We start from the raw sequence: 133,968 nt of genomic DNA, 5'->3' as shown, positions 1-133,968 counted from the left end.
CAGACGTTCAGCCGGCGGTCGGTGCCACTGGAGGCCAATATGGTTTCATTGTGGGGCGACCACTGAACCTACAGACAAGAAGGAATTCAGAAATGAAGTCAGTTGGAAGAACCCGAGACACGGCAGGCTTCTGCTGCACCTTACAGTACGAGAGCCTTAGGAAAACTCAAATCATTACTACCTCGAAATAGAAACATTCCCCATAACAACATCCTAAGGTAGCAAGCAGTTCTGCTGAGCCTGTGTGCTAACAAAGAATCTGAGCACCAAACAGGCCTCACGTGCAACTTCTTCTCTAACAGAGAGCACGTGTTACCAGTGTAAACAACCCTGCAGACCATCAGCTGCTCCCCCAGGAGAACTGCACCAATGTAAACTCTGGGTGCCTGAAATGGGAGCTGTGGTTACACATGAAAAGAAATCGCTGTAATTGAAGCCTAACTGCCCCAAAGCTCTCATTTACCACGGCTGCTGGAGATGAACCTCTCCAAAGACTCCACTTAATAGGATCCCAGGATTAGAAAATAAGACAATTCTTCACACTGGCCTGACGTTTCACGGTTCTGAGCATAACTGTATTTAGAGGTAACTGGTCTTTAAAAGCAATCCTTAGACAAAAAAAACCCTTCCACATACTTTTGTTCTGACTACTGCGTGAGCTGGGGATGGAAATATTGTATCTGCGAAGCACATGCCACCAGTGATGTTAACTTTCTATATTTACACCAGCAAAATTAGCAATTCTTTTTTGCCACAGGATGGTCCAGCAATCTCCTTTCATGGCTGCCACCTCAAGCCTTGCCTCAGGACCAAGCTGAGAAGATGAAAATGCTGCAGCCATTTCACTGTGCCTTGCTGCTTCAAATCTGCTGCCATGAATAATTTACACGCTCTGTGTACTCCTAGTATTTCACTCCCAACATTGTGGGTCAAGCTCTCAGCCATTTCCTCGTTACTTTCTGCCCCCAGCTTTCTGGACACTCTTATCTGCCCTGGAATTCCCCCACACACAGAAAGCTCCACAACAACAAACCAAATTATAAGCAGGTGAGAGGGAGGAATGAGGTTTCGAAGCACAAGTCCACTTCATGAAAACACACTGAAACAGCCTGCCTTCCATTCCGCCTGCTAGATAAGCAGAACTAAGCTCAGGTGCAGGGAAGACACAGAGGTTTTGTTATACCTGAAATATTTCATCTTTATGTGATTCAAAGGAGTGCAACTTCAGCTTCAGGTTCCTCAAGTCCCACAGCGCAACAGTCTGTCAAGGAAAGGAAACATTTTGTCCTGAGGTAACAACACCACACATCCACTCCCACAGGTCAGAAACCAAACCAACCCCTTGCAAAGGCAATGAAAGCACAGACCTTATCAGCTGATCCCGTAGCCAGGATGAACTCACTGTAGGGATTGAAAGAGAGGCAGTTGACTTCAGCTGTGTGAGCATCCACGGAATGGCTGGGTTTGGAGGTGTTGTTCGACCGCGTGTCCCAGCTGGAAGGAGAAGGAATGGAATACAGACCTGGAACAAAGGCTCACAGCCCACCTCACAGGCAGAGCAGGGAGCAGCTGGGAAGGCAAAATGGACCGAGATGTTCAGCCTCTACAGAAAGCAGCCCGCTTACATCATGAGCTTCTGGTCATCAGCAACGGATCCAAAAAGAGATTCGTGGAGCAGGTGCCAGGAGACATCTTCCACTACAGCTGTGTGCCCCGTGAAGATGGTCTTTGCATCCACCACTTTACCTTCTTTTGGAACAGCACTTATATCCCACAAGCAAATGGTCTAAAAAAAAAAAAAAAAAAAAAAGAGGGAAAAATAAATAAAATAAAGATTTTATCTTTAGACAAAAATTCTCTGCGCTCCGTCACCTCCATCCCCTCCAACAGAAGAACAGTTCTGACCTTTGTCAAGGGACACAAAGTGCAGGTTGCACCCCAGCTGTACTTAAAAGCACTCACATGATCATCAGAAGCACTGAGCAAATGCCCGCTCAGGTTTGGGTTCCACGACAGCCCATAGCCTTCCTTCTGGTGCCCACGCAGACGCAGATCCGGGTTGCACTCTCCAGATGGGTCTGCAAAAAAGCAGCATAAGAGCTCCAGTGCCTGGAATCACGTCAGCACATCATGGATCAAAGTTACATCGTACGCAACCCACAAAAGTTTTCAACCTCTTTTGCACCCCATCAACCTTCCCTTAAGAAAAGGCTGCTTGGACACTTCTGTAGCCCTGAAGCACAAAGGTGACAAAGCTGCAGGCACCTGGCTTAGAAGGATGTTTGGTGTAATCGAAGACGAGGACGTCACTGGATGGAGTCTTTGTGGCAATGATGCAGGGGTTCTGTGGCATGTAACGCGCTCTGTTCACTTCTCCCTCATGATTTATCTTGATTTCAATCTCAATTTTTCCGCTAACAGACCCAAAGCCTCCAAACTCTGGGGAAAAAAAATAAATTTAATGACTGTAAACAATTAACCATGTTCATATCAGGACACGAAGATTCAGAGTCAGTTGTTGGTAACATCAGGCATTTATTTGGGGGAGGAACAGTCACAAGAGCATGCAGAATGGATTCTCTTAGTTAGTAGTGGCACGTTGGTTTAAATCTATGTACCTTCAACGTGAAATAGTAGAAACAGTATTTATCAAACAATGTCACGTTTACAAATAACTCCAAGAAGCCCAAAATCAAAATTTGAACTGCGTAATCCAGGCTTCTGACAAGAAGAAAAGCTAAGATTAGATTGTTAAGAACTTTTACCATGTAGAAAGATTGATTCAACCATCACAAAATGGAGGAAAACCAGTTAAAGCCCCACCTGATTGACATCTTTGTTCCCTTACCTCCTTTCTCACTGTCGTAGTGTGAGGCATCAAACTGTGCATCATCATTAGGCAGCTGCACACTTGCTATCACGAGATGGTTTTGTTCATCTGAAGTGTGAGTCCCCAGGACCAACCGGTGAATGCTGAAATCTTTGCCCTCAGGCCTGCAAGAGAAGAAATTAAGGTGAGAAACACAGGAGTTCACACAAACATAGAGCTGAATACGGCATCCTTCGATGACAGCTTCCAACAGCAACAGCATCCTTAGAAGTCAGCACTGCTCTCCTGCTCTGACACAGGATTTTCTTCCTCCAGAGGAATCACTCCTCCCAACTCAAGATCTCAAATTCAACTTCCTGCAGCACAACAGCATCTACCTCCAAATAACTCCACCAGTTCCCTTGCCTTCCTTTAAGAGACTTTAACAGCCTCCCCAATACGTGGTTTGAGATGCGTGAACGTCCTTTGGAAGCAGAACGTTGTTGTGGAAGCTTAGGACGAGAGTGCTTAAACTGAAATTATATTTAGCTCCCCTTCAGTGGGGAGGGGGCCTTTGCATTTCAAATCGGAGAATGAAGGTGGAAGAAGAAAAGCATCAAAATCAAAGCAACAGCAACGAGAAGATTCAGCATGCACCCTCACCTCGTCACATCAGGAAGCCACTGAGCCGTCAGGCTGGGCCACTCCAGAGCATGGGTCATTACCAAGTCGTACAAGAAGGGTGTGTTCTTTTTCCATATTTTGTACTCCTCGTTGATCACACGTTCTTCGACCGCGTCATCGAAGGCTGCTGAAGTTATTCAAAAGAAATGCGGGATGTCAGCCTTCGCCACACGCTCACAAGGCGCACGGTGCTGAGCGGGCACTCAACGACGGGAGCCGCTTATCCTCAAACGGCACCGCGGCGACACGCAGCCCGCACCGCACGCGCTGTCCCTCGCTTCTCAATTAGCGGCGACCGCACGCAGCGTCAGCGGAGCGGCCCGGGGGCGGCCGTGACCCGTAAACCCACGGCCGGGGCCGACTCCCCCTGTTGTCCCCCACCTCCGCCCCCCGCAGCTCACAGCGCTTCGCTCTTGGCCCGGCCCCGCGGCCCCCACGAGACGCCCGGCGCCCCCCACCCGGCCCGGCGCCCCCCACCCGGCCCGGCGCCCCTCGCCCCCCCCCCACAGCGCCCCCTGCCGGAGCTCCCCCGCCAGCACTCCTCACGGAGCCGGCCGATGGAGGCGGGGGAGGGGGGGCGGGGAGTGAGGCCTAACGCCTCGCGGAGCGCTGAGAGAAGAAGGCCGCGCCGCCGAGGCCGCGCCGCGAGGCCTACCTTCCTTGTCCGCCATGGCGGGGAGGGGGAACGGGGCGGTGGAATGGGGCTGGGCTGCGCGAGGCGGGCGGCCGCTGCTCCGCTCCTCTTCGGCCACGGCTCTATTGTTTCCTGCCCCCGCTGCGTGCGGCTCCGGCGCCGCGCACCCCTTCGCGCGCCAACGCTGGCCAATCGCCGCCCGCCGCCGGGACGCTTCCGCCAATCGGAGAGCGGCGAGGGGCGGGGACAAGGGGCAGGAGAGCGCGCTCGGCGGTCACGTGTGAAGGAGATCGGGAAGGAGGGAGGCGGGGAGGCGCGGCCGAAGCTCCCCTGGGAGCCGCCATTTTCCGGAGGGAAGGGGCGGGCGGCGCGCGCCCCTCGCGTGGTCCTTAAAGGGACAGCGCCCCGGTGAGTGGGGGCCGCGGCGGGGGGGGAAGAAGGCCCGGGATCCGGCACTGCGAGCGGGCCGCGCTGGGTTGGGGTGGGGGCTGCCGGCCCGGAACTCCCCCCGAGCGTCGTCCTGCTGCTTCCCGGTTATTGGTTGCTGACGGGCCGCTGCGCCCTCCCTCGAGCCCTGGTTTGTAGCTCGTTTCGCGTTCAGTCGCGTGTTCCTTCGGCCTTATTCCCTCCGAGAAGCGCTTCCCCGCCGTGCAGCCTGCAGATCCCAGTGTTTATTTGGAACTAGAACCTGGAAATCCCGTGTAGAACTGTTGCGTGGCGGGCAGCGGGAGCCTCTCTTGCTGGAAAAAGTCATGGCGAATTCGCGTGGGATCTTCGGAAATAATTGGCCTGAAGTTAATCAGAGACTCCAGCCTGTGTCTGTTATTTAAAAATGAAAGTCGGCGTGGAACTGAGCGGCCGCGGAGGTCTGGTGGGAGAATCGAGCTTCTAAAAGGTGGCTTGAAACAGCATCTTCTCCACCGTTCAGAGTAAAAAAAAATAAAGAATTCTGTGGGCAAATGAGTGCAGGCCAGCCTCTGTGCCGTTCCGTAGCGATAGGATCGCAGCTTGAAGTGCAGCCCCCATCCCAAGAGGAACCATGGGCTCTTTTCTCTGCTGGGCTCCGGGCTGCCCCTGGAGATCGCAGTGCTGTGATACACTCAGGAGCCGAAGTGACCCGGCTCACGCTGTAGAGCTGTGAGAATCATGTTCTCGTTATTACAGCACTTTATTGCTGTTCGAATAGAAGAACGGGATGCGCGGTGCTGAGCGTCGCTGCTGTGGGCCGGCAGGGTGAACGGTGCAGAACTGAACTCGGCGTTTCTAATCTTGTTTTAACGGACCAGCTTGCGTGCAACCGCTCCCCACCGGCTGCTGCTGAGCTCCCGGCTGGAAGCAGCTCCCCGTTCAGCCCAGCAGCGCTGCGGGAGGCGCGAGGCGGCGGCCATGTTCGTGTGAGCAGGAAGTGAGCAGAGCCATGGCAGGCGGCGAGCGGGACTACGGCCTGACGGAGGAGCAGAAGGCTGTCAAGGCCAAGTACCCACCGGTCACCAAGAAGTACGAATGTGAGTGATGCAGCAGCACAGTGATACGGCGTGTGTGTGTGCGTGTGCTCCAGGGCAGGAGGGGAGGAAGGAAATGGGATGAGCTTTTTAGGTGCTTGTGGGGTTTCGCAGTGTGCCAGTGCTGTGCATTTAGGCTGTGGGATGCATCTGGGGCTGAGTAATAGAGAGGACATAACTGCAATTGTTGTCATTGCGGATAGTTGCAGTAAAGCTTCCTTTCCCCCCCTCAGAGTCTCCTAAGAAGTGGCTGTCAGCACAGGGGCTGGCTTGGGGCATGGCAGCCCGTGTGTCTGTTTGGAGGGACGGTGCAGGAACACCGTGACACATCACAACGGTTAACTTTGTTTCCATAATTGGAAAAGGTCTTCTTTTATATTCACTGGAATTTGTTTGCTTTAGTGACAGTTGTTGAGGAGCAGTGAATGTGTGTGAGCGCCCTGAGCAGCCTCAGAATGAGCCTCAGTTGCAATGGTTGCAGCGTGGCTTACGTTGATGTCCCAACATGGCTGTTTGCACCAATCTGGCCTTATTTTGCATTCCTCTGGTTCCTTTAACGGAATGTAAGTGATGTTTGTGTAAAACCTGATATGTGCCTGGGATGTTAAGCCTGCCTCATCAGTGAAGATTACTTTATATTTTGTGTTACGTACGTTTTAAAGTTCCCCTTGTGGCACTGTGGATGTCTGTGGGTTGGGCAGGCACACTTCTTCACTGAGCTGTAAAGGTTTGCAGATCTTCAGTCCTGCAGACGTCAGCAAAAACTATTCGTGGTGAAAGGCTTTTATTGCAGTTAACCTGTAGCAGCCTGTTGCACTGCAATGAGCACGCAGTGCTGCACATGGAGGGTGCTGACAGAATCTGTGGTAAATACCCTTTCTTCTGATGAGCAGAAATTATCCCAAATTTCACCTGTGCTGTTTCTCTATACTGGAAAATAGACACTCAGTTTTATGTCTCAAGATGAACACAGGAAGTTACTGTTATAACATCAGTGTCCAGAATTTTTTAATCTTTTAAAGTTATATTTGTTGATGTCATGCCTTTTTTTTCTTTCATTCCTCAGATTTGGATCACACAGCAGATGTGCAGTAAGTGTGGGCAGCCGTCCCTTGTTTCCACTCCTGGGGGTGCACAGTTTATTTCTAATGCAGTATTCCTGTGTGCTGCTGTTTAAGCCTCTGTTGTTTGGGAGCATCTTTTGAAATCTTTTAAACTCCTGCCCTTACATCACCTTTCGTCTCGGCAGTTCATGGATATCCATTTACTGCATTACAAAGGACTTTCCTGTCATCTGGTAAAATAAGAATTTTCCTTTTTCTCCTAAGAAATTCTTCTCGTATACCGTAAGAAGAAAAACCTGTAATCTCCCCATAACAAAAGTTCAGACAAGCCTTTCTGGTAGTAACCTCCTTTGCATTTGTTCTCGCATTCATGTTTCTCACCTGCATAGCACAGTGGGATTTTGTGGTTACAGTGCAGTGAATTACCCTGTGTCCCTGTAGGCTACACGCATGGGGAGACACTTTGGAAGAAGCATTTGAGCAGTGCGTCATGGCCATGTTTGGCTACATGACTGATACAGAGACTGTGGAACCTCTGGATACTGTTGAAGTAGAAGCAGAAGGTAAAAACTGCACTGGCTTACATTGGAACTGTAGGAACCCTGCTGGTGGAGTGCACCGAAATCCTCTGCGTCTTTAGATGCAGTTTTGTTGTAGCTAAGGATAATTCAGTTAATTCATCTGAATCTTGTAGTAATGGAGAAGCTGTATGGCTGCTGTGCTCATAAGTTTGCTGAACGTTTGGGTCTTGTTGCTGGGACAATCAGCTGACTGCTTTCTCTGCTTCAACCATGCAGGACATGATATGTTGTCCCTTCTCTTCCACTTCTTGGATGAGTGGCTGTATAAATTCAGTGCTAATGAGTTCTTTATACCCAGGGTAAGTGCCGTGTTTTGTTCTATTTCCATTTTGTAGGGCAAAGCTGTTCTCTGATAAGCCACTTTTGAATGCAGTGTCCTTTTAGGCAGAAAGAGGGACTCAGCAGATCACTTTGAAGCAGGAGAATAAGACACAAAAGCACTAAGAGCTGAGAAGCAAACGCTTAGCTTTGTTTCCACAGATGCCAGTCATTAGGCGTAGTCATTAGCAGTGGTGTAGTCATTAGCAGTGCTGTATGTATTTGAGAATACTCCAGTTTTCTGGGTTTAGATTTCATTTAAGCTGGAATATTCTTGTTAATGAGATTGAGTGCCTGAGGGTAGAGGTTGGTGACACACTTTTCCACTTGTTTTCTCTGCAGGAGGTGAAAGTGCTTTACATTGACCGAATGCAATTCAAAATAAGATCAATTGGGTGAGTTCATATGATCAGTTGAGTAATTAGTATCTTCCACTGATGACAAATACTGCCCTCCAGTTCACCACCGTGAACCATCGCGATGTGCTGGAGGTCACAGATAATTTCTAAAAAGGAGCTCTTATCCTTTGAGGTTTTAATTTAAGTCTAACTGTCCAATGCTCATCAGTGAAACTAACTGTAGTGTTTGACTAAATGCTAACAGTACAACCTCCTCTTTTCTTTTTGCCTTTAAAGGTGGGGAGAAGAGTTCTCTTTACCAAAACACCCCCAGGTACGCAGCAGTTCATCTATATATCGCTTATGTTTTCAGGTAGGACAGGAAGAATGGATTCTTCTAAATCAAACCTCTTAAGTACTCAAGAGATCCAAGTATAAACATGTCTGAATGGTACCACAGGCACTACTAGCTTAAGATCTCATTTCCTGCAGTTTTTTTGTGAATGCATTTCTGAACTGTTGAGCTGATGCTTTCTCCACGATGGCAAACTCAGCAGCTGGCTTCCTTTTTTGTGATGCGTGATAAGAAAGAGCCAGTCCATAGCCAGAATCGTTACGTGGGTTTGGTTCTCATGCTGTTTCCACAGCTTCTTGCTTAGTCCCTTTCTGCTTTCCCCCTCCACTCCCAGAAGAATTACATGCAAGTCTTTACGTCTTAGCATGCCGCTGAGGTATGTCAAATTCAAATATCAAATGTTGATGGTATGTCGCAGGTAAGAGGAAGAATTTGTAGTATTCGGGAAGCAATAAAATAAAGGGAGAGGGGAGTGGAGGGGAATTCTGTAATTCCTATTTAGCTTGGCCAAACAGAACATTTGGAACAAGCATGCTTAAAACTTCTGGGGGAGAAAAATTGCCTAACATTTGTAGAAAGTGGTAAATATTATGTATCAGTGTGAAGTGCTGCAAAGTGTCATGTAAAACATTGATGCCTTTGTGTCTTTTCACTCTAGGGCACAGAGGTCAAAGCCATAACTTACTCAGCAATGCAGATCTGTGAAGAAGAAAAGCCAGAAGTCTTTGTCATCATTGATATTTAAAGCAAGTTTAACGAAGTGGATGCTTGTCAGTGGCTGGCAAAACCCCTTCAGAACTGTAACCTCCAGGAAGCAACCAAGGAATTAGCTAGTTCAAATCAGAAGCAGGAGAGAGTTGTGGGGAACGTCATCCTGTGCTGCGGTGTGAAGATGGTGAGCCAGACCAGTGCCAGCCTGCCAGCACAGAAGTAGTTGGGTCTGTGGGGATTTGAGATGAGGGCTGTAGGGGATGGAAGTCCCTCAGGAATGCTGGCGGTTGGCTTCTAAGGCAGTGTATGAAGTAAATAAAGAAATCAGTGGAGCTGCTACAGCACTGCCTTTTTGTTGGGCGGCAGGAAAGTGTTGATCTACGTGATTGCATGGGAAAATTTAACTGTAACAGTTGTGAGCTGATGTCCCTCTTCATGTAATCTAAATTACATGCGGAGAGTCAACCTTCATGTAGGACAGTTTCTGTTCGAAGGCCCCCCGAGGAAAAACACAAATTATTTAAAAAACAAAACAAAACATTCTTCTGAGAACTTTGTCAGACCACCAGGTGGTGCTGATTTACCACAAATACATTTCCATGCACCATGAACGCAGGTGACCGCGCATGGAATCCTTACGGCTGGGAAAAGTGGAGACCGCTTTTGTTGGCACTGAAAAAAGGGGTTGGCCGATTCTCTGCAGGTCTGCTCCCATCTAAGCCTTGCGAGAGCAGAATCTCTTCTTTTAGAAGGCAGTTTGCATCAGCTTCCTTTTGTTTTCAGAAAGGGCAGCTGCACACAACTGAGCCCAGCTGCCAGCCCTCAGCCGCTGGGTGTGAGGGAGGTCTGCCCTGCCCTGTGGTAAACCTAGTGGTGCCTCACCTCTGTTTTGTTGTAAAGTCATTTTAAATCGGATTTTAAAGGGGAAAAAATACAATCTGTTGACTGGAAGAACTTGTGTGAGTAATTTTTGCTGGCGGTGTTTCAGTTTTATCAGTTGCATTCGTGCTTTGTTCTCCACTACGGTGAGAAAACCCTCCTTTAAATAAGGTTGGAGATGCATTCGTTTGCCAAATGTACAGAAGTGAGGATTTTCACTCAGGACGAACGCCGGGGCTCCGCGGGGCCGGCCTGCAACACGGGGCGATGCCCGCGCTGCGAGGAAGGAGCGAGGCCCGGCCCTGCGCCGCCCCACCCCATGGCGAAGCCCCGAGAGCGCAGCGGTGGGCGGGAAAGCGCACTGCCACCGCCCCGGGCCCTCAGCGGCCGCTCCGCCACCTCATTGGCTAGCTGAGTCAGGTGACCGGGAACAGCCAATCAGGCGTCGAGTGTGTGGCTGCCTTCCACGGAGCCTGAGGCGGGGGCGGCTGTTCCTTCTGTCAGCCCTTTAAAACGAGAGCGGAGCGGGGAGGATTCCGATTTTCTCACTCCTTTCTTACGAAACTTCGTAAGTGTATGTATGTGTTAATTACACTGCCAACAAATATGTTTTACACTTCTTAGATGCTTGCTTTTGTAGGACTTTCCAAAAGCAAATTATCCATAGCTGTGTGCTCGTTTGTTTTTAATCGTATACTGTAGCACCTTCCTTGTAGAAAGGTTTATATTTTCATTATGAACAGCTCTGAGTAAAGCCTTGTCAAAAAGCAAAGCAATTCTTCTGAGCAGTTTGCAGGCAGAAGGTGACTGCTGGGTGATGTTCAGGAGCTGCTGGCTGTTCACAAGCACAAACCAACGTTTGGAGTCCACATTTTGCTTCTTGCAGCAGAATTTTAGCAGCATTTAATATTAATGAAACTAACAAACCAGAATTAGCTGGTGTAACACGGGCAATTTAATCTTGAACATACAGTAACGAATATACAAATTATCTACCTAAGATTTGGTTTCACCTTTTCATCTGCCTCGCCTGCAGCGCCATCGGCACCACGGCGCACAACCAGATCATACGGCTCCTCCTCCACTGCGTCACCATCCGACCTCTGATCCTCCTCCAAAGCCCACCTGGAATGTTTGCTCCCCCCAGCGCTGGCAGGGCCGCGTTCTGCGCCCGCTCCTTCGGGGCTGCCCTCAGGGCTGGTGCCTGTCACACATTTGTGGCACAGCCTGTAGCGCCGCGTTCCCTGCTGCACAACGCAGCCCGTCTGCTCGCTCACCTGGCGCTTGCACTTCCTGCAGATGAGTTTGCCGGCTTGATGTATCTAAAGAGATTTAGAATTTGAAAGTGTCAGTGTTCGTCCGGTAATGCTACCATCACAAATAAACACCGAGCCATTCTAAAAAGTAAAAAGTTTGCCGACTGCAATCACTATGGCAGCGCTGGTTCCAGCGTTGGCTGAGCAGCGGCACCGACGGAACCCCACGCTCCTTCCCCAGGCCCCCGAGCTGCCGTACCGTTTGGAAGTGGTTCCGCAGGTGCTCCAGCCGGGTGAACCTCTTCCCGCACGCCTCACATGGGTACGGCCGCTCGCCGGTGTGGCACCGCAGGTGGCGCTTCAGGTCGGCGCGGCGCTTCACCGTGTGCGTGCAGAAGGGGCACTTGAACCGCAGGCGAGGCAGGGCATCTGCTGTGGGGGAACACAGCTCTGCATCAATGGCTTTTTGCAATCGTTCTGCTATTTCTAAGCTTAAATGAGCAGCACTTCATTTTTCCTGTGGTTTGTCATTGAACAGAAATAAATCCAAACCTATAATCCCCCCACAAAAGCTACTGATGATTCACTGAGGATTTGGCGGTGTACTGTCTTACTTTTTAGACAGACGTATGACCATAAGTACGTAGTAAGTATATTATACCCTGTCATCTGACTCTTTCAGCAAGTAGTACTTCATAAATATTTACCACCTCTGCGATATATTAGGATGCGTAACATCGTAACCTTGTGCCATGATAATAAGCCATAGGCATGCTAAGTTAGTTTCCAATATGACGTGCATAAGAATACATTTGTAAACCATCACTTGATGAACTGCTGTCAGTTCATCAGGAGCTGGGACATTTTATGTAGCGTGACCAAACTATCTCCAAGTTTTGGCTTGGACCTCACGGGAAATACAGTATTGTTCCAATGCCATAAGAGCAGAGAAACCACAAGAGTGATTCCGTCCCTCAGCTCTGAGTCAATCGCAGCTCTCCAAGCTTTGTTCAGCTCCATGTGGGGCCAAATAATCAGGCAGGTCTTATTTTAACCTCACACAACACCTGGATCAGTCTCTGATTCTATTTCTCACCCCTTGTTCTGGCCTTAGAGCCTTACATTCTGCTAGGCACTACAGCAGAGCAGATCAAGAAAGCAATCAACAGGACATCAGTTAGAGCTTATGAAACTCTCTCGTCTCACTTCCTCTAAATAACGAGAAACTTTGCAAAATCAAGTGTACTGTTTACCTTCATTCCAACTACTCATAACACCTAAAACTGTGGGCACTGAGCTGTACAGTTCTTCTGCTTTTAATTCCATGAACTCAGAAGTTTGTGACAGCTCTTCCAGCTGAGCAACAGCCCACCTCTTGGGTGTCACTTCTGATTCCTGATCATATCCATCATCGGCACGATCAACGTCATTCTCGGCATCAAATTCAGCCTCCTCTTTAGCTCGGGAGTCGTGGCTGCAATCTGATGCGTTACAGCCCTCAGCCCGCTCAGCTTTACTCGCTCTGCCCTGCACAAATTCTCGTGTCTGTGACAGCCCCAAGTGCTTCCGCCGCTTCCTGGCCGAGCCCTGCTTTCTGCCCCTCTTTGAGAGCTGCGTTTCCGCCCGCTGAAGGATCACCTGTGAGGACAGATAAGTGCTGTAACTGCTCCAGGAATTCTCATTCACCACGTCTGCCTTTTCATCTGGAATGGAATAGGAGCGCCTCGGGTTGCTCTTTGCTTTCCTCCTTGAGCGATAAAGCGACGCGTGAGCAGGTTCACCGTTTGTGCTTTTGGCTGAGAGGCCCAGGTAGTGATCCTTCTCCTTCTCATTAATATCCAGAGAGGACTTAATGAACGTCTTACAGACATTAAGGATGTCTGTCATCTGCAGGTAGCTGGCTGCCGACATGACCTCTATCACGTTTTGACCCGTTAGGGGCAATACTCCTGAGTACACAAAGTCCAGGATAACCATAAACGTCTCTGGAGAGAAGACCTCGAAGGTGGCTACAGTGGGCTGGCTGGTGTCCTTGGAGCTCTGCGAAAGGAGCATCTTGAAGTACCCGCTGCTGGCAAAAAGCACATTTCGGTGTGCTTTGAACACCTTCCCCTCCACCAGGATGCTGCAGTCGCAGAACAAGTCCTGCTTCCGTTGTTCATTCAGCTGCTCCAGGAGCTGAAACTGGTGGGAAGAAATCTCCATTCCAATAAGGGAGCGCCAGAAGGTTCCTCTAAAGCACAAAACAAACGTAAGCATGACGATGTAAAACTAAATTGATGGGGCTGAGTCCTACTTTAAGAGATGAGCCCTGTGTTTTAAAATATTAAAGCTCTGCATATTATCAATACCTAACATAGCTTCAACTCCGCACACACCTCTGCACCATTCAGTAACAGACCGAGGAAATCAATCGCGAAAAAGGTGAGAAGATCGCTAAGAATAGCGCACGTCCCCTAACGCTGCGTCCACGGAAGCTCGAGCGGCTCAAAGGCCGAGAAACGGAGCCGGGGCGGCCGGCAGCGCGGGTAGGGAGCGACGGGGAGCCTCCGGCCGGGCGCCGCAGAACCTGAGCCGGGCGAACCCGAACCGCGCGCGAAGGCGGCGGAGCGGCAGCGGGCGGCCGCGTCCCTCCCGGCCCGGGCCGCCCCGGCATTGGCCGCCGCCGCCGCCACTCAACGCGCCCCGCCCGCATCGGCCGCCGGCAGCCCGGGACGCCCGGCGGCGCTGGGCCCGCCCGCCAAAGCGCGGAGCCGCCGCCCGGCACGGCGCGCCGCCGCCCCGGGCATCGCGGAGCAGCGCCCGCCGCCACCGCCGCCGCCCTCGGTTCGGCTGGGCTCGGCTCGGCTCGGCTGCGCGCGGCTCCGCGCTCGGCTCCGTGCGGGGCGCGCCGCCCGCTCCGCCCGCCGTTCCGGAGCCCCGGCTCCGCTCGTCCCCGCCCCGCTCCCGCCGCCCGCCGCCGGGCTCTCGGCGTGGCCCGAGCCGCCCCCGGCCCCGCCGCCCGCGCCCGCCCCGCACGGCGGAGTCCCGCTCGCCCCCCGGCCCCGCTCGCCGCGCACCCGCCGCCCGCTCCCGCGCAGCCCTTTGTTGCCGCGCCCGGCTTCTCGCGGCCGCGCCCGGGGCCGCAAATGGCGCCCGCGCGGCGCCGCCGGGGCTCCGCGGCCCGCCCGGCTCCCGGCTCCCGGCTCGACCGCCCCGCGGGCCGCGGATCCGAGCGGCGTCCCGCCCGCGGCCCCGCGCCGGGCTCCCGCCGCCCCGCCGCCCGCTCCGGGCCGCCGCGCGGCCGCCGCTCACCGCCGGGGTTCCGCGGGCGGCCGCCGCTCGCTCGGCCGCGACGGAGGGGCGGGCGGAGGATGCGGGGTCCCGGCTCCCGTCGGGGCACGCTCTGCGCCCCGCTCCCGCAGCCCCGAGCCCTGGAAGCCCGAGCGGAGAGAAACAAAAGGTATTTGCTGACGTGGGCGTTGGACAGAGACGCCCGAGGGCTGGGGACACAATTAAAGGGGCAACGCACCGATTGCAGGCGCAGCCCAGCAGCTTCCTCCGCCTGACCGCCCTGCAGCCTTCGCTGCCTTCCTCGCGCACCCACGTGCCGCTACCTGAGCGCACGTACCGCTGTTGTTAGCGGCTGGATAGCTTTCGCGTGTGGAAGGAAGGCGCCACCTGAATAGGAAATATTTGTAGTTCTGTAGAGTAGCATTTATTGCTTTACTCGATAAGAGCATTTTTATAACAGGAAAGTCTTGTGTTCAAACAATGGGGGACACCCAAAAGCAAAGGACTGCAGATGGGTGTGTGCTGTTGAAACTGAAAGGATCCTGGGATCCCATTGATTCAGCTGTAGCCACACGGCTGGTGAGGCATTGTTTGAGCTTCCATAAGGTCAAAGTTAACAGTAAATAGAGCTGAAGCACGGAAGTCTGACAGTAACCAGGTGCTTCAGGGGAGAAATGTTGTCATGTATTCTGTAACGGTTTTATACCTACTATCTGGTTGTGATTTGACAAAGCTCTAAAAGCAATATTCAGATCAGCTCCTGAGAAGTGAGTTAAATTCCTGGTAACAGCCCGTTAAGGTCTTTGCTTTCCCTTTTTGGAAAAACAATGCTATTTCTGCTAATGAATGGCATGTGATCCTAACAGGGGCGTGAAGGAGACAACCACAAGATGCAACGCGAGGAGATTAAAAGAAAATAAAACAGTATGATTTTAATTTAGAGGAAAACAAACAAAAGATATGATTGGATATGTAAAATGAAGAACATGGAAAATATAAGGCACTTGTCCTGTAATACAAAAATAAGGAAACAACAACCGAAATTAAAGCAGTAGATGTAGAATGGTCATCTTTTCAAATACAAAACATAACTGGGAGTTGCAGTGTGGAGCTACAACTCCAAGCTTAGTGAGATGCTTTAGAAACAGCTACGGACATTTCGGCGTGGTGCTGAGCACAACAGAGATGCACAAAGCAGAACAGCCCTGCTTCACCAGGGCAGCCCGTTGCAGGCTATGTACAGATCTCTCATTTGCCTGTAGCAGTGTCTCTGTATGGGCAGATGGCTCCATTTGCCCACGGCAGCCACTCCACGTCTCGTTTTTCCTAAAGAATGAGTCCTCACCATCCTCAGACTCACAATACCTAATTACATTGAATACTGATCCAGAAATCCCTTTGCTTCTAAAAACTCCCTGAAGGATACAGAAGTGTCGTTTTGCTGTTGGCAGTTAAGATTTCAGGCCTGGATTGGCACTTTTCCCCTTCCCTTCATGCATCCCAGACACAAACAGGTTTTCCAGCCCTGCTGCCCCAGTCTGTGGCGACAGGAGGCGTTTCTGTAAACGAAAGGCAGCTCTCAGTTGTCAGAGCTCATCCCAGCGCCTCAGCCCAGCTCTGCAGCCTGCCCACATCCCTCCCAGGGCCTTGCTAAGCTCAGGCAGGTCGGTGCCTCCTCCCAGGTTGGGATCAGCAGACGGAGGCTGCGCTCCATCCCGTGGTCCAGATCGTCAGGAAAGACACTGAACAGGGCTGCGCTCAATGCCGACCCTGGGGAGCCCTGCTGGTGCCGCTGGGTGCAGCTCCTTCTCACTGCTCCAGGCTGACCTGCAGCTTTTTACCCCGTGAGGAGTGCAGCTGGCCCAGCCTCGGCCTGCAGCTTCCCCGCAGCGCTGACAGACAGACAGAGGCTTTGCTGAAGCCCAGCAAGGTTTCATGCACGGATGTTTGCATTAAAACACTTTACTTTGTAAAGTATTGGCTATAAATGGCTATAAAATATGGCTATAAAAACACAGCGCAGTCTGAGCTCCCAATTTTCAGAGTGAATAAATTTTACATGAAAATGCTTTTCCAGTTAAACATTTTTATATGCTTTTTCTTCACTCTTTGCCTAGCTTTTCTAGTCATGATATATGAAGACTTAATGAAATTTCATGGAAAATTATCTTTATTTCTGAATGCTGAAGAGTAATTTACATCGGTGTGCAACTTTTTTGAGTATTCAGACCTTACCTCTTCGAAAGAGGTTCTGAGAAGAGACTCTGTCTGCTGTAAAACTTATCCTTGCAGTACTTCAGCTTCCGTGTTCAGCCGCTGCTCCACCCAAGGGTGGATGATTTCTAATGAGCAAAGTATGGGAATGTTGATAGCGAAACTCAGGACGGACTCAATGACATGTCCATGAACACATGCAAATCTGGGCCTGTCCAAGAGAAACCAAGAGGTCTTTGTAGATGACAGGCTGGTGGAGGGCTGCTGGGCATGACAGGATTCCCACGCAAGAGGAGCTCCATGCGCCGATGTCTGTCTCACAACTACCTAATATTTGGTTTTACTTCCTTCTCCTCTGCTTCATCCTCACTGTCATCAACTTGCTGGATGACCAGATCGGATGAGCCGTCCTCCACGATCTCCACATCAGATTTGTTGTCTTCCCCATAGTGCCACCTGGAATCCTTGTCCCCATCTGGAGGAAATTCAAGGGGTGCTTCAGCCTCCAAGTCAATGCGAATGCTGTCGATGCCGGCCTCAGCCAGGCACTCATTGCAGAGCCTGTAGCGCCTCGTGCCCTCCTGCACCACCTGCCCCGTCAGCTCAGTCACGTGGCGTTTACACTTCCTGCAGATGAGCTTGCAAGCCTGATGAATCTGGGGAAATTGAGATGAATACATTTATATGGCATCAGAGAGAAAGCATTTCAAGACGACAGAAAGTGCAGCTAGAGGGACACCAGCGGTAGCATGAACTGACTCTGAGGGGCAGTCAGAACTGATCAGGAAACCTCTGCAGCAGCTCTACGTGCGCCCTTCATCCCTATTACAGAACTCACACGGTGCAGTGCCTGCGTGAGCCAACAAAGAAATTCATCCCCTTTCATAGGAACTATGCTCCAAATGCCCTTAAGCCAAACCAAATTAATTATCTGCTACCTCTTCTGTACGGGAGCCAATATATCGACCAGCCAGGCTGGTGCCCAGTTTAACCACACAGAGCCAGACCTACAGCCCGACGCCGCGCGCAGCCGGCAGTACGCACGGTGCGGAAGTGGCTGCTGAGGTGATCCAGCCTGCTGAACCTCTTCCCGCACGCCTCGCACGGGTACGGCCGCTCTCCTGTGTGGCACCGCAGGTGACGCTTCAGGTCGGCCTTTCTTTTCACCATGTGAGTGCAGAACGGGCACTTGAACCTCATCCTGGGCAGATCATCTGTGGGGAGATAATTTGGTTGTAGACAGGAGTCATAGCACGTCCACACCTTACAGTCACTGTAGTTACAGAAAGCAACAGAAACAGGATAGAAAATCGCTTCTATTCAACAAACATGCTGCAGGTTTTTTCAGATACAGCCCTTGTGTAAATTGCACAGGAGTGCAACGAGGGAAAAGGAGCAGACTGCCAGCCATATTAAAGTGAGCTTAAAAAACCAAAAACGTCGTGACCGTACAGCTGTAAATGCACTGAAAAATATGGACTCTGAACAGCTAAACATCTATTCGCCACTGTCAAAGAGAAGATCTCAGCTTTCCAAGCTACGTTTGTGGAAAACACAGAGCATCCCTGGTTAATGCCCGCCCTCCAGCAGTGCATCTGCTCACTGACACAGCAGGCAGCACGAAGACCCACTCCTACCTTCAGCCCAGCCGCCCATCACACCTACAATGGAGGGCATGCTGGGGTACTGCTCGTCTGCTTTGGGAGACCTGGATTTGCTGGAAGGTCGGGGCGAGTCGCGCTCCTGCTGCGGCACGGCCAAACTCCTGGGGAGCACATCAGAGCCCTGGCCATACGGATACCCCACGTGAGGAGATTCCACTTCTGGCTCCATCTGGACCTGGTCCTCAGATTGAGAAATGTGGCCCGCAGGCTCAGCAGCCCGGTCCTCGAGTTTGCTCGCTTTATAGTGAGGAATGTCAGAAGGCTGCTGCAGTCCCAGGTGCCGGGATTTCTTTGTGGAATCCTGCCTTTGCTCGTGTTTGGATGGCTGCTGCTGCGCGTTCCTTTGAGCTGGATAGTAGTTGAAATTGCTCCAGGTGTTTCCCCTCACACACGTCCCTTGGTCTGGATTCGAGTGCGAATGTGGGGGGCTTTCTGCCCTCCAGCCCGCGCCATAGGGACACGGCTGCTCCCCGCCGTTGGAATTCGCCTCCTTGTCTGAAAGGCTGAAGTAGCGATCCTTCTCCTTCTCACTGATGTCCAGCGACGACTTAATGAACGTTTTGCACACACTGATGACATCGGTCATCTGCAGGTAGCTGGCGGCCGACATCACTTCGATGACGTTCTGACCGGTGAGAGAGAGTTTGCCCGAATACACAAAATCCAGAATAACTGTAAAAGTGTCAGGAGAAAATGCCTGGAAAGTGGCTGTGGTGGGCTGAGTCATTTCCTTGGAGCTCTGCGAAAGGAGCATCTTGAAGTACCCGCTGCTGGCAAACAGCACATTTCGGTGTGCTTTGAACACCTTCCCCTCCACCAGGATGCTGCAGTCGCAGAACAAGTCCTGTCTGCGCTGCTCATTGAGCTGCTGCAGGAGGTGAAACTGGTGGGACGAAATCTCCATTCCAGAACAGCTGCGGTGTCCCTCTAGGAAACAAACAAACAAATTAGAAACTGGGCTTCTGCGTGGAGCAACTCGCCAAGGACGGCAGACCCGATTTTACAGATATTTTGAAAATTAATCTTATTCAAACACACAAATATATTTCAATTACAATATCCAAATATCCACGCCCAGGCATTTCTGTTCGACAAGGATGGAATGAGTCCAACTGAGGCCGTCCCGTTATTTGGCAGCGACGTCAGGGCTCCAACTGGGAGGAATCGCATCCCGAGGATGCAGGAGGTGAGAAACGGGCCGGCAGGCGCGCGGCCCTCAGCCGTTCACCGTCAGGGCGAGGAGCCCTCGAGCGGCTGCGGCCGGAGCCTCCGCCCGTGCAGGGCTGCCGTTCCCGCACCGCCCGAGGGACCAGAAACGGGAACTCGGCGACCGCGGGGCTCCGGCCGCGTCCCTCCCGGCCCGGGCCGCCCCGGCATTGGCCGCCGCCGCCGCCACTCAACGCGCCCCGCCCGCATCGGCCGCCGGCAGCCCGGGACGCCCGGCGGCGCTGGGCCCGCCCGCCAAAGCGCGGAGCCGCCGCCCGGCACGGCGCGCCGCCGCCCCGGGCATCGCGGAGCAGCGCCCGCCGCCACCGCCGCCGCCCTCGGTTCGGCTGGGCTCGGCTCGGCTCGGCTGCGCGCGGCTCCGCGCTCGGCTCCGTGCGGGGCGCGCCGCCCGCTCCGCCCGCCGTTCCGGAGCCCCGGCTCCGCTCGTCCCCGCCCCGCTCCCGCCGCCCGCCGCCGGGCTCTCGGCGTGGCCCGAGCCGCCCCCGGCCCCGCCGCCCGCGCCCGCCCCGCACGGCGGAGTCCCGCTCGCCCCCCGGCCCCGCTCGCCGCGCACCCGCCGCCCGCTCCCGCGCAGCCCTTTGTTGCCGCGCCCGGCTTCTCGCGGCCGCGCCCGGGGCCGCAAATGGCGCCCGCGCGGCGCCGCCGGGGCTCCGCGGCCCGCCCGGCTCCCGGCTCCCGGCTCGACCGCCCCGCGGGCCGCGGATCCGAGCGGCGTCCCGCCCGCGGCCCCGCGCCGGGCTCCCGCCGCCCCGCCGCCCGCTCCGGGCCGCCGCGCGGCCGCCGCTCACCGCCGGGGTTCCGCGGGCGGCCGCCGCTCGCTCGGCCGCGACGGAGGGGCGGGCGGAGGATGCGGGGTCCCGGCTCCCGTCGGGGCACGCTCTGCGCCCCGCTCCCGCAGCCCCGAGCCCTGGAAGCCCGAGCGGAGAGAAACAAAAGGTATTTGCTGACGTGGGCGTTGGACAGAGACGCCCGAGGGCTGGGGACACAATTAAAGGGGCAACGCACCGATTGCAGGCGCAGCCCAGCAGCTTCCTCCGCCTGACCGCCCTGCAGCCTTCGCTGCCTTCCTCGCGCACCCACGTGCCGCCCGGGAGGGGACGCGATGCCCCGGTTGTTTCCTTCGCGCACCTTTATGTATAACACGGGCCTGGATGACCCAAATCCTTTCTTAACACGTTTGCAGCTTCCCCAAGATGAGATGAAATTTTTCTTCACATCTCAGTTGTCTTTGGAATAAAAGCGTAAGGTCTAAAATCCTGCTTCCTCGACCTCTTTGCTTCTCTCCCTCGAAGTCTGATGCCCTTCACCGTCCTCTTCTCCCCTCCAGCACCTTTCCTCTCTTGACACCCCACTTATTTGTTAAAAATGCTCGTTTTCCCGTGGGAGCCATTCTGCCTTAGCTGTATCCTCTGTGTCCTTTTAGCCTTCCCTTGCATAAACCTCAGACATTCCATCTTGAAACAATTTACGTTCCTTTCCCCACCACTGCAAAAGCAGAAGATATCTAACGACTTTTTTCTCTGATACTTACAAACACTCCCCCAGTCTCTCCCATCTTCATATTCAATTTACATCCGTTTATGTTGAATCATTTTTTTCACCAGTTTCATTCCCCTTTTTATCAACTTGTGCAGTTTTCTAACTTCTGTCTCCTTTGGGATGTTGCTGTGCATGCCACACTTAAAATCTTTCCTGACACCTATTGTGTAATTCTCCTTTTGTGCCTGACCAGCTCCAATGAATCATTCTTGAACATGAGAAAGTGCCTCAGATTTACACAGTGTTTTACATGGATTTCTTCACCATTCAAGTATCAACCAGAAGCATCTGAATCTGATCCATCTGTGCCTGACCAGCTCCTTCCAGCCGTCCAGCACTGCTGCTTCGTGCCTTTCTCTGACCAGCATCACCTGTGGGTGCCACGCAATTCATTTGGACTTGCACCAGTGCTTTGGCTGAGCCCTAACAGCCAGCACAGCAGTCAGTGACAGCCCTCCTCATCCTCACCATTCCCCATCCAACGCTTGTGTGCAGCTCTTACCATCAATTAGCAGTGCGTGTTGAACCCTTTAGACAACCCTCGCATGATAAAATCCAGCACAGCTCTGTATGAATGCCAATGGAGTGTGGGACAGCCAAAGCAGGAGAAAAATGAAGCAGGTGAGGTACTGAAAACCTATAAAATATATAAAATGTATAGAAATCTGTAAAATCACATCAGGATCAATAGGAAGTGCTGCGAGCTGCTGGTTCTGGCGTGAGGAAGCTGAAGGCAAATGAAGCGATAGCAGTCAGCAGCATCAGAGCAGGCAGGTGTGGCTCTTCAGCTAACATAGGCAGACACTGGAATTCCTTCCACAGGCTGTTGTGACAGCAAAATGTGGGCATTACAGGGTGCACGAGGTTGGAGACACGTGCCCTGCACCTTTGGAAGCCCCCAGGTCTGTTAGAGGAGCATTCAGGTTTGAGCACTGCTAAATGCTTCTCGTGTTCTTCCACAGGGCAGGCAGTTCTGGTTGCTGCTCTGAACAGAGGAACTCGTGTGGCTGCCCTTGTGTGGCAGCTCAGCCCCTGCGATCCATGAGTTCACAAAGCCACTGGACGTGGCCACCAGGCCCCTCTATGCCTGCCAGCTCAACTCATCAGCACCACTCTTCTATAGAACATCCTACGTGATTCCCCAACTCTTCCATATCCCAAAGAGTTCTTGTACTGAAAAACTCCTCCTGAACAGAACAGTTTGTGGGTGTTTGTTCTGCTTGGCCCAGCTGGTTTTGCACAAACCAGGTCCTTCCCCCGGGGTTCCAGAGGGCGCTGAGCTCAGCAGTTTTATCAGCACAGGCGGGAGCTCAAGGGCTCTCCATCTGCTGGAGAGAGGTAATGGAATTTTAAAGTAGGCAAAAAATGCAGTGATATCTCAACTAAATGAATCAGAAATTTTACACCTGTGTTCAGAACGCTCAGCAGGCTTCAGGAAACCCGTGCAGGAATTTACCCAGCAGCTGGGAGCGGCCACAGAGGAGAGCGTGGCTCCTCATCCATCAGGACTCGTTTCACCCCATGCTGCACAGTAACACTGCAAATGTGGATTCCAGCAGCTGTTTCATCTTCTGCTCTGCATTTCTGCACTGCAGTTACTGTTGGTAGCCAAGAAAGTTCCACTGAAGCTGAGATTCAGGTGGGGGAGTTTGTCCAATGGAGGTGGCTTAGCAGCTGGCTGGAGGCGCTTCCAACAGCACCCAGAGGTGCCCCAGCTGCAAGGCTGAGCCTGCTTTGTAGAGAATGACTTAAAAATGACTTTCAAGAGTCATTGTTAGTGCTGATACAAACACTATCAACAGTTTCTGTACTGTTTTAATCAGGTTTCGGTACCCAAGTATCAAAGTATAATCAAGTAGCACAGTGAAGAGGTTTAAGTTTTCCTGGGAACTCGAGTCCTAATCCTGCACCACCAATGGAAACCTGCTGTGCTGTATTTTTCACTTCCAACTCAGCTCCCCATATTTGGAACCGTGAGCAGATTCCTGTGCAGCCCGCCTGCAATTCTTACCTGCCTGCTCCTTCTGAGTCCAGCTCCTCTCTGCCAGATCTACTCTCAATTACATTTACAGTTTAAAGAATCTCACAGCTTTGCTACCGAGTCTGGTCATTAATTACTGCTCTCCCTTTCAACGGAAAACCAGAAAAAAAATTGAGTCCACTTACTGTGAGATCAATATTTAACACTTTATGTTCAACTATAAAAGAACGGCACTGCATACAGCATCCACTGTCATACATTTAACATTCAGCAAAGAAAATTCGGTAATCCACCGCTGTAGGGAAAAAATGAAAGAGAGAAAGCAGGTAAAGCTTTGATCCCCCCTCACGAAGGGTGAATTCCTGCGCGTGGGGCTGCACCCCGCTGCCCTCAGCGCTGCTTTACGAAGCACCGCACGGCACCGCAGGCATCGCAGCTCCAACCCTGTGCTGAAGGCTCCACCGCCGCCCCGGCTCCACCGCCGCCCCGGCTCCACCGCCGCCCCGGCTCCACCGCCGCCCCGGCTCTGCCCTTCCCAGGCGCGGCGGCTCCAAACCAACCCGAGCTCGAGCAGCCCGTCCCGCTCTGTTGGGCGGCCCAGGGGCGGAGCTGGGCGCTGTTGGGTTGGACCAAAACATCTCGAATGCCAATAAAATGTTTTCATGATTAAAAACATAATAAGCGGCATTCCAGTGGGTTTGGAAACGCGAATAATTTTCAGGCTTGTCTGAAAGAAAAAATGTAAAGAACCCACTGAAATAAACGTGATTGTATTTCACCGTAAAAAAAGAAGTAGGAAAGGAGGAAGGGGGTTACGTTTTTTCCATCAACTCACAGTATTTGAAACCAACAGATAAACGCAGATTCTAAGCACAGACTTTAAAAGCAGGCTTTAAAAAAGACTGACGTATCCAACACCATCACACAGCAGACCTGGGACTTGGTCCCCATTCTGCATTTTAGGAACATTTGTGAAAGTGGCTGCTTTCCTGCTGGGGTTTTGTCGGCCAGCGTGAAAAAAAGAAAAGCTTGGAAAAAGATTTTAAAAATCCAAGGTGGTTAAAAAGCACGTGAGAAAACAAAGTCAGCATCAGCGGTGCGAAAGCCGTCCTGCAGCATCCCGTGCTGTGAGCTGACAGCAGCCTTTGAACCCTCACTGAGGATCTCATCTCTCCCGGTGTGGCAGCAGGAATGGATGAGCCCAGTTCCAACCCCTGGGAATGGCGCTGTGAACCTCAATCCCAACACACTCCGGGTCCCCGAGTGAACTTTCCAATGGTTCAACAGTGATAATAATTTAAAAAGCCAAAGCGACCCTCTGAGAGAGTTTTATTTTCTATCAGAAAGCTCCAGAATGCTCCCAGATCCACAAATCTAGTAAGTCACTTCTACAGGTAGGGTTAGATTTATGAGAATTCATCACTCAAAGGAGGCAAAAGGACTCCAGTTATGAAACTGCCTTACAAAACATCAGGAAATTAAATGACCACATCAGGAAGATTTACAAGGGCTTGCACCAAGAGGTGAAATGCACCGTGAATACAGTGCAGCTGGTATTCCATCAGTGAAATACAGTGCAATTGCGTGCTAAAGCTTGCTCCTAAACAAAGTCAGTTCCATGGAGCTGAGACTGAAATCTCGGTCTGCGCGGCCTTTAAAAACTTTGAGAAGGAGATTTTATTAAAATGAGTTTCATAAAAACACCTTTGATTTTTTCATTAAGCACCATGTGAACGTTTGATAACAGTTACGTCGTTTCCTCAAAGCTCGTGGAGGCTGCAGTTACAGGGGGAGATTTCAGGAAAACATCAAAGCGGGTGGGAAGCACAGCAAACACAGACGCGAACATTCGGTCACAAGAACGTGGACAACCCCATCCTCCTCTACTAAATACAAAAGCAGGACTCAGCTGGAAACAAAGCAGCACAACGACAGATCAACAGGAAACATCGACTCTGGTGGTCGCTTTCAGTCCGGAGCGCAAACAGCGCAGCCCCACGCAGAGTCACACCAAGCACAGCACGGCCCGTCCTCTATGCACAAGACGCACAAAACAACCCCTAACACCAAAGAAAGCAGACAAGTAAAATTGCCGAAGGTCTCTGCAGTTGTTCCTGCAGCTTTATTACAGGCTTTCTCAAGAGCTTCGCTTTCCCTGCTCCGAACGCCTTCCAGCTCAGCACAGCTCCGTGGGACGGGAGCAGCTCCTGGCAGCTCCTCAGCCGCAGCCACGCTCAGCTGATCTCAGTCACCTCCACCAATGCTGACATCGACTCGGCGTCGCCGTGCCACAACGACCAGCCCTGCTGCCCTGGGATGCCCGGTCACCACACATCGTTTGGGTCCCTATTTACATTCTTGTCTCACTCCCATTAGTGAGCTACTCCAACAAATGCAGACAGTGTCACTTCTTTGGGTGTTCTTACTCACAGCAGTCCTTCCAGTATCGGATAATGGGATACCAAAAAAATACCCTCTGAGGTTGTCGTACTCAGCAAGAACAGGACGGCAGCTCGAATGTTGGTGCTGCAGGTGGCATTTCCAAACCACTGGCTCCACTTGCACTGCATCGTTCTGATTTCCAAAAGCGCTTCAGACCCAAAACTGCAGCCAAATCATCAGAGGATGATTTTTACTTGGAAGGTAAAACTCTCACCTCATCTGAAAGCCAACCTTTATCAATCCCAGCAGTGAAACAGGAGGCCCATTGCAGAGCTTAACAACACCAGTACTTGTATGAATTTATACAGCAATACAAGCTGTGCAAAACGTCACCAAAGACTGAAAGAAAGCAGGGGAAAAGAAAAAGATTTGCGTACAAAGGGGTCAGTAAAAAATTCAGAGATTTGCCAGCCAGCTGCTTCTAGAAAGGTCCGCTGTGCTGTTTGATACACAGAGCTCACTGACAGTCACTGTACTGTTCCTCAGTGCATCAGCTGTGGATCCAATTTCTCTTCTGGAATTGGAATTCCCCAGTATCCTGATGCACAGATTTTCACTTCTACTGTGAAAAGCTGAAGAGATTTGGGCAGTGTGCTTCATAAGCTGAGAGACCAAGACAACAGACACCATTATGTGTGCTTAAGCCAGAACTACTGGTGTCTAAGGGACATCAAGGACACACCTGAAGAGCTGCAGTCGGAGCTGTGCATCCACTGACGAAGATGCAGCAAAAACAATTCGGAAAGAGAACCTTGTTCTCTAAATACTTGTACTTCAGGATATGTGAAATGTATTTATTCTTACTTTCTTTGCCTTCATCAGCAGCATATTTCTGTTATCCTGACACGTCTGCCCTGGCTTCCAGGGCACAGTAAGTCTATGAAAAGACGCAAGGTTTACAGTTTAGATAACACTGCCCTGATGCAGAAAGATCAAAACTTAGTTTAGAAAAGTCCAAAGGAAGGATGAAAACCACATTTCTTCTAATTGAATCTTCAGAGAGACAACGGTGCCCCTTCCAGACAAGAGATTAAGGAACACGACATCATTTCTTGAAGAACCCTGTTATCAAAACAACAGGAGTCCTGCCTACAAAGCACCTCCTGTTCTTTGAAACCAGGAGGCAGAGACACAGCTGGAGATTGCTCAGAAAAAACCTCTGTGAACCCCAGGCAGATCCTTCACAGAATTCTGGTGCACAGCACTGAAAACATGAAAGTATTAAAAACTGGGATTCTTCCCATTCTTCTATTAAAACACTGAATAACAATTAAAAAAACCCAACTCAGTGTCACTAACTGGATAAATACAAAGTTTTCTGTCGCAGACCAACCACTGTTGGAGAGAGACCTGCAATCCTCCCCACCTCCTCCCACTGCTACGTAAGTGTTTCTCGGTCTGCCAAGCTCCTGTGGATTTCCTGCTTGTCCTCAGCATCGTCATCATCAGCAGGATCGTTCTCCTCCCCAGACTCCACATATATGGGCCAGTCATTGTCCGGATCACCCTTCTCCTGGCCCTCTGACGATGGTTCCATCAGACTGAGGTTAATGGGCATCGAGTCCTCATGCGTGGTGGTCACACAAGTGCAGCTGTCACACAAGCCAAAGCGCCGTAATCCTTGAGACAGGCTGCTCGTGAACGTTCTCCTGCAACCCTTACAGATAATCGGCTTATTGGATCGATGCACCTGAAGTTAAAAACACAGCGTTACGGTAACAGAAGCAATTGGTAGCTTTGGCTGTTCCTAGGGTTACAACAAACACCCACGTTAGGCTACGGGCAGCAACTCGACCACATCCCCAGCAACAGAAACCTGGGGCTACGCATTGATAACAAATCAAATATCGGTTGCTTACGCTTCTCATTCGCGAGGCTTACCTCACGCTGCCACAGCCTCTGTCCGAGACGCTGTGAAACCCTCGGAACAACACGTCAGCCTGCCCTAAGGGCTGCCCCCGGCCCCACACTCACACTCAGCGCGTGGCTCCGCAGGTGCTCCTGCCGCGTGAAGCGCTTCCCGCAGGTCTCACAGGGGTACGGCCGCTCACCGGTGTGCGAGCGGATGTGGCGCTTCAGGATCCCCTTCTGCTTGGCCGTGTAGGGACAGAACGGGCACTTGTGGAGCTTGATCGGCACCACTAACACGTCACCTTTAGGAGAGAAACAAGGCGTTACGCTCGGCAGCGCCGCGTTGGCTGCTCGTCCTCGCCGTGACTCAGTCAGGATAATTCATTTTCCGCTCCTTTTGTATCTGGCTTACCTGGAATTTCTGTGCTGTGCAATTGCAAAAACCTCTGACGATGGTCGAGTCCCTCGAAAGTCAGTTTGCCCCGTCTCTGAGCGAGCTGCCTCACCACACCACGCGCACTTCATGGTTAAGAAGCCTTTTAGTTTGGTGCCCAGAAGTTGCTTTCAGTGCACTGCGGTCACTGCCACAAAAACTCTCTCTCCATTCTTTTTTTTAAAGGTTAGCATTACCACAAAACAGCATCAGCAGCCAGAATCTCTACCACAGATGACCCTGCTTCCCATACAGCTTTACTATGCACGTGAATTTAGATGTGGGGAACTCATCTGAAATATGAAGGCATCTACTGGTATTCACTTTATTCTACTAGAAATAGAATCCATACAGGTCCTGGTTGGATTTTACTTTTCCTAGAGTTGGACCACATTTATGTAGTTAGATGCAAAAACAGAGAACTAAATTTGAAGATCTCCTTTTGCACACACACAAGCGTTCCCATTTTTTTCAGGATCAGCCTGGACACGGGCTGCCATCCTAGCATGAAGGTTCAGGTGTTGTACTGAACGATTCGTTTTCTCCAGTGTTTCAGCTTCAGAGAAGTATTTGCATTTCCGGCTCTTTTGCAGCCACTCGCCAGCAGCAGCACTGCAGAACAGCGCTTCACTGAGGTTTGCCAAACTCAAAAAAAAAAAGTGCCTGGTACCAACAGGCCACCATCAGGTGAGATGCATCTCACCCAGCTCCACACCTCCCTGCTGGGCGCTCAGAGCTCCACGCACAAACACAAAAGCAGGCTGCAGACTTGCCTTGCTGTCTGCCCTCCACCAGCTGTGAAAGGCTCGGGGTGACCGCAGCAGAAGCAGACTGGGAAGTGGCAGCTCGAATCCACGAGCGCAGGTTCTTCCAGCAGGAGCGTGCTTTGTCCTGCCTGGTGTCTTGGGAGAATGCTGAAGACAGCAGGAGCATTAAAGGCTGAGAAGTAACCTTCCCACTCCCTGCTTATGACCACATTTTTTGGTGCTCCTATTTAAAGCACATCTAGCATTAACATTTCTAATGCGTTCACAGCTGATGTCCTCTACCAAATTTTTGAATATTCCCTTTTCGAAGCAATATTAACAATCCAAAGATTGAAGGAAAGGCAAACAAGTAAGCAAACTGTGTTAGAAGCTCTCACTTGGCTACACGTCACAAACCACAAGGTGATGCTGTGACTGCACGCTGTTCTGTAACTCACTCTTTTGTTGACACTAAGACTGGATGTGTGACTTTACCAGGGTTATTACCTACAAGCACTGGGGGAATATATTGTTTTTATTGGTTTTAAGATCAGACTTGCGTACTTGAACTAGAAATAACAAGAATGTGAGAGCTTGCTATCCAGAACAGAACACTCCATGAAAGATCTCCTCTGTGCTGCCTGCGCTGCTACTCCATCTGCCATATCCTGAGCAGTTCTGTCACTCGCAGCGTGCTGTCAGCTGCTTCCCTTCTTCGTAAGACAGTTTGGACGAGGTCAGTTGTTTGCTAACATTACAAGCAGGTAAAATGCCCAAATCCTTTGAGTCCATTTCAGCAGAAATGCTTAAGCACCTTCTTCTCCGGGTCCCTGACACTGCTGCTAGGAGACACTGCTGCCAGCGCGGGACGTCCCATGGGCACAGGCCTGTGAAAGCAGCAGCACCTCAGGTGACCAGCAGATGAAAAACGATTCTGCCTCTGGAAGTAAAAGTTAAGTCTTTATGCAATAGCACAGGTTAAAAATAGCACAGGTTCCTAAAAGACATTCATGGTAACATATTGCTGAACAACTGATTTCTGTCTTTTTGAAGGTGAAAGTAACAGCAAATGGACTCCTGCTCTGCAGCTGATTAACTGGAAGGAGCTCCATGGAATAAGCTAACGTTGGTGTAGCAGAGGGTACAGAACACTCCTCCTGGAGAAGCCCAACTTATCTTCCCATTTCTGCTGCTAAAAAAAATAACCTTCTCACAATTCCAGTGTTTCAAATTTGCCTGCCATTCAACAAGGTCCCAAATGAGAACGTTTAGAGGGTCACCAACACCAAGCTCCAGAACTTGTTTCAAAGAGACTGTGGAACCTATTACAAATACTTACCTTCCAAATGCTGCACTGAATAAATGCGTACAGCTTTCATTTGAAGTCCAGAACAACAGTTTATTTCACTATGGCATAATATTCAGCAACGTATTCCTGAACAAGAAAGAGTAACAGAGGTCACACGACTACGCGGTTTCCTCACCAATCGCAACGACTGACCCTCGAGTCCTCTCACCTGCGTCCTCACCATACCAGTCGCTGTGAATGTCCATCATGGAGCTCACGGCCACCCCCGCATCCTCTGGCCTACCCTCAAAGCCCCGAACAAAGTGATGAACTACGTCATCCTTCCTCTGAGCCGAGCTGTTGCGCAGCAAGGCCTCTAGGAACTGCTTCATGTGGTAGTTATTGCAGGCCAGGTCCATCGCCTGCCCTCCGTGCAGCCCCTCGTCCACCTGCTCCAGAGACAGCGCAGGCGGGTACTGCTGCAGCCGCCCACCCACGTCCACCTCTACCTCGTCCGCATCGAACTCGACCTTGGGCTCCACCCCCTTGGGCAGGGAAGAGTTGGCGTCGTCCGGGGAGTCGCTGCCCCCGGGGTCCCTCACCACCAGCTCCAGGGGATGGCAGCTGCTGCACTCTCCGCACGGAGGGTCGCTCTGGCAGCCCGCCATCCTCTCCTTTTCCCGCGGGGCTGAGGTGCCGCTCTGCCCCTTGGTGCTGTGCGAGGGGCCCTCTCTCGCTGAGCCTCCGCTCCCACTGTCAGCCTGGTAGAAAGCGGCTTCCCTCTCTATTTTCCTGCAAATATCCAGCGAGGACCTAATGTAGGCCTTGCAGAAGTTGACCACGTCCATCATTTGCAGGTAGCTCGCTGCAGACATGACCTCGATGACGTTCTCCCCGCAGAGATCCAACTTCCCCGAGTAAAGGAAATCCAGGATGATGGAGAAGGCCTCCGAGGTGACGATGTCCAGGGAGGCCGTGCTGTGCCGCCCGCTGTCCTGTATGTAATGAATCAGCAGGGCCCTGAAGTAGCCGCTGTTGGCAAACAGAATGTTTTTGTGCGCTTTGAAGATCCTCCCCTCCACGATGATGCTGCAGTCACAGAAGAAATCCCTCTTGCGCTGCTCGTTGAGCTCCCCCAGGAGCTTCGTGTAGTACGACTGCATCTCCATGGCCGCGGCTGCTGCGGGCGGAGGGAGAAGGAACCGTCAGAAGGAACCGCAGAGCAGAACTCTCCCAGCGCCGACCCGACCCGACCCGACCCGACCCGACCCGACCCGACCCGGCCACCCCGCTCCGCCGCCCCGCTCACCTCCCCGCGCCGCTCCCCGCCCCGCCGGGCCCTCCCGGAAGCAGGAAGTGGCGCTGCCGGAAGTCACCCCTCCACGGAAGGCGGGACTGAGAGGTGAGGGGTCGGTAAATATTGGTGACGTCACGCCGCCAAGATGGCGGAAGGGTGAGCGCGGCGTTACGGCGGAGCGGCCGGGCGGGGTCGGGCCTCGGGGGCAGCGGGACGGACGGCGCCGGTGGGCCGGGAGCGGGGGACGGGGGGGCTTGGGGTCGGGCCGGCTGACGTGCGTGTGCTCTGACAGGGAGGACGCGGGCTGGTGGCGGAGCTGGCTGCAGCAGAGTTACCAGGCCGTTAAGGAGAAGGTAAAGCGGCCCCGAGGCCTCGGGGAACGGCTGGGAGCGGGGGTTGGCGGCGGGGGAGGTGAAGGCGGCGGCGGAGGCGGGGGAGCCGGGATCGGCAGCTCCTGGAGCCGGGCGGGTCGGTGCCCGCAGCATTGCGTCCTGATGAGTGACGGTGCTGCTGATGTTAATTATACAGGACTCGTTGCGTGGCTTTTCCACACCTGTTTTTCTTTTCCTGTTTTTTGTTTTTCAGCTTTTAACTCAAAAAATACTCTGATGTGTTTTGTGTATGGCTGTTTCCCATTGTTATTCTGATTACTGCAGTTTTTCCCCTTGCACGGGTCGGGGTAAAGGCACCTTGCAATTCGTTTCTGTGTGTTTGAGGTGTTCCCAGAGCTACCAGAGTTTTGTGAGAGACCAGAAGATTAGGCAGTCTGTTTGTTGTCTCCCTGCAGTCCACAGAAGCTTTAGAATTCATGAAACGGGACCTGGCTGAGTTCACTCAAGTTGTGCAGCATGATACAGCCTGCACGATCGCTGCTACGGCCAGCGTGGTCAAGGACAAACTGGCAGTGAGTATCAGAGCTGAGTTCTTGCTGTGGAAAGCAGAATGGGGTGAATAAGACATACCTGCAGCTGGTGCATCCCTCCTGTCCCTGAGGACACAATCCTCCCCTTGTAGATTTAGTGCCGAGTGGGATTTTCTCACTGTAATGATGAAGAAGCTTTGGGGATCAGTGAGGGAAGCTTAGCAGTGCTTTCTTGCTGTCCATGTGCTGTGCAGGCAGGTTACTGGCAGCATTACCATGGTGTGACATCAGACCTTTGCACGGCTGTTTCTGTGCCAGTCTCTGAGCCCAGCTCCCTTTCCTCTCAAAGCCCAGACTCTGTTTCCAAGCAACCCACTGTGAAGGACAGCCTGCCCCACCACCACGTGGGGACAGTGACTGCCAGCACACCCTTTGCCCAGCCCTGGCCACAAGTCATCTCAGTTTTTGGAGGGAGAGAAATCCTGCTTCAGGCACCATTCCTTACACTCTGTCACCGTTTTTCTTCAAGAGGACAGAAGCTTCTGGTGCAACTGAAAAGGTGAGGAAGGGGATCTCTGACTTCCTGGGTGTCATCTCAGACACTTTTGCTCCTTCACCAGACAAGACCATCGACTGCGATGTCATAACGCTGATGGCAACACCCACAGGTACCACAGAGCCCTATGACAGTGCGAAGGTGAGTGCCCCAGCTCTCGGCTTCCCCTCAGCGCTGATCCTAGGCTGTCCTTGCCTGTCCTGCACTCCCCTCCACTGATGCTCCTTCACATATGTGCTCTCCTCCAGGCTCGCCTCTACAGCCTCCAGTCAGACCCAGCCACCTACTGCAACGAACCTGACGGTACGGAGCCCTGGCAGCTCTGCTGAAAAAAGCTGCTCTGGTGTGGGGTCTGCGGGCCGTCCTGAACTGTGCAGAACCTTTCGGCAGGGGGTCTGTGGGCTGAGTGTAGGCAAGGGCACTGTGGTGGGAAGCAGGCCCATCTGTTGCCTTGAGGACTAGCTTAGATCGAGTTTTCTGGGTTGGTTTAAACAGCTTCTGCAGCTGCTGCTGTCCTACAGGTGGGCGCAGAGATCGGAGTCTCGTCTCCCCTGAGGCTGGGATCTGTCACACAGCTGTGAGCAGCAGCGCTGCTCCTTTCCTCTGGGAACAGGCAGCGTATGGCAGATGGGGGGGAGTGTGTGCAGCCCTCCAGGCCTTGGCTGCTTTTGGCTAGAAGATGCTATTCCTCCCTTCCCTGGTTTCTCTGCTTCGACTGCACGCTGCTTGTGAATCCCCTCCTGCTTGTGTGGGGTTTGATGCCACAGGAAGGTGTGCTCATCTCAGGGCTGCATGTCTTGTGGTATTCCTGCCTTTCCTTGCCCGACCATTGCTCACCTCATCTCATCGGGAGCATCTTTCCAAAGAAACTTCCTGAAACTTTGTGCCTTGTTTATGCCAGAGATTGTTATCTCTCTTCTTGTCCTGTGCAGGCCCTGCTGAGCTTCTTGAAGCCTGGCTCTCCCAGTTTAGCCTGGAAGAGAAGAAAGGGGAGATCGCAGAACTGCTGGCAACCAGCCCTTCCATCCGGGCTCTCTACACTAAAATGGTAACGGCCTTTATTACTGTAGCAGGAAGGTTCTGATCTGGGTTATGATTCCCATCTGAGCCCTGAGGAGTTGGTGGCAGAAAGGATTGTAGTTGCACGTCGTATTTCTGCCCCCACTTGTTTTTCATGGTCCCGGATCAGAAGTTCTCTGGCTGTCTGATGTCTGAGCATCTGTTGGTGTGCACCTCGCGCTTTGTCCCAGCTCTGTGTGCCTGGGAGGCTGGTGCCCTGTGCAGCTTACAGTGGTTCTTGAAAGGCTCGTGACCTTCCCTTCCTGTGCTGTTTCCAGGTCCCTGCGGCTGTCTCCCACTTGGAGTTCTGGCAGCGCTACTTCTACAAAGTGCATCGCCTGGAGCAGGTGGGTGGGCAGGTGGGGGTGGCACTGCAGCAGAGCGCTGCTGGGGCAGGCTGAAGAGTGGAAGGTTCATTCCTGGAAGAGCAGGGCTTGGCTGCCTTCTGTGTCCCTGACGTTGCTGATGTTCCTGGGGGAAGAAAGGTCCAGGACGCGAGCAGCTGCTGATGCTGAGTTCCCTGCAGGATGAAGTCCGGAGGGAGGCCCTGAAGCAGCGCGCGGAGCAGAGCATTCACCAAGAGGAGCCGGGCTGGGAAGAGGATGAAGGTGGGTTAGATGGTGGAGGGGGTTCTGTGGGCAGCCTTGTGCAGCCGTCAGCAGTCTGTGTTAGAGAAGGTGGCAGCTCCTCCTTGCTCCCACCAGTTCAGCTCCTGGCCCAGCTTTATCCAGAACTGCTGTGCTGTCAGTTGCTGCTGCACTCGCTGAAACATCTCTTGCTTCTCTTCTGCCTTCTTACAGAGGAGTTCTTGGGGATGTCACCCCTGCCTTGTGCGAACGTGAAATTTCCACAAGCAGCAGAGAAAGCATCTGCTCCTGCAGCCCTGGAGGGGAGCCACCCTTCTGTTCACAAGGGACCCTCGGAGGAAAGCTGGGCCATCCTCCCTCCTGAGCTGGCCCCAGCAGAGGGGAGCCCCTCTGAGAGCAGCGAGAGCGTTTCCCTCATGACTCAGATTGCAAACCCTGCCTCTGTGCCTGCCGTGCAGCTACAGACTGGAGTGCAGCCATCTGGGGACAGAGTGCTCTCCCAGAGGCTGCTGGAGGCCACCTCAGAGGAGCAGAACCCGCTGCCAAAGGCCCCCGAACCGGGGCGTCCCTCTGCGCAGCAGCCAGCAGCGCGCTCAGAGCAGCCGGCTGTGAGTGGGGCCAAAGAGGTGGAGAGCAAAGCCCAAGGCAGGACAGAGACTCTGAAAGAGGAAGGACCAGCAGATCTACGGATCTTTGAGCTGAACTCTGACAGTGGGAAGTCCACCCCTTCCAACAACGGCAAGAAAGGTGGGTGTGGACCAGCCTGGCAACCTGCTGTGTGGCAGCTTTTGAGGAAGGGGCTCAGAATGGAAAGCAGGGTGCGGAATCTTGGGCTTGGAGCTCTGATGCTGGTCGTGCAGATAATGGGGTCAGTTGAGCCTTTTGACAAAACATTAAGACCAGGTAACATCCTAATTGACCCACAGATTTTCTGCTGTGCAGATCTCTGTCCCGGCCCGTTGTTCCCTGAATTGCTGTCTGGAACATACGAAAAGCCAAGCCCGGGTTCTTTGCTTTGGTGATAATGGAGGGAAGAGAAAAGGAATCAAAAGTGTCTGCTGAGCAGAGCAGCTTTTGCTTTGGCCAGAGTGCCTGGAGAGCAGATGCAGCCCGGGTGGCTCAGCTGTGGTGTTTGTGGTTCCAGGTTCCAGCACGGATATCAGCGAGGACTGGGAGAAGGACTTTGATTTGGATATGACTGAAGAGGAGGTGCAGCTGGCGTTGTCGAAGGTGGAGGTGTCTGGGGAGGTGAGTTGGGGCTGGCAGTCACTCAGATGGGGGAGAGCTCTGCTCCCAGAGGGCGCCAACATTTCAGCTCTGCAGGGACCTGGGGATCAGGATGAGCTGGAGCAGAGGGTGGCGTCCAGATGTGCTCAGCGAGGGAGGAGTGTTCCCCAGGGAGAGCTCAGCAAACAGATCCCTGCTGTCCGGACGTGGAGCTGGGGGTTGTGTCAGGCTCGGGTGCCCTGGGCAGGAGGATTTCTCAGCAGATGGCTGCTGAGTTGCAGAAACAATTGAGGGATGTTATTCTTGTTTGCAGCTGGAAGATGAAGAGTGGGAAGACTGGGAATAAAGCAACGGCTTCCAGCTTATCACAGGCTCATTTCCACCATCGAATGTGAATTAAATCACGGACCGGCTATTCCTTTGTGTGTAACTGTGCTGGGGATTGCAGCTCCTGGCTGAAGGAGTTTTACTCCTGCTAAATCCTGTGGGCAACTCAAACGACCCCTTCAGACCCAGAGGAGGGGGGAAGAAGTGGGAATTTGCTCGTACACTTTAAGCTGCTGGGGAGCTCATCTTCTGAGGAGGTCTGAGAGAGTGGCGAGGCCAAAACTGACAGCCCCAAAAGCGTCAGGTGGAGGCAGATGCAATGCAGTGAGGGGCTGAGTGGGCACTTGGGCGGCTGGCAGGATTGCTCGGTGCTGTCAGGCTGCCTGTTGGGTGATGGTGTGTGTGTGTGTTTAATCTGTGTGCAGCAGCTCAGAGGTTCCCAGGTGCTGCTCCTGCTCACTCTCTGAGCTGCTGGCCCATCGCCCCCGTTGTGGGGAGCGGCTGGGGCTGGAGGTGCTGCAGCAGAAGTGTCCTGTCTGCTGTCACACTCACTGCTGCAAAGGAAAGCAGTTGGCTTTTGGCTTTGGCCTGAAGCTGGGCCGCGCTGGAAGGAGCTAAACTCCCTGCCAAACCCTTAGCTTCTGCCTGGCTTTTTGTCTTGGAAGCTTCTTCTAATGGAAACTCCTGTCTCCTGCAGCAAGAGCAATGGCTCCTCTAAGAGCCAAGGCTTGATGTTGTGCTCCTTGCAGCTAAAACAGCTGCACTGCCTTTCTCTACTGCGTTTTGTGTACTTCTATTAAACTCTCCAAGCAGAGTGCTTGTGGCTTGCTCTTTCCTGAGCCCTTCCTGGGTGGGCGGTGCTTTGGAGCAGCACCCTGCTGCACCGGTGCCCTTAGCAGAGCTGCAGCCACCCCTTTGTCTGCCCTGGGGCCGCAGGCCGCCCTCTGCTCATTTGGTTTCCTTCACTTGAGCCCCTGCGACTGCTTGCAATGCTTCCTTCAGCCCCAGCGCCCCTTTCCAGGGCAGTTCCCTCTTAAGGTCAGGAGATGCTCCTCACTGGATGTCAGGAACAGGAGGTTCCCTAAGGGGGCGGAGCTGTGCTTGGCCTTTTGGGAGGTGGTTTCATACCTGCTACCTTTGTTCTTCTGCCCCTTCCTTGGCTGCTTCATTTGAGCTGTGGTTTCCTCATTTCTAGTTGCATTAGTGTAGGTGCTCTTGGAAAACTTGATATTGTTCTCCCCACGTTTGGGGACATTCAAACGCGGCTGCCGATGCGTGTGGGTTGGCAGCAGCACCGACTTGAGGCCCGTACATGAGAGCTGCTTGTGCTGCAGAACCCATGAGGAGCAGGGACTGAATGCAGCTCAGCTCCCAGAGCGTCCAGCAGAGCCTCTACAACCTGCACAGCCTCACCTGTGGGCTGCGTTTGGCTCCAGCAGAAAAACCTGTTGTGAGCAAATGCTGGGCAGCCGTGGGGCGGTTCCTGCTGTGGGGCTGCTGCCGGGGCAGGCGCTCAGGGCTGCGCTCCCTGGGTCTGTGAGTCAGGCTGGATGCAGAGCTCTGGGGCTGCGCTGCCCTTGCGTGTCTCTTTTCTTTAGTCAAATTAACCATTTGGTTGTCTGTGCAATATTCTCTGTTTGGAACTATTCCACATCTCCCTGAGCCTTTTCTAGCTGGGGTGAAAAACCAGGAACAATTCTAACAGCTGGTAGTTTTCTAACAATGACTTTCTCCAAACCTTTTACAGACTTGCAGTTAACAGCAATTAAAAGAATTCAGCAGTCACCACCTGTGTCCTCGTTTCTTTTGCCTGTTGTGGGCTGGGGACAGCTGCCTCCAGAGGATCAACCGCTTTAAATTTCTATTTGCTTTCCTCCCCCTCACCTCCAGGGAAGTTTACTTAGTGGGGAGGGGGATGGGGACGAGGACATGGGGGTGGATCCGCTTGGTCTGCTCTGTTCCCTGCTGCTGAAGGCCAGGGGCTGTGAGGGAGCGGGTAAAAATGGCCGGGTGTGAAACAGACCTCGTCTCCGGCAGCAATCGTGAGGCTGAATTAGCGGGAAACACTGACAGCCGAGTTTATTGGCATCCTAGAAGCAATTCCTCCCTGCGGGAGGGAGCGGGGCGAGCGCTTCTCAGGGTCTGGCCAGCCAGGGGTGCCTGCTGAGCCGCTCCACCGAGGGCCGCAGGACCATGTCTGGTTCCAGGAGCCTTTTCAGGAGGTCCTGGCACGACCTGGAGACCCGCAGGTGCCTGGGCAGGGAGACGCCTTTCTGCTGCTGGCACAACATCTGCGGGATGTTGGTGTCGTCGAAGGGCAGCTGGGCGCACAGCAGGACGTAGAGGATGACGCCCAAGCTCCAGATGTCGACCTTGCGGCTGTCGTGAGGCACTCCGTGCAGCACTTCGGGCGCCGCGTAGGCCATGCTGCCGCAGAAGGTGCGGCTCAGCTCCCGGCTGCCTGCAGGGAGCCGCTTGGCGAAGCTGAAGTCCGTCAGCTTCACGGTCTGGCCCTGCAGCAGCGCGTTCTCGCACTTGAGGTCGCGGTGAGCCACCCCGCAGCTGTGGCAGTACTGGATGGCCTCCACCAGCTGGCGGAAGATCGCCCTGGCGCGGTGCTCGGGCAGGGGACCCTTGTGTGCCACGTAGTCAAACATGTCCCCGTCCTCGGCCAGCTCCATCACCAGGTAGATCTTCCCCTCTGCAGACTCCAGAGACTCGTACATGCGGATGATGTTCTTGTGGTCCAAGCACTCGATGATCTGCAGCTCCCGGGGCAGGAATTTCTGAATGAACTCTGCCAAGAGGAGGAAAATTCACTGTCAGTTCCTGAGTCGCTGAACTCCGGCACCTGGCCTGGCTGCAGCCACAGGGTGGGAAGGAGGGGAGGTTGTGCCGTGGGTGCCTGGCTCCTCACAGGACCTTTATCTGCAGGGGATCTGAGCTCTGCTGCTTTTGGCCGCCTCTGCAGTTGGAGGAGCCGGTTAAACCAACCTCCCCTGGGCTGTGGCCCCCCGGCTGCTCTGCGCTGCCCTCAACACCTGCCTTCCCTGTCTGCTCTTAGGTGGAAAGTTTGGGAAACTCACTTTCTGGCAGGAATGAAAAGCTTTCAAGGAGGGATGGTGCCTCAGCCTGGAAGCTCTTTGAGGCTACTTCTTACCTTCTGGACTTGCGCTCTTATCAATTATTTTAATTGCTACTTTCTTCTGGTGCTTATGGGAAAAGGCCTCCTTCACTTTGGAGTAAGCTCCCTCCCCAATGGTTTTGCCAAGCTGGTAGCCATTGGTAAGCAAAAACTCCTCCATGTTCTCTCACACACTGGGGCTGTTCAATCTCAGGTCTACCCCAGCAACTCTACAACAGCATCACAGTGGCCAGGGGACCCCCGTGCCCTCTGTTGGCATGCGTAGGGCCACCAGGCCCTGCTCATGCCCTGGTGGGAAGGGGCATCGAGGCACCTCCTGTGGCCTGGGCGTGGTATTGTGATGCAGCTGATGCTGCGTGAATCCCAGATGACGGATGTGATCCAGGTGGGCGACCGCTGTGCCAGGCAGGGGGGGATCAGGCTGCGCTGAGCTCAGTGGGCACCGTAAGTAGGGAGCTCATGGCATGGAGGAACGCGGGGCGGGGGGCTGCCGGGGGCCCCACGTGTTCCTCTCCCACTTTCCTCGGGGCGGATCGGGGCGAGGCAGAAAGGCTTTCAGAGCCGGCGGTCAGAGAACGCTGTGCTGCAGCAGGGAGGGGAGCCCAGGGCCGTGCCACGAGCTCCGTGCCGGGCTGCGCTCCTTCCCTTCCACTGCAGCCTCACATCTGAGCTGAGTTCGGCAGCTCCAGCGCCTGCAGCCCAACCGGGCCGGGCTCCTTCGCCTCGTGAGGGCGAGGCACGGCCGCAGCGAGGAACGCAGCCAGGCCCCGCGCCGCGGCTCACCTCGCTCACAGCCGCTTCTCTGCGCGCACAGACAGGCGGGCCCGGACATGAGCTCCCAGGAAGCGCCGCGGGCCCGGAGGTTCCCCATCGAGGCAGGCGATTGTCGCAGAGCGGCCACAGCGTTGGAGACACAGCAGCGGGTGGGCACCGCATGGACCGCGGGCAGGTGAGGGTCCGGCGGGGCTCCTCTGGTGCTACGCGCTGTGCTCTGCTGTCCCTGCGCTCACCCCGCTCTCCCTGCAGACAGCTGCGGCGATGCCCCGCGAACCACTGCCTGACGCTGCCCCACGTCCCCGTTGATGTCTTCATTGCCATGGGAGGGAACTGCCGGCCACGCAGCACCTGATGCCGCCGCGCCACGCGGCCCGGGAGCAGCGAGGGACGCGGATCCTTTATGCACTTTGTAAAGAAAGGACATCCTACAGCGTTTCCGCGCCTGCTGTCCTCTCTGGGTCACCGAGCCGCGCGTGGCGGTGCGGCTGTTCGCCCCCAACGGCTGCCCTGGGGTCCCGAGGCCGGGAGGGCGGCCTGGGGACGGGGAACGGGGAAGGGTTAGCTCCGGGGATGGGGCTGACGAGAGCGGGGGTCGGGAGGGGACGGCGCTCGGGGGACGCGGACGGCGACAGGGTCCGCACGCGGGCGGCGAGGTTCGGCCCCGCCCCCTCGCATCGCCCCGCCCCCCGCCGGAAAAGGGCGTGGCCTCCGCGTTTGGCGCCGCGCGGTTCCTCTCGGCCGCCGTCGGCCGCCCGCTCCCCGCCCTCCCGCTCCCGCCGCCATATTGTGGCCGCCGCCGCTCGGAGCCGCCGCCGGAGGAGCGTCCGCCCGGGGACCCGCGATGGGTGAGGGCGGGGGGCCGGGCCGCGCGCTCGGAGCCGCGGTGCCGTCCAGCCGGGGCCGAGCCGTCCGCACGCGGGCGGTGCCGGCCGCTCCCGTCTCAGGGCCGCGCACTGAGTCATCCCGGGGCGGCGGGCCGGGGGGCGGCAGCCGCGAGCGCGACCGTCGGAGGCGGCAGCCGCCGGAGCTCCGCGGAGCCGCGTGCCGCTCTCGGGCCTCTCTCGGCGCTCGGGGCGGCGGCGGTGCGGGCCGTGCTTCCGCGCGGAGCCGTTGGGCGCGGCCGCCGCTGTCGGTTTGCGGCTCCGGAGCCGTTCGCGTTCCGCGCGCTCGGAGGTCGGGGCGGTGCCGGGCTCTGTGCCGCCGCTCCCGTCTCTCGGCCGGCCGTTGGCGGCTCGGCGTTGTTCGGGATCTCTCGGCTGGGCGCGGCTGTGAGCGCTGCGGCGGCTCTGAAGGCTTCGTCCCGTCCCGCCGGCCTTCCTGGCGGCGATCGCCCAACGCCGTTCTCTTTATCGGTGTAACGTCGCTCGCTTTTAAGACGAACGAAGTTCGGGTTCTCGCTGTTTCCGGCGAACGGCCCCAGCTGCGGGGCTGCGCTGCCGGCCCTGCTGTGCTCGGGGCGCTCCGGCTCCTCCCGTTGCCGTGCGCTCGCACGCCCGCGTGTGTTCGCTCTGCTGTGCTGAACGGACCCGCGCAGCCGATGGATCCCGGATCCCGTTGGTTATTTGGCTGCTTTGCTTTGTTTGCTCGAGTTGAGGCGAGCAAACATGAACTTTGTGAAGGGGAGCTGCGCTGTTAATGGTGGTCGGTGTCAGAGCTGAAGCGCCCCTTCCTTCAGCACTGTGCTTCTGGTCTGTGCTGCTTGTGAGGTCTGGAGAAATGCACTGATGGAGCTCAGTGCTGGGTGCAGCTGCTGCAGAGCTCTGCTGGGCCGGCTGAGCTTCTGGGGTGTTGCTGTGTTTGGCCGCTTCGAGTGGCTTTAGGACTGTGTAACGCTGCAGCCTTGGGTTTGAGGTGACTCAAAGTTAATCTTCGTTGCAAGGAGTGTCACAGGGGCTCTCTGCCCCCTGACAGGAGGCTGTTATCCCTCACGCATCATCAGTGTGCTCCTAAGGGAGCTGAAGGCCCTGGGATGTGCAGAGAGGGCCTAAAGATGCCAATCCCTGGCTCCAGGACTGTAGGGACAAGAGGAGGAGATGGAGCTGAAACTTAAGCGGGTCTCACACAGCCAGGCTCGGAGCCGAAGGGCTGCCACTGTTGGGCTCAGCCTGGTGAAAGTCAGAGGTGCTGCAGCCCCAGTCCTTCCCCAGAGGATTCCCGCTCCCTCCCCCCGCAGCCGCTGGGCTCTGTGCATTCCAGTCGTGCTGGAATCGCTGCTCCCGGTGGCCAAAGCAGTGGGATGAGCCGGGCGGCCACGAGCCGTGCACATAAGTGTTTGGTTGGCACAGGCTGTGCTGCACACGGAGTGCCTGGCCTTGGCTGCACGCTGCGTTTGGGAGCGCTCTGAAAGGGTGCTGCTGAGTGTAAGAAACATGGGAGGACGTGCGGTGGGGCAGAACTCGGGGCAGGCTGCTCCGGGGGGCTGTTCTGCAGCTGTGACACAGCCGGGGGAACGGCCTCACATTGCTGCTTGTTTGATGGCACTGCTTACAGAACTTCTTGTCTTCCTGCAAGCAGAACTTCTCAGCTTCCTTTTCCGTCGTCTCCTAAGCAGTTTTGTGGGTCTCCCCCAGTGTCCTTTGCACTGCGAAACTATCAAAATTGCGGGGAGACAAAACAACGAGCTCCCAAGAACAAGTTTGTGTTCTTGGCTGATGTCTGGCGGCGGTTGGGAGCTGACCTTGTGCAGTGGGTGCAGGCCGTTCAGCTATCTGTATTTGCTGCTGCTAACTTCTTTTAACTTGTATTCAGGGAGCACAGATTATTTAGGCTTCGCTTTCTGCGTTGCCAGCTGAAATCCTAAAAATGCTGTGGATGCAGCTTTGAAGGGAATCCCCTGGTCAGGTACCGGGTCTGTAGCTGCTGTTCTGCAGAGCCTTTATGCTGTGGTGTAAAACAACTGCTTCAACATCACTTTAAGAACCAACTAAAGAAAAATGTGATGTAAAGTGCATTAAATCCAAGGTTCGGAACAACTTTTGTCTGTTGCTTCTCAAACTTCAGCAACTGCAGCAGGTGAGCACATGAACCAGAAGCTGTCATGGGTGCCTGCGGAAGATTGCCCTCGTTAAGGGTGTTTTGGCTTAAAAAAAAAAGTAGAAAAAGCCATGTCAAATCTCAGTGTAACTGTTTCTGTTCTGCCCCTTCAGTCTGACTCAGCAGCACCAGTCCTGATTTAGGCATGCGAGTTCCTGCAGTGACTCAGCTGGGAGCTTTAATCAGCAGCTGAAAAACTCTTTGAAGCGAATGCTTTCTGTAGTGCAGGGCGGTGGGAGGAAGGTCATCTGCAAAGAAGTGAGGTTGGGTTTCTGATTCGGTAATGCTAAGAAGCTGTTACAATGTTGGTGGGGCAGTAGAGACCCTGGATTTGCTTTGTGGCTGAATGCTGTGGTTGGTGTTTGGCTTCCACGCAGGTGCTTGCAGTCTGAGTGCTCTGCTGATCCCTGGTCCAACTCCCACCCTGCTTTTCCTTCTCCCATGGGTGATAAACACGTTCTCATCGTGCAGTATGTGGTAAGGAGGAATGGCTGTGAGGGAATTCTCAGCTCACAGGACGCTTGAAATCATTCCCAATATGAATTATCTTGATTAAAGCCCGGCTTTGATTTAAGTGTGCTGGTTTTGATCAATGATTTGATCCCAGAACTTGTCCAGCAGTGCTGTTGGTCAGGCAGGCTTGAGCTCAGCTTGTTGCCTGCACAGTTCTGGGGCTGGAAATCCTGCTTCTGTGAAGGGACGATGCTGGGAGGCTCGGCTGGGTGAGTTCTGAGCAGTGAGCAGCTGCAGGCTCTGCCACAGGGGTTTGTCTGCAGCGCAGCCTGCGTGGTGCAGCCCAGCTGGAGGGGCTCCGCAGGTCGCTCTGGTGGGGCTGCAGCCCCGGTGCTGCGGGAGGAGCAGCTTTGTGTTGAGCTGCTGCCGAGTGCTGCAGGTACAGCAGAGCCAGGACCTCTCCTGGAATGGCATCAGAACAGTTCTGTAACTCAGGGCGTGGGCTGATACTATCTGGATTTAAGGCAGGGCTTTGTTGGCTCTTAGAGAAAAACCTTCCCTAGGAGAGGTGCGGTGTAATCATACTGGTTTGATTGGCTGCCTAAATGCAGCTAACAGAAACATACTTTAATAGGCTTCCACAGCCACCTTAACCAGGAGCTTTTCTGTAAAAGGAGAAATTTCTCAGAGCAACATTTTGTATATGAAGTCACACAGTGGAAATGTGTGGCTTGAGAATTGTTGGTGTCACACGGAAATGAGCGGGTGATTGCTTTTCCTAATCAGAAAATCCCAATTATTCTGCCACTGTGATTCGGTGGCATCGCTGTGTGGGTATTTGCACTGGGAGGGCTTGAGTCAATAGGTAACGCTGCAGAAGCCTGACTGCAGGTGTAGAGGATGCACAAATACTACAGGTAAAGAACTGGATCGTGCTTGGTGCGCTGCTGTGTGTTTTGTTTCGTGTGTTTGCACTTTGCTTCGCAGTCTGGTGCCTACAGCATCTGCTGAGCTCACAGCAAAATCACAATCTTGCATCTGTGACATTCATCAGTTGCCATAGAAATGGAATGTATTGTAACAAACTGTTGTTTTGACGCTGTCAGAGTAGTGAGATAGATGGTGGGCTGGAAAAAGTCAATGGGAAGAACCTGAAGAGAGAAATGTGTGCAAGATAAGGAGAACCAAGAGCCCACGAGGTGCTGCGTGCTGGTGTGCGGCGGCCGTACAGCTGGCGTGCGAAGATCCTCCTTGGGCTGGCTGGGGCCTTTGGCTTTCCGTGCAGTTTCAGGTGGCTTTGAACGCTGCTGAAACCCAAAGCCTGGACGTCAGCTGTGCAGCTCTGAGCCCGCAGCCTCAGCTGTGCTGCTGTGTGGCACGGGTTGTGCGGCTGTGGGCAGCTGAGCTGCCGTGTGGCACCAGGTTTGCGTGGCCTGTCTGCATCACCTGCGCCGTGCGAAGCCTCTGAATCGCTTTTTGCTCCTCCTTTTCTTAAAAACTACCTGTTCATTGTAGGCCTTGCCTTCCAAAGGGAATTAGGAAATTTGTCTTTATTAGGGTTAAGTTGCAGCCTTTTCCAAATCAAGCTATCAGCTGCTGTGTGCATTTGCTGCACTGACCAGAGGATCTTGATTTGCGGCGGTTTTTTCTTTATCTGCTGTTTCTCACAGGAGTGTCCTTGGTATTTTAGCCAGGGAAGGGAATGCTCTCTTAAAAAACAAGTCCTGTGAAAAGAGAAGGGTCTTTTCCTTGATGTTCAGTATCTCCAATTCTTGAAAACCTCCTGAAAGTGTTTCCTCTTATGCTAATGTAGGAATTCTTCCAGTTGCCTCTTCTCTCAGCAGCAGTGAAGGCTGGATGTTTGCACCTGGAATTGCCTTTCTCCAGTGCTGTGGGTGCTCCCGTAGGGCAGTGAGGCCCACGGCATCCCAAGCTGATGTTGGGAGGGTTCCAGCCTGGCTGGAGGCAGCTGATAAGGCAGACTTGGACTTTCTGTAAGCAGTGGCTCTGGTGCTTAAAATTTGAAGGAGATGTTAATGACGTAGGGCCACAAACTTTCACAGGTATTTCTTGCAGCAGCTGAGGACAGGTGGAAGAAAATAAAGATACTGATGTCCAGCTGACGGTCAGACAGGAGTAATTTGGCCTCGGGGTTAATTGGCAGTTTGCTGTGGGTTATCATTGCTTCCTTCCTGTCCTGTGGAGGGTGTGGAACTGAAGTCAAACAGCCTTCCTCATGAATGGGAGAAGGGGAAATGTTTGGGAAGCTCTGTGCTCAAAACAGGGGAGTGCAGCCGGACGGGGCTGAGGAGTTGATGTCTGTGTGCTCGGGTTGGTGCTGGTTGGTCTCTGCTGGCTGGTGCTGCTCGGTGCTGCTCGGTGTCACTGCCCTGGGCAGGAGGCAGGTGTGCCAGGAGTGAAGCTGCAGTTCTGCCTGAGGCAGATACGGAGCAGCAGAAGTAGGTCAGGTGCTGAACGCTCGCAGTAATCTGGCAGGACAAACACAGCCCATGATACGTACGGCTAATCTTTCTGCAGTGTTTTTAACTGGAACTGTAAGATAAAGACCTCTATTTACTGCACGCTGTTGGATTTCTGCCATGTGTGTGTTTTTGTGTTTTGGTGCTCTCACAGCCTGCTCCAAGGCACTGCAGTTAGTACAGCTACAGAGTGACAATCTGGCTGTGCCCAGAACAGCCTGTGGTCACTGTCTGAGTGTGGGGAAGCGTCCAGGTGTGGTTGTGACGTGCGGATACGAGGGAAATGGGTTCTGCTGAAAACTGGAGCTCGGCTGTTGCCTCCTGAGGATGGCAAAGCTGCTTTAGGAGAAGCTTTTCATGTTGGCCGTGTGCATCAGTGCTGTGAAGTTGGATCCAGGTTCCTTTCAGAGCGGTGAATCTGCTCTGCTTCCTGTGAACTCAATGTCCTGTTAACAGCACATCATTGGAGCTGATGTCAGGATCCCATTGTAAGGCAGAGCTTCTTCCCTCAGCACTAAGTGTTCTAGAGGCACTGCTTCACCCGCCTGCTCTGCGCCGGCTCCTCTGCTTGAACGGACGCGCGGGTGGAGGAGTGGAGAGTGACCAGGAGCCTGAGGCCTCTTCTTCCTTTCACAGACAGCATGGCGAGTCCTGCGAAGGACAACTATCGAATGAAGTGCTACAAAAACAAAGCCCTCAATCCTGAGGAAATGCGTCGGAGGAGAGAAGAGGAAGGAATTCAGCTGCGCAAACAGAAACGAGAGCAGCAGGTGAGGCTCACCTCGACTGGTTGGTGTGCAGCCTTAACACAGCCAAGGCTGTGCTGCTGCCTAACCAGGGCACTCAAGGATCTGTGCATTAAGGTTTGTTGGCAGCCCTGGTTATTTCTGTCCTGAGATCTCTTTTCCTCTGTACACGATCACATCGAGAGCCCTCCAGGCACTTTGTCTTTGGGGCCCTAAAGGTTTTTGTTCACAGATCCCTGGTTTTAATTTTAAGGTTTGGTTTTGTTAATTAGTAAATGGGGGTCTTGCTCCAAGAAGCGAGACAAGTGGAAGTGTGCACTGCATGTATTTCTTGACTCTGAGCTGTTGGGTTTTTTCTGCTTGCAAGTCTGACAGTGAGAGGTGATTCCCAGGTGATGCGTGTGGCTCAGACTGGTTGCATCACCTACAAGCTGCCCTCTCCCTGCTTTTCCCAACTTGTTAGGCCAAATTCTGCACTTGCATATGCCCGTGTTTCACTGACTTGGGTGTTTGCGTATCTGAGGGTGAGGCTTAGCATGCTTTATTATCAGGGTTTGTGTGCCAGGCTGGTCTTCACTGTGCAGAGCTGTTACTGATGACTACTTTTTTTAACTTGGATTGCACTTAGTCACAGCTGACAGTATCTCGTTTGAGGAGCAGGGGCATCTACTTATGAAGACTGTTAAACAAACACTGCTTTCTAATAACTGCTGTGCTCTGTTCTCTGCCAGCTCTTCAAAAGAAGAAACGTGGAATTAATCAGTGAAGATGCATCCATGTTTGATAGCCTCCTCATGGACTCCTACGTCAGTTCCACGACGTGTGGGGTAAGGCGCCTTTCCCTGCAGTCACACCTTCAGGCCTCGTGCTGTGGGCTGCTTGGAGCTGACAAACCTCCACCTGTTTGTTTCCCTGCTGTTGAGTGTGTTGCAAACATTACTACAACTGACTGGAGAAGTGTGCCAGGAACCAGACAGTGTGCCTTAATCTCTAATAGCACGTCCCTGGGTTACTAGCTGAGAACAAAATTGTGGTAGGCTGTCTTGACTGTGATACTGAAATAAGCTTAATGTAACATGGAACTGCTGTTCTGTTTCCTTTCTGTCCTTTAAGGAGGGAGTGATCACAAGAGAGATGGTAGAGATGCTTTTCTCAGACGACCCTGATCTTCAGCTAGCAACCACACAGAAATTCAGGAAGTTACTTTCTAAAGGTAAAGACAACATCCCCACCATGGGGGCTGACAGCCTTTTATGTGTTTGTGTGCTTGCAGCGTTGTACAGAAGCATTGTGCTTATTAAAAAATAAGCATTGTGTTTGAGGCAGGCTGTAATGTTAAGTTTGGATGAATTTTACTGAAAGCTCCTCTGGCGCGCTGATCTGCCGCGCTTGGTGCAGCCTGAGGCCACTCAGGTCAACAGCTGCACATGTTGTCATTCACCTCTATGAGACCTGTATACTGTTTTGATCTTGCGTTGCTGTTTCAGAGCCAAATCCTCCAATAGATGAAGTGATAAACACTCAAGGAGTGGTGGACAGATTTGTGGAGTTCCTGAAGAGAAGCGAGAATTGCACACTACAGGTAAGGGAGGCTGCTGAACCCTGCCAGCAAAGCAGTGCGAACCTGGGGCTGCTGTGGGAGGCGGGTGATGTCTGCAACCCAGAGTGTGCAGATGTGATGCATGGTAAAGCTACTGAGAATGCTTGAAAGGGGAAGGAAAAAAAAGGCAGTTATAATTTAGCCTCCATTGAGCTCTTGGAAGAATCCTGGCAAAAATAAGCAGAAGCTACATTCCAGTTGCAGCCGAGGGAAATGTGGCTTTTCTGCGTCTGATGTTTCTTACGTGGGCAGGCATGGAGTAAACGTGCAGGAATCAGTTGCTTCAGCAAAGCCCTCAGGTGTGGGGGGCAGTGAGTGTTGGAAATGGCTTCAGTGGTGCTGACCTGTGTGGGGCAGAGGGACGGGCGAGGGGCTGCTGAGCGTCCTTCCAGTTTGGTGATAACTGCAGTTATCTTGGAGGGGCCAGAGGTGCTTCCATGGCTGCAATTGGATCTCGGAGTTGATAGCTGCCTTTATTTTTTCTATCTGCTGTGTGGCCCAGGGCCGTGCAGTGTGAGGAAATTCCCTGCAGGAAGTGAATGAAAGCCTGCGCTCTAATTAAGACACGAGTGCAGAAGTAGATCCTTGGTGCTCAGCTGGTCTTGAACTCAAGGCATCTTCCTGCTAGTAGCAGGATGAGGGTGTGCTGAAACTGGTTGCACTGAACAGATGAAACTTGTTATTCTGTGTATTTTTGGGCCGTACATCTTCACTCTTCATGCTGGAAAATGGTCATACGAGCAAAATAATGTGGTGTGAGTGGCATTTAACAAGCGATAGCTTTGCTGTCATCCTTTGAGAAATTGTGGTCTCTGAGAAGGCGTCTAGCAGAGATGGTTGCTTTCTAATTGCTCAAGAAAATCTTCGAGTACTGAGGTGTTTTATTTGGGGAATGCTTTCTTTTTCGATAGAAGGTTGTGCTGAGATTCCTGGCAGATCCTGCTACGTCTGGGTTACTTTATTCACGTCCCCTCATTTCTGCTTTTTTCAGTTTGAGGCAGCGTGGGCACTGACGAATATTGCATCAGGAACTTCCCAACAGACAAAAATAGTAATTGAGGCCGGGGCAGTTCCTATCTTTATAGAGCTGTTAAACTCTGACTTTGAGGATGTTCAGGAACAGGTAAGGCTCACTTCTCACTTTGGGGTTGGGGGAAGAACCACACGTGACTGAGGCTCAGTGTTCAAAATGAGTGGCTGGTCTGGGCTGGCTGCAGCCCGCGAACTGAGAGCCTTTTTCTTGGAGTTCCAGGAAAGTGCTTTCTTAGCAACCACCTTTTTCTTCCTCTGTTCAGGAACTGTGTGAATGCTAAAACTGTTGCTATTTCCTTTCAGGCTGTCTGGGCATTGGGGAACATTGCTGGAGACAGCTCTGTGTGTAGAGATTATGTCCTTAACTGCGCTATCCTTCCTCCCTTGTTAATGTGAGTAGCCATGAATACTTGCCAATACAGTTCTCGAAGTCCCATTGTATGCAGCAGAGCAATATTTGAGCTGGGCAAATGGATTCCCTAGAAATGTGATGATGGGAATCGAACTATTGGTACCGGATGATGAACTGGCAGTTCAGACAAGCATATGATTGATAGTGGGACTTGGTAGATAACATGCCTTCTCACAAACCTTTACATTGCTCTGAATCTGAAGTGGGTGCTGCTGCAGTGTGCTTGCCTCTCTGAAGTCACAGGGCTTCCTGTTTCCCTGCGTCCCTCAAACTGCCTGCTCTGTGCTTGTGCTGTGGATTTCACGTGCTGGTCTGAGTGGAATTCTGTGGCACTGAGGAAAGGGAGCAGGTCTGCAGGTGTGGTACACGCTCACCACAGGCAGAAGATGCGGCTGCTGCGTGTGCTCTCACTGCTCTGGAAATAATTGCTTGTAGTCTCTCATCCTTGGCAAAATGATGCTTTGTCACAAATGCTCTGGTTTGCTCACTTGTGCTTCTGTCAGCCCCTTTTGGGCAGTAGTTGCCTGAGCCTTTCTCAGCCCACGGGCTGCGCCGTCTTCACTGCAGAGTAGAGGGACAGCAGTTGTGTCGGTTGGTCACCGAGAACCACCTGACAGATTGGGGTGCGAGCGTCTGGGCCGAATTTGAGTGTGGAACTGCATTTGATTGTCTTGCATTTCCTTCTGCAACCTATCTAACACAGTTTGCCTTCCTGTTCTGTGTCACTGAGCTTTAGGAAACGAGCTGTTTGTTCTAGGAGCAGTTGTATTTCATCTCTCTTCATGCTTATTGAGAGCCTCAGGTGACAAACAGTGTGGCAAATGGAACAGTGGATTGACTTCCTTACAATTGTTAGGTTTTTTCTCTCTTGTTTTGTTTCCTTTGTCTATTTCCACTAACTTGTGCTCTGTACTGAGGATATAATTCATGGTACTTGTCTCTTCAGGCTCCTTACAAAGTCCACCAGGTTGACAATGACACGGAATGCTGTTTGGGCCTTGTCAAACTTGTGCAGAGGAAAGAGTCCACCACCTGAGTTTGATAAGGTGAGAGTAAATGCCTTGCTGGCAGATGGGGAGGGGAGGCACCCAGTCAAGATGTTTGTCTAAGTTATTTTTGGCCGTTGGACTTCTGCAAGGTGTTCTGGGAGGGAGCAGGGTGAGGTTCTTCCTGCTGAGGTTGATCTTGCCATTCAGCAGATGTTTGAGTGCCTGTTTAATATTCTGCCAGCCTGTATGCATGGCTCTGTTGGCAGCCCTTACCCAGGTGAGGAGCAATCTGATCTTCCAAACAAGTAGCACATGATGTGAGCTTCCCTTCTTGTCATGAACCCTGGAAGTTTGCAACTTTGCTCAAACTGTGACTGGAAATTCAATTCTGAGATGCCAAGATGCTGTAAGGCCTCTGTAACTACGTATCAGCTTCCCCCTTTCATGGTGCTTCAGTGGCACCAGCAAAAGATTCTGCTGGCTCTTCAGGTCCATCTTTTTTTTTCTTTTTTTTTTTTTTTTTTTGTAGAACTAAAATAATTTAAGATCAGTGTGTGCTTTTGTTTTGTTTCCTTTCTTTCAATTGGAAGCGTGCTCATCAAAGCTGGGAAGCCTACAGGGAAGGGGAAAACATTAAATTGCGTGTAAATGTGAGCGCACTTGTGATGGCTTCTGCTCTGAATGCTGAACTGCTTGGGGGTTTGGAGGAGCAGCGCTCTTAGATAAGAAATCTGAGGAGCTTCTGAACTGCAGCACACCTAGGAGCACTTCATCAGGGGTCTGTGCTCCAAAGAAGCTGCTGAATTTCAGAAGGAAGTGTGATGTGCAGCACTGCTGTCCTGCTGGTCAGCACAGCCTCGTGGTGTGGATGTGGTGGTGTGCAGCGTGACTGACCTTGTGGGCTGCTCTGTTGCAGGTATCTCCCTGCCTGCCAGTGTTGTCCCGACTATTATTCAACAGTGACTCTGACTTGCTGGCAGACGCGTGCTGGGCTCTTTCCTATTTGTCAGATGGCCCCAATGAGAAAATTCAAGCAGTTATTGACTCGGGGGTGTGTCGGCGACTGGTCGAGCTGTTAATGTAAGTGTCTTGTCTTGCTGCCTCAGCCCTGCAGGTGACTGAGCCTGAGTTCATATCATGGTGCATGAGAGTGTTCCCTGCCTTGTGGGTGCGGGGTCCAGGTCCTTAGCTGACTGCTGGAGCAGTTCCCTGAGAGGGTCTGAAGTGGGTGGAGAGCTGCAGTTGTTGCCTTGGAGAAGACGCATCCGTTCCCTAGGAAGAGTGTACCAAGCAGAGGTTCAAGCTGATAGTTGGACTAGGCTGTAAAGAGAGGACTGAGCACTGCACCAGTTGGCACAGTCTTTGTTCAGGAGTGGAATGTAAACATTGAGATCTGTAATAACCCTGAAGATAAGTTGGGGTGTAAAGGATAACACTGCCTGTATCGTGAGTTCGGTTTGAGCTGGGGGTGGAATCCAAAGTGAATAATGCAGGTGGGGGGCTGGAGAGTGGATCTTGAAAGCAGCCGGGCAGGTGGTGAGACGTGTTTGTTCTTGTGCCATCCCTCCTGCAGGCACAACGACTACAAAGTGGCCTCCCCAGCACTGCGGGCGGTCGGCAACATCGTGACAGGAGATGACATCCAGACCCAGGTGAGGGCAGGATGGGCTACAGAGGCAGCAGAAGGGAGCGGCGCTCCTGGCGCTGCTTTTGTGGCAGCTGGGCAGCGCGTCCCTCTTGTATGTGCAGCGAGTTCCTACAACCAAGGTTCCCAGAACACTCGCTCATCTCGGCGTTTTGCTATTCCAAAGGCGTAGTTTTGGTGCAAAGAAAAATGTGGTTTTGAGATACAGAGATGGAGTAGCATACATTTCTTTATTGCACAACGCTGCCTTTCCTTCCCTCTTCTTAAAAGGTTGGGGAGAGAAAGGCAGTGCCCATGCAGATATCCACTGTGTGAAAGCAAAGTATCTTGCTCTCTACCTGACACAGGTGGCCTAACTCCTGCTTTCTTTCTGAAAAGGTGATTCTGAACTGCTCAGCCCTGCCTTGCCTCCTTCATTTATTAAGTAGTCCCAAGGAGTCCATCAGGAAAGAAGCCTGCTGGACCATATCTAACATCACAGCAGGAAACAGAGCACAAATACAGGTACAGCTTTGAGTCTTCCCTGGGTCCCTTCTAATAATCCCAGATTCCATGCTCAGCATTAATAATGAGATCTCTTTGGTTTTTCCCTTATCTGATGCTTTGTGGCAGCTTCTTGTGCATTCTTAATCTGATTTATTGCAGACTGGCTGTTTCTGTCCATCTGCAAAAGGAGCTAAAAAAAAAAAGCTAATTGTACCTACAGAGGCTGTAGTTGGATCACTGAGAGTCTGTGGTTGGATTGTGATCACTGAGAGTCTGTGGTTGGATCACTGGAAAAGAGATGCAGCCCCAATTTCTCCCTCCTCAGGAGTATCCCTTTGAAAGGCATTAGCTTGTTGAGTTTTAATTATCCTTTTAATGGCCGATGTACAAAGGCAGATAAACGATGAAAGCATTCCTGCAGTATTGATGCAGCAATAGGGATCATCTGTGAGCTGGTCCCCACTCGATTACCTTGTGTGAATGGGTTGGCTGGGGGATGGATTGGAGCAGTGGCTGAAGGCAGTGGCTCGGGAAGGACTTTCTGAATTGGAAATGGAAGCAGAGCTTTCTTTCAGGTGCTTAACAGCCTTTTTAGAAACCGTGCTGCCCTTCAAACGCTACTGGCTGTTCTCTCTCCTCAGGCAGTCATAGATGCAAACATCTTCCCTGTGCTGATAGAAATCTTGCAGAAAGCAGAATTCCGTACAAGGAAGGAGGCGGCGTGGGCAATCACAAACGCAACGTCAGGAGGAACTCCTGAGCAGATCAGGTACCCCTGCGGCTCTGAGAGCTGCCAGCATTCAGACCTTTCCTTCGTAGGAACTGCTGAAGCGGTGAGGAACTAATTTGGGGAACCCCAGGGAGAGTGCCTAAGATGCATGCCAGGCCAATTAGATCCTCACTGCTCGTAACTTCATTATCACCTGGATGTCAGAAGGAGCTACCTTAAAATCAGAAGGAAAAAAATGGGGTGGGAGGGGTATATATTAATAAATAGATGAATAACCTTGTAAGACAGCAAAATATAAAAATTACATCAGAGATTTCTTTCAGCTTGAACCACTTGTCCTGCTCTTTGTAACTGAGCAGTGCTGGTGCCTGCTATCCTGAAAGGTGAACATGTGCTCCTGGTCACCTCTTTTAGATACCTGGTCAACCTGGGTTGCATCAAGCCTCTTTGTGACCTCCTTACCGTCATGGACTCCAAGATCGTTCAGGTGGCATTGAATGGCCTGGAGAACATCCTGAGGCTGGGAGAGCAGGAGGCCAACCAGAGCGGGACGGGCATCAACCCGTACTGCAGCATGATAGAGGAGGCTTACGGTAGGTTCTGGTGCCGCTGACTTTGAGAACAGTAGAATATGTTGGGAGGTGTCTGCTAGGTCTGTTCGCTTTTCTGATGGTTGGAGTGGCTGGGTGTGCCCCAAACCAGCTGCTGTTTGTTCCACAGTAGATCACGCTGTCTTTAGAATGTTATGATGCAGCATAAATAATGTCAGGGAGCAAAGACTGTTGTACTTGTGATCCAGGTTTCCTAGACTTAGAGGCCAGCCTGATAATTGTGGCTCTCACTGTTGGGAATATTAATCAAAGTAAGCTGAGATGAGTGAGACCCACTTCATGGATCTTTGATTTGTCTAATTGTCCCCAGCTGTGCACTGCAAACGCATGATGGAAATCCAGAGAGGCTTAGCTTTTCCCTGGAGAGACCTAATTTGGTGGCTTTGTCCTGTTCCTAACGCTTTGAGGAACAGTTCCTATTTTGGTCTGAAATGCCCTGTATACTGGCAGTGGCTTTTTTCCTTTTTTTTTTCCTTGCCCTCTCACTGACTGTTACACTGTGTGTCCTGGTTCCTCCAGTAAGAATAATTCTTGAAATTCCTGAGTATGTGGTGCTTGGATTCTTTCTATTCAGCACTGGATTTAATTAGGACAGCTAACGCTGTTGCTGCCCTTCTGCTGGAGGCTACTGGGACGGGCCCTGCTTCCTGCAGCTGCAGAGCTGCTCACAGCCAGTGGTAGAAATTGCACTGACCAGTTCAGTGCTCACAGTGCTTTGCTGGAGACTTCCTGCTTCACTGCATTAGCTAAACCTGCAACTGGAAAGATGAATGGTTGCTGATATAGATAGAATCCACAGGCAGCTGTGGAGAAACGGGAATAGTTAGCTTTAGCTGTCAGTGCTGCTCACAAAAGGCTTGTGCAACACAGACAAGCAATGAACAGGGAAAGGGTGGAGGATGGATTGGGACAGCTTGAACGTTAGGGTCTCTTGTCGCTCACGTTCCACTTTTGTCTTTTCTAAGGCTTGGATAAGATAGAGTTCCTGCAGAGCCACGAGAACCAAGAGATCTACCAGAAAGCCTTCGACCTGATTGAGCACTACTTTGGAGTAGAGGATGACTCCGCTTTAGCTCCCCAGGTAGATGAGAACCAGCAGCAATTCATCTTCCAGCAACCTGAAGCCCCTATGGAAGGCTTCCAGCTATAATGTGCCCCAGGCAAAAAGACCACCACAAATTTGCCAGAAAGCAACTGGGAGAAGCTGATTGTCCCATTCCTTCTCGCACACGGAAGGCTGAACACTCACTCCACCTGTTAGGAAACAATTCTTCCTTCAAACAACTAGAAAGAGTGCTTTATCCTCATGAAGAAAATGGGATGTCTTGCACGTTTTTTTCTTTTTGCTGCTGCATACGTGTCTTTAAAGCAGGCATCTGGGTGGAGGAAGGACACTGAGGTAACAGATTGCACCTCTTGGGTTTTTTTTTCTTTGTGGTGATCTCTCCCAAATGTCACTTCTTACCTCGGGTACTTAATTGAGATTTCAGCGTTGGGTTGGGTAAGAACAGAAATAGAAAGTGAGTATTCTGACAAGAATAATTCTGGAAACCTGGGTTGATCTATTTAATTTTTTTGCACATGTTACTCTTATTAAAGACTCTAATTTGCCAAGAGCAGAGTTTAGCCCTGGCCTTTCTGCGCTCCTCTTGCAGCGGACAGTCCTGTCAGAGCTGGCCTGAGTTCCCCCAAACATGCTGTAAATGGACAAAGAAGCGAGAGGCTTCTGGGGGAAGGGTCCTTCCCCGTGTCCAGATTTTTTTTTTTCCCGAAGAACTGCTGGTAGTATTTACAAGGATAAAAAGCAACAAACCCCAAAGCTGGTCACTGCGAAGAGGGCGGGATGCTGGGGTGGTCCTGGAACAGGAAGCACAGCTGCCACGGCACAGGCTTTGCATTGCTACTGATGGAAGCTGCAGGACTGCTGAAATGGTGGAACCCATCTTCATCTTTACTTGAATCCTCCCCAGGGCTGCGTTTTGGGTGCTGTGCTGCGTGCAGGGCGAGCTCAGCAGCACGGCGCCTGGGGCTCCAGGTTTACCTCCCGCTCACAGTCGGAACATGTACATTTTCCTTCGAGAAAAGAATCAAATCTCTGTATTTTTTATATTATATATAGGTAGCTATTTGTCTAATTGGGCTCCAGAGAAAACTATATATAAAATTTCTGTAACTTATGTAAATAGAACACTGTGAGGCAGGTGTGCCTGGAAACGACCCCGAGCTCGCTCCCTCGTCGTCCTGCTGCTTCTCCCGTTCACTCACGTACTGTACACGTAGCTCTTCGACCGCTCTGCTGGGCGCCAAGGTTTGCTCCTCACAGCCGCGGGGCTGAGGCCGGGAGGGGTGGGCCGGGCCTGCGTGCCCCTCGCCCCGCGTTGGTTTGCTGAGTCCGTGACTGTTGAACGAATAAAAACTTCTGTGCAGATGAGCGCGCTGTGCCGGAGCCGTGTGTGGAGGGAGGGCGGGCAGCGCGGGGCGGGCGCGGAGCCGTGAAGGCGGCGAGTTCCCGCCCGGGCCGCGCGCGGGGCACGCCGGGAGCTGTAGTGCGACGGGGGGGGCGGGAGTGGCTCTCGTGGGGCACGCCGGGAGTTGTAGTCTCGCGGTGCTTGCCGCTTCTCGCCGCCGTCTCCCGGCAGCCCCCGCGGCTCCTCGTCGCCGATTGGTTGGCGGCGCGGGGCGGCGCCTGCGCGATGAGCGCACGCTGCGAGGCCCGGGCCAGAGCCGCTTCCTTCAGCGCGGGGCGGCGGGGCCGGCGGGGGGTGCGGCGATCATCTTCCCTCCCCCCTCCCCGCCGCTACACCGCAGCGCTGCCGGCTGCCCGGCGCTTATTGGCTGAGGAGAGGCGGCCGCCTACGTCAGAGCGCTGCCGCTGACGCCACGGGGGTACGCGCGTGACGTCATCGTGGTGCCGTGGGAGGAAGGGAGGCGTTGCTGACGTCACGGGGGGTCACGTGGGACGTCGGGAGCGGCCCGGGGGCTCCGGGCGGTGCCGGGGGGAGGGGCGGCGCCGCGGCCGGGGCTCCTCGGGGGCTCCTCGGGGGCGGCTCCGCGATGCCATCCCTGGGGCACCGCACGGCTCGCCTTCAGCCGCGGTTTCTCTTCCAGCGGGGCTCGGCGAGGCTGAGCGGGAGACGGCGCGGCGATGAAGAACCAGGGCGGCGAGACCAAGGCGGCCCCGCGGCCCGCGGCCAAAACGAGCGGCGCTCTGGCGGAGGAGGGCGACCCGGCCGAACCCAGCGCAGCGCTGGAAGGTGGGGCGGCGCGCGGAGCTGCCGTGCTGGCGCTGCTTCTGTACAACGGGGGTCCGTTCTGTGCCACTGTTTGACCTGTGCCGGTGATTCCGGGGCAGAAGATCCTGCTGTCTCGTTGTTCCCACGTGCACGCAGTTCCAAATCGTTAGCGCTTCTTTCCCACAACGCGGAGTTGATTCTGACCTGGGATCGATGGGGTTGGCGTTGCTCGGTCCTTCAGGCTCACAGAAAGCTCTCCCGCAGCGACTGGTTCTGTTATTGGTGCTTTGTAACATTCAATTTCTGTAAGACAGAAACGGGTAATCGAGTAGATGGTGGTTAAAGGTAACCTTGCCCCGCGTTCTAGTAAACGTGGAAATGAACAGCAGTTGAGTGAGTTTAATAACTGATTGCTGTAGGCTCTGCTTGGAAGGAATTTTGGATGCAGAGAAGTGCTGAGGGGCTGCTGGGGATGGGATGTGCTTCATCTGAGCCAGTACAGCTGCCATATATGTGAGGAAAGAGGCTAGCTCAGATTATAAAATCTATTGTTGTGCTAAAAGGCATGGCTCTGGGGATATTAGCAGGCTGCTGCTCCGAGGAAAAGCTCACGCACAACCTGCTTTCGTTAGAGGGTGGTGGGGAGGGGGCAGTTCTTGCTCTTGACAGATGTCAGGGGCTTGGTCATGCTCTTGTGATCAAAAGAGAGGCTGTTAGGAATGCACCTCCATTGTCAGGGCAGCTGGCTGGAGGCACAGCCTGAACAAAGCAGCTTGTGTGCTGGGAGTGTAGCAGTGAGGTGCTCGGGGAAACCTTCCCTTTGCTGCGTGTTTGTAGAGAGCAGAGAATAGAAGGTGTGGGGAAGCATCACGCTTTTGTGCTCGTATCTCCACAGCTCCCCTCGCACAGGAGGACACAAAGTCCTCCCGGCCTGCCGTGCGGGATGTCTCTGAAGAGCTGAGCAGGCAGCTTGAGGACATCTTGAACACGTACTGCGTGGATGCCAGCCAGGAGGGTCCAGGCGAGGACGGCGGGCAGAGTGAGGCTGTGGAGCCGGAGGAAGTGGAGAAGTGTCGCAGTGAGTCCCCGAGGAACGGAGATCAGGAGTCAGGCAGCCCTGAGATGAATGGGGAGAAGGAAGGCACGAAGGGAACTGAAGAGTTTCGACCCGGAGAGGAGTGTGGGGAGCGGGATCAGAAGAAGGCTCAGGAAAAGAAGAAAGCCAAGGGCCTAGGTAAGAGGTTTCCTGCTGTGGCTGTGCTACCAGCCTGAGAGCTTTGGTGCAGACGTGGATTTTATACTGCACTGGGTCCCATTAGAGAGATGAATGCCTTAAGTATGTTTGAAAATAGCAAGGCATCTTATTCTTGTGGCATGCAAGGAAACAGAGTGTTTCAAAGACTCTGGTCAGTCCTGAGTGCTGCTGCAGCCTCTGAATTTTGCAGATTTCCCCTCTGCTGGACACAGCTTTGTCTGGTTAGTCCATTGGTGGTTCCCCACTCTGATAACCAGGTCTCTCCTCAGCTGCTTCAATTGTTCACCTGCTGAATGCAGTGAGATCTGGGGGACAAACCCAGTAGGCACTGGAGATGGGAACTCTGGGCCAAGATGGCCACAGATGTGAGACCTGGTTTGTCTCTCCTGTCCTTACCTTTATAAGCCAGAACTCTGTGTAAGTGCTGTCATCTTTCTGTTTAATTCTGTGTCTTGCGCCAGGCAAAGAAATCACTTTGTTGATGCAGACCCTGAACACCCTGAGCACGCCAGAGGAGAAACTGGCAGCACTGTGCAAGAAATACGCTGAGCTGGTGAGTCCTTGTTTCTTCATTCCAGGCTCTGGGGCAGTGGGAGGACAGTGCTGCAGCGAGCAGTGGGACAGCTGGCCACGTGCTCAGGGCTTTGCTCTGTTTAAGCAGTGTATGTGTGGAGGTCCTGAAGGAAGGTGCACCTCTCACAAATTCCAGTAGGATGCTAATTCAGGAAGGAGAAAGGCTGTGTGCAGGGAGACCTTGGGTTCTGTATTGATCTTACTGTGCTTTTGTGTTATAAAGCTCTCGTCCTTCCCTCAGAGTAGTCAGAACACCTATTTGATCTCTGTGTGCCCTTACATGGGCACAGCATTGCCCTGGTCTTTTTTGCTGCATCTCTGCCCTCTGCTCTCCTACCCTAGCTGGAAGAGCACCGTAACTCCCAGAAACAGATGAAGATTTTGCAGAAGAAGCAGACACAGCTGGTGCAAGAGAAGGACCACCTGCAGAGTGAGCACAGCAAGGCCATCCTGGCCCGCAGCAAGCTGGAGAGCCTGTGCCGTGAGCTCCAGAGGCACAACCGCACCCTCAAGGCAAGGCGTCTCCTGGGACTGCTGCAGGAGCTGCTTCGTCCCAAACACAGCCTGCTGCAGGGCTGTGAGCCACTGTGACAGACGTACTTTTAGGAGTGGGTGCCCACAGTCTGATGTCCGGAGCAGGGCTTCAGTTCTGCTGTTAATCGGTCATCTTGCAAGGGTTAGGAGGGGAGGGAGCTGACCCACGTGGTCCTCTTCTGAGGGAAGCGATGTTTAGCGGGTTTGCTCGGCTCTTGGAGTGACGAAGCTGCCAAGCAGTGGCCCGCAGTGCCTTCCTGATTGATACCAATGGCAGTGGGAAGTTGGGTGGTTCAGATCATCACGGCCCAGGGAGGTTTGTTCACCTGCCTGCCCAGCGCAGAGGCTGATGTGGCCTTGCTGTCTGCCCTTCTAACACAGGAGGAAGGTGTCCAGCGAGCACGAGAGGAAGAGGAGAAGCGGAAGGAGGTGACATCCCACTTCCAGGTGACGCTGAATGACATCCAACTCCAGATGGAGCAGCACAACGAGAGGAACTCCAAGCTGCGCCAGGAGAACATGGAGCTGGCAGAGCGGCTCAAGAAGCTCATTGAGCAGTATGAGCTGCGGGAGGAGGTGAGTCGGGCCTGGCGTAGCCTGCTGTGGTTCACCCACTGTGCCCTGTGGAGAGCATTTCCAGGGCAGAAACTGCTGCTGGAGGGGAGATGGAGCCCTTGGGCTTCGAGGTCATTCCTTGGGATCCGTGCCACACGGGTAGCAGAGCCCTGGCCTCGCATGTCAATGACTGGTGGCGTTTCCTTTGGCAGCACATTGATAAGGTGTTCAAACACAAGGACCTGCAGCAGCAGCTCGTGGATGCCAAGCTCCAGCAGGCACAGGAAATGCTGAAGGAAGCAGAGGAGAGACATCAGCGGGAAAAGGACTTTGTAAGTCTTATGATTCTCTACTGGTTATAAGCACGTAGCTGTTTGCCCTGTTTCTTTGTGGAGGTTGGGTTCCCGAGTGCAGAGCCCTTACCAGATCAGGCCGTCCCAGCTGCGTATGCAGCAGCGACCGTTCCCCCAGCTGCCTCAGAAGCAAGGCTGGAGCCTGAGCTGTTGGTGCTGTTCCTCCCAGCCGTCTGCTGACTCCAGGCCAAGCACCAGCAGCGTATGGCATATTGAGGGCTTTCTCTGGCAGCAGCGAGGTAACTGCTTTTGCTCTTTCCCAGTTGCTGAAGGAAGCTGTGGAATCACAGAGGATGTGTGAGCTGATGAAGCAGCAGGAGACTCATCTCAAGCAGCAGGTGAGTTACCTGGTCTGTGTGTGCTCAGCCTGGTCATTTATTTTTTCCCTTCCTCCTTCAGCAGGGAACAGCCTGAATTTCCTTAATGTGAAAACCACAAAGGCAGGAATGCTCTTGAGTGTGATATTTGTGTGCCTGTGTGAAGCGCAGTGTGAGATGAAACCTTCCTCAGCTTCTCCTCCTTGTGCCAGAAAGGAGCCCTGGTTTCACCAGTGTGTTTCCCAGTGCTCGGAGCAGTTGTGTGATCACACTTTGCTGAATCAGACCCAGCAAGTGCTTCCTGCCAAGGCCGAGAGGTGTTTGGAGAACACACTGCTCTCTAAGGGTGTTTCCCTAAGAGAGAAGAAATACTGTTCCACATTCTGCAGTACCTAATGCTGGCAGAGCAGCCCCTTGCTGCAAGTTTGTTAGTCATAAAGTCCGGTCACAAGACGACTGGCTCACTTCTTGGCTGACGTCTCCCCGCTCCTGGGAAAGGCCATCAGGAGGTGCCATGTTGAGGAGCTGTAACTCTGTCTCTCCCCACAGCTGGCTCTCTACACAGAGAAGTTTGAAGAATTCCAGAACACCCTTTCCAAAAGCAGTGAAGTGTTCACAACGTTTAAGCAGGAAATGGAGAAGGTGGGTATTGCTGTCGCTGCCTGCAGTGGCTGGCAGCCTGGGTGCTGCCTTTCTCCTCACTTACTCTGTGAGCTGGATGAGCAGCAGCTGTATTGTTCTGTTGAGTTATGCTGGCATTAAAATGAGGCACAAACTGATTGCTGATAGAAGGTGGATGCTGGACTCATGGGGTGATGGCTGTACCCCTCCTGGATCAGGAAAAGCAGCGCTACCACCGTCTCCTGGTTTATTGTTGGTTTCCCACTAACGCAGCTGCAGTAGGACCAGAAGACATTTCCCAGGACAGCAGGATCTTGCTGTCTGCCCTGGGGAAGTGGGAGTCCATTGGAGTACACGCGAGACGTGCCTGACTGCATTATTCTGGCTTATCAGTTGCCTTTTTGTCACTGTTCTGCAGATGACAAAGAAAATTAAGAAGCTGGAGAAGGAGACCACAATGTACCGCTCTCGCTGGGAGAGCAGCAACAAGGCTCTCTTGGAAATGGCTGAAGAGGTGAGGAGGCTGGGGCTGTTGTGTGCTGAGGCAGGCAACTGAGTGGTCTTTGAGCTTCCCTCTGAAGTTTCATCTCTCTTCCTTTCTGCCTTCGTCCCCAGTGTGGTAGATCTGAACCGCTTCTCTGTTTGCAGAAAACCCTTCGGGACAAAGAGCTGGAGGGGCTTCAGGTGAAAATCCAGCGCTTGGAGAAACTGTGCCGAGCCCTGCAAACAGAGCGCAACGACCTCAACAAGAAGGTGCAGGACCTGTGTGCCCACACGGCGCGGGCAGACGTGGAGCCGACAGAGGCTGTGAAGGAGCCATCGCGGGGGGGCTGCGAGGCGGGAGCTGGAGGAGCCCCGGCAGAGCAGCGACTGGCTGAGGATTGCCTGCACTCGGGAAAGCCGGCGCACAGCACAGAGCCTGCGGAAAGCCTTGGAGAACTGAGCACAGGAGCCGTGGGGCAGAGCGGGACTGAGGAAGGCGCTCAGGGTGCTGACTGAGCCTGCTGTGTGGTAGGCGGGAGTAGGGTGAGGGAGGGTAGCAGGAATGTTTGCAGGCTCCATCTGAAGCCCTTCTCCTGGTCCTTGGATGGGGGCACGAGGACGGCCCTCCTTGGGCTGTGAAATTTCCTAGCTTAGGCTTTTGGAGGGTTTTTTAAATGTTTATATATATATATATACACATAGATGATGTGTGTGTGTATATATGAGATATAAAATACGTGCAGGGCAACATACACTTTATATATGAATATATATGAAATCTAGAATGACCCACCTCCCTGCGTGTGTGAATAACTAATATATGGAGACTCAACTGATTGTCCCTGTCACTGAAAGACCTTGTCATTGGCAGGCTGCGACTCCCCTAAAATGTAGTGCAGCACAGGAAAGCAAGGGCACGGATCGGCCCAAGCCCTCTGGCTCACGGCACCGGGACAGCAGGACACGGCGCTTCCTCCACCTTCACGGCAATGCTGTCACACTGGGTGAGAGCAAAAGAACTGAGCAAGGGAGAACATAAGCATTTCCCAGCGCTGGATTCTCCCTCCCTGATCTGCATCAGGCAGGAGGCGGCTCCTGGACTTGCTGTTGCTTCCTCACGCCCTGGCTGGCAGCTCTTTCTTGAGCAGAACCGTCCAGTTCCCCTCTTGTATGGATTTTGTGTATTGAACGGGGACAGAAAAGCAGAGAAACTGGGGACACCGGATTTGCCCAGGCACCCTGCAGGGCCTTTGCTCTTCCTAGAACCTGCCAGTGTTTCAATAGCCTTATGATTCACAGTTGCCTCTTTGCTATACGCACATGTGCACAAGTATATTAAACAGTTAATCCAAAGGTCTAACTCCGAAGTGTTTTGCACAAGCACCTGTGATTAGTTGTGCAAGGGGATCGGGACGCCCTTGTGACCGAACTCCTCTGCCCTGCCTCAGGACCGTCCCTTGGTGTTGAGTGGGGTGGTTTCGGAGGTATTCATGGAGCTGGGGCTCCAGGAGGATCAAATCTGTGGCTTCTCCATGACCTGAAGCTGAATCGCTGGGACCAGCTCGAGGACGGTGCTGTGGGCCGATTCCTTCTGCAGCGTCACACCCTGCAGACAGGCTGTGCTGCCTGGGCCTCTCCTTCCCCTCTGCTTTTTCAGAACAGCATCTCCCAGATGCTGGCAGTCACCAAGTCTGAGCTGCTGCCGCTGTGTCTGGGAGGGCTGTGATGGCACGAGAGGCAATCTGGCGCAGAACTTGGGGGATTTCTCCTTAGTTTCTCAACACTTCCTTTTTTTCACTACTCGTTTGGGAGACATCGACTTGCTTGAAAACCTCTTGCTGCAGCTTCTCTTTACAGCAGACTATTTTCAGCATTGCCTTCCTTTTGCTTGAAGCTGAATTGAGCTGGCTGAGCTGTTCCTCACAGTGAATGCATTCGGCGGAACAGTTTTGGTTTCTTTTCTGGCTGCAGCTGCTCTTGCATCTTCTCTGCAACTGTACAGCGCCCTTGGAAGGACCTGCCGTGGGAGCTGCCTGCAGGAGGCGCTTCTGCCTCCCCCTTTATTCCCTGGGGATTCCGGAGAGTTCGGGTCTAAGGAGAGGCTGTTGAGTCTATTGAAGCTCCACGGAGCCACAGTCTTGAACATCCACTGCCATGTGCTCCCCAGGGCTTTCTGGGCTGCTTCTGGCCCTGCGCTGCCTGCGTTGCTTCCTCCTGGGTGGGTTGCATCGGACTTGGGCAGGAGCGTTCTGGAGCACATGAAGGTGGTGGGAGAGAGGGCTGCAGCCTGGCACTGGATTTTTCTTTCCTGCCCTTTCAGTGAAAGAAAAATCCCTCAGAAAGTCACAAACACCTTCACTTTTTTTTTTTTCCTGTTATGGCACAGATAACCTCTGTGGGGAGCTGATGTATGTATCTTCGTATCCAATAGAAACACCCACAAACTCACTGCTGCTGTTTGTGTTATTTCTCGTTCATTAAGGATCGTGTTTGGGAGTGAAATCTGGGGCACTGAGTGGAGTGGAGAGGCTGGGGGGAACCTTCATTCGCAAAGGTGATGGCACATATCTGCCTCCAGACAACTGGGGGAGGAAGTCTGTGCCTGGGACACCCAGCACCAGGCAGTTTGTTGCTCTTCACTCCCTGTGATCTGGGGGTTCCTGCGGTCCCACGTGCCAGAGGATTGAACCCTTGTTCTTGCAAGGGCAAATCTGTGGTTCACACAAATCAGGTGATGCTGAGGAGACTCACGGTGGACCCTGGATGGTTTAAGGGGGTGGCAGGCAGTGACATCCCCCCCATTTCTACCAGGATGCTCGCAGGGAAGGAGCCCGGGTGCAGACCCCATACCTACCCCAGACCCTCGCTGCGTGCACGGCTGCCGCATCTGCTCCAGCTGTGCAGAATGGAGGGCCGGATCCTGCCCTCCCCATGTGACGCTGGTGCTGCGGTCCGGGGCCATCTGCGCGCTGTGGCCACTCCAGCGGGCGGCGTTCGGCGCTGCAAGGCGGCGTCCAGCGGCGTCCCTCCAGCAGGGGCCGGGCTGTGCTGAGGCCGGAGGAAGGTCCCTTTCCCTTTAAATGCAAATCGCAGCCCCAGGGCTCCGGGAACACAGTTGGTCCAGCGGTTCTGGGGACGCAGCCGGGTGGCACCGAAGGCCGGAGGAGGTCCTCGCACAGGTCGGTGTTTCCATGCCGCTGTGGTGCGGCGCCGGAGCCCGTAGAACAAATGGGCTTCCGCAGCACCCGCCGCACCACCCCGTCCTGCCACCGTAAAGGGCCCAGGGGGCAGAGGAACTCGGTGGGGGCCGAAATACGCTGGGGAGGGGTCAGGGATGTCGGGTCCCTCCTGCAGTCTCTGCCCTGGCTCCGGGAATCGGGAGTCCTTCCCTGCTCCATGGGGGCTGAAATCCTCTTTTCTGCAGCTCTGGGAGAAGACGCTGAGGAATAATCCCCGGCTGGGAGTTCCCCGGGTGTTTTTCAGATCCCAGGCTCTGCTCTGTGCCGTGATGTCCCACTGCAGACCGGGATGAGGCAGGCTGAGCCTGGCTGCTGACCCCAGTGTGGGGGCTGAGCTCTGTCCTTGGCTTCCCGGCTGCCGTGAGGACCAGGAGGCCCCTCGTGGGGAAGCGCTGCCGAGAGCTTTGTGTCCATCCTGTCCTGCTCAGGTGCTTCCCGCGTGGCTCTGGGATGGAGGAGCGGAGGAAGAAGCGGAGCCCCAGAGGTCAGCTGGCACCCACCAGGGCATCACGGCTTCTGCCCACCAGCAGGAGCGCATCCTTTGCCCTGCCGCTGCCCGCCCTGCCCTCACAGCGTGCCAGGCCCCGGCGGTCAGTGCTGGGGTGGGGGAGAGAGCAGTGCTGGGGGGACGGGCTGGGGGTGTCACATCGTCCGTGTCCTCTGTGCAGGGCAAGCAAGGAGAGGGTGAGGGCAGGGGCAGCGCGGGGGGCCCCGCTGCAGCACAGCTTCCTCACCGAGGTCTCTGATGTCTGCGAGATGGAGGGCGGGCTGCTCGGCCTGCTCAGCGACTTCCACTCGGGCAAACTGCAGGCCTTTGGTGAGCGGCCGGGAGCCAGGGGAGGGGGGGGCACGCTGGTGGGTGGTGACAGCTCTACTTGCGGGTGCAGGGAAGGAATGCTCCTTCGAGCAGCTGGAGCACGTGCGCGAGATGCAGGAGAAGCTGGCACGGCTGCACTTCGGCCTGGATGTGTGTGTGGAGGAGCTCCCGGAGGAGCAGAAGAAGCTGGTGGCTGACAGGAACCTGGACCAGCTGCTGGCACACGTGAGTGGCGTCTCCTCACCACGTGCCCGGCCCTGCAGTGCTGATAGGCGCCTCAACCTCTGCCTTTGCCTCCTGCAGCTGGAGGAGCTCAGCAGCTCCATGTATCCTGCAGGGCCGTGGGATGGCGGTGGTGGTGCTGGTTCTGGTGGTGGTGGTGGTGCAGGGCACGTGCCGTCCCGCCGTGCTTTCCCTTGACAGCAACGCAGTCAGAAGCTGCACCTGGCCGAGAGCCCCAGCCCTGAGGAGGCCGCGGCCTGACAACCGCCGGCTGCGGGGAGGCGGCCCCGCGGGATTGGGAGGACGGGACGGCGGAGCCCCCCTGGCCCACCCTGCGGGGCCGACGGCGGTGACGCGCGGGTCACCGAGCTCCCCACACCCCCCTCAGCCGCCATTTTGGTCGGCCGCGCGCAGCGGTGCTGTGACGTCATCGGACGGCGCGGTGACGTCATCGGACGGCGCCCTCGTTGCTCCGGAGGCGATGGCGGCGGCTCCGGGTCCCCGGGAGGAGAGCGCGGAGAGGCGGCGACTGCTGCGCGCGGTGACCCGGCTGCAGGTGGGGCCGCGGGAGGCCGCGCCGCGCTTCATTAAAGCCGTACCTCGCTCCGTACCCGGCCGTGCCGCTTCTTTTCCGCCGGGCCGCCGTCCGGGCGCTGAGCCGCTCTCCCCGCCGCTCTGCCCGCAGGCCGGGGTCCGGGGCTTCCTGCTGCGGCGGCGGCTGCGGGGCGTGCGGGCGGAGTACGAGGAGGTGGTGAGGGAGATCGAGGGGGAGCTGAGCGAGCTGCGCTGGACGGGCCTCTGTCTGCCCAGACCCGTCTTCGTCTCCGAGGTCCGTGCTGGTGCGGGGCGGGCCGGGGCCGCGGCTCTGTGCGGGTGCTGGGCGCGGCGGGGCCGCGTGTTGGCAGCGGGCTGCCTTGCGGCCTCGTCACCGGAGGAAACGGGGCGGTTGCGCGGCCGAGGCCCGCCGTGGGCTTCCCGCTGACCGATCGTTGCCTCCCGCGGGTGAAGCTCAGCTCCGCTCGGAGCTCCAACTGCATGAGAAACTGCGCGCTTCGTGTGCCGAGCTCCCGTCGGTCTGCCCCCCTCCCACGGTGGCTGATCGCTGCTCGTAGCGCGGCTTCCCGTCCTGAGAGAAAGGCCTGGGGCAAAGTTTGCGGTGGTTCAAATCGCAGCGTCAGGTGTTGTGGCCGAGCTGCTGGTAATGCAGATCTCTGGGTAGGACAACGGCTGCACTGCAGCACTGCCCTTTCAGAGCTTTCTGTGCTTTTTTTGTTTGTTTGTTTATGTCTGTCTGTCCAGTTTTTCACTTTTGTCTCCTAGAAGCCAGTGAAAGAGAAGCGCTCACCTATGCAAGAAGCTGTATTGAGTGACAAGGACAGCACAGAGAAAACACAGCAGGAACTGGATGTTCCCAAACCAGAATGGGATTGGGGCTCCAGCAATAGCGTGAAACCTACAGCCCAGCTGCAAAGTGAGAAAGAACTGAGTTCTGTGGGTGAATGCAGGGTAGCAAGCCCTGCAAATCTAGGGGCAATCACAGGTAAAAGCACTGAAAAGAGGTGCAGTGCCCCATCGGAGAGCAAGGAGTGGCAGAACAGCAGCAGCATTTCATCTGTATGGGACAGCACTGACCTGGAACCAGGCTCCCTCAAAGCCTGCCTGGGTAAGAGACAGCAGTCCCTGCAGTGTGGTGTTCTGCTGCATGGGTTGAATAACCAGGTGCAGGTGGTGAAGTAGGACTTTGGAGAATCGAAGCCTTGAGAATGTACTGGAGACGTCAGAATCTCTCACTGCAGGAGAGAGATGCAATTTCAGTATTCTAGCAGTAGCTTCTTCCAATCCTTTGCAGAAATTCCACTTGTGGATGTAAAGGAGCTTCCCCGAACTCGGCCTGGCCTCCAGTCCTTCAGGAATCACTTGATTATGGAGCTGCTGTGGTTGCAGCAAGCTATTGACAGCCGTAAAAATGTAAGGGCTTGCTCTGCCTCTTGGTCAGAGGGGTTCCATCTGTGATGGGGTGAGAGGCTGGGTGGTGGGGGTCCGCTTTCCTCGGGGTTGGATCAGATGATGGCTGTGCCTTTTTTTTTTTATTTTTAGAGAGAGAGTGAGGGGAAAAAAATGAAAAAGGAAAGCAGCAGTTGTTTAGATTTGGCTGTAAGCTTCTGTCCTGCTACAGAGAGGCTGCTGTTTGATAAGTGCTGTGTGTGTGTAATACAGTAACGTGCCTAGGAGCTATCTCACTTAGCAAGCTGCTGTTGGCATTGGTTAGGGTGCAGTTCATGTGAATCTTCTGGCCAAGTGACTTTGGCTAAACTGCAGGTGCTTTCCTGCTTCTGGGTCTCTGAGATCTAACTGCTAACATTTGATTTTCTTTCTCTTGTAGTACCTGAAGCTGAAACAGAGGCTGGAGTCTCCTGACAGCTAGGAAGGCATTCCTGAGCACGTGGGATGTTTTGTGCTGCTGTGGGGGAGCAGAGGAGCTGCAGCACCAAAGTCACAACATGATTTCACAGCAGCACCCTGGGGGAACTCCAACTCTGTGAGCTGATGTTCTCCTAACCAGATTCATGTGGCAAAAGACTTTTGTTTCTTTTAAATGTGAATATTTGGTCAAAGCAGGAATGAAGTGACACTGTGACACTAAGGAGGTTCTGTGTCTTGGAGGAAGTCCTCCCTCCCTGAGAACCTGTCCTAAGGGTAAATTGAGGCTGGGAAAGTTGTCATAGAAGTTCCACTTTGACCAGCTCCTTGCTTGTGGTGGAATTAAAATGCCTGAAGGCCACAGGGGCTTTGAATCTGTACGATGAACTTCTCCTCCACTCAGCTGTGGGTGATGTGCACCACTGTGTGAGCTGTATTTTTCTGTACTTCACCACTCTGCAATGCCTGGGATCTCCAAGTGCCTGTTTTGACCCAGGGCAACCAGTGCAAGGGGCAGCGTATCTGCCATGGCGTGGATGTTTGTCCACCATGTGCAGAATGGAAACCTGCTGCATGCTTCATGCAGTAGCAGGTGATGGCAAGGGGATGACAGCTTCAGGTATTGCTGCTCTGGGTGACATGCAAGCTGCTGCCAGAGATACTGGCACTGCCCCTCTGAACTGCTTCATTTGAACCTGTTGGCCATGGTAGTTAGCGTGGGGTGAGGTTTAAAGAGCTGTGTGGTTCCTGGCTCTCAGATGGCAGTGTTTGCAGGTTGTTTGATGTGGCTTCAGCCTGGCCCACAGCTGCTGCAGCCGTGGTGACGGACAGTTGCTCAGGGGACTGAGGAGGAGGGACAGCAAAACACAAAGGCGGCTGGTCAGAAGGGCGCAGGCTGAGTGGGAGAGCTGCTGGAGCTCTGCTCCGTGCTCTGCGTCTGTCTGTCTGTCTGCCTCTCTGACCCATGGGGAATGAGCTCCCGGCGCTCAGCTCTGCCTCGTCCGGCCAAGAACGTGGTGGTGTATCGCAACGGCGACCCCTTCTTCCACGGGAGGAAGTTTGTGGTGAACCAGCGGCGGCTCCTGAGCTTTGAGGCATTTCTGAGTGAGGTGACCGAGGGCATTCGTGCGCCCTTGGCTGTGAGGAATCTCTACACGCCCCAGCATGGCCGTCGCGTTGCTGAGCTGGCTGACCTGCAGGATGGGTGCCAGTACGTGGCTGCGGGCTGTGAAAAGTTCAAGAGGCTCGAGTGAGTAGGTGGTCCTTTTGTCTCTGGGTTTGGTAAGCAGTTCTAGATATTTTGAGGTGTAAATGGAGGGGGGAAGGAAAGGGTAAACAGGTAAAAAGGATGCAAACCCAAAGGAAAATACAGAGAGGTTAGTTTCTTTCCCTGGTGGAATTTTCTGGATGTATTTCAGGTTGCTTGGGAAATGCACGTATTGCTGACAAGGTCACTGACTCTTGAAAGAAAAAATGCTGGGGGAGACGTGCGGTCTCCTTTTGGCTGTGTGAGATTGGTGCTGCTTTGCCTCGCATGCACCATTTTGTGGGGTGTGGGAGGTTCTACAGAGTTGCCAGCCACAGTTTCCGCTCTGATAAGCACTGTTTCTCTGGGTTAGTGGAGGTTTCTTTTGTTTTCTAATTCTGCACGAAGTCGAGCTGTTCAGGTTCATCCTGAAATACAGAGGGCTGAGAGATTCGTGGCATCGCTTCAGTCTTGAGTGTGTGAGATGTGTGTGCTGGGTGAGTTTGGCTCCCTGACTGCGTGCTGCATCCTGTTGAGGTGGTCCTGATTGAGCAGCAGTCCTTGGAGCAGCAGTCAGTCCTTGGAGCCTTATCATTGTTTAGCTCAAAGGAATAAAATGTTCTGGATGTCTTGGTCTGTGTTTGAGTGGGATTTCTTAAATAGGCTTTAATTGTGGAAGCTCGTGAGATGAAGAATGTGGAGGATTTTAAACATGACCCAAATAATAAACACGCATACTGGCAACGAATCAACAGAGCAGTCATTTTCTCACTGCTCTTCAGTCATGGCCTGGTTGGTGCACTGCAGTGTCATCTCTTGTTCTCGTAGCTATTTAAATCATGGGAGGAAGGAGCTCCGTGGGACAAACAAGAGCAACAGTGTGCAGGTGAGTCTGAGCTGAGTGTGGACAGGCAAGAGCACAGACTGAGCTAGGAGGGATGGCTGAGAGCTGGCACTGGTGTAACACAAGTTGAGATTTGAGGCTGTATTGTGTCCAGGAGAGATCCTGTGAAAATGACACAGGAATCAGTAGGATGATGTGTGAAACGATGCAGGGGCTGCTTAACAATGAAGGGAAGAAGGATTTGCTCAGAGGTTCTGGAATGCACTCAAGTATGTGAAGAACCTCTCCAGGGCTTCGTGTTGCTGACAACAAACCCCACCTAGCAGCAGCAAGCTGAAGGCAGGATGGGCACCTGCTGCCTGGTGAAGAAAATGGAACAGCTCTGGAAGCTTTGTGCCAGAGCTGTCTGTTTTTTGTGCATGAATTTGTCTCCAGCCCTGCGCCGCAGCCCCCTGGAAGCCCAGCACTGCAGTGCAGCAGCAGAAGCCCACCCACCTTACAGTACAGTAAGTGCCTCAGTGCTTTCTGCTGGGAAGGTACTTGGGAACGTTTTGGAAGCTGAAGTAGGGAATTCCTGTGTGAGATTCTGACAATTGTAGAATCATTAAGACTGGAAAAGATTACTGTGATCATCCAGTCCAACTGCCCACCTTCCACCAGTATCTCCCCACTGTTGTGTTCCTCAGCACTACAGCTGCACACCTTGTGAACACTTCAGGGACGGAGGCTCAGCCCCCAGGCAGCCCATTTCAGTGCCTGACCCTGGAGGTGGTCTTCCCAATATCCAACCTGAATGCTGCCCCCACACAAACAGTTCCTCCTTCCACCAGAGCTATCTGCTGTAAACACTGCATGAACACGTGCCTTCTGCCCTCTCTTCCACAATCCACCTCATCAGAGGAAACCGAACAGAAATGCCCGTAGTTCATTACAGATCTCACGGTGTCTGGTGACGCCAGGGGCAGAGTTGATGTCTTCACAACTGCTAATAAAAGGTTTCTGCTCGCTGCCTTGCTTTGTGCTCTGCCTTGTTTCTGCTGTAGTGTCTTTCGGAATGGGGATTTGCTGAGCCCCCCTTTCCAGCTGATGATCTCCAAGAGCACTTCATGGCAGTGGGACGCGCTCCTGGCTGTGCTGACAGAGAAAGCTGATCTGTGCAGTGGAGCTGTTAACAGGTGGGTATGTGGGCAAGGCACTGCTGGGCCTTCTTTCGTTGTGCCCAGGAACACAGCAGCACTCAATAGTTGCAGGACCAGGAGTTTGATGCTTGTAGCACGCTTTGGCAATTTCAATTGCTTTTCGGTTTTCCTACCTTTAAATCAGTAACACCAACGCCCTTTGCTCTTATCTTGGTCTCATTTACCACTTTGCACTTGTTTGCCTCCACACTGAGGGGCTGTTCTCTATCTTGCGACTTCCCCTCATATTGCTCCGAATCTCTTGGTCTCTTTCCCGAGGCTCTGCAGCCTGGATGGCACACTGGTGTCTGCTGGGGAGGAACTGGTGAATGGCAGCTACTATGTGGCAGTGGGAACTGAGGAGTACAAAAAGCTGCCTTACATGGAGCTGCTGGTGCCCCAGGACGCTGTGTGCAGGACGCTCTGGTACGTGGGCTGTGGCTGAGAGGTTTAAGGAATCGTCTCAGAGGTCTTCAGCTGAAATCACCTTTCCCATAGCCTGCCGTTCAGTGCTGTCTGTATCAAGGGTTGAATTCTGTTTAACAAGATGGAAATTTTTAGGAAGCCAGAATGCTTCAAAGCTTTCTGTGTAAGTGCTTGGGAGGAAAAAGCAGATAAACGCACGAAGGTGGAGGCACTCGCTGATCTGGATCAAACAATAGTTTGTAGCAACTGCTTGGGCAAGCCGTTTAGCTTTCTCACTCAGTTTAGAATCGCTGTGCTTCCTCCTGGAGTGTGTCAAGCTGGAAGTAACCGCCAGGGGGAACTTCGGAAACCGAAGGGCGGGGTGTTTCTGCGGGGCTCTGCGTTTTAAAAAGTCGAGGTTGTTTTCTGCGTCATGAACGTTTCCCTTCTTCTGGATTGAGAGTAACGGCTCCCCACTGCAGTAAGCAAAAAAGACTTCCTGGAGGGGCTCCTGCTTCTGTCCTTACTCCTTTTCCAGAGAGCTGCAGAGACTGCAGAAGAATTTATACCAAAAGGCAGAAGGACACAGCACAGCATTTATCCCACTTAATGGTTCTGTGAAATGTGGGAGATCCTTCCTGGCTCTGTTCAGATCTCTATGCTAACATTCTGTGCCCCCAGCTGTGACCTGTTAGGCAGGACTTGCCTGTAGCCAGGTGAAGCTTTGAAGCTGACTTGTAATAAATGTGTTTTTTCTTCTTGCTGCTGAAAGGTACAGACTGCAGGCAGATCACAAACCGCTGTCTCAGGGAAAAAGGATGACAACAGTTCTGAAGATGAAGAGCACTGAATGATGTTTTCCTTGGCAGCAAAACAACTCTGAAGAGTTAAGGACTGTGATGAGAGGGCAGATAGTAAACTGCTCTCTGCACTGTAGGTAACAAAAGAGGCGAGTACGAGGTCTGCTTACACCACAGACTTGCCAAGGCTTTTGATGTATTAACAAACTTCCTTCTGTAAAAGATCAGATGGTTCTAGAAGGTCTTTCAATGATTTATTAACCAATTATTACCCCTCCAGTGCTGAACAAGGCAATTCAATCATCCCTGCCTTGAACCACCCACAGAAAAAAATCATCCTTCACTGAAGACATTGAATAGGATGTCCTTGCAATATGCCTTGTTCCACTCTGGTACTCAGGGAATTCTGCAGACAGCCATGTGCCAGAACAGCTTTCCTGAGGCCAAACATGTTGCTGCTGAGCCAGAAGCTCCCCTCTTCAGCCACGGCTCACCTTCAAGCAGTTTCCTCTGCTCACTGTGCCTTGGTCACGAACCAGCTACGCAGAGGGTGATGCCCAGGAGGGTGAGCAGCATCCCTGCCACAGCCCCTGCAGAAATAAGCATTCTGTGTTGGGAACTCACACAGTTCAACTCCTGCAGTCAGCCCCTGTCACTGCTACATCTGTGATTCTCAGCTGCCAGTAAAGAAGACAGCCTAAATGGGTGCGAGCCAAACTGGTACTTACTGCCAATGCTCTATACCTGTGTCTTTCAGCTTTCAAGTTTCCTGTTATTTTTCCACTTTCTAGGCAGGATAATGTTAGTGTGTAGAGTAAGGGGCATAAAGAAGGATGGGTGGTGACATTTTGGGGCTTATGGGACATTTCTCTTATGGTTAAATGCATCGTTAAGTGAAGGCTCAGGCCTATGAGTTCTGCTAGTTTACAACAGCCAGTTCCAGCCAGTTTAAATTCACTAGCCCTACCCTCTTTCAATCAGTTTCACTTCCTTTTCAGCTTCCTTGCAAGAACTACTGCCTACAGGCAGTAGTTACAGGACTTGTATCAGTGTTCACTGTTTTTTAGGACACCAGAAGGGAGCACACAACACTAAGATAGCAAAAAGATGCAGAAGACAACGCGACAAAGGGTTTCAAGTGCAACTTACTTTTACCACCAATGTCCTCTCCCAGAATCCTTCCAGTCACCAGTGTGACTATCAGAGCCAGGGAGTTACAGAGTGGCACTGCCAGGGACAGCTCTGAAATTGAACAGTTGTCAAACAGTTTGAAATGGATAATCCTCTAAAAATGGTAAGATATGTCCTTCATTCTAAGACACCTACTTGATGTTTAGCCAGAAGACCAAACTAATCAGTAATTCAGCTCCTCCCAAAATCCTGATCCACTCAACACAGCAATGAAAGCTAACCTGCAGATGCCAGGGTGAGGTAGAAGAGCAGAGATCCACACTGGTTCAGCAGAAATGGTACCATGTACTGCAGAAAGAAGACAGGTCTGTTGGTTACTGCATGGAAAACCATTGCACTGCCTCCAGCAAGCAGGCAGCAAAGGAGCCCCGACCCACACTCAGTGCTGTGTTTGGCAGCAGAAATGCAGCCCACTGGTGATTCTCCTGCTAGTTGTAATCTTTTCACAGCCTTGCAGAAGGCAGACAAGTCTTCATGTAAAATAAGAGGGTTAATTACCTCCTGTCTTCAAAAGAATCTAAGCAAGTTCTCCATAAGAGCAGTGCTACAGGTGAGCAAATGAAACGTTACAGAGCATAAATAATTTTTCTGATAGATGGAAGGTATTGAGTGCAGAAGGAGGCAGAAAGGAGGTCCCGTGACACCTCCTTAGCCCAGAAGCCCAGCTGGGGTCGCACCTTGTAGTTGAGGCCCAGGAAGCTGATCTCGGCCAGCAGCTGCTGTAGGCGGCCCTGGCGCCGCACGTCCTCCAGCCCCGCCGCTCCCGTCCGTAGGAACGGCCCCGTGCTGCCCCACAGCACGGCCACCAGCACCAGCACCGCTGCCTCTCCTGCGGCACAGCTTCAGCTCAGCTCAGCCCTGGGCCCAGCCCGCCATCAGCCTGCAGCAGGCGTCCCACCCCGAAAGGCCCCACGCCAGGCACGCTGCCGCGGGGCCCTCAGGACGTGGCCAAGTTTTCCCTTCGGGGAATGTCCCGCAGCAGCCCAAATCCACGGCCGCGTCCCCTTAAAGCAGCCCCTGCTGCTGCTGCGTCCCCCCTCATGGAAGGGCTCTGCCCGCGGCCACCGCCCTTCTCAGGAAAAGCCCTTCCCGGGATCGCCGCGCCCCGGCCCTCAGGAAAGCCCCTCCCGGGGTCTGCGTGGCCGCAAGGCTCAGGAAGGAGCGCCGGGGCTCCAATCCGCGGCCATTCCCCTCCTCAGGGAAGGCCCCCGGACAGCCCAACCCGCGTCCCCCCCGAGCCCTTCCTGCAACCGCAGCGAGGACCAAAGGCCCCTGGCCTCCCCCGCTCAGCCCGTCTCCCCTTTCCCCAAACCCGGAAGCTCACCCGCGGTGGCCATAGCGACAGCGACGGACTTCCGCCTTCCCGCGCCCTCTGACCCGGAAGTGGTGCCGCGCGCCTCTCTCTCCTCTCGCACCGCCGCCATGGTGAGACGGGGAGCGGCGCGGGCCGGGCGTCGTGCGGGCGGTGGGGCGATGCGGGGCCGCGACCGGGGCTCCTGGGCTGACGGCGGCTGGCAGCCAGCGGCCCAGGAGCTCCTGCTGGGGACGTGAGCTTTAAATGGCGTCTTTCCTCACCCCCACGCGCAGAAGCCGATCCTGCTGCAGGGCCACGAGCGTTCCATCACGCAGATCAAATACAACCGCGAGGGAGACCTGCTGTTCACTGTGGCCAAGGATCCCGTGAGTATGGCTGAGCCTGCGGGGGAAACCGGGAAACCGACCCTCCCGTGCGTGATGGGGGGGAAGAGTGGTGAGAGAAAGGAGCGGTGGCTAATTAACGAGCCTAATTAATTGGTCGGCGCGGCGAGGGGGTGCTTGAGCGCTTGTATCTTCTCTTAGATCGTCAACGTTTGGTATTCAGTAAACGGAGAAAGGCTGGGCACCTACAATGGCCACACAGGAGCCGTGTGGTGCGTGGATGCAGACTGTATCCTTTGAACGGTGAAACCAGTTTGTCCTCCTTGTTCCTTAGGGTGATTCAGCACCGATGGTTTCTTTCAACTGCTGTGGTGTGTTGAGCGCAGCAGCACACAGCACATTTAATTTCCCCTTATGCCATCTCTTGGTGTGTGTGCTCCTTTTGCTTCCTGTTGTTTGGAACGACGTGTGCTGCACATCCCACCTGCTCCCGTTTGTGCTTCATTGCTTTTGTGAAGGTGGCCCTGGGAGCACAAAAAAGTGTCTGAGAGCAGAAGTTTTCCTTTTCTAAGGTGGACAGGAGGTGGCAGAGATGAAAACATGCAGAGGTTGTGCCAAGACAAGAGCAGTAGTCTTTTTTTTTGTCTTCCCGAAAAGAAAGTTGTGGGTTTTTGTTCAAGGAGCACTTGAACTTGCTGCCTGTATGGGAGTATAGCCACTCCTGTAATGGAAGTTACCCAAGCCCTATATTTGCTCAGTGTAACACAGCTTTTTAATCTTGTGTAAAACTACTGCCTGGGTACCCAGCTAACTGGGGCTCAAACATGCTGGTATTCCCTAACTGCTGACCAAGGGGACACACGACATGTGCTCACTGGCTCTGCAGATAACAGCTGTCGGCTCTGGGACTGTGAAACAGGTAAGGCTCTTCTCCACGTGGCTGTGTCTGACTCGCAGCTCTGCCCTGTTCTGGAATCTGTGTGCAGCGTGTGCCTGTTTGCCCCCTGAAAGAGCTCTGAGTCCTTTCTTGGCTGTTTGGGTATTTGCCTAATTTTCTGTGAACACTTGATCAGTTCACTCATCTTGCTGCCCAAGCACGTGTTCAGTGCCTTCCAGTCACCCAACCTGTTTGTCAGCTCTGTCTGATGCTGCTGTCCTTGCTGTGACTGGGCTTTTATTTGATCACTTTCATTAATTTTGCAATGCAAGGCCAAGTGAAGTGCTGGTTTCTGCTCTGTGCTCAGGAAAGCAGCTTGCCCTGGTGAAGACCAGCTCAGCAGTGAGGACGTGTGGCTTTGACTTTGGAGGAAACATCATCATGTTTTCAACGGACAAGCAGATGGGTTATCAGTGCTTTGTGAGCTTCTTTGACCTGCGTGACCCCAGCCAGATTGGTGAGGAATCTGGGCCCATGGCTGCAACTGGGAATCAGGGGAAGTGTTGGTTGCCAAGAGCTGGTGCCACTCAGTCTGTCTGTCTCCATCCTTCCTTCCTTCAGAGAACAACGAGCCTTACATGAAAATCCCCTGCAGTGACTCTAAAATCACCAGTGCTGTGTGGGGCCCTTTGGGAGAATTCATCATCGCAGGACATGAGAGTGGGGAGCTAAACCAGTTCAGTGCCAAGGTCAGTGTGACAAGGAGGAGCCTCAGGCAGCATCGCTTGGGAGAGGATATTACAGCCTTCCTGTTGTGATCACGGGGCAGAACGTGGGCTTTTTGGCTCAAACCAGTGGCCTCGTGGAAGGATAGTTAAAATATGTGGCTCTCTTCAGCAAAGCTAAACATGCACATGCCTCCCTTTCTGCTGACAGCAACACCTAAAATCGTTTTTAGCAGAGAAGCTCACTTTGCTTGCCAGCTCACTGAAACTGCCTTGTTTACCCTTCAGTCGGGGGAGCAGCTTTCAAACATCAAGGAGCACACCAAGCAAATCAATGACATTCAGACCTCCAGGGACATGACCATGTTCATCACCGCCTCCAAGGATAACACTGCCAAGGTGAGGCCTCCTGTGAGGCTGCGGTGCATTGCTGACATCTGCTTGCAGGAGCCCTGCTCAAAGTCGTGGCTGCCCCAGTGGTTTCTCTTTGGGAATTTGAGCACTAAAGCCAAAGCTTAGTGGCAGGGTTATTGGGAATGGGGAGGCATCAGCTGTTCCGTTAGCAGCCGGGCATTGGAAACAAAGTTGTACAAACAAAGGCTGCTTATTAGCGCTTCCAGAAGGTGATAGAGGTGAGAATTACCTTGGGGGTACATTTTGGGATCCTGGAGAAATGTCTTTGGAATTTGGATGCCCAGGAGTGACTGTCATGTGAGGACTGGCGGCCAGGGGCTGGGATTTGCATGCGTTACTTGGACTGCTGTTCTCTGCCTTTTGCATTTTAGCTCTTTGACTGCACAACACTGGAACATCTGAAGACATTCCGGACAGAGCGGCCGGTGAACTCTGCTGCACTCTCCCCCATTTTTGATCACGTAAGAATGAGCCACTCATTCTAACAGCTTTGGTGCAGCTCCTGCGTTGCCTTAGGCAGCTGGAAGGCCTGGTGTCACCAGTTCAGCCTGAGCGAAACAATGACTGTGGGACTGGGCTGGGGGGCTTTACTGCTGCCGTGGGCTGTGCTGTGGTGGTGGGAGGCTGCCCCAAGTCTGGGCTCCCTCCTCCCCTGCCTGTTGTTTCGCATGCGCTGTAAGCAGCACTGCGGTGGCTTTTCTTCTTTGCAGGTCGTGCTTGGTGGGGGGCAGGAAGCCATGGATGTGACCACGACCTCCACCAGGATTGGCAAATTTGAGGCAAGGTTGGTGCTCTTCTCTGGCAGGGCTGAGTCCAAACTTGGAGTGCTCTGCTGTGCCCAGAGCATCTCGTTCTCAGCAGTGTTTGGAGAGTTATTAAATTGCAGAGCTTCTCTGGGGAAACTTTGATCCTGTCCCCAACCTGCCTCCCCATTTCTCCCAGGTTCTTCCACTTGGCTTTTGAAGAAGAGTTTGGCAGAGTGAAGGGTCATTTTGGTCCGATAAACAGTGTTGCTTTTCACCCTGATGGGAAGAGGTGAGGATCTCTGTGCGTCTTCCTTCACACTGAATGGTCTGTGTTTGGGGAGGATATGGCTGGATTCACTCAGAACTGCAGGGGGAATGGAGCCTGCACCTCCCTGAATTCTGCCATTCCGCCCCTTTTGCCCCCATCGCTCTGCCTGTGGGGGTCATTGATGCCTGGCTGTGCATCTTGGCTAATGTTCTTATTATCTTTTGGATTCCATCTCTTGCTGGTTTAAATCTGCACACGGTGAGTTCCTGACAAGATCACTGACTTTCCTGCCTTTTCTCCCCTCAGTTACAGCAGTGGTGGTGAAGATGGCTACGTCCGCATCCATTATTTTGATCCCCAGTACTTCGAGTTTGAGTTTGAAGCTTAAAGGAGGATGAATTCTCTTCTTTCCTCTTCCAACCCATTACAGTCCATTGGCTCCAGTGCAGAACTGTTTAAGACCTGCAGTTAATCTGCTCCACAGGAGGCAGCAGGAAGCAGCACCAAACTCAGGGGTCGTGTGAAGGTGGGAATCTGGAAACCCAACCAGCTCAAAACGGCACAAGTGGCCTAAAAGGAGTTGAGTTGGCTGCCTGCCTGCCCCTGGGGATGCTAACTTCCTGACCTGCTGGGTTTATTTATATATTAGTGGAGGAAAAAAAAAAAGAAAAAAACAAGAAATAAATTTTTTCTGAACACAAGGAAAAGTGCCTCTCTTCTTCTGGTCTGGGACAAAATTAACACGACTGTTTTGCTTTGCCTGCTCTGGTGTCAGTGTCTTGCTCTCTAGCAGCAGACAGCAGTGCTGGTGCTCCCTGTGCCTCTGTCCTCACCCAGGCACACGTTAACTCTTCCCAGGGTTGAGGTGCAGCTATTGTTGAAGTCCAGGCCCAGCAGTGCTGGATCTGCAAACAGCCTGCAAAGAGTTGCCAGTCATTGTTTCCCGGACGACGTGCGCTCAGTTCAAGTGCTTTGTTTATTTGCTGGACTGACCCTCAGCCAACTTTCCTCATGGAACAGTTATTTCCTGCACTAGGAGGGTTGTGTTGCAAATCCTCATCCTTCCAGACCCTGTTCCTCTGTCTTGCTGGCTGGAGGGGTGGTTTCTGTCCTTCCTTCCTTAAACTGGGTTCAAGGGCAGATCTCCCAGGCTGGCTTCCAGCTCAGAGCGACTGATGTAACACAACCTGCAGCCAGCACACCCTTGGTGGAGAGGCTGGTGTGAGCTCAGCGTGTTCTGCTGCTTAGATTTTGCTGTGCCAACCACAGCTTGGGCACGGGGCAGGGCCTGCGGGCCAGATACATGGCAGCAAGAGCTGCTGGGCACATGGGCGTCCTGCTACCAGGTCCAGGTACGAGAGCTGCTGAAATCCCACTGGGCAACAGAGCAGAAACAGCCCAGCTCTGGCCACAGAACACACATGGAAAGCAGGAACAAACTGAGAGACCACTTTACTGTGATGTGCTCGGGCTGCGTGGCTGACAGGAAGCTGCAGTCCGTCCCCCTCTCCCAGCGACGTCCCCACAGCTCTGCTATGCGCAGGCTCCTCTGGGCTCTGCAGGGCGTGCGTCCCGCACAGCGCTTCCTGCAGAGCTGCAGCATGGCCTTGGTGCCTCAGCCCTGGTGATGGGGGATGATCTCCAGGACGCGCTGCTCGCGCTGCCGCTCATCTTTCATTCTCCAGCCGGGCAGCCGGGTCGGACAGCGAGCGGCTCAGTCTGTTCTCTGCGCTCTCCTTGACAGCCGTGTCGCTGCCCTCTACCAACCGCCATATTTCTGCCCACGCCTCATCCAGGTACTGGGACGAGCGGATCCAGCGAAAGAACAAGCCTAGGGGACAAGGGGCTGCGTCAGCTCGGCCGTGTCCTGCTGCAGGAGGGACAAGCATGCAGAGCTACTGCATGCGACCCAGATGGGTTCCGAAAGCCCAAGGGCTGCACCCGCCATACCCTGCCACAGCTGGATGCTCTGGGGCTCCACTGAGGGCCAGATGACCAGCGGGTTGGGCGAGTAGAGGGGGTTCAGGCACTTCTTCCTCTCCTCAGGCTGGTCCAGCCAGGCCCAGAGGGAGTGCGTGCTCTCCTTCACTTTGCACAGACACCTGCAGGAGCACAGAGATGCGCTTCAGTCCCTGGGACTGACCTGGGATGGTGACCCAGGGGTCTGCGCCTGCAGGCCAGGGTCTGCTCTGGGGCACAGTGCTCACGGGGCACTGCCGTCCCCACTCCCTGCCACTTGCCTCTCCTTCTCATTGTTGCAGAGGAAAGTGCCGTAGTCGGAGGCGTAGGCGTTGTCAAAGAGGGTGAGGAGCAGCCCCTCGCTGAACTCCAGCGAGAAGGGGAACTGCCGGCTCAGCTGCCACACGCAGTCGAGGAAGAGGAGGAAGAGTGGTGCCTCCTGCTTCAGCCGTGCGTGTGAGTAGGCAGAGCGGGCGCAGCGCAGGTGGAAGGGATGGCCAGCCTGCAGGACCCCATGGCAGTGGTAACAGGGCTGCAGGGGACCACGGCACCCCCGCCTCAGTTCCTTCTGCCCCTCACCTGGATCCACTCCCTTTCCAGCAGGTCCTGGAAGCCCTTCAGTGTGCGGCAGCCTGGATCCAGGATCACCTGTGCCAGCGCTGTCACCAGCAGCGTGGTGTCTGTGCCCTCTGCTCCGTGCACCAGCACGCAGCTCTCCTCCCTGGGGGGCACAGTCAGGGCACTGCCAGCTGCACTCTGCATTGGTCTCAGGGGGAGGGGAGGGATGTGGGGGCAGCCCCCTACCTGTCCAGGCACTGCGCAGCCAAACAGGCCGTGCTGAGGGCCGCCTTAACGTGGCTCAGCCAGCGGCAGCTCTCCAGCCGGCCCAGCCAGCGGTCCATGCCCAGTGAAGCGTCGTTGCAGGCCTCCACCAGCTTGATGAAGCTCTCCTGCAGCGGGCGGCCACTGGGGAGGGAGGAGGAGAAGGGAAGGACGGCCTGGTGAGGGCTGCAAGTCTGCTTTTGGGGCTGGAGCGGAGAACTTCAGCACAGCCCTCACCGCTCCAGCGGCCGATGCAGCCTCTTCCACTGCGGGTACGAGGATTTGGGCTCCGTGCCACCTCCCGTCATCCGCGCCTGTTTGGCCGTCTGGGCTGAGCGCGTGTCGATGATGAAGCCCCGCTCGCCCTCGTCCAGCACCGACCCCAGCAGCATCTCATCCTCGGGGCAGCGCTTGCGGTTGGGGCCGGTCAGCGGCTGCCCGCTGCGGAGCATCACCTGCGGGGAGGGGGCTGCGGGCATCGCCTGCGGGGCATCGGGGTGGGAGGTGCGGGGACGGGGCGGGGATGGGGCGGGGATGCGGACTCACGGTGCCGTTCCTGGTGTGATAGTAGCTGAGGATGGGGAAGCGCCCGCCCTGCCGGAACCGGGCTGCCCTCCGCAGGGTCTCCTCGCTCACGGCCGCCGGCACGATGACAGCCGGAGGGTACGTGGGGCAGACGGCGAAGTCCTGGTTGACGTCGCTCAGTCGCCACTGGGTGGTCTGGGGAAGATGCGAAGGTGGGAGGGGGGGCTGCCTCCCCCCGCCCCCCAGCCAGGTGTAAAGGACCAATCCGGTCACCCCCTCCCTCCCCGTACGGGGAGATGTGACACCACCCCCTGCCCCAAGGCCCACCTGCGTGGCGATTTGCTGGAAGTGCCGCTCCGTGGGGAGCCGCGGCCAGCCCTCCTCCAGCCGCAGGCTCTGAGGCCGGTGGAAGAAGGGATACATCATCATCACCGAGTCCACCGAGGAAAGGGCCTGCAGCAGAGCAGAGCAGAGCTGGGGGAAGGCAGGGAACGTCCTCTCTGCAAACGCCATCCTTGCTCCCTCCCACAGGGCTTGGCAGCTCGGGTGCCCCGTGCAAACACAGCCCAGCAGCTGAGTGTTTACTCACGTTAATGACAGACCCAGAGCAAACACCGTGGGCAGCCACCTGCTCCTGCCAACCCTTTGCATCCCGGCACGGCTCACCTCGATGGAGCTGGCGATGTTCAGGCACTCCTCCATGCCCGGGATCTCCAGCTGCAGCACCTTCAGGTCCTTGCAGCGCAGTGTGATGGTGCCGGAGGAGCCGGCCAGCCTGGGGAGGGCAGCGGGGTCAGGGCAGGAGGGGCCGTGCACGCAGACAGCACAGAGCTGCCCTCTGTCCGGGGGGGAGCTGAGAAGGGCATAGAACTGCGCGGGGCTCCCGGTGTGCCTGAAGCTGTGACTCCCACCAGCTCCCCTCGGAGCAGCCATCCTTGCCCCACAGAGCTGCGTGAGGCCGGGCACTGCAGGGCAAGCCGGAGAAGCTGAGAGCACCTAAAGCCAAACCTGTTGTCCCGCGGGGAGCCGCCGCTGCGGGGTGGCTGATACCAGCCTACATTCTGCACTCTGGGGCACGGAGGAGAAGAGGAGGTCAATGCCCACTGCCACGAGCCACGGGGAAGAGGAGGGAGGAGGCTCTGCGGTGCCGGGAGGGCAGCGGGGGATCATCCCCACCGAGGGGGCACAGGGCGGTGGGAAAGGACCGACCTCTTCTCCACGGCGTCCACGTTGCGGATGAGCAGCCAGAGCTCCACGGCGCTGGGCTGCCCTTCGCCGCCGGGGCAGGAGGAGAGCAGCAGGTGGTGGCTGGTGATGCACAGAGTGCCCTTCACCGCCGGCTGCCCCGCGCACGACAGCAGCACGCTCTCCACCGTCGCCGTTTTGATCAGCTCGGAGAACTCCATGGCGGTGCTGGAGGGAGAAAGGGGAAATCCTGAGCGGCACAGTCCGGCTGGAACCCCCCTCCACCCCCCGTCCCTCCCCGCAGCGCAGCCTCCCCCGTCCCGTTCGCGTCGTCACCTAAAGCCTATGCCGCTTCCTCCCTGCAGAGCTGCGCTGGTTTCCTCCCCGGCACTGCTGTCACCGCAGTGGGGAAACTGAGGCAGAAACCCGCGGGGCTCGGGGGGCTGTGGGTGCCAGGACGCCGCGCCCGGTGCGGGCTGGGGGGGTCGGGGGACACTTTGGGGGGGCGTTTGGGGCGGCTGCCGCCTCACATCGGCTCTGTTCTGTGGGGCGGGAGGAGGAGGAGGAAGAGGGGAGAAAGAGGAGGAGGAAGAAGGGAGGGGGAGGAGGAGGAGGCGGAGGCGGTGAGCGGCTCGCACGGTGCCCCCCAGTCCCCCCACCCACCCCCGCCCGTGGATCCGCGGCTCCGGGGGGCGACGGGCAGGGGGCAAACGGGGGGCACGCGGGGTGCGGGGCCGCGCAGGAACGGAGCCGGGGGGGGGGGCGGATTAAGGTGGCAGGGGAGCGAATAAGGGGACACGGGGGGGGGGGGGGGGTCACAGCGGGGAGCACGCGGGTTTGCAGCCCCGCGCCGGGAGCAAGCGGGGCCGCGCGGGGTCACGGGACGGCAGCGGGGCTCGAGGGGCTCCTGGCCGCGCTCTGCCCGCCGGCCGCCGCACCCCCGGGTTCCACCTTAAGGCCCGCAGCGCACAGCCGTCCCGCAGCTGTCGGCGCCCACCGCCACCGCGCGGCCCCCGCTCTCCGCCCCGTCGGCACGCGGAGCTGCTCGCTTCCCTTCCTTCGCCCTTTTTTTAGCAGCCCGGGGCCCGGACGGGAAGTCGGTGTGTCACGCAGCGCCGATAGCGGGAGGGCACTGCGACACCGCGACACCGCGTCCTCGCCGCGCTTCCTCCGGGAGGACGCGGAGCCGCCTCCCAACCGGAGACAGCGGTGCTCAAAAAGGAAAGAAAAGGGGGGAAAAGAAGCAACAAAAAACAACTTCTTTGCACTCCTCTGGATAAGCCAAGTTCCTGCCCGTTATAATTATCCCCAACCTTTATTGTTCTGGGGGTAGATAAATAGGCGGCACTCGGCACAGCTGCGCTGGGTGTTCCTCGGCGTGCTGGGATTTGGGCTCCGAGGTCCGGGAGCTGGAATTGGAGATTTGGGATCTCGGGTTTGGGATCTGGGCTGCAGCCATGCCCCTGGGCCAGGTGAATTTCTCTGAGCTGGGTGCAGAGGAGCCAACTGCAGGCGAGGAGAGCCTGGCTGGGGTCAAGGCACTGACGGCCAAACTGAAGCTGCAGACCCGCCGCCCTTCCTACCTGGAGTGGGAGGCACGGGTGCGGGGGCAGCCCTGGGGCAGGCCAACCCCACGGGGGGCAAAGGGAACCTCGGGGCAGCCCAGGGCCGAGCAGGATGGCAGCGTCTGTGGGTTCCCTGCTATGGAGGAGGCTCTGGAGTGGCTCAGGACGGAGCTGGTGAGTAATGCTGAGGGGCACGGAGGGATGGTGCCTGACCCCACAAGGGAGCCGCTGGGGCTGCTCCCGCTGCAGCTCGGAGCTCTGCTCCTGTACCAGCACAGCCACTGGTTGTGGGGTTTTGCCCGGTGCTGCAGCTCTGACCTCCTGCCCTGCCCAGAGCTGTGGGTTGTGGCTCGTGGCTCTGTATTTGTCACCCCTTCCTGCTGCTCTGTGCAGGCAGCAACAGCTTCATGGGTGCAAACTTATGTGAGCAGGTCACAGTCCCCGTGTTGGCCTGTGCTGCACGTGGGCTCTGTGCCGATCCCAGCACCACGTATTCCTGATTCCCTGAGGGTCTGTCACCGAGCCCTGCTGCTCCAGCAGCCCTGCTGGCGCTGAGCCTCTGTCAGCTGCTGACAGCTCCATTCTCCCACAGCAGGAGCTGCAGGCTGCAGACCAACGCCTGGCACAGCAGCTGATGCGCCTGCGGGCACAGCTGAACCGGCTGAAGGTGGAGCAGGTCTGCCACCGGCACAAGGAGATGCTGGACGATGCCACCTTCGGCCTCGAGGGCTGCGAGGAGGACTCGGATCTGCTCTGCACCATCCCACCCAAGGCCGCCTTCCTGCTCTCCATGCCACTCAAGCACATCGGTGTCACCCGCATGAACATCAACTCCCGGCGCTTCTCCCTCTGCTGAAAGCAGCGGGGCCCTGCAGGCACCCATGGGTGCACCTGGGGGTTGAGAGGGGCTCATAGGTGCCCCAAAGTGCTGCAGGGACATCGGCTCAGGCCTGAGCTCCCTCGTGTTTGTGCCACGGGAAATGTGCCATCCCCATGGAGCAGCCGTGTGTGGTGGGGGTCAGACATGGGAGGATGAGGGGAGCAGCACTCGGAGGAGGAATAAAAGCAGGTGATGATGAGAAGGAGCACTTCCTGCTGTGCACAGCCCGGTGCCCGCCTGCGCCTCCAGCGGTGCTCCCAACCCCTTGGGGTGCCAGGAGGGCACCCGCTCCCAACTCTGCCCCTTGGGCTGGTTTTTTCAGTAGTTCCTGCTTTGGGACGGATCCGTACTGGGGTAAAAGGGTCTGTGCTGTGAGGAACCCACTGCCAGCCCCTCCCCACGCACCCGGCGACGGTGGGTGCTGGGGCTGCACTGCTGCAGGAAGTGCTCATCACCAACAGCTGCGTGGGTCGTGGGGCCTGGAGGTGCTGGGGGCTGTGCTCAGTGCTCAGCAGCCCCGCATTGCCCCATTCCCACCCCGGTGCAGGAGGGGTGGGGGCTCTACCTATGGCTGTCCTTGCTGCAGGGATTTGCTTTTCCATTTTTCCCCTTCCCCTGTTCACGCCAAACCCTTTGCCAAAGGAGCTGCCGCTCTCAGCGTGTGACAGAGCACGTTTTGCAAGTGCTGCCCAGGGGAGATACGGGGTGACCCAGGAAGCTGTGGGATCAAGGGACCGTTCTGGGTTCTGGGATACTAGGAGGGAGCAGGGAGAGCTGCACGAGCCCCCGAGCCTGCGGCACATGGCAAGGAATGGCAGTGAGCCCTTGCCCAGGGACACCCGTGGTGCTGGGGAACGCACTGGGCGTGGGGCTGAGGAACGTCCCCATAAGGGTGGGTGCAGCACTGGGTGCCCCCCCGGCACAGCTTGGCGTTCTGCCTGCGCCACTGCAGAGCAGCTGGTGGGAACCTGCGGCTTTGCCTTTGATCGTGAAAGCCGAGACAATAGCGCTGTGGTTGCGCTGCTCAGAGCTGAGTCTCCAAAAGAGTCTCCAAAAACCCAGGGCTGGTGGCGCAGCACGGCCTGGGCACGACGCGTCCCTCCAGTCTGTCCCCATGTCAGCTGTCACTGCGGCTCTTGGGGACTGAGGCTTGGGGGTGTGGTGGTGATGGCCAAAGCGGGGCTGTGGGTGCAGGAGGTGTCACACAGCCCAACAGGGTCTGGTGGGGTACGGCACAACCGGAGCTGCCACTGCGATCCCACAGCACTGAGCTTTGGAAAGGGGGCTGTGAAGGGCCTAGGGGGATTTGCAGCCCTTTGGGTGACAGCGTCGCACCCATCACTGCCCCCACACAGCATGTGGCCCGTTGTGTGTCCCCACTCCACCACAGCCAAGGGGCTCGGTGCCCCCAACCCACCCAATCCCAGGGCTGAGGGCACCTGGAGCAGGACCTCGATGCGCAGCCCAGCTGGGGATGGCAGGAAGCCTCAGGGTTTGTCACCAGTGCTTGCGGTCGTGCGCGAGCTGTGAACCAGCTCCTCTAGAGTTTGCTCAGGAGGCAGGAAACCGGGGCAGGCAGCGAGCAAGAGCGAACAGCGGTGGGGAGTGCGCCCGTGTGCGGGGGGCTCAGCTGCGCTGCTGTGGGTCAGCGTGAGCCCACGGCCATGGGGAGGACGTGAGAGGGGACCATCGCTGCTGCACAGCCATGGGAGTCTGAGAGAGCCGGTCCTCATTGTGCTACAGGTAACGGGGTCGGGATGGAGCTCTGCAGCCAGTGCTGCTGGGCAGGTGCACGCTGTGCTCACTGATGGTGCTCTGGGGGTGGGTGGGAGCAGGGGCTCACCGCAGCAGGGCTGGGAGTGATGGTGCTTCGGCAGCTGGGAGGCACAGGTGGGAGCTCCCCGTGCTGGGGGATAGCAGCCACTCTGATGCCAGGGCAGCCGGTCCCTGTTTGTGCGGCAAAGGGGGAGATTTGTGCCAGGCCCTCACCCATCTGTGGATGAGAGCAGCAGTTCAGTGCTGGTCCATCAGCATCCCATCGCAGATGGTTTCAAGCACTGAGATGTGTCTGGCTTCGGTGCTGTTTTGGTGCAAACATCTCCGTGCTGCGATGGCGGCGTGGGGCGGCCCTGCCCTGCTGGCTCTGCACGGCGTCCAGCTGGATCACATGGGGCCAGGAATGGGGTCAGCCCAACCTCAGCCCCGCTCACACACTGACCAAGCGCCATCGGCCGGAGGTGCTCATGTGAAGGGCCTGCAGGAGCGGCAGGAGCAAGGCAGGAGTGACAGCTGTGCCATGCAGCCCCGTGCGGGAGACACCGAGGTGTGTGCGCAGTGCTTGCATGCAGCCTTCGTGCAGAAATTCGTTTGCACAGATGCAGTCACAAAACCTGACTTCAAACACCCCGACGCAGCGCGGCCCTCGCACTGAGCAGGTGGAACGGTTGCTTGGTGGAAATTATGCTGTGGCTTGAGTACATCAGAGAAAAAGACACAATAGCAGCACCTCCCTCCGCACCCCGGCTTCTTGCAGAGAGGAAAAAACACCTCCCAGGTCCCTCTGCTGCGGTGGATGTGCATTTGAAGTGCCACGCGCACGCTGGGAGCATGGAGGCTCTGTGTCTGTGGGGTTGGGTTTTGCTCAGCTCTGAGCTTTGTCCCCACGGTGCCATTGCTGTCCCCGCTCCCTGGGGCCGTGGCCGAGCTGCTCCAGGGGCGTTTTCAAAGCAGAGCAGGCAGAAGCGCGGCACCAGGGCCCAAATCATGGCACAGGGGGGCTCAGTGCCCTTCCCTCCCCACAGCCTCTGCTCGCATCGGCCATGGTGCTGGTGGGCACTCTGAGGTGGCACCCTGGGGACAGCAGGAGGGCGGCACTGCCATTGCGGTGCTGTCCCCACTGTGGGGTGATGAGCGTGGGGTCCTCCCAGTTCCTGTGCACGGGTTTGGGGTGTGCTCGGTGGCTGAAGGATCTGGTGGCACCCAGGGGACGCCACATCCCCCCGAGATGAAGATGACAGAGGAGAAAAGAGTGACATGATATAAGATAATCACTGCCAGCAAGGCAGAAATGCGCAGGGCACTTGAGCACAGGCTGGGGACGCGGGCTGGGGCCATGCCTGCGTGGGGACGGATCCTGATGGTGTGGGCGTGGGGATTCTGCAGAAAAGCATTTTCCAGGGCTGTGGGCCACTGCTTGCGTGTCTCAGCACCGGGGCTCCATCAGCTTTTGTGGGAAGGTTAGAGCCACGCAATGGGAAGAAGGCTCCTTCCACCCACTTGTGGCACCAGGGCCGGTGCTTGAGGTGGGTGTCCTGGCACTCATCACCTTCTGTGCTCTTAATTAACGCAGCCAGGACAAAGGCAGGAGGAAATATGGCTGGTGATGGAGGCAGGGGACGCCCTTCAGAGTGTGCAGGAAGGGCTGTGTGACGGCATGAGTAAGAGAGACGGATGCAGGGATGGGATGGAGGGATGGATGAATGTGCTAAATGGGATGAATGAATGGCTGCAGAGATGAGGTGGATAAATGTGGGGATGGGGACGATGGGGCCGGGGAAGGGATGAAGGCTTCTCTCACTGCCCTCCATAGCCACCATGGGCTGCTGCTGCAGCTCAGACTATGATGAGGACTGGATTGAGAACATCGACATCTGCGAGCACTGCAACTACCCCATCGATCCCGACAGCAAGCGCCAGGTGAGGGGCAGCCACAGGACAGCCGGGGTGGTGAGGGATGGCCAAGCCCTTGGTGGCAGGAGGGGATGCGGGGACTGCACTCATGGCCCCCCCTTCCCTCACAACAGCTGATCCGCAACGGCTCTGAGGTGCGGGATCCCCTGGTGTCCTACGAGGCCACGTCTCCGCCGTGCTCCCCACTCCAAGGTACAGCCCGGCCACGGGGGGGGCTGCTGGGTGTCCCCCCCATGGCCACCTCCACCCTGACCCCGCGCTCTCCCCAGACAAGCTCGTGGTGGCCCTGTATGACTATGAACCCACTCACGACGGGGACCTGGGACTTAAGCAGGGCGAGAAGCTGCGCGTCCTGGAAGAGTGAGTGAGCACTGACAATGTCCCCGTGTCCCCGTGTCCCTTGGCCAGGGGTCCCGGCTCAGAGGGGCTCAGGGCTCACAGGGCCGTGTCCTTGCAGGAGCGGGGAGTGGTGGAAGGCGCAGTCGCTCACCACAGGCCAGGAGGGTTTGATCCCCCACAACTTCGTGGCCATGGTGAACAGCCTGGAGCCAGAGCCGTGAGTAGAGACGAGGGGCTGCACGGAGCCGTGCCAGAGCAGCAGGAAGATAGGAGAGCCCCCAGCCCTCACCCTGCCCCTTGTCCTCAGGTGGTTCTTCAAGAACATCAGCCGCAAGGATGCGGAGCGGCAGCTGCTGGCGTCAGGCAACACGCATGGCTCCTTCCTCATCCGGGAGAGCGAGACCTCCAAAGGTATCAGTGCAGCCCTGATGGCTCCTCCTGCACTGCAGGGTGCACAGAGAGCCGGGACCCAACAACCTGTGCGCTTCCCCCAGGCTCCTACTCGCTGTCAGTGAGGGACTTCGACCAGAACCAGGGCGAGACGGTGAAGCACTACAAGATTCGCAACATGGACAACGGCGGGTACTACATCTCTCCACGGGTCACCTTCAGCAGCCTGCACGAGCTGGTGGAGTATTACTCAAGTACGCACCGTCAGCAGCCGGTCCTGCCTGCAGGATGGATACGGGGATGGGGAGGGCTGGGAGGAGAAGGGCGCCCCGCTACCTGCGCCCAGGTGCAGCTCGTGCCGGGCTCCCCACGCACACTGACACCGGCTCTGCCTCCCCTGTGCTGCAGGCAGCTCGGATGGGCTGTGCACCCGCCTCGGCAAGCCCTGCCGGACACAGAAGCCGCAGAAGCCCTGGTGGCAGGATGAGTGGGAGGTGCCGCGAGAGTCACTGAAGCTGGTGGAGAAGCTGGGAGCCGGGCAGTTTGGAGAAGTCTGGATGGGTGAGTCGGGGTGAAAGCGGGGTGCTTCGTCCCAATGAGGGCACTGCTGTGCGCAGCTGCAGCCCAGAGCCACAGCATCCTCGGGTCAACAGGAGCAGCCAGGCCAGCACAAGTCCTGTGCAACTTTGGCTTTTTGCAAGGATCTTCTTCATGCAGTTTTAAGTTGGGATGCTCTGGGTGGACAGATGCAGCCCTCTCCCCTGCCTCCTCCACCACCCCACCATGTTACTGCTACCTGCCCCCATACGTGCTCACTGTGGGTCCTTCTCCTACATCACAAGCTGCTCCATCTCCCTGCAGGTTTCTACAATGGCCACACCAAGGTAGCCATCAAGAACTTGAAGCAGGGCAGCATGTCCCCCAGCGCCTTCCTGGCAGAGGCCAACCTGATGAAGAACCTGCAGCACCCACGGCTGGTGCGGCTCTATGCCGTGGTGACCAAGGAGCCCATCTACATCATCACAGAGTACATGGAGAAGGGTGAGGGCATCCGGGTAGGATAGCTGAATCATTCAAGCTAGAGAATACCTCTAAGACAACCGAGTCCAACCCCAACCCATGCCCACTAACCACATCCCTCACTGCCTCATCTCCGTAGTTCTTGAGCACCTCTGGGGATGGTGATCCCAGCACTTCCATTGGCCTGTGCCAATGCTTGGCTGCGATAGTGATGCCTGCACCATGACACTGAGACCCTGGGGTCAGCCCTAGTGGGACAGGGGCCTGGCAGGCAGTGTGATCTCCTGCCCCCTTCCACTCCCCAACATCTGTGAGCCCCCAGCCCCATGCTGGGTGTTACCCTGGGGCTCACTGAGACTTGCTGCCTTCACTGCAGGCAGCCTGGTGGACTTCCTCAAGACCTCAGAGGGCATCAAGCTCAGCATCAACAAACTGCTGGACATGGCTGCACAGGTGAGAGGGGCACAGGGCCACAGCGGGGGGCTGCTGGGGCTTTCCTGCTCCACCTATTAAGTGTGACTATTACGATTATTTTGATCTGCAGATTGCCGAAGGCATGGCCTTCATCGAAGCCAAGAACTACATCCACCGCGACCTGCGGGCTGCCAACATCCTGGTGTCGGAGGCTCTGTGCTGCAAAATCGCCGACTTCGGGCTGGCGCGCCTCATTGAGGACAACGAGTACACAGCACGAGAAGGTGCGTCCAGCCTGCTGGCAGCCTGCGTGCCCCGCCCGCCCCAAATCACTGCCCCCAGCCACGAGGGGGCTGCCAGAGCCCACCCGGCCCTGCCGCTGGTGGGGTCACAGCCCTGCCTGGCGGCTGCGGCAGGAACAGGCACGCGGAGCCAAACCCAGCGTGCAGCAAGGACAAAGGCTCGCTGTGCTGGCACGTCGGGTTCAACAGAGGGATGACCCGTAACGCTCATTCTTCCCCTCCTGCTGTTTTTCAGGGGCTAAATTCCCCATTAAGTGGACGGCACCGGAGGCTATTAATTATGGCACGTTCACCATCAAGTCTGATGTCTGGTCCTTCGGCATCCTGCTCACCGAAATCGTTACCTACGGCCGGATCCCGTATCCAGGTCAGGATTTCCCAGCAGCTGCATGGCAGCACGGCTCACACGCACGCAGGCGCGCACCCACCCGTGTGTGCATGCACTCCTGCACGCACACAGGCTCCGCCCGGCCCCGCTGCCTGCCAGCCCGCGATGGTCCTGAGCTCTTCTCATTGCACGTGGCCAGCCAAGCCCAAAACCCACAGCGGGTGGGGGGGTCCCAGAGGCTGAGGCTGGGGGGCGGAGGAAGGTTTCCTACGGGGTTCACAAAGGCAGGGCGCTCCCTCAAGACGGGCCGATGCAAATTCAGTGCCACTCATGCCGTCCCCTCGCAGGGATGACCAACCCCGAGGTGATCCAGAACCTGGAGCGCGGCTACCGCATGCCCCAGCCAGACAACTGCCCGCGGGAGCTGTACGAACTGATGATGCAGTGCTGGAAGGAGCAGCCCGAGGAGCGGCCCACCTTCGAGTACATGAAGAGCGTGCTGGAGGACTTCTTCACCGCCACCGAGGGACAATACCAGCAGCAGCCGTGAGGCCCCACGCCGGGCGCCCACAGACTCCACGAGCATCCCGCGAGCACCGCCCGGCAGCGAAGACGCTGTGCTTCCCACAGAGCCTTGCCCCTGAACGGTGACATCCTAACTGAAGCTGCGCGCTGCTGTCGCACAGCGCCGTGCCCACGGATGTCAGCTCCTCGCCCTGCCCCACAGCCCCGCACACGGCACGGAGCTCCCAGCCCGGCGCAGCCCCTCACGGCCCGGGCGGGGCCTCAGGCAGAGGCTCACGGTGCCCCTCGGATGGCAGCCACGGACCCGAGGCCCGCAGGGTTGGTGTCGCTGCCAACCGGGCCCGGTTCTCCCTGCTGCCGATCCTCCTCGCAGTGGGGTAGGAAAGGCCTCGGACCCAGCGCGGGCCTCAGCCGCAGCCCCACACGGCCCGGGCTCGAGGGCTCGACGCCCTGCCCGTCCCAGCGCTTCGAAGCCCCGTGCCGTGCCCCCCCCCCCCCGGCACGTTGGGAATGGTTCGGCCCCACCTGTTCCCCCCCTCCCTCCTCGCAGAATGGTTCCGCCCCGCCCACCTGGCCCCGCGCCCCGCGGTGGTGCGGCCCGCCGCTCCGCCTAGCCTGCTGGCTCCGCCGCGCCGCCGCCTCGACTCCTCATTGGTCGGCGGGCTGGAAGGGGTGGAGAGCCGCGTTTCGATTGGCCTCCGGGCCGCGAGGGGCGGGGCGGTGGGGCCCCGGCCGGTGGGGCGGGTTGCGTTGCGCTGCGCGGCGGTAGGGTCTGCGGCCGTGGGGAGGCAGGAAAATGGCGCTGACGCAGGGGACCAAGCGGAAAGTCTGCTACTACTACGATGGTGCGGAGCGGTGGGGAGCGGGATGGGGGGGCTGCGGGGGGGATGGGAAGGGGCTTGGGGTCATGGTTTGTGTGAGATGGGGGCTGGGCTGGGGGGGCATAGGGGCGAAAGGGGTCCGCGCGAGGTGGGTCTGCAGGCTGTGCTGGGCCGCAGGGCGGGGGGAGGGGCGGCGCTGGGGGCTGTGGGGAGCGGGGGGGGAGGGGAAGAGCTTGGAGGGGTTTGGGGGGTTCGGGGCTGCAGGGGGGGGTTGGGTGCCGGGGGGAATTGGAGTGAGGGATATGGGGGCGGGGGAGCGGGCTGGGGGGGCTTTGGGGGCTGGGAAGGGAGCAGGGCGGCTCTGAGAGGTTCGGGGGGGAGGGGCTGCGAGGGGAGGAAGGGGCTCTGCTGGAGCTCCCGCTGGGGTCAGCGGTGTCTTCGTGGAGCGCGGGACGGGACGGGGGGCACTGGGGGCACAGCGCTGGTGTGGCCTTGCTGGGGGCTGCCTTTGCTGTTCTCTACCCTTCAGGACGCTGAGAGCTCTGCTTTCTGGCTTTTTAATCTTCCCTCTGGGGTGGGGGAGGAGCCGGGCGTTACAGCCAGCTGCCTCGGGCGCTTTCCCCACTGGCACCGTGGCAGAGAGCACAGCTCATCCCCCTGGGTGCGTTCACAGCCCCCTCCCCTTTGGAGGGTGGCCTCAGTGATGCTCGGGTTTTTGTTAGGCTCTGGGATTGCTTTGTGCAAAAGGTATTGTGCAGTTCTCTGTTTTGTTGCAGTTTTCAGTCTATGAAGTCAAATAAAAACTTTATTGCTGTTTTTTTTTTTTTTTTTTCCCCTGGTAAGTGGATGTATTCCTTGCTGAAGCAATAAAGTGAGCTCTTCTAAACTGCTTTCTGCATTGGGCAGGTAGTGAGGGCTCTCATTTCTTCTGAGAAGTGAACACGAGCAGTAGGATTGCGTCCTGTGGTGCTGGCCCTGTGTCTTCAGGCAGGCAGGGTGAGGAAGAGGGGATCAGAGCAGCAGAGCTGCCTGAATTCAGCACACAGTCTGCCTCTGGAACACCCGTCATCTCAAAGTGCAGTGGGGTGCTGGAGCCCTGGGCTCAGTCAGGCCTGGTTTAAGCACCAGAGTGCTTGCAGGAAGTGGCAGGGTGCTGTATATGCGCAAGCAGCCTGCGTGTGGAAGAACTCTCAATGTCCAAACTTCTCCCTCCTTTGTATGTAACGTGTTCACAAGGATACTTTCCACTTTGTGAACAAGCTAACATCCTTCAAGGCATGAGATGATGTTTTAAACACAAAATAAGTGATCGTCTTGCTGTGAACGCTAAGCAGAACGATATCCTTCCGGTCTTTATTGCATGGTAACAAAATGAAGTTGGTGTCATTCCCCCTTGTCTGTAGCTGCCCTCACCCATTTACTCTGCAGTGAGGTTTTAGTGCCTTGTTTCCACTGCTCTTTTATGAGGGGCTGGCAAACATTCACAGGGGGAAATGTGCTTTATTTGTCACGGAAGGCGTAATGTGCACTTGTGGGTGGGTGGCTTGTTAGGGTCTTTGTCGCATAGAGAGTGAAAGCAGAGCAGCCTGGTGCAGTGGTTCGTGAAGGGAGGTCCTGGCATAAATTTCAGAAGAAGGAAACTGCAGGAGGTCATTGCCTGAGCTGTGGGAGAGGGTCTGGAGAGGGTGGAGAGAGTGGGGAAAAAGAAATCTTGTGTGGCAGGGGTCGTTCATGGACATGCTGAGGTGTGCTGGGGCTGTTTGCAAGGGTTTGAACTGCAAGAATGGGAAATTCTCTTCTGTTGGCTCCAACGTGGGGCTTTGCTCAACCCCAGCAGACAGGAAGAGGTCTCTGCTGAATTCTCACTCTTATCATGCAGCCATTAGTGCGCCCGAGCTCCGTGCTGTGCGGCAGGGCTTGTGCTGAGGCACGTCTGGGGTCTCACTACAGCCCGAGGTAAAGAAGGGAGGCAATAATTTTTCAAAGCTTTGTGTAGTTTTGTGTTTGTATTTCCTAGACGGGGTTTTGAGCACCCCTAACCGTTTCCCAAAGCTTAACATACCCTGGTTTTGCTGTAGGGTTTTGGTGCAGGCAAAACCCACCACTGTAGCATCACCCAGGCAAAACTCCAGCAGCAGGATGGTTTGGGCGTGGGGTTTGCATCTCTTCAATGGAAGGAGGCTGGTGCCCAGTGCAGGAGGCATTACAGCTGTGTGCTGTGAGGAAGTAGCAGTTTCTCCTGTATGTTAAGATTGGTGATGAAATATTAATGCTCCCAGCTGAGTCACCGGCCAGACCGGGTTGGGTCTCTCGCTTCCTAAACTGATGGGGAGCTGTAAAACTATGCGAATGACTTCGTTTGATTTCTTAACAAAATGAGGCTTGTGCAGCATTGCTGCTGCGTGTGGCTGTGTGCATTCCCAGCTTTTGGCACAGCTCCTCATTGCCCCGTTTGGCAGGGGACAGAAATCTGAAAGTTAAATTCTGTGGAAAACACCACGGGAATTTGTGCCCTGGGAGAGGAGGGAAAAACCGGTGGGAGATAACAGGAATTCAGCTTTCACCAGATGGAAGGATGTGTGCACGGGGAGCTGACCTGGGGGCTGTAGCTGCAAGGTGCGACTGCCTGACAGTTAACCTGGTGCCGTGGAGTGAAGGATTTCCAAAGGATTTCAGGCAACAATAAGGGATGAGAAGAATGGGAGCTGTGAAGCTGTGCTGTGATTTGCTTATTGACAGAATTAGCAGCTTTGAGTCTCACGTCTGCTGGGTACACAGTAGTAAACTGAGGCAAAGTGGCTACGTGTGCTGGGTGATGAGTCACTGTCTGAGCTGGGATTAAACTCATGTGCCTCCTGGCTTGCAGGTTTCTGCTCAGAGAGCTCCGAGTTTCTCAGGGAAGCTCTGTGAGTGTGAGGTCCCATCGTGGAGCCGAGCCCAGGGGAAGGAGGTTGGAGAGCTGTCCTTTGCTAAGTGAGGACCAGCAGACGTGGTGCCCAACCTCCTGCTGCCAGGAAGGCTGGAGCTGCTCCAACTTCACAGCGTTGTCGGCTGCTCACGTTCAGCTGGGTTGCCTTCCCCAGATCAGCCGTGGAAATCCTCCGTGCTTGGCCATGCCCTGGTGTCCATAAGTCGCTCTTGTCTGGCTCTGGGATGAAGCTTTCTGATGGTGCAGATGCACGTGCAGACCCTTCCCCCTGTGAACAGATGGGCTGCTGCTGGGCACACAAAATGACAGATGTGGTTTGAGTGGTTGGATTTGAAGCAGTTCATGTTTTTCCCTGCTGTAACAAAATCCTTTCTGTCCCCAGGTGATGTTGGAAACTATTATTATGGCCAGGGACACCCCATGAAGCCCCACAGGATCCGGATGACCCACAACCTACTGCTGAACTACGGCCTTTACAGGAAGATGGAGATATATGTAAGTGTGATGAAGAGAAAGGCCTTGGGGTACTTGTCGGTTGCAATTTTGGTGCTTCAAGCTCCTAAGTTCTCTGTCAACAAGGCAAAGAGGAAAGTAAGAAGGATTAAGTGGTTGTGTTGACATATTTCTGCTGCACTCTGATTTCTTGTAGTGAGATGAGATGTTCTTTGCTCCAGATAAGCCTTGGAGTCTGAAAAATTGGTTTTCTCTCTGTAGCTTCAATATTTTCTTTGCCTAGATATGTGGTATTCCAGTCTGTAGTAATGGCTTTTTTGCCTTTGAAAATCAGTTTCTCTTGTCTAGTGCTGCTGCTCCATTTATTTGTTTTATTATTTTTGCTGTTTCTGGGAGTAAATGTGAGACTGGAGATGGGATGTGGGGAGGGCAGCGTTCCCAACCGAGCCCTGTGTCCTTGCAGCGCCCTCACAAGGCGAACGCGGAGGAGATGACCAAGTACCACAGCGACGACTACATCAAGTTCCTGAGATCCATCCGCCCAGACAACATGTCTGAGTACAGCAAGCAGATGCAAAGATGTAAGCTGTGCGCGTGGGGCTGCGGTTCCTGTCGGTGCCGTGCTGTGTTCCGGGGGTCCTGGGTGAGCTTTAGGAGCTCAGGATGAAGAGAGCAGGAGGAGCCCTCAGGACCTGCATTTCTCCTGACTTTCTGTCCTGTTTACCTGTTAAATCAAGGATTTGAAAACGAGTCCCTCGAGCTGGAGTGGCTCCTGAGCTGAGGAGAGCCTCTGACCCGATGGTCTTCTCCGATCTCGTGCTTTAGTGGAAGTTCTGAATTATCTTCGTGGCTTGGAGATGATTGAACTCCCTTTATGAGCTGCGTGTATTTGCTGTAATTGCTTATTTCATAACTGAAGGTCTCAGGGTGGGACAAGGCTGTGTGTTTTTAAATTTAGTTTTTATTTTTAAAAAGAGGCTCATCAAAATCTTCGGGAACTCTGAAGGATTTTCAGAGCTACAATAGCTTGGAAGGGGGGAGGTTTGAGATGCATGATGGTTCCTGTGCTTTGTGTTGGAATGTTCTTTTTTTGTGAGAGAATCTACTCCTCTAACCTCTGCAGTCCATGGAAGTGCTCAGGATCTCTTGGCAGCTTTAATGCTGCAGAAACATTTGTTTCGGTCTGTCTTAAACTCTGAGGTGATGTTTTGTGTCAGGTCATAAAGGCAAAAAGAGGGGGAAGGCTCAGGGTTCTTTTAAACATTATTTTGATCAAGTACACTGCTTGCCTTGAGAGCAGGAAAAAAGACAAAAGCCCACAGGATTCGTTTATGTCAGATGGGATTTCCAAATTGAAAGAAATGCGAGACTCGAGCCTGAAGTGAGGGCACTTGAAAATCTGGTATTAGCTGAAAGGGACAGATGTTTGGGCACAAGCACGTAATAGGAATGAAAACACAAGTAATATACACTGAAAGACCTCCTGCAGTAAATAATTTGGCTTAATATACCAAAGTATATATTTACACAAACTGAACTGTTTACCCCTGGAGCCGATACGGCTCATGAACACCCACTCTGCTCTCTGGTAGTCAACGTTTTCTCTACTGTATTTCCACAGAACTATTTTGAACTGAAGGAGGCAAAGTATGAAAATTAATCTTAAACACACAGAGGGCAGATCTTTTATTCAGCAGGGAAAATAAGCCCCTGCCTTTCTTTTCTTGCTAAGAACAAGCTTCTGCCTGGCTAAAAGCTGGCACGAGAGGCTCAGAGCAGAGATGAGCGGTGAAGGAGACAAGGTCAGCACTCCGCACGGTGGCAGGGCTCTGTAGCCTGCTTGGTGCTTCACCTTTCCTTTTGAGAAAGGATGGGGCTGTGATTTCCGCAGGGATGCTTCCCCTTTCCTGCTGGATTCTGTGTCAGATAAAAGCTCTTCACCTACCTGCTGTAAGGAGGAGGGAGCATCCGTGCCTCACATCTTGCACCTGAGCTTTATGCCTGCAGCCAAGGGGTTGAGCCCAGTTATTAACAGTGCTCTCTAGCAGTCCTGGCTGCTTTCAGTCTCCTGGTGAGAAGAAGCTCAGCTGGCTTATGTTTATGCAGCAGCTCTTCCTGTTTTTGCCAGGATAGCAGAGGGAAGCCCTCAAATACTGTCAGCACTGCCCACAAAGTTCTGAGGGGCAGTAAAGGTAATCAACAGTTAGTTTTCTTACGTCATTTTGCTGAGTCCTGCGTAAGGGCTTGGAAAGACTGTTCTGTAACTTACAGGGCAGGAAGTTCAGCTTGTTGCCATGGAAAGTGTGCAGAAATCGACGACTTCAGTTCTCCTCACTTAACTTGGAAATCCTAGATTAGTTGCTCAGAGGTTGCAGTTTCCTACGCCCTGCTGCAGCCCTCAGAATCTGGGAACAATTGCTTCCTTCTGGGATCTTGCTGGGCATCGTCCTTTTCAGCACCCCCTGTCCTGCACTGGGTGCCATTATCCCGCTCCTCCTGAAGGCTGCGTGCTGCTGCGCACCTCATGCTGCAAGATCTGCGCGGTTTGTGCCTTTCTCATTAAACACAGGGAAAAAAAAGAGATGTAACACAAGCGTGCTGTCGGTGTGTTTAATGGCGAGGGGTGCCGCCTCCGTGCCGCACAGGGCGTGCACGGCCCTGCAGAGCAGCACCAGCTGCCGTAGAGCCGAGCGCAGCCGATGTGCCGAACGCGGGGCCGGGCGGCTCCCCGGCTCAGCAGCTCCCCCTGCGCGCTCCTTTCCGAGGCGCTGGCTGCTTCCCGCCTCCCTCGGAGCCCGCTAGGTGGCGCGCTGTCCTGCCGCAGCGCCGGGCCCCCGCCGTGCTGGGAGCGTCCTTCCCACAGCGCCGCCTTCCTGCCGTGCCGGCGCTGCTGGGGTGCTGTCGTTGTTCAGGCGATTAAAGCTTCTCTGGTCGTTGTTTTTTGAAGCTTCACCATTCCTTTGTGGCTTGATCTTACTGATTCTTATCTGTTCTTTTCAAGTTAACGTCGGGGAGGACTGCCCTGTGTTCGATGGGCTGTTTGAGTTCTGTCAGCTCTCTGCTGGAGGCTCAGTTGGTAAGCTCAGCGTCGTGTGCTCTTCTAAGCGGATGTGTATAAAGTTGTTCTGCCTGAGAAAGTGGTTTGTTGGAGGTGGGGGAGCCCTGTGAACCTATTCCTGACGTCCTTAGGTTGAGATTTCTCCCCGTGCTGGAATTCCAGCCTTGCATGTTGTTTGTTAAGCAAATCTTTATTGCTCTGAGCTACTTTGATGACTCTGCATAGGTGATAGACAGACCTAATGATTAAAAAAATGATGTGAGCTGCACAGAAAAAAGAAAATAAAAAAGATAAAAAATGTTGCTTTGTGTGGGTGCAAACTAAAAAGCCAAAAAAAGTTACTTTTTCTTTCTTTTTAACAGAAAGCCAATTGTCTCTGGCCCTGAGGCAAGAGCTGGGACATTTAAAGTACTTTGTTGCAAGAAGTCGTGGTGCTGCAGGGCTGTGTTACTGTGCATCTACATAGAGCGGTGTGGCTACTGCTCCCACAGTGACATCTAAAATCTCCATTTCCTGTCACAGCTCAGCAGTACCTACAAGTGCTGACTGCAGCACTCTTATGTTGTTTCTTGACATAGCTGTGCTTTGTGATCCCAAGATTGTATACAACAGAATGTATCCCTTGTTTTGATCCTTGGAGACTTGCAGAATTGCAGAGAGTTTACGAAGGAGGCAGGGGGAGAGGATGCTCTTTGTCTGAATGCATATTCAGTGACGGCCCTAAGTATACATTGGGTAAAAGCTTTCCTTGAAGTTCTGTTGTTTGGCACGTTGGGAATTCTAGGCTGCCCTCAGGTGTGGCCTGGGCTAGAAAGCAGTGCATTGTTTGTGCAGATTTCGTGCTCTGAGGCGTGAGTGGGGGAAGCAGTCAGAAGTGTGTGCATGCGAAACAGAGGCTGCGTTTCTCTTCCCTTTCCTTTGTTTGTTTGTTGAGACATCCAGTGTTTAAATGCTGGGACTTGGGCTGGTGCCCAAAAGCACAATGATTGGGATGACAGGAGACCTGTGCTTCACCCCGAGGCTCTGCCATTGGTCCTTTGCCCTCGTGCTAACATTCTGTGATTCTTCTCCCACCAGCCAGCGCTGTGAAGCTGAACAAGCAGCAGACAGATATTGCTGTGAATTGGGCAGGAGGTCTTCACCACGCTAAGAAGTCAGAGGCTTCTGGCTTCTGTTATGTCAACGATATTGTCCTGGCTATCTTGGAGCTCTTGAAGTAGGTGCAGTCCTCTGAGTCTTTGTCACTTCCCAGTCTGTTGTTATTGTTGCTTTTTTTTAGCTGTATTTTCCAGGGAGGTCTTAATCAGCCGTATTTTTGGGTTGCAGTACCTCTGTGCAGAGGGGTTTGTCTAACCATGGCACTGTGCAGGAAGCAGAAGGCTTGGAGCATTTTGTAGTTGCTCTTTGGCCCTTCTCCTCCCTCAGGAGAAGGGTGCACAGCTGTAAGATGTGTCTGTCTGCTGCTTACCACCCTGGTGGCTGTTGGCTCAAGGCAGACCTCACTGAGAGGCTTGGACATAAAAATGTAGACTCCATTGGCTGGATCTGAATAAACTGAGTCAAGCCTGCCTTCAGAGATCAGCTGCAGCAGTAAAAGGCGCTTTGTGGCGCAGGGATTCTGTTCCACTGCTGAGCAAAGCATGTGTCCATTCTCCACGCTTCTTTTGCACCAGAAAGACAACTACTGTGCAGCCTGGGAATCTGTGCAGGGTTCTTTGCCCACTTCCCATTTGCTCTGGGCACGCTCTGAAGAAATGCAGCATTTTGACTCCTTTCTGATCCTAGGTATCACCAGAGGGTCCTGTATATCGACATTGATATTCACCATGGAGATGGTGTGGAGGAAGCCTTCTACACCACCGACCGAGTGATGACAGTGTCCTTTCACAAGTATGGAGAGTACTTCCCTGGAACAGGGGACCTGCGGGTGAGAGCGAAACCTTAGCAGAAATGTGATCACTTTCTTCTATTTGCTGTCATGCTAATTGAGCTAAATCCACCGCTCTGTAGCTCCTTTTAGAGGGTGAAAGTATATGTGGCAACTGGCTTGGCTCTTAGAGAGGATGCTTTGTTCCTATGAGCTTGGCCTGTGCAGTAATAAAATAGTAATAGATCTGTGGTAGTAAAATCAAGGCTTAGATATCAGCCTTCTGATGGCATCTCGGTCACTTCAGCTACTTCCAGTGTACACAGGCTTTCTGGTGAAAGTTTATCAGCAGTTTATCTGCTCTAGTATGTGTTGGTGCATCTTGCTGACGTTTCCAACAGTGATGGTAGTGGGTTCTTCTTCCCTGAGCAGAGGCCAAATGCTTCCACTTCTGCCAAATACGTCGCTGTTGGACTCAGCTGGCTCTTGCCTTCTTACACCATGGCAGCATCCAGCCACGAGAGCTTATGCTTACATTCAGATTACACCAACAGACTCCTGGACTTCCGTTCATAGTTTGCAGTGCAGTTTGTGGTGACCTTGTGCTCTGTCCTGTCTTTCTCTCTAACAGGACATTGGTGCAGGCAAAGGCAAGTACTATGCTGTCAACTATCCCCTCCGGGATGGGATTGATGATGAGTCCTATGAGGCAATATTCAAGCCGGTGAGTGCTGAGTGATTCTTTGTGCATCGTGCTTTGTCGCTGGGTGGCTCGTGGAGCCATTCTTCAGGGAGACTCAGGCTGCTGTTGTAAGATTCCTCAGTGGCTGTGTTCCTCCCTTACAATTGCAGCCTGTCATCAGTAAGTTTTTCTTGGTGAGAGCCTCAGTGTCACCAGTATGTGAGAGCCAGCAGCTGTGGGAACACTAGGGATGTCTTCGTGTCACTTGCTGGACGTTACTGTGTTGCTGTGACGCTGTCCTGTGGAGAAAGTGTAACAATGGGTTTCTTGTTTAGGTGATATCTAAAGTGATGGAGACATTCCAGCCTAGTGCAGTTGTCCTGCAGTGTGGGTCAGATTCTCTGTCCGGAGACAGGCTGGGTTGTTTTAATCTGACCATCAAAGGTAAGAATACAGTGTTTCCATCAAAGCAGTGAGGCTGGGTCTGTGATGCCGAGTAGCCAGAACTGTACAGCAGAGCTCCTGTGTTAAATTGGCGTAAATCATCTTACTGCTTTTCACTGAAAAGTTTTCTTTGTGCCTTGGGGCTCTCACCTTTTTCCCCGCTGCCTTTGCTGCAGGTCATGCCAAGTGCGTGGAGTTTGTCAAAAGCTTTAATTTGCCCATGCTGATGCTGGGGGGAGGCGGCTACACGATCCGCAACGTGGCCAGGTGCTGGACCTACGAGACTGCTGTGGCTTTGGACACTGAGATCCCAAATGGTAACTTTCCTCTGGAGCCTTTGAGGCAAGATAAGGGACAGTGACTGCCTAGCGGCAGGGCTGAGGGAGGTGGAGTCAGGAACCATGAGATGTTTCATTAGCTTTTGACTGTTATTGTGGAAGAGCTTTTTGGGCCCATGGTTTGCAGTAGTTGCTCTTGTTTGTGTTATAGCCCTGTAGTTTTCTCCTCCATCAGGAGATACCCACAGTCCTGCTGTGTGCTGAGACGAGGCGCACTTCTGCTGCAAACTTTTGTGCACACTGATAGCATTTAACTGCCACGTAAGCTCAGACTGCCCTGTTGCTAAGCCGTCCGTTTTGATCTGAGTCTGGCTATGAAATGGTCAGCTCCTGCCCGTAGGAAAATGCAGCTGTGCTCTTATTTAGCTCTGGAATCAGCTGTGTATGAGGCATTTCATTGCTGGTCCAGAGGTGATTTGATTTTTATTCTATTTCAACTTGTCTGCAGAACTCCCGTATAATGACTATTTTGAGTACTTCGGACCAGACTTTAAGCTGCACATCAGTCCCTCAAACATGACGAACCAGAATACCAATGAGTATCTCGAGAAGATCAAGTAAGTCTTTGCCCTTCCCCACAAGGCTGGCGCCCTTCGCTGCCTAAATACAAACGATTCCTTTCCTGGCTGGCTCTAGGCAGCGTCTCTTTGAGAACCTGCGCATGCTGCCTCATGCCCCTGGCGTCCAGATGCAGCCAATTCCTGAGGATGCTGTTCAGGAAGACAGTGGAGATGAAGAGGAAGAGGATCCTGAGAAGCGCATTTCAAGTACGTGCTTGCCTCTGGCGTGGCTGCCTTGCACTGCTGGGAAGTGTGCTGTGCAGGGCCTGTGCCAAAGCTGAACGGGGTCGGATTGCTGGAGAGGCATGGGGGCACTGAACTGAAGTGCCTTAGGAAAGAGGGAAGGATGTTTGACTGAGATGGACCTCAGTTCAGGGGTTCTTCAGTTTGAATCTGAGCGTAGTTCAGATGGGTTTTGTAAGATCAGGCAATGATGTGAGCTGCAGGACTGGTGGAGTTCTTCTGCCTGGGAGCGTTTTTGCCAGACAGTTTCCATAAGGAAGAACACAGGCATTCGTGTGAGGATTTAAACAGTTCCTGTGGCACGGGTGCTGTGATGGATTACTTTCTGGGAGGCTATCAGGTGTCCCAGAAGTTGCTGCCTCAGTGAAAATGCTGGTCGTTATCCAGATTGGCCGATGGCCCTCAGGTCTGGCAGTCAGATTCTCTCAGTGCGAGGTTGGATAACCTGCTCCTGCTGTCAAGTCTAAACATCACACTGCCTCTGATCCGCGTCCCACACGTGAGCTTAGAGGAAGCAAAAGCAGTCAGGAGCAGTGAGTCAAAAGGCACGGCAGGTAGATGAGGTGTTTGTTGCGATCTCACTGTGAGTTATGTGGGTTTATTGGCTCCTTCCCATGTGTGTGGATGTGCACAGAGGGTTCATCTCCAGGCATTCGTGTGCACTGTCTTCTGACCTCTTCTCCCCTTCGCTCTCAGTCCGCAATTCTGATAAGAGAATATCCTGTGATGAAGAATTCTCTGACTCTGAAGATGAAGGGGAAGGAGGGCGCAAAAATGTTGCTAACTTTAAGAAGGCCAAGCGTGTGAAAACAGAAGAGGAAAAGGAGGAGGAGGAGAAGAAGGGTGAGCACGAGAGCTGTGGCTGGAAGCCCTCCTGGCTCTGTAGAGCGTTGCCTGACGTACGATTTCCTACTGCTCTTCCATGCCTTCTTTTTTTCTTTTTTTTTTTTCTTAGATGAGAAAGAAGAGGAAAAAGCAAAAGAGGAGAAAGCCGAACCCAAGGGGTGAGCCCACGTCCCGTTAACTGCCGGAGTTTGTATTTCCCTGTGCATTTCCCCCTGCCCCTGGTGGGGTGCTGCACAGCTTCTGGGGTTGGAGAAGAGGCCTGGTGGTTTGGATGGCTTGTCATGGGCTCTTAACAGGGGGAGTCAGCGTGGCGGGGGCAGCACTCCTGATACAGCTCTGAGAGCCTCCAAAGAATAGGGCTACAAAATACTATGTGTTCTGCAAGGTGTCACTGCTCTTAAAGGGAGGTTGACACCAGAGCACGTGCAGTGTTACCAGGGTGGAGCATCTCAGTGGCATTTTTATGGCTACAGCTTGTGGTGCAGCCCGAGCTGCTTGTTTCAACCGAATTTTCCACTGCTTCTCCCACAGGGTGAAGGAAGAGACAAAATCCACCTAAGATGGCTGCAGCTGGACAGTACCTGTCAGTGCACAGTTATCGTAGGCTAGCTTCTCTGGTTGCCTCCCATTCCACAGGATTTATATTTTATATATGTTTCTGTATATATTTCTATATAAATATATAAATGACTCGAGGACTGTAAATTATTCCTTGCTGCACTCTGCTGGGAGCAGACAGGGAGGACTCTGCAGAGTAGAGAGACCCGCACTGCCCAGGATTGGTGACTGGGAAGCTTCACTCTTTGCCTTCCACTGCCTCCTTAGTGTGTCTTTAAAAAAAGAATCCCTTCCTTTCTTTGCTCTCCTCTGAAGTAACCACCCTTGAAAATGAATAATTTAAGTAGAAGTAGTATCTGCATTTCAGGTTAGGTGGAAGGATGGCCATGAAACTTTTTTTCCCTTCTTTTCCTTTCTCTTTCATTTTATTTTATTTTATTTTTTTTTGTGGGAGATATGAATTCCCAAATTAAGCCTGTGAGAGACTGAGTGTTCCTTTGGTCTTCAGTCTGATTCCACCATGGCAAAAGTAACTGCAAGCTGGTGCCGCTTCTCAGGGTCAAATAGTGCAGTTTTTGAGCAGAGTTGGCCACCTCCCTGCAGCAAACTTGTGGAAGGAGGTGAAGCAGCTTACAAGCAGATCAGAAAATGGCATGAGTGAATCTGCCCCAGAGCCCTGCAGGTTTAGAGCTGGGAAATGCAGAGTGCAAATCAGCTGCTGTGGTGGCGGACGCTTTCCAGGACGTGGCAGCGCTGCGCGTTGCAAGCAGAAGGGATGGAATCTCTGCGTGCTTGTTTCCTACAGCTGTGCCCCTTGTTGCAGGGGGAGGTGAGTTTCTGCCCCCCTGGCTGCCTGCTTCACTCCGCTTCTGCCCTCAGCTCCACGTGCTGTAATTGCTTCTCAGTACGGATCTGTGAGCGAGCTGAAAGCGCAGCAGGACGGGACAGACGGACAGAGCCCAGCTGCTGCCTCTGCTCCTCCGTGTCACTCACAGGAACTCTGAAGCAGGCGTGTTTCCAAGGAACCTTTCCTCTCTTTGCTCTCAAGGCCAGTGAATGCGGAGAACCTTTTTATCAGCAGTCTGAGCTGTTATCTGTACGAGGAAACAGCAGATGGGGCTCTGTACATTTTTATAACTACTCCTCTTCCTACTCCCACACGTTATCTCACACCCAAAGGTCCTTTGTGATCAGAGCTGGCCTTTCTCACACCTTGCTTTGTAGGGCTGAGCGTGAGAGGAGCGTTCCATGAGGTGCTGCGCTGAGCTCCAACTTTGCAGAAGTTTTGCAGGCAGTTCTGACTCGCTGCTCTCCTTTCTCAGGGGGATTCCTCTGTCCATCAGAGGGTCTGTACCTCCCACGGAGCGCTGCAGGTGGTTTCAACTCTAATAATGCTGCTAACTTAACACAGGTTATTTTTAAAATGTTTTATTTTTTTAAGTGCTTCTTTTTTCCCCCTTTTCCACCGTAAGTTTTGTAGTCTCTTGGAACCTGAGTGACATCTCACTCCTGCTCTTCAGTGTTTGTATGTGAAGCGAGAGAGATCAGTGTATCTTTGTGTCTCGGGGAGGGGGGGGGGAAATATATTGTGGTTTTTTAAAGATGCTTTTATTTTAAATTTTGAGAATCTTTGTAATAAAACGTACATTTCTACGGTTGGTCTGAGTTTGCACTGCTTTCTGCACGGGGTAATTCACAGTGTGGGGCAGGAGGAGCCTCCCCTTCCTTCAGGAGGGCCGTGGATGTTTTGGTGAAGTGCTGAAGCGTCGTGCAGAGCGCTGCACGCGGCTCCTTTGGGAGGTGCTGACATTGCCTTTTGATTTCCCTGACTTCCATACCAGCCTTCAGCCCTCCCCACCCCTCTGCACTGAAGTTCTGCACGTTCTCTGCTCGCTCCCAGCGCTCTGGGCCGTTCATCGCTCGGTTCCCCCCCACGGTGCTTTGTGTGCTGCCAGCGCTGCGCTGCCTGCTGCTCTGAAGGCGACGTTGATCTGGAGGGGGAATCCTAGGTTAAGGAAAAGGAGCTGTGTGTTTTCTTCTTGCATGAGCCGTTTTGGGTTTTGTAATCTGTTGTTTAGTTAATTAGAAAAAAAATCATTAAACGAGCAGCGTGATTTTGCATCGCGGGCTGAAACGCACGGGAAAGGCTCGTGAGCCCAAGCTGCTGTAAGGAGAGGAGGAAAAGCCTCGATGCCGCAGCCCCTCGCTGCCGCAGCGCTGCCCCAGAGGCCGCAGCTCGCGCTCAGCCCCCCTGCGAGCAGCCGCTTCCCCTCGCGCTCGTCGCTCCGTCGCTCCACGCCGACGCGCGGCTGCAGCCCTTCTCCCTCCCGGGCTGCCTTAAAATGGCTGCCACGGCTGCACGGCCGCAGCTCCCGCAGCCCCGCGGCTCAGCCGGGCGCACGGAGCGCAGCGGAAACAGCGGCTGACAAAGCGCAGCGCCCGCACGGCACGCGCCCGGCTCTCATCCCTCCCTCCGCCATCGGCGGGGATGAATCCGTCCTGCGCGCAGCGTCTGCTGTCGATAGGAGGACGCGCTGCACGCAGACATTTTGGCTCTTATCTCTACTCGAGGGCTGCGGCTCGGCACCGCCATCCCTTCCCTGCCTGCGAAGCCCGCTCCTCGCTCCCCCCCGGCCCCTCGCCCCCCGTAGGGCAGGATTTGGAGCAGGGCCTTTGGAGCCGCGGGATGCGGAGCACAGGAGCTGCTGCCTTTGGGCTGCGGCATTGGGGCAGAGCGCGGCTCCGTGGCGCGGAGCTCGGCAGCACCCGCTGCGCCCCATCGGGCGGAGATGTCGGCACGTCCCTCCTGTCGCCGTCGGACACGGTTTGGGATCTCACACCCGAAGCTCACCGGAATTCGCAGCAGGGAGCTCCTCCAGCAGCCCGCCTGGGTTGCCCTGACGAGAAGGGGCCCCTCCGCCCCCAGCAGAGCCCATCCAGCCCCGCGATCGCAGCACGGAGCCACGAGCCCCCAGAGGCAGCGATCGGTGCTGAGGAAATCCTTTGTGACCACAGCTCTGCATCTGCTGTGAGTCAATTAGCGAGAGCAGGGCAATTAATGCAGCAGCTGCTGAGCTCCATTAGCAACTGCTGCCCTCCCCGTGTGGGACAAGAAGGACTCGAGCTCCCCCGTGAAGGGATCACCATTTATTCCTTTCAAATGTTACAATAGAACCCATACAGCTTTTTTTTTTTTTTTTTTTTTTTTTTTTCTTCCTTCAGAAGTTAGAAAATCGCAAATCGTGTGTTTTGGCCATTAAAAAAATTATTTACAGAGGAAACAGCATCGCTTCACATTATACAGCGGGCAGCGCCCTCCCTCCACCCGGCCCCAGCAGTTCCCCCCTGGAAGCAGAATTAAACACAGCGGACTTACAAAGCGTTACGGATTTTAAGCCAAAAGTAAAGACTTTATAAAAAAAAAAAAAAAAAAAAACAACAAAAACAAAACCAACCCAACCAACAACCAACCTAAGCAGATTAGCTCTTAAACCATTCGGTTTCTATCAAAAGCGAGAAATACTTTAAATGAAGGCAGAACCGGGGATGTAAACGGAGAGAAAGGATCCGAGCAGTCCGCGGTGTGGGGCTCCGGGCTCCTACAGACTGTAAATTCCAGTTCTGGCCACGGGCGGTGGATGCGGGCTGCAGCTGTCGGGGCTCGGCAGCTCCGAGCGGCGCCGGGGGCGGGGAGGAGGGCCTGGCGGGGGGAGCTGTCAGTTGAGCGTCGGCTGGGCGGTGCGGAAACGGCAGAGTCCGTGCGCGGGGTCGCAGGGCCGAAGGGACAAGAAGTCTTAGGGGAGCGCGGGGCTCTACTCCTCCTTCTGCTCCGCCGCGGGCTCAGCCGCCGTGGGCTCGGGGGGCTGCTGGGCGGCGGCCGCGTCCCCCCGGTTCTCCGCGGGCGGCTTCTCCTCCTCCGCGCCGTGCCCTCCGTCGGGCCCCTTGGGCTCGGCCCCGCTTTGCCCCTCGCCGCTCCGCTCCTCCTGGGGGGCGGCTCCGCCCGCGGGGTCCTCCTCGGCTTTGGGCTCCGCTTTGCTCTGCTCCTCCGTGGGTGAGGACGCGGCGGAGTCCCCGTCGTCTTTCTTGTTCTTCCGAAAGGAGATCCCGCTCAGCTTGAAGGATTTCTTGAATGAGAACTTCTTCTTCTTCTTGGGGGTGTCTTTGGGGGCCGCGGCGCCTTCGGGCTTCGCCTCCCCGCCGTCCGCGGGCGGTGCCGGCTCGATGGTGTCCTCACCGCCCGCCCCGCCCGTGCCGTCCTCCCGGGGGGGTTCGGCGGAGCCGGCGCCGTTGAGGGGCGTCGGGTCACCCCCCGCTTTGGGCGTCATGTCCCCGTTGAGCCGCACGTGGCCGTTCTCCTGCGGGAGCAGCGCGGCGTTAGGCACGGCCGGGACGCCCAGCCCGCATCCCTCAGCCGCGGGGCCGCCGAACCGATGCGCGGGGGGCAATGGGGTCCCACCGGGAGGGGGTCCCCGCGCTGCCACCGGGCGGCGCCCGCGCTCCGTCCCCGCTCATTCCCACCCCCGGGGCGCGGCCGCGGACGGAGCCCCGCGCGGTACCGGGGCGCGGCTCGGGGGCGGCGGGCGGCGCCGCATCGCTCGGTGCCCCCCGCTCTCACAGCCTCCCCCTCCCCTCCTCTCCATCCTTCCTTTCTTCCTTCTTTCCTCCCTCCCCCCTCCCCACCGCTGCCGCCTTTGTCCGCCCGCCCCCACGGGGCCGCCGCCGCCGCTCCCTACCTGCCCGTTGGCTTTGGAGGGCTCGGTGACGGCTGCGTGCCCCCCCGGCGGGTCGCTGCCCTCCGCCTTGGCCGCCTTCGAGCCCTGGCTGCCCATGGTGCGGCGCGGACCCCCCCACCCCCCGCCGCGGCGGTGCGAGCGGCGCCGAGAGGCAGTGGGCAGAGCCCCCCGCCGCCGCCGTAATAAAGAGCGGGGAGAGGGCGGGACGCTGCGCCGAGACCGCCCCGGGGGCGGGGGACACGGCTGAGCCACCGCCCCGGTGGGGTCGGAGGTGCTTGACGGCCGCCAGCAGCCCCCGACGGGGGGGGAGGGGAGGGGGGTGGGGAAGGGAAGCGGGGGTGACTCTTGGAGGGTCCCCTCTTCTCACAGCTCCGTCGCCCCCCAGGACGGCCCCATCACCTTCTTGTCGTGTCCCCACCGTCCCGGGGCGCCGCTCCCCCCCCCCGGCCCCATCTGCCCCTCCGGAAGTTCCCTCTGGGAAGGTACCAGAAGTTACACCCCAGCTCCCCCCATACGACCCGGTGGTTTTATTTTTTGCTTGCTTTCCCTTTTCTCGTTTCCCGGAAAGGGGCAGTTTAGGAGAAGAGTGACGAAAGTGATGTCCACCAGGTCAGTGCCCTGCAGTGCACCGTGGCCACAGTCAAAGCACCAGAGCAGAACTGGGCTGGCACAGATTGGGGCCCTGCAGTGCTTTGGGCAGGGCACCCCGGGGCGCTCAGCTCGCTTGGCATGCAGGCACTGTGGTTCTGACAGGGGGTCCCCAAAATGTGATGGTGGGGCCACAGCTGTGTGGTGAACCAAAGCTGCACCAGAGCCCCCAGAGACGGGGAGAGCCCCTGGCACCAAGATGCAAGAAACAGACCCAGCACCCAACCCCAGCTCCCAGTCCCAACCCCAGCACCCAATCCCAGTCCCGAGACCCCAGCCCCCAAATCCAGCCCCCAACCACAGCACCCAGCACCCGGTTCCAGCCCCCAACCCCAGCTGCACCCCGCAGCATCAAGGCCACCATCTCCAGGGGGTGGAAAAGAAAACAATGTGCCGCTGTTGCCTCCACCAACAAGGTCATGTTTTGTCTCCAGCCTCCCTCCTCCCCCCGGCGCACATCATCTCTGTGCAAATTTTCTCTGTTCATTAAAACAGGCAGCATCTTCCTGATTGACTTTTGGGTGCCAGTTGATGAAGCCTTTGGCCAGTCACCGGGCGGCTGCTGCTGCTGGAGCCATCTGGGGGCTGCAGGGAATGCAGGAAGCCTCAAAGGGGCTGCACAGCATTCCAGTTCTTGGGTTTTGAGCCCAGGGAGGCTGCTCGCTTTGGGCTGAGCCCGTTGAATCAGAGCCTGAACACATTGAGCCTCGTGGCGTTTGTTCTCCAGCTCCAGCTCAGTGCCCATCAGGGAGCACAGCCCCCACATGGAGCACCCCGCTCCTGACCTGTCTGCTCCCACCATGGAGGGTTGGAGGAGCTGTGAGGCTGTTCTGGGGGTGACCAGGATGGGGTCCCAGGGTTGGGGCTGCTGACCATCTCTGCTGTGTTTTGGTGGAGGGGAGGAAACGCTTCTCAGCGCCGCTGCCCTGCCATCAGAGCGTGGAGCTGAAGGGGTGGGAGGTGATGCTCAATGTGACCACAAGTCACAGCGCAGCCCCCCTTCAGCACCAGAAGAAAGGCAGAAAATCCCACCTGTGCTTTCCTGGTGGCTTTCATCTCAGCAGCACGCCTTGCTCTCAGCCCCATCTCTCCTTGAAATCCTCCTTCTCCTGCAAAGCTGTGGCACAAACTGAGCCCGAGAGCCCCGTGCCACCTCCTGGGCATCGGGAAGCAGTGAGGATTTGCAGATTACGGGGCAGTTTGCTCCCCAGCAGATGGACAGGCAGCCAAATCTGTCTGCTCCTGCCCAGAGGGCCTCGGGAAGGAGAGATCTTCGCTGATGTTATTTTCCACTTTCCAGACCTACTTAAACCTCTTGCTGGTTATTAATTTAGGTGCTAAGCACTGACAGCCGCAGGAGGGGGCATCCCCACCCCACAGAGTGCCCCCACCCCGCTCACCCCAACACCAACTGCCACGGACCGATGGATCAGGGAGCACTCGCTCACCCTGCGGCCCTTAGTGGGGCCCCTCCAACAGGGGCAGCCAATGGTGCTGGGAATCAAGCAGAGGGATTTCCATATTGATTTATAAATAGTGAAGGAATTAGCTAATTAGAGCTCTTCTGGGGGGAGAATTCCAGCAGGGAGAGCACAGAGGGACAGGGATGGCTGCTGTCAGTGCTGTGCATCCCATGGCTGCAATGAGTTCATGGGGTGGGCTGTGGGCTGCTGCACCGTGTGTCACCTCGTGTCACTGCGTGTCACCACGTCTGCATGCTCCCCAGCTCACACTGCCTGGCCCACGGGGCTGTATCCAGATACAGGAGAAAAAGCTGCCTGGTGTGGATCAGGGGACTTCAGGGGGAAGGGATCAGCATGGACAGGAGGGGGAGGTGGTGATGAGGGCTTTTCTGTCCCTCCTACGAGCAGACATCTGCCACCTCCAAACCTGTGACCCGCTGCCGAGCCCCCGCCTGCTGCCTGCAGGGAACAGGGGTCCTGGGCCCCAGCGGGGGTCTGCTCAGGGCCTTCCATTACTCTCGTCCCACCCTGGGTGACCGCATCCCCTTGTTCTGTGCTGTGGGGACGGGTCCCTGCTGCTCTCCCAGAGCCGGTTCCGAATCTGTCCTGCCCTGGGAAATGCTCCAGCCCTGGAGGCTGCAGCGAGGTGCTGACTTCCCATAGAAACACATAAAAGGGCCCGTTCTTGTATTTGCCAGAGGCCCGTCATTTTTGGTTGTGAAGATCCCATGGCAACCAGTGCCTTGTGTAACTGCGTCTTCTATTTCTGGGGCTGCTTTTCACTTTGCTGACATTCTCCTCGCATCCCCCCGTCCTGCCCGTACCCCATTTCCCATTTCCCATTTCCCACTCCCCATTTCCTGGGATCGCAGCTCTGGACGGGCAGCCCAGCTGTGCCCATCACAGCGCCCATCCCCACAGCCACCCCTCTCAAGTCCCAACCATTCGGGGCAGATTAAGGGCTCACCGACCCTGAGCCACGGGTGCCCATTTGGCCATGCGATGAGCGCAGGGTGCCACCAGCTTTGTGTGGAGGGGGAAGGCTGAGTCCCGATGGAGGGTGGCTGAGAGCAGGGCCTGAGCCGAGAGTGCGCTTCAGAGCTCCGTCCTCACTGGAAGGGAAGTTTATAATGGAAACAAAAGCATCTCTCTGTCCAAGCGCAGCTTTTCCCATCCCGTTTCCTCCGGAGGTGCCCGCAGCCAGCAGTGCGGTGAGGAAGCTGGAGGTGGTGCTGGGTCCAACCCCGCCACGGGGACCAGAGTGGGGTTGTGGTGCAGCCCCTGGCTGGGCTCAGCTCCCCATCTCTCCCCACCCGTGCCAGAAGGGATCCTGGAGTGGGGTGGTGATGCCCACAGTGCCACCATCCCTATGGATCCCTATGGGGTCCTGCATGCAACTGGCATGGACTGAGCACAGGCACGGCAGCACAGGTCCTGTGCATCCCATACAAACACAGCCCCCTTTCCCATCCTGCCACCACCAGTGCAGACCCCAAGGCCGACCCTCGGTCCCGGCAGATGGCTGCTGCACCCCCGGGGATGGACGGCGGTGACCGGGCCGGGGACAGGAAAGCAGCGCTGGGATGCTGCAGTCCCTGCCCCCAGCGCTGGCGATGTATGGGCCCCTTTCTCCCGGGCAGTCAATGTGTCTTTTTGTTGCGCTGCTGGGTTTTGATGCCTGCGAGCAGGGACAGACAATACGTCGCATTGTTCCCTTTCAGCAACATCTGACGGCCGGGCAGAGAGAGGCCGGGGAGGCGTGGGGGAAGGGCTGCGGGGCTGCGGGGCTGTAAGATGTGGGGCTGCGGGGCTGCTCGCAGCGAGGGACGGGCAGCTGCAGCGCTGTGATGCGGCTGTCGGTGCATTTCTTGGTGCAGCCCCGGGTGCAATTCCCAGCACAGCAGCACTGGGGGGGACGGGAGCTCGATCCTCTGGGCAGCTGCGGGAGGAGCGCGGTGGGAAAACACACGGGCAGCTGGGATCGTCTGCAACTTTCCATCAGAAATCCCCTCCTTCCCCGATCCCCCGCTGTCCCCGCCTGGATTGCTTCATTGCCAGGAGCAGAATTCCCCTCCGCCACAGAGCAGAACCGATAGAGCTCCCGGGGCCGCGGATCGGGCTCTGCCCGTGGGCCCGCGGCATCCGGAGACCCCGGTGTGAGGCGGGGGGGGGGGGGGGGCAGCGGGGGCTCGGAGCCCATCGGGGCGCTCAGTCTGCCGGCGCCCCCCGCGCCCCCCGCCCTCCGCCACGGCTCCGAACAAAGACGCCGGGATGGGGACGGCGACCGCGGGCCGGGGTCGGGTGTCGGGTGGGGGCCGCGGCGGTGCCGGGGGCTGCAGGGTCCTCCCCGCCCCCACCCGCGCTGCACCGCAGATGCATTTCGCCCAGACTTGCATGGCCGTAACCATGGCAACCGCTGCTCGGCGGCGGCGGCATCCCAACGGGGATGGGGGCGGAGGGCTGAGCGGGGACGGGGGGAGGAGAACGGGGACGGGGTTGTGGCGCTGTGACGGCTCTGCTGCTGCGGGGCGGGCGTCCCGCTGGGTTGCATCGCTGGGACAGGAGCAGGGGACACAGAGCCGTCGCCACTGTACAGCGTGGCGCGGCTTCGCCCCGCGATCGGGTTCAGCCCATCCCGGCGGGGCTGCCGGCACCCGTCCCGCTGCAAACCCCGCGTGTCCGTCCCGCGGCACAGCGCGCAGCGGCGGCGCGGTGGGGAGCGGCCCCATTCCCCCCTTTATCGGCCCCGGCTGTTTGCAGTCTCGCAGCCGTCCCATCCCGCCTTTGTCCCCACGTTAACCTTTAACCACGCAGCCCTCCTGCAGCCGCACCCGCAGCCCCGCACGCCGCGATCCGGCAGCTCAGTGCTGCACACGGGCAGCGCCATCAGGGCGCGCAGCGCGGTGGGGGTGGGGTGGGTCTGCCTGCATCCCTCCGATTTCAGCTGCAACCAATTCCCGGAGCTGCTGGGGTCGGAGGGGACGCTGAGCTCCGGGAGCTGCGGTGACGCTGCACGGTTTGGCCCCTCGTGCTGTTCCACACCCCGCGCAGCTCCGCCGCTCCCACGGCTTTGGCAGTGGAGCAGCTCAGCTGGAGAGAGAAAAGCCTCCAGTGCTGGAGTGACCCACTAACCTCTTCTCCTGAAAAATGCATGAAATGCAGCCCGCTGCCTCCAGGGACACGCGCACACGCTCACGTGCACTGGGGCGTCGCAGCATCGCAGCGCTCACTGTGCGCACCGGGGAGGGCTGAGCACCGCCCGGCCCCAATCTGGATTCGGGGTGCCTGTGGGGCGTCTGCTCACCCTCCCTTCGCTGCTGCCGGGCACCCTGAGCAGCCCCGCTCTGCAGAGGGCCCGGCAGGATGGCTGCAGTGCTGGGACGGCTCAGCTGCGATAACCCAAATCCCGCACTGCCATCCCCAGCAGCGGTGCTTGGAGCAGAGCCGTGCCCGATCCCGCAGCAGAGCAACAAGCCCAGCCACCACTGCAGCCCTGACCTCATTTCTTCTCCTCTGCATTAATACAGCACGGCCAGATGGCTGCGAGCCCCGGCGTGTGGGAGCTGGGGGCTGTGGGGTGGGGGACGGCTCGGGGTTTGCCTGTGGTCCCACCGCTGCAGGTGCTGTGAGGTCAGTGGATTCCTGCTTCGTTTGGCTGATTTAAATCTGGTGCATTTGCACAGCTGATGTGGTGCATTAAAGGTGTGCAGTGTTGGGCAGCACCTACACAGCACTGCACTGCGTCCGGCTCTGCTCCTATTGTAGGTGCAGCCCTGCAGCAGAGCAGCACGGTGGGGACGCTGCAGGGCTGGGGCTGCTCCCACCTGTGGTGTCACTGCATTTTCTTGTAAAATGACACAAATCTGCAGGCACTGCCCCCCCAGAGCACCCAGACAGCAGCAACGGTGCCCCACAGAGCTGTGCCTGCCAGCGTGTGCAGCTCCCCTGTGTTGGAGGGGTTTGGGAAGGGCCGAAAGCTGAGCAGGATGAGGAGCCAAAGCCCCGGCTGTGCCTGATGTGGCTGCGGGGCGAAGGGCAGCAGCACGGGGCGGTGCTCACGGCTCTGTGTTGGGCTGCAGCTGTGGGTGGGGGCCATGGGAACGCAGCCGAGGTGCAGAGAGGTGGTGGGAGGGGGGCTGCAGCCAGATCCTGCGGCGCCGGAGGGCCAGAAGGATCTCTTTGGGTGCGGGATGGGGAGAGGAAGCAGCAGTGAGGCCAGAACACTTCTGAGTCCTTTTGGAAATCCCTGTGGCTTCCTGTGTGGTGCAGCCACGGTTGTAGGGCAGTAAAGTGGAGGAAGAGCGTGAATCATCCGCAGGAAACCTCATGGCTGCACTCCAGCGTGGCTGCCCCACGCCGTGCCCCTGTCCTGCTCACCCCTCCCACGTCATCCCCCCCCCTCTCCCCCCTTCCCGGGGCGCACAGCAATGCTGTGAGCTCAGCTTCCTGCAGCTGTGTGTGCACAGGGGCACGGCTGCATCTTGTGCTTGGCTGCATGAGTGCATTTGTGTGCGGGTGCACAGGTGGGTGAGAAAAGGATGTCTGCACTTCCAGCATGGCCTCTCCCCAGCGCTGGGCACACAGAGCCCCGGGGCAGCACTGCAGCCTTTTCCTTAGCTCGATTCCTGGTTTTGTTTTGCAGCAGCCCGGTGCTCCGGTGCCAGCCAGGTGGCAGAGGAATCAGTCTCTCAACTCCTTCAGCTAATTAACATAAATTGACACTGACTAATTAACCATCCCAGCTCATTAGAGCCTGCATTGCTGCGGTGCCGGAGCAGCCAAGCCTTCACTGCCCCGGGGGTGAGTGGAAGCTGCACAGCTGTGCTCTGCCCCGCATTGAGCGCCCCTCCCCATCCCCTTGGAGCACCGCAGCCCCATCCTGCAGCCCTCTCTGGGGCGGCAGTAACGAGCCCAAATCCCTTTATTCCTATCTGGAGGCAGCCTGGTGCTGTCAGCTGGGGGTGGGTGCACAGGTGGGGTTGGGCCTTGTATCGGCATAAGGGTGGCCGGTTACGGGCTGTGGGCTGATGGACCATTGCACCCCCTCCTGGGAGCTCAGCGCTGCGACCCCTGGGGAGGGCTGAGGCCGTGATGGGAGGCGACACCGCCAGCGTCACCTGCACCGCGATGGGCGGCCCCGGTGAGCAAAGCCTGCGTCAGCACAGTGTGATACAGAGCTGCGCCCTGGGATGGGGCTGCGGGCAGCGCCCCAGCAGAGCCGTGCACTGACAGCCACGCGGCTCCGCAGGGAAGGAAAAGGAAGTTCCGCGCTTCCCTCCTTGCTCGGGGTTTTGGCTGCCCAGGAAGCGGGGCCCCGGCAGGTCCCATCCTGCGCTGCTACGCGGTGCCACGGCCCCCCCAGCCCAGCCCCGCACTGCGCTTCCCGGCGGCTGAATCACAGCGCTGGTTTGTGGGAACGGCCCTGCGGGGCAGCGGTGCCACCCCAGTGCTGTGCGGCATGTGGGGCTGTTGGGATCAGGGGGGGGGTGGATGGGGCTGTGCTGATGCCCCCTGCCCTGCTTACTGCTCCCCTCCCACCAGCATCAGTCCCTGCTCGGTGGATTAACAACTGGGTCAGCAGGAGATCCCCCAAAGTGATTGCAATCAGGAGCTGCCGCCATCCGGGCGCACGCCTGGGGGAGCCGCGCTGCGGTCGATGTCTTTATCGCTGATCTGGAAGGAAGCAGTGAATGCTGCTGGTGAAACTTGGGGACCCGGCGCTGCCCAGCTGAGCTGTGAGCTCCTGTGGTGGACGAGCCATGCTCCGGGTGGGGACCGACCGCCCATCCGTCCATCCAACCACCTCTCCATCCTTGTCTCCCCTGTTTTCTCCATCTATCTGCCCACTCATCCCTCAGCCCACCTATCCATCCATGGAGGGACCAGAGGACACCACCGTGGGGCTGCTGGTGGCAGAGGTGCCACACATCCACAGCCAGGGCTCCAGACAGAGGATTGGGGACAGCCAGCAATGGGGAACGTGGCTGCTGGGACCAGAGAAGGACAAACAAAACGTGCCCAGGAGTGGGGTGGAATCTGGGGGGAGAAGGAGCTGCCACGCACCTGGCTGTGAGCTCAGCAGCAGCGCAGAGGATGGAGCTGTTAAATATTTATAGGTGGTTGGGTAAAATGGCAGTGTAACGGGGGGGGGGCGCGTCGCTGCTCTCCCTGCGGCCCATCTGGCCCTGCAGAGCTGCAAATCACCATCTGCTCCCAGGGCAGCCCTGAGCCCTGCCCAGCCCCATCCCACCACTCATTGCTGGGGTGGTGGCCGTGCTCCCTCGCAGCCTGGCTGTGCCCATCCTGCTGCTGAGCTCCCTGCTCACCCATCACCAGCCCCTGCTTGGGGCTCGGGGTGCACAGCATCCATCCCCGCTCTTCCCCACGCTCACCGCTCCACAGCGTGAACTTGTTCAGATCTGAAAATGAGGGCGTATGTGCGTGTGTGTATAATTGCTAACGGGGACCACACGCTAATTCAGGGCTGCCAATTAAGGCAGGTCCCGCTGGCTCAGGACGGCACCTCGTGGGCCGTGTCCTGCCCTGCTTTTGGCCAGGTGAGCCCTGGGCAAGGTCAGCTGTGAGGGCAGCAGTGGATGGCACGGCTCAGCGCTGCTGGCACTGGGTGCCCAAGACCCCCACAGCCCCCACACCTCGGCTCTGCACATCACGGCCCTGCTGCAGCACTGCTGGGCACTGATGTCATCTCTGCGTTAGAGCCACTCCTGTAGCTGCTGCCTGTGAGCCCTGAGCCAGAAGGGTCCGAATGGGGCCTGGGGATGGGACTGGGACGGCAGTGATTCCCCCAGGGTGGTTGGGCTCTGTGGGAACGTGGCCGTGCTGAGGGGGGATTCCAGCAGGCAGCCAACGCTCCGTCACTGCACTGCATGTGTGCCACATCCTGCTCTGTCGGAGGGGCAGCTCCGTGACCCCATAACGGCTGTTGTCCTCGAGGCCAAACCAGCTCTGGAGTCCGGTGGGCCGGCCCAGGACAGCTCTCCAATGCCCGCGGTCTCCCCGGTTCCAAGCTCGTTAGGCACAGGTGCGGGATTAGCCCTAATTGCCCGCGCCTGGACGTCCACAGCCGCTCCCCGAGGGATCCTCGTTACCTGCAGCAAACCTGCGCCGGGCAGCTGGGCCTAATCCCGGGATTAGGGGGCGGCAGATGGAGCCCCGGGTCACCGGGACAGAGGACAAAGTCCCCACCCCGGGCTGGTAGCGGGAGGAGCCTCTGCTGCTCTCAGGGGAATTCCCACCCGGGATCTCCCGGGGACATCGTGGGGAAAACCCCGCCGCTCGCAGCGCCCCGTGATTCAGAGGAAAGGAGAAGCGCTCCCCACGCTCAGCCCTTCCCCGCTGGGGGGAAAGCGCTCGGAAAGCGCCCAACCCCGCCGCTCCCGCACGGATAACGCGGTCGGGACGCAGCGTAACCCCGGGCGGACGTCGCGTTGCCGAACCCGCGCTGCTCGGGAACCCGAATCGCGGTTTTGGAGGATGCGGCTCCGCTCGGGCCGAGCAGAGGGCGGCGGGCGGCCGTTCCCCATCCCCCACCCGTAGGGCGGCTCCGGGGGTCGCGGCCAGCGAGGGGATAAAAGGGGGTCTGGGCGGAGCCGTGCGCAGGGAGGGGGGTGGGGGGGTGGACGCGTCCTGCACGGCGAGAGCCCCACGGCTGCGTGCTAACCCCAGGGCAGCGCTCAATGGGAGGAAGGAAATCCTCATCCTCGGGAAAGGCCGAGCGCGGCCGCTTCCGCGCCGTGGGGAGGGGGCTGCGGGCGGTGCCACGGACACGGAGAGCCGCGCCGGGCCGGGCTCAGCCCCGCACCCTCCTTTCCCCGCTCCCTCCTCCTCCCCACGCCGCCCTTCGCCCCGCAGCAGCCAGCAGCGGTCCGCCCGGTGCCGCCCTCCGCCCCGCAGCTCCGCTCTCCTGGCGCCCCCTGGCGGCGGCTGCGGCGCGGTGCGGCGGCTCGGGTTCCGTCCCGGAGCGCCGAGGGTCCCGGAGTTTCTCCCGGCCGGAGCCCCGGGACGCGGAAACACCGCCGAGAGCCGCGAGCATCACAGGGCCGTCCCCAAAGCGGCGCTTCGGCCCCGCGTCCAACCCGAATCCAGCAGCTCAGAACTGCCTCAATAACGCGGCCAACCACCGCAGGGTGTTAAAGGAATTCCTCCGGGCTGCTGGGAAAACGCAGAGCAACACGCGTCCCATCCTAAAGGCACCGAGCTGGGAGATGTGCTGCATCTGATCCCCCTCCCCAATCGGGGCAGCTGCAGCTCTGCGAGGAGCAGCATCTCCACGTCCCAAAACAAAGTGCTGTTAATAAAGGGCTCCTCGCAGCGCAGAGGAGCAGCTCCTCCCATGGGACTTTATTAAACAAACACGCCGACAGCTGTTGGGAGTAAAAAAATATGTTTTTTCCTTTTAATTACATCAGTTATCAAAGAAAAAAAAAAAAAAAGCAGTGGTAACAAAAATACAAAGCTCTGAGGGTTCCTTGTTTCGTTTGTTCTGTAATAAGTTGAGCATCAGTGCAATTGTTTTAATTTAACTTCTGCTCTGAGTCCCTGCTGGCAGAGTACGAGTAGGCTTTGCCCAGCACCAGACGGTCACGCAGCAGCTTGAAGAAGGCGTAGTAATTGCTGAAGAGGATCAGAGCCAACGAGATGGTCTGGTGCCACTTTTCGGAAGAAATCAGCGAGTAAAGCTGGTAGAAGATGACAGCTCCTTCCAGCAGGATCAGGATGTTGAGGATTCTCAGCGGTTTGCTGAAAAAGAACTGCAGGAGAGGCGCAGTGAGGCACGGAGCAACGGCGGAGCTCCCAGGGCTGCTTTTTGGGCAGGCAGCGAGGCAGAGCCCCGAGCGCCACCCTGCCAGGACTCCCCTGGGCACGCAGCCCCCGCTCAGGCCCAGCTCTGCACAGAGGCCGGGACGCGGCACAGCCTCCCTGCTGGCAGCACCGAAGCACGGTGGGCAGCGCGCGTCCCAGCAGCCCGCAGCCGGCTCTTCTGCTCAGAGCTCAGCCGTGCAGGGCTGAGGACAAAGAACTGCCGCCGCCATCCCGCCTGGTGCCACAGCTCAGCTCCCAAAAGGAGACGCGATCTTACGTGAAAGCGGAAGTGCGAGACGTCCGAGGGCACGGCCACGTTGTAGTGCCCCACAGCTTTGTACACATTCTTGCTGTGTTTCACCAGCACTCCCTGCGGCCACATGCACTCCTCTGTCCACCTGCAGAAGACAAGCAGAGGGCTCCAATATCTGCTGACAGAGAAGGACACGGGCTGAGGGGGATCTGCTGCCTTCCCACTTCAGCTAGGGGAACATTTGAGCTTTGTGCTGCAGTGAGCTGTGGGCATTTGTGAGGGCAGAGCTCGGCTCGCCACAGCAGGGAACGACTGCAGCCGCCTGTGGGCAGAAGCAGCAAACACCTTGCCCAAATCACACCTGCCTGCTGTGCTTGGAAGTGGGCAACGCAGCCAGCAGTGTGCCAGCCAACAGCCCCGCTCTCGTTCTTCTCTTATTTCTTTTTGAGCAAAAAGAAGATAAAGAGACAAAGCTGGAATGCTGAGCTCCCTACCCAGCCTCCAGATAGGGAAGGAAAAAAAGAGAAAGCTCCAGCCCTCGCCCCTGGAGAGCGCCTTACTGGTGCTGCAGCACGTTGGAGCACAGGGCCGGATCCACCTTCTGCCAGCAGCCCAGGTGTGCTGCAGCTTTGTGCAGCAGGTCGCAGTAGCGCGCAGGTAGGAGGTACTGCATGAGAATCACAGATGTGCTGATGGAAACCAGCAGGAAGAGCTCACAGGACCAGCGTTTGTCGTAGTACTGAGTGTTCTGTGGGGGGACGAGAAGGAGGTGTGACTGACTGTGTTTGGACGGGCTCACCCAACGCAGCCATCAAAACACAAAGCGCTCCGGCAGGTAAAGCAAGGGCTTCTCACACTGCTATGAATGCTGCTTCCGAAAGAGGCACCCACATAGCTGCACAGCTCCAGCACAAACCATGCTACCCATCGCCAAAAATGGGTGACGTGCTCACAGAACGGCCCTCCGACCTTCCCACGTCCTCCCCAACCCGGCATCCCCCCGTCCTCCCCAGCCAGACCCACACTGGGGGGGGGGTGACACCCCAGCTCACCTTCACAAACCAGACGGGCACGAAGGCCACATAGTAGGCACTGAGCATGGAGCTCACCAGCACCTCCTTCATCCGCCAGTTGAAATCCATTTTCAGGTATTCCACCTCGTTTCGGATGAGGTCTGGGGAGAGGCAGCAGGCGTGAGTGGGCATCGCCTCCACGCCGTACATCTGCCGAGTGTGCTGCTTCCAGGTTTCCTTCAGCACGGTCAGGTAGTCTCTGCCCCTGAAGTTCACCTCGCCGGTCTCCCTGGGGCCGATGTTGGCCACCTGGGAGAAGAGGTTTGTCTTCCGCAGGTCGCAGTTCAGCTGGAGGAAGGGGATGTACATGCCAAACCTGCGGCAGCACAGGCAGAAGGGCGCTCAGTTCCTGCCGGCACCGCAGGCAAAGCCTGAGTGCTGCAGCCAGCACGACCACAACACCGCCAGCACGAGGGCTGCAGCCCCTCCCATCACACGAGTGCCCACGTGGATCCAGATAACAGCTCACCAATACAGCTCAACCTCGGTACAACCCAGGGCAGCCTTACCCACAGCAGCATCGAATCTCACATCTTTACGAAATCTTTCCTCTCGCATCTACCAGAGGGAAGGGATCAACTCCACAAACTGATGGGTAATTCAACTGGCTTTCTTCTGCTGGTTAACACAAAGCAGGGAAGCTGCTTGATCCTCTCCACCTGGCAGAGGCACCTAAGGACTAAGGCAAACTGAAGGAGTGGGCTCCTGGAATGCCAAGAGGAAACCAGACAATCCTTCTCACGTGACACGAGCAACCTAAGAACTGTAATTAATGCTTGTATTGAACCTGAAATACGGCTGAGTGGGAAAGATAAGCCTGGAACCAAGCAGAAATGTGACAGGAGGGAAAAGGGCTCTGAAAAGTTCTGTTATCCTGTCATCAAGTGCTTCTCTACACCCAAGCTTTGTGTCACCTGAGCAATGCCCAGGCACTGAGGCAACATCAGAATCCACACACAAATGCCAGAAGAGATGCTTACGGGTAACACAGGAACAGGAGATTGAGGAAGGAGTAGGTTCTGAAGAGGTGGATGATCGATCGGCACAAACTCCAGCCTGTGCCAGTGAGAACAGCAAAGCGAGTGACCACCAGGAACACGGAGCGCGGCAGGGAGACTTTGCCACTCTGGGAAGCCTGCAGGGAGAGCAGAAAGAACAGGGCAGAAGGGAGGCATCCAGTGCCCCTCCAGAAGCACACAGGTGGCAGCACTCTGTGCAGTCAGTCTCGTATGCATGAAGGAAGGGTGAAGGGAAAGGCTTCGTGTGACCCCACCAAAGTGCTCATCTGTGCCACCATCCCGCTCAGCACAGCGCAGCTCTGCAGTCAGCAGAAGCCAAACCACAGCAGCTCCTCCTTGCATAAAGCTGCAGTCATTAAGAGAACAAGAGCCCAACCCGGTTCTTCGCAAGGACTCGAGCAGAAGCTGGGCTTGCTGAGCAGCCTCATTGAGAGAGCAACTCAGAAATGATCACAGAAGGGCAGTGAGAGCCATGAGCAGTGATGTGAGATGCTCACTCCTGTTCTTCCAATTAGAAAACATGCCCTCGTTTCTGGCTTAGACGCAGCCTGACATTCTTTGGGAAAGGGACACAGAGCTTCACGTTCTGCCCAAGAGGAAAGAAGGGTTCTGAGATGTGCATCAGACTTTACCTCCTTCACAATAGCAACAATCAAGCGGCGCGCCAGGACGATGGTTGTCACTGTCAGCACGTTGAAGTCAATAAGATGGAAATTCTGCAGCGATAAGAAGAAAATGGTTTCACTTTCCACCAGGCAGCAGAAATCCACATTAAGCAGAGAAGCTCCCAAGGTCCTCTTTTCTCTTTGCACTCTCTCTTCCAAGATCAGGAAGAGAACGCCAGCAGCCAGCCAGCGCCCCAGGTTTGCCAGCTGAAAGCCACGAGAGCAGAACCTCGCAGGCTGCGGAGCCACGTGCAGTTTGCACAAAGCAGAGACAGAAACATTCACGCCTCGCAACCCCACAGAGCTGCAACCAGCAGCAGGCAGCAGCTTACCAAAGACGTGTGTGAGGGCGGGTGGGACGGCGGGTACCACCACACGGTTTTGTAGATGTTGATGTAGTGGACAAACAGAGCAACGAGATGACAGAAGAAGAGCTGGAGCTCAAACAGCACGCTCCTCTCCACGGGCAGCTCTGGGATCTTACAGTGCCGCAGGGGAACGACTGCCTGAGTTGCCAGAGGTGGGCTGGAAAGCCCCGTACCTGAGCCGCTCCTACGAGGAAACAGAAGGCAGCAGTCACTGCAGGACCCCCAGCACTGCCCTCCTGCAGAAGCAGCTGGGCCCAACGCTGGCTGAGGAAGCTGCGCTGAGTCAACGGCTGCCACAAACTACAGGGGTCAGCACCCCAAAGGATTTGCAAACCATCACTGCAGCGCAGGGAGAGCAGGAATCTCCCCAGGGAAAGCAATATTTGGAGCCAGGCCAGCCTACGGCATCGGCTCATCCCACATTAAAGCCTTCGTAGAGAGTCGGGTTGGAAAGCCACGGCTGTGCTGTGCAACGGGCAATCGGTAGCCATTGAATTAACTGCAAGTGTTCAGACCTTGAGTTGCCGTTTACATTTCTGAGAGTGCTTGAACATGAAATACAGAGCAATTAAACGCGAGCCCTTTCTCATTCTTTAACTTCTATTCCACAACTGTGGAGGAAAAACAAGTTTTGTCAGAGGTGCATATTCCTGTGTGAGCACGCACACAGTTCCAGACACCAGCTCCTTCAATCAAAGGGAAGGGAACTAACATGCACCAGATGCATCTCTCCTGATTTGCAACCTCTACATAACAGCACTCACAGGAATCTGGGTGTGGGTTGGGGTTCAAAGGAACCACAGAGCACAAGGTGCCAATCTCCTACTGAAAACCCCATAAAGAAATCCTGGTTGTGTCAGTGTGACTGCAGAAAGACTTCTGGCACAGGGTTAGCACAGTTAACACTGCTGTTTGTTTGAGTCAGAAGGCTGAGAGCATAAAACAAGTGTGTGAGGACAACTTCAGGAACCTCAGCTGTGTCTCCAAAAGTGCTGGATCCCAACTTGACAAGACTGATTCGGCTCCTCAGGACTGAGGAATCTGCCAATAACTCAGAGCAGGTGCTCCTGCTCCAAATCCTCTCTAACTACAGACACGAAGCCTCTTCAACACTGAGCAGCCACACAAAACCAAACGCTGATTCTGCGAGAGCAGCAGCACTACCTACCACAACAGAACAGCTCTCATAGGTTCTAAGAGCATAAGGCTGCACAGACTAATTAGTTGGGGTGTGGCTTGGGACTTCATTACCTACTTAGCAATAAGGACCTTTGTGCACGCTCACAATGGTGCAGGGATTGCTCCACTTTCGGTGGCCTTGCAGTAACTTGTTTGAATAACTGTATCCATGTACATTCCTTGGCCTAAGCTCACCAGCAGGGAGTACGTTAAAACGGGTCTAACATTTGCTAAGCAGACAGTTTATAAGGTACCTCCTGCTTACGTATTTCTGCTGGCACAGAGCTTCTCTTTCCACCTCTCTACCTCAGAAGCAGAAAGGCAACAAACCAGTCAGGCCAGAACCTGGAAAAAAACCTGAAACGCAGCCTACACAACCTGAGGAGCTGATCTCTACCCTAGAAACACCTCACCTGGCACAGGAGACACAACAACCAGAACTCCACAGACAGGCGCTGGATGCACCATGATCTGTTCTCTTTCCCCAGGTGGCCCCTACTTGTTCTTGAACACTCCTGGAAGTCCGCTGAGGTCTGACAAAGCACTTGAGCACATCAGAACCCACCTATTCCAAGTGGAACGCGCAGCACAGACGCTGCTGCACACAGGAGTTAACGAATCCCTGAGCTGCAGGGCAGCTGAGCTGTGTGTGAGACAGGGGGCACAGGCGAACTCACGGCTGCCTCGGGTCGGGCCGTACCTGGTGCGGGAGCGAACGCCTGTGACAGAGGAACTCGTGGAGTGGCCGGAGCCGCCAGCAGCCCCGGGCTCACAGAGGGGATTTCGGCAGTAGGAGGTGCGGTTGGGGCCCCGCCTTCCCCCTGCCATAACAACAGAGCCTGCGGAGGGCTGTTCTTTGGGGCGGCTTCTTGGTTGCTCACTGCACTGTTACGCCTTCAGTCCTTAAAACTGGAAAGAGAAAGTTTATGAGCGAGGCTCACCCGCAGGGAAGCAGCTCTGCTCAGCCCTTCTCACCGCGGTGCTGAAGCTCAGTGTGAGCAGCAGGGAGCAGCTCCCTGCACCTCAACCCAGGAACGCATCCCAAGGAGCGCAGCCCTGCTGCAGTGTTACCCCGCTGCTTCCAGGGCTGTACACAACGCGCCCAAAGAACTCGGTGCGCTGGGGGCACCTTCGTGCAGTTCTGTGTTTGCGTGGGACACCCGCAGCTCTTGAGAGCGGTGCCACAAAAGCACGGAAATCGTTTTCTCCTTCTGCAAGGTGGGAAAAGAAGCAGCCGAAGCGCGTTTGGGGCATCGCCGGGGCCGCAGCCGGCGGTGCGGGGCTGCACGAAACGCGCCGTGCGGCTGCAGCTCGGAGGGTGTCAGCGGGGGGCACCGCGCCCACCGCCCCGCGCCCACCGCGGCAACGAGGGGCACCAAGGGCGCAGGGCCAGCAGCACCGCGGGCCGCGGAGGCCCCAGGGCCGCGGAGCTCGGGAGCCGCGCCGTGCAGAGCGGAGGCCAGGGGGCCGCGGGCAGCGCGCATCGGCCCGGAGGAGCGCGGATCGGCCCGGGCCCGGCGCGGAGCCGCCCCTCAGCGCGTGTGGGCGGGGCTGACGGCGCCTCTCGGCCCCGCCCGCCTCGGCCCCCTCCTCGCTCCCAGCTCGGCCGCCGCTCCCTCCCGGCCGCCCGTCCCGGTCCCCGCCGCTCCGCTCCGCCCCGCTCCGCCCCGTCCCGCTGCCCGCGCCCGCCCTCACCCATCTCCGGCCGCCGTTCGGCCCGTGCCGGGGCGCAATATGGCGGGCGGGGCCGGACGGACGGCGGCCGTTAGCGGACAATCCTCCTCGGGTCCGCGCCGTGCGCCCCGCCCCCTCAGGCCCCGCCCCCCTCCGTCCTGGCCCCGCCCACCGCCCCGCCCCGCCGTTCATTCGGGAGCCGCGCGGGAAGCGGAGCGGAGATGCGGGACCCCGGCACTGAGGAGCCGCGCGTCCGCCGCCCCATCCCTGCGGTGACACCGCGCTGTCAGGGCGCTGAGAAACCCGTACGGAACCTCCGCGCTGTCCTGAGCCCCCCGCCACCCCCCCCCGCCCCGCTCTCCTTAATAACAGCCCCGACAAACGGCACCACCGCACGCGTTTGGAAGCCAAAAGATCCGCGTTCAATCTTTATTAAGAATGACAAATCATTTCCAGCATCAGCTGAACGCCAGCTGTGTCGCACCGTGCCAGCTCTCCGTACAACCAGCTTAACGCCACGATTCACCTTGGCCAACATTAACCTCCATCAGCGCTGGATGGAGCCACTGCAGCGCTTTGCACTGAGTTCCCCAACTCGGGGCGGCTCAGGCTGTGGTTCAGATGGAGCAGTGCACAACCCTGCCCAGGCTGCAGGCAAAGCCACTTCCAAAATTAACGGCCTTTCACAGACCAATCTTCTCTTCCTTATTGGTTTTGGAACCTGTGCAGCCACTGAAGCCCAGCAGCATCCCGGCAGCAGCAGCAGAACCACGTCCTCCAGCCTGGCAGCAGCACCGGCGCTCCACAGCAGCAGGGCAGGGTGGAACGCTGCAGGCTTTCGCTCGTGCTCGGTTCCAGAGCCATCAGTAACAGCTCCATGGGGAAGGCCGTGCTTCGATGCTGCCTCTCTCCAGCTCTGGAGGTGGCTGAAGGAGCTTCGGCGTTCAGCAGAGCCGGCTGCTTCCACCTTGCAGTAAAGCAAAGGGCTCCCGGACTGCATTCCTTCGTCATCTGAAAGCAACGCATCCCATCTCCGTCCCGCATCTCAAAAGGAGCAAAGTGAGCGTGGAAACAAACATTTCTATTGGAACATATGGCTCAGCTGAGCAACGACAGCAAAGGGTTCTGCTCTGTGCTCTCGGGATCTGAGCTTCCTGAGAAGAGGAATAATATCTACATTGGAGATGGCAGTTCCCCACAGGCACCGACCGGCTGCAGAAATTCCTCCCCCTCAAAGCTCACCAACAGGGCTGGTGTCCAACATCTCGCCCGGGAGGCTGCAGGTTTCTCAGTTAAGGCAGGATTTCCCCTAAGCTGCGCCACACTCCCCAAAAGCACCATCTGCACTCACAGCCCTCACGGCAGGGCTGTGCTAACGGCACCTCCTGCTCTGCTCAGCTCCCTGCAGGCAGGCACAGCTGCTGCCCCCCCCCTGGGTCTGTGCCAGCTGCCCCCTGCCCACGTGGGCCCTTCAGGAGCAGCGGTGTGGGGCAGGGAGGAAGAGGTGCACATCTCAATTGCTTTTCTTGGCTCTGTCCGTGACAGATGCTCTCATACAAATTTGAAAACTCATTCTGTACAAGAGGAATCATCTGCTCTAAGAGCCAAGCAAGGAATGCAGCTGTGCTCCTAAACCTCAGCTGGATCCAACTTGCCAAAGATGGAGTTTTACAGAGGGCCATGCTACATAAAAATTACCATCAATAAATTATGAAATAAAGCTCGCAGTCATTTGCTTTATCTAATAATCTAAACAGCAACTTGAAACCAGGGGTAAGGAATACACGCAGTACAACAGTCTCCTTCCAGGAAGAACTGCTCGGGACATCTCTGCAGTCCCAGCTGGAGCTCAGCTGCTGCTCGATGCTGGGAACCACGACACGTGGTGACTTCCCACTGAAGGAGGACAGAGTCCAGCTGTGTGACGGCTCCAAGCAAGGCAGCCTGAGTACCAAATGCTGGACCAGAGGCTGAAGCAGCAGCAGCCCCCCAGAGCAGGAGCCAGAGAAGATGGACTGCTGAGCAGGGAGAGCTCTGTAGCAGAGGGTGTCCTAAAGCCAAGCCTACAAACAGCACTGCTGGGAAACACTTCCACAGGGAGATGTGACTGCTGCTGGACACCACGCTGTGGGGGCATTCATCTTGTGTATGGACTTGGCCACCATCCCACAAACAATGAGATGTGGATTAGTTCTACGGGCAAGTCCAGAGGTGAAATGTCATCTGCACTCGTTTGCTAACAGCCAGCAGAACCAGTGCCATCTCCAGCAGCTGTGAGCAGAAAAGGGGAGGTTATTGGGTGACTCGGCCTCCAGCACTGCGAGGAATCTCCACCCTCACATATTTCTGTGAGCCCTGCATCACCCCGGACCGTGGCTCATTACAGCATCTCAGAGACACATCCGACGCTGACGGCTATTCTGGGATCTCCAATTAGCTTCTGCAGACTCTCGGCTACAATCTGCGTGGAGCGATGCTTTGAGAGGGAGGAAGCTATCTGATGCAGAACATGTTTTTGAAATATTTTTAGCATATGCAGTTATTTTCAATATATTAAGATTTACATTCCCCCATAACATTCAACATTTTCACATAAACATGCAATAAATGTGATGCACAAGCAAGCTGTACAACTCCAAAGGCGGTGCCACAAGATCCTACTGGTAAAAAACTGCATCATAATAGATGATCTCTATCAAATCTTTTCCACTTGATATAAAAGTTGTGCCTATTAAGAAAGAAATGGCAAAGACTGGAACACCAGCGCATGAACTGATGTTTCAGTTACGTTGTAATGGAGATGCATTACACAAACAGCCCCCCGAATTCCAGATGCGACGTCTTTCCCTAACAGAATTACGGCTCCAATTTTCAAGTTAAAGGCAAAGAATTGAGGGTAATCTCATTGTGCTGCACCATTTCCACATATAACCATCTTCTCGTTCCTAACGCTCTTAAGAGAAGCTCGTTGGGTAGCTCTGCATTTCCATATAAAATAAGTCTCATGTCCTTCCACGTCCCGCTCCCGGGGCTTTGCGCAGCAGTCTTTTGAAGCCGTTACACTCCTCCAGCAGCACAAAGGCTTATTTCTTTGTTCTCTGATTTCTGGAGCTCAGGCTTCCAGCGATCTCAAGATACGAGAGAAGCCAATTAGCCGCCCCCAGGGGACGCGCTCAGGGCTGCTGCCTGCGGGGCCGCAGGGGAGACGCGTCCTTGCTGCGCGCCCAGGTCAGCGCCGCGTGACGCCGGAGCTCAGCGTCCCCAGGCACAGCCCGCACGGTCTGCAAGCACGTGAAGGCGGCTGCAGAGCGAATATTTCAGTGCGGCCGCTGCAGCCACCAGAGGGAGCCCCACCACCGCCGCTGCCGAGCAGCACCGGGGAGCGGGGCTCCTCCATCCCAGAGCTCCGAGCTGCGCTCGTCCCAACCCAGGAACGCCGGCTGAGCGGCGCGACAGCGCACGGCACCCGGGAGCTTATAAAGCGGGGAGAGAGAGCGACTGTTCATATGGTGTGACAGCAACACGACAAGAGGGAAAGGCTTTAAGGAGGGGAGATTTCGGTGAGATGTGAGGATGAAATTCTCTCCCCAGAGGGCAGCGAGACCCAGTGGTTCTGCCCAGAGCTGCGGGTGCCCCATCCCTGGAGGAGCCCTGAGCAGCCTGAGCTGGGGGCAGCCAGTCCACAGCAGGGGTTGGGACTGCGTGGGCTGTAAGGTCCCTTCCAACCCAACCATCCCGTGCTTCTATGATACCATTGCATCTCTACAGATTCCTGCTTGGACCGCTCTGATCCTAGAGCACGGGGTAACAACAACTTCAGTGCTACCCTGCAGCTGCGGGCGCTCACATGAAAGCCAGCATCTCAGCCAGGCACCAGCCCCAGGAAACAGATCGTATCCCAATCCCCTCTCCTCAAACCCACTAAGCCTCCTTCTCCACAGGATCTCGCTGGGAGAGCTGTAAGCATGCACCCAGCAAAGCCTCCTCCGCACCATGACCTCTGCAGGAGCCTCACTGCTGGAGCCGGCCTTCGGCAGCACCGATTTATTTGTGGGTACGTGAAGAACGGCTCCAATTTAACAGCTCAGATGGTGCCGCCCTCTCTGCCCACACGAACGTGTTCACAGCTTGCTGCAAGTTGCAAAAATAAGCAGACAGACTCACCCACTGAGCGCTGCCCCTCCTCGCCTTCAGCCCTCGTCCGCCGCTCCGCGCTCCTGCAAATTGAAGGCATCCGTCAGTCTCCTCAACGTGAGCACAAGCCAACAGAACAGAGCCCTGCATGCAATTACACAGGAAGGAAAACATGCAACTTAAGCTGAGCTTGGAGCATTTCACAGCCGGTATCAATAGTGGGGTCTACAAAGGGCCATCGCTTTACGTTTTGAAACAACTGAGCAGAATGTTTTGGCAGTAGCAGCACTATCTACATCCATTCACTTTACATCTTTTGATACTTAAGCTTGCCGATTCCCTTTTGCCCACATTCCATTACAGTGCATTTTCAAAGGGCACGGTGTTAAAGTTATTGCTAATTATGCATTACCACGTGGTTGGTCGGTTGCTGTTTTTTTTTTTTTTAATGTTTATTTTAAACATTTTTTTGTGTGCAAATTTTTTTACATTAAAATTAACACTTGAAGAATCGTCTCAATAAAGTTTATGCAAGTTGCCGTCACGGTTTATGTAAAAGAGAAATGTGCTATTAAAATCAGACATTTAGGTTACCTTTTGGGTTTTGCGATGCATGTTAGCTTTACACATCCTGATTCTCCTGCGATAATTTTCCTTTAAAAGGGGGGCATAGGGTGATCTTTTCATCAAGCAAGACATTATGCCCTGAAAGCTGACTCCAAACCATTGTTGAAAATTCAGTTATTTGCACTTTAATAACAATCTACAAACACAACTGTTTGTTTTAAAGTACTCCCCTCAGTCATGCACTGCTACGAGCAGCCTGCTTCCTGATGCTCTATTTTTCACCCCCGAGCAGTTTTGTTCTCTCCCCCTACGGCGCCAGATCGCTTGGCGTTGGGAAGCACAGACAGTTTGTCAGTCTCTCTGAGCAGGTTTCAACGATTGTAGGTGTGTGCACAGAAATACACGCAGACCCTCGGGTTGGATACAAGGAGCAACTGCAGCACCCTCCTCAAAGGGGGACGTTTGTAAGGCTGTCCCGGTAAAGGCTGCCTGCGAGTCGGAGGGGCATCGTCCCAGCCAAGTGGGTCAGGGCAGTTACGTGCACAGAAAGCAAGCTCCCTCCTCCTCGGCTTTCTCAGCACTTGTCACGTTACTTTACAGCAGCCATTTCAGACTCAGCCTGCAGCCTGCCTTGCTCTGAGGCCACCTGCAATCTGAATCAGTAATTCAGCAGAGCCCCGCTTTTCAGCAGACACAAGTCAGCTTGCTGCCACAGTCCAGGATCAAACTGCTTTCAAAGAACTTCCAGGGGGTGAAAAACAAGATTTTCCCTTTTTTTTTTTTTTTCCCCTTTAAATTAAGCTTGTTCGATGAACTTGATCAACTTTTGGTAAGAATTGCAAAAAAACACCACTTTTAGAATGCCTCCATATTTTAAAAAGACAATTAGCTTTAGCATTAATTTAAAATTATTTGAAAAAGAAAAAGAACAGCTATTTTACTGCTCAACAAAAAAAATGACAATTCATCACATTTACTTTGATTAAAAAAGGACTAAACTTTATTGACAAACTGCGGCAGACATGTTGACAAGTTTTAGCTACCTATTTAGGCAGACTTACACATGTAGCATTTAATCTTCCAGAACAGAGTGGGAGGACCATGTACAAATCCCATTAGGACTTTAACCTATGTACAGAGTGAAAATTTTCCTCATTTTTTCAGCTGCAGCGTCCCTTTTTATGCAGAGCTAGTGTTGAGATGCACTTGAACAAGTCAATGGGGTTGCTAATACTGAATACTGATCATTTTGTCAGTTTTAAGCTTGCACTGTATTATGCGCCACCAATGCTAGAAAAATGAGAAGACTGTAATTTTATAGAATTCAGACCTAGTCACTGAATGCTCTGTTTTCTAATACCAAACGCTGGGCAATTAGAGCCGTGCTTTAATTTGTTTCCCTCTTGTAAGTTCTCCATGCAGGACCGAACCACGGAGCCCTGGCAGTGGGACATCACTTCCCAAGCATCTCTCAACACCGCACGTTTGGGGCTAGATTTCAAAACCCACGTCGTGAAAGTCAATTTTACAAACCTAATTTTTTGGTTTTTTTTTTTTTTTTCTTTTTTCTTTTAGATCAATTACCTTTTAAAAAAATGCTATTTAATTTGCTTGAGGATCCTTCATGTTAAATTTTAAACTTAAGATTCACCAGCAATCTGCTTTTAAGGACAGTTTGACGTCTGAGGTTATTTCTAAACGGTGGCAACCACTACCGTTACATTACGATTTTAATTCTTAAAAACAGCCCTGAATTTTGAAATGTAGCCTACTTTGGGATTCTGCAACTACAACTTTTATGGGTTTCTTAAAACCGAACTTAAAGGTT

The 133,968-nt window shown here is 55.4% G+C and overlaps 20 protein-coding genes across 23 annotated transcripts in view; 11 read left to right on the top strand and 9 right to left on the bottom strand.

The window, feature by feature from the left end:
* RBBP4 (RB binding protein 4, chromatin remodeling factor) overlaps positions 1-4,164 on the bottom strand; it is a gene marked incomplete at both ends in the record, with an annotated part of 5,555 nt that extends 1,391 nt beyond the window's left edge. The window contains 9 exons of one of the 2 annotated variants that reach the window (XM_079546232.1): positions 1-68; positions 1,184-1,261; positions 1,368-1,494; positions 1,626-1,786; positions 1,963-2,078; positions 2,266-2,439; positions 2,849-2,994; positions 3,473-3,620; positions 4,149-4,164. The exon at positions 1-68 is cut by the window's left edge and continues 9 nt beyond it. In XM_079546232.1, the coding sequence (XP_079402358.1) occupies positions 1-68; positions 1,184-1,261; positions 1,368-1,494; positions 1,626-1,786; positions 1,963-2,078; positions 2,266-2,439; positions 2,849-2,994; positions 3,473-3,620; positions 4,149-4,164 (1,034 nt within the window). The remainder of the gene's footprint in view (positions 69-1,183; positions 1,262-1,367; positions 1,495-1,625; positions 1,787-1,962; positions 2,079-2,265; positions 2,440-2,848; positions 2,995-3,472; positions 3,621-4,148) is intronic. The other variant, XM_079546233.1, reaches the window with a different exon arrangement.
* Positions 4,165-5,544: 1,380 nt separating this feature from the next.
* On the top strand, positions 5,545-9,030 carry ZBTB8OS (zinc finger and BTB domain containing 8 opposite strand; the record flags this gene model as incomplete). The annotated part of the gene is made up of 7 exons (XM_079546079.1): positions 5,545-5,632; positions 6,696-6,720; positions 7,135-7,256; positions 7,491-7,573; positions 7,935-7,987; positions 8,228-8,264; positions 8,944-9,030. The coding sequence occupies 7 exons, from the start codon at positions 5,545-5,547 to the stop codon at positions 9,028-9,030; spliced, it is 495 nt and encodes a 164-aa protein (XP_079402205.1).
* A 1,837-nt stretch (positions 9,031-10,867) lies between these two features.
* LOC306954916 (zinc finger and BTB domain-containing protein 8A-like) lies at positions 10,868-14,671 on the bottom strand (the record flags this gene model as incomplete). Its single annotated transcript, XM_079546121.1, has 4 exons — positions 14,643-14,671; positions 12,385-13,364; positions 11,391-11,560; positions 10,868-11,197 (listed from the first exon to the last, which is right to left on the bottom strand). Exons 2-4 carry the CDS (start codon positions 13,334-13,336, stop codon positions 10,868-10,870), a joined length of 1,452 nt encoding a protein of 483 aa, XP_079402247.1. The 5' UTR covers positions 13,337-13,364; positions 14,643-14,671.
* Positions 14,672-16,941: 2,270 nt separating this feature from the next.
* ZBTB8A (zinc finger and BTB domain containing 8A) lies at positions 16,942-19,186 on the bottom strand (the record flags this gene model as incomplete). Its single annotated transcript, XM_079545941.1, is given in 4 exon segments — positions 16,942-17,274; positions 17,663-17,832; positions 18,374-18,391; positions 18,394-19,186. Coding segments are annotated over 4 exon segments (1,314 nt in total).
* Positions 19,187-29,968: 10,782 nt separating this feature from the next.
* ZBTB8B (zinc finger and BTB domain containing 8B) lies at positions 29,969-30,958 on the bottom strand (the record flags this gene model as incomplete). Its single annotated transcript, XM_079546183.1, has 1 exon — positions 29,969-30,958. The coding sequence occupies one exon, from the start codon at positions 30,956-30,958 to the stop codon at positions 29,969-29,971; it is 990 nt and encodes a 329-aa protein (XP_079402309.1).
* A 273-nt stretch (positions 30,959-31,231) lies between these two features.
* Positions 31,232-35,723, top strand: BSDC1 (BSD domain containing 1; the record flags this gene model as incomplete). The annotated part of the gene is made up of 11 exons (XM_079546163.1): positions 31,232-31,242; positions 31,379-31,439; positions 31,874-31,990; positions 32,478-32,645; positions 32,753-32,807; positions 33,437-33,552; positions 33,842-33,910; positions 34,090-34,171; positions 34,364-34,897; positions 35,295-35,398; positions 35,691-35,723. The coding sequence occupies 11 exons, from the start codon at positions 31,232-31,234 to the stop codon at positions 35,721-35,723; spliced, it is 1,350 nt and encodes a 449-aa protein (XP_079402289.1).
* Positions 35,724-37,839: 2,116 nt separating this feature from the next.
* Positions 37,840-39,009, bottom strand: TSSK3 (testis specific serine kinase 3; the record flags this gene model as incomplete). Its single annotated transcript, XM_079545998.1, has 2 exons — positions 37,840-38,501; positions 38,865-39,009. 2 exons carry the CDS (start codon positions 39,007-39,009, stop codon positions 37,840-37,842), a joined length of 807 nt encoding a protein of 268 aa, XP_079402124.1.
* Positions 39,010-46,233: 7,224 nt separating this feature from the next.
* KPNA6 (karyopherin subunit alpha 6) lies at positions 46,234-54,993 on the top strand (the record flags this gene model as incomplete). Of its 2 annotated transcripts, none has more annotated exons than XM_079546002.1 (13): positions 46,234-46,362; positions 47,070-47,165; positions 47,452-47,551; positions 47,826-47,920; positions 48,930-49,061; positions 49,274-49,362; positions 50,329-50,428; positions 51,288-51,451; positions 51,945-52,023; positions 52,395-52,520; positions 53,144-53,271; positions 53,647-53,825; positions 54,809-54,993. In XM_079546002.1, 13 exons carry the CDS (start codon positions 46,234-46,236, stop codon positions 54,991-54,993), a joined length of 1,602 nt encoding a protein of 533 aa, XP_079402128.1. The 2 variants fall into 2 exon arrangements, with proteins under 2 accessions (XP_079402128.1, XP_079402127.1); XM_079546001.1 differs by having other exon boundaries at positions 46,234-46,455.
* A 1,995-nt stretch (positions 54,994-56,988) lies between these two features.
* Positions 56,989-62,283, top strand: TXLNA (taxilin alpha; the record flags this gene model as incomplete). Its single annotated transcript, XM_079545967.1, has 10 exons — positions 56,989-57,097; positions 57,972-58,310; positions 58,793-58,884; positions 59,247-59,417; positions 59,820-60,014; positions 60,206-60,325; positions 60,610-60,684; positions 61,213-61,305; positions 61,703-61,798; positions 61,933-62,283. 10 exons carry the CDS (start codon positions 56,989-56,991, stop codon positions 62,281-62,283), a joined length of 1,641 nt encoding a protein of 546 aa, XP_079402093.1.
* A 3,173-nt stretch (positions 62,284-65,456) lies between these two features.
* On the top strand, positions 65,457-66,306 carry CCDC28B (coiled-coil domain containing 28B; the record flags this gene model as incomplete). The annotated part of the gene is made up of 4 exons (XM_079546162.1): positions 65,457-65,823; positions 65,894-66,048; positions 66,127-66,149; positions 66,255-66,306. The coding sequence occupies 4 exons, from the start codon at positions 65,457-65,459 to the stop codon at positions 66,304-66,306; spliced, it is 597 nt and encodes a 198-aa protein (XP_079402288.1).
* A 220-nt stretch (positions 66,307-66,526) lies between these two features.
* Positions 66,527-68,470, top strand: IQCC (IQ motif containing C; the record flags this gene model as incomplete). Its single annotated transcript, XM_079545973.1, has 5 exons — positions 66,527-66,601; positions 66,731-66,878; positions 67,373-67,708; positions 67,895-68,013; positions 68,429-68,470. The coding sequence occupies 5 exons, from the start codon at positions 66,527-66,529 to the stop codon at positions 68,468-68,470; spliced, it is 720 nt and encodes a 239-aa protein (XP_079402099.1).
* Positions 68,471-69,437: 967 nt separating this feature from the next.
* DCDC2B (doublecortin domain containing 2B) lies at positions 69,438-72,993 on the top strand (the record flags this gene model as incomplete). Its single annotated transcript, XM_079546069.1, has 6 exons — positions 69,438-69,715; positions 70,541-70,598; positions 70,992-71,062; positions 71,600-71,731; positions 72,014-72,160; positions 72,912-72,993. 6 exons carry the CDS (start codon positions 69,438-69,440, stop codon positions 72,991-72,993), a joined length of 768 nt encoding a protein of 255 aa, XP_079402195.1.
* A 474-nt stretch (positions 72,994-73,467) lies between these two features.
* Positions 73,468-75,554, bottom strand: TMEM234 (transmembrane protein 234; the record flags this gene model as incomplete). The annotated part of the gene is made up of 5 exons (XM_079546161.1): positions 73,468-73,529; positions 74,089-74,181; positions 74,352-74,418; positions 74,808-74,970; positions 75,508-75,554. The coding sequence occupies 5 exons, from the start codon at positions 75,552-75,554 to the stop codon at positions 73,468-73,470; spliced, it is 432 nt and encodes a 143-aa protein (XP_079402287.1).
* Positions 75,553-79,186, top strand: EIF3I (eukaryotic translation initiation factor 3 subunit I; the record flags this gene model as incomplete). The annotated part of the gene is made up of 11 exons (XM_079546159.1): positions 75,553-75,654; positions 75,718-75,810; positions 75,970-76,057; positions 76,622-76,687; positions 77,013-77,162; positions 77,267-77,394; positions 77,659-77,769; positions 78,156-78,245; positions 78,495-78,568; positions 78,727-78,819; positions 79,105-79,186. The coding sequence occupies 11 exons, from the start codon at positions 75,553-75,555 to the stop codon at positions 79,184-79,186; spliced, it is 1,077 nt and encodes a 358-aa protein (XP_079402285.1).
* Positions 79,187-80,465: 1,279 nt separating this feature from the next.
* On the bottom strand, positions 80,466-83,510 carry LOC306954865 (myotubularin-related protein 9-like; the record flags this gene model as incomplete). The annotated part of the gene is given in 12 exon segments (XM_079546062.1): positions 80,466-80,629; positions 80,749-80,900; positions 81,039-81,259; positions 81,337-81,478; positions 81,562-81,723; positions 81,817-82,034; positions 82,126-82,299; positions 82,432-82,557; positions 82,771-82,879; positions 83,113-83,235; positions 83,237-83,282; positions 83,285-83,510. Coding segments are annotated over 12 exon segments (1,863 nt in total).
* Positions 83,511-84,746: 1,236 nt separating this feature from the next.
* On the top strand, positions 84,747-85,710 carry FAM167B (family with sequence similarity 167 member B; the record flags this gene model as incomplete). Its single annotated transcript, XM_079546106.1, has 2 exons — positions 84,747-85,028; positions 85,447-85,710. 2 exons carry the CDS (start codon positions 84,747-84,749, stop codon positions 85,708-85,710), a joined length of 546 nt encoding a protein of 181 aa, XP_079402232.1.
* A 3,618-nt stretch (positions 85,711-89,328) lies between these two features.
* Positions 89,329-92,767, top strand: LCK (LCK proto-oncogene, Src family tyrosine kinase; the record flags this gene model as incomplete). The annotated part of the gene is given in 12 exon segments (XM_079546239.1): positions 89,329-89,430; positions 89,538-89,651; positions 89,654-89,784; positions 89,882-89,980; positions 90,071-90,174; positions 90,258-90,407; positions 90,562-90,714; positions 91,015-91,194; positions 91,550-91,626; positions 91,718-91,871; positions 92,125-92,256; positions 92,565-92,767. Coding segments are annotated over 12 exon segments (1,599 nt in total).
* Positions 92,768-93,538: 771 nt separating this feature from the next.
* Positions 93,539-105,542, top strand: HDAC1 (histone deacetylase 1; the record flags this gene model as incomplete). Of its 2 annotated transcripts, none has more annotated exons than XM_079545989.1 (14): positions 93,539-93,587; positions 96,875-96,987; positions 97,409-97,526; positions 99,947-100,021; positions 101,081-101,219; positions 101,789-101,930; positions 102,502-102,594; positions 102,888-102,996; positions 103,173-103,313; positions 103,783-103,891; positions 103,971-104,101; positions 104,834-104,980; positions 105,093-105,141; positions 105,515-105,542. In XM_079545989.1, 14 exons carry the CDS (start codon positions 93,539-93,541, stop codon positions 105,540-105,542), a joined length of 1,443 nt encoding a protein of 480 aa, XP_079402115.1. The 2 variants fall into 2 exon arrangements, with proteins under 2 accessions (XP_079402115.1, XP_079402114.1); XM_079545988.1 differs by having other exon boundaries at positions 104,834-104,995.
* A 3,811-nt stretch (positions 105,543-109,353) lies between these two features.
* Positions 109,354-110,370, bottom strand: MARCKSL1 (MARCKS like 1; the record flags this gene model as incomplete). The annotated part of the gene is made up of 2 exons (XM_079546097.1): positions 109,354-109,896; positions 110,275-110,370. 2 exons carry the CDS (start codon positions 110,368-110,370, stop codon positions 109,354-109,356), a joined length of 639 nt encoding a protein of 212 aa, XP_079402223.1.
* A 10,411-nt stretch (positions 110,371-120,781) lies between these two features.
* On the bottom strand, positions 120,782-126,593 carry TMEM39B (transmembrane protein 39B; the record flags this gene model as incomplete). The annotated part of the gene is made up of 8 exons (XM_079545997.1): positions 120,782-121,156; positions 121,486-121,606; positions 122,022-122,209; positions 122,514-122,850; positions 123,515-123,669; positions 124,186-124,269; positions 124,551-124,770; positions 126,466-126,593. The coding sequence occupies 8 exons, from the start codon at positions 126,591-126,593 to the stop codon at positions 120,920-120,922; spliced, it is 1,470 nt and encodes a 489-aa protein (XP_079402123.1). The 3' UTR covers positions 120,782-120,919.
* Between the last annotated feature and the right edge of the window lie 7,375 nt (positions 126,594-133,968).

The sequence above is a fragment of the Tetrao urogallus genome, assembly GCF_951394365.1.
Source record: "Tetrao urogallus genome assembly, chromosome: 23".
Taxonomy (NCBI): domain Eukaryota; kingdom Metazoa; phylum Chordata; class Aves; order Galliformes; family Phasianidae; genus Tetrao; species Tetrao urogallus.
The sequence above is the reverse complement of the archived record's forward strand: the minus strand, read 5'-3'. Positions and strand labels throughout refer to the sequence as shown.